The following is a 144,179-nucleotide window of genomic DNA, read 5'->3' on the forward strand; positions in this document are numbered from 1 at the left end:
GCAAGTGGATATTTGGACCACTTTGTGGCCTTCCTTCGAAACGGGTATATCTTCACATCAAACCTAGACAGAAGCATTCTCAGAATGTTTCCTGTGATGACTGCATTCAACTCACAGAGGTGAACAATCCTGCTCATGGAGCAGTTTTGAAACTCTCTTTCTTTGGATTCTGCAAGTGGATATGTGGACCTCTGTGAAGATTTCGTTGGAAACGGGTTCATCTTCACAGAAAAACTAAACAGAAGCATTCTCAGAAACTGCTTTGTGATGTTTGTGTTCCACTTCAAGAATTGAACTTTCCTCTTGACAGAGCAGCTCTGAAACCCTCTTTTTCTAGAATCTGCAAGTGGACATTTGGAGGGCTTTGAGGCCTGTGGTGGAAAAGGAAAATCTTCACATAAAAACTAGATGGAAGCATTCTCAGAAACTACTTTGTGATGATTGCATTCGACTCACAGAGTTGAACATTCATATAGATAGAGCAGGATGTAAACAATCTTTTTGTAGAATCTGCGATTGGAGATTTCGACTTCTTTGAGGCCTACTGTAGTAAAGGAAATAACTTCATCTAAAAACCAAACGGAAGCATTCACAGACAATTCTTAGTGATCATTGCATTGAACTAACAGAGCTGAACATTCCTTTAGATGGCGCAGTTTCCAAACACACTTTCTGTAGAATCTGCAAGTGGATATTTGGACCTCTCTGAGGATTTCGTTGGAAACGGGATAAACTTCCCAGAACTACACGGAAGCATTCTGAGAAACTTCTTTGTGATGTTTGCATTCAACTCACAGAGTTGAACCTTGCTTTCATAGTTCAGCTTTCAAACACTCTTTTTGTAGAATCTGCAAGTGGATATTTGGACCACTTTGTGGCCTTCCTTCGAAACGGGTATATCTTCACATCAAACCTTGACAGAAGCATTCTCAGAATGTTTCCTGTGATGACTGCATTCAACTCACAGAGGTGAACAATCCTGCTGATGGAGCAGTTTTGAAACTCTCTTTCTTTGGATTCTGCAAGTGGATATGTGGACCTCTGTGAAGATTTCGTTGGAAACGGGTTCATCTTCACAGAAAAACTAAACAGGAGCATTCTCAGAAACTGCTTTGTGATGTTTGTGTTCCACTTCAGGAATTGAACTTTCCTCTTGACAGAGCAGCTCTGAAACCCTCTTATTCTAGAATCTGCAAGTGGACATTTGGAGGGCTTTGAGGCCTGTGGTGGAAAAGGAAAATCTTCACATAAAAAACTAGATGGAAGCATTCTCAGAAACTACTTTGTGATGATTGCATTCGACTCACAGAGTTGAACATTCCTATAGATAGAGCAGGTTGTAAACAATCTTTTTGTAGAATCTGCGATTGGAGATTTGGACTGCTTTGAGGCCTACTGTAGTAAAGGAAATAACTTCATCTAAAAACCAAACGGAAGCATTCACAGACAATTCTTAGTGATCATTGCATTGAACTAACAGAGCTGAACATTCCTTTAGATGGAGCAGTTTCCAAACCCACTTTCTGTAGAATCTGCCAGTGGATATTTGGACTTCTCTGAGGATTTCGTTGGAAACGGGATAAACTTCCCAGAACTACACGGAAGCATTCTGAGAAACTTCTTTGTGATGTTTGCATTCAACTCACAGAGTTGAACCTTGCTTTCATAGTTCAGCTTTCAAACACTCTTTTTGTAGAATCTGCAAGTGGATATTTGGACCACTTTGTGGCCTTCCTTCGAAACGGGTATATCTTCACATCAAACCTAGACAGAAGCATTCTCAGAATGTTTCCTGTGATGACTGCATTCAACTCACAGAGGTGAACAATCCTGTTGATGGAGCACTTTTGAAACTCTCTTTCTTTGGATTCTGCAAGTTGATATGTGGACCTCTGTGAAGATTTCGTTGGAAACGGGTTCATCTTCACAGAAAAACTAAACAGAAGCATTCTCAGAAACTGCTTTGTTATGTTTGTGTTCCACTTCAGGAATTGAACTTTCCTCTTGACAGAGCAGCTCTGAAATCCTCTTATTCTAGAATCTGCAAGTGGACATTTGGAGGGCTTTGAGGCCTGTGGTGGAAAAGGAAAATCTTCACATAAAAACTAGATGGAAGCATTCTCAGAAACTACTTTGTGATGATTGCATTCGACTCACAGAGTTGAACATTCCTATAGATAGAGCAGGTTGTAAACAATCTTTTTGTAGAATCTGCGATTGGAGATTTGGACTGCTTTGAGGCCTACTGTAGTAAAGGAAATAACTTCATCTAAAAACCAAACGGAAGCATTCACAGACAATTCTTAGTGATCATTACATTGAACTAACAGAGCTGAACATTCGTTTAGATGGCGCAGTTTCCAAACACACTTTCTGTAGAATCTGCAAGTGGATATTTGGACCTCTCTGAGGATTTCGTTGGAAACGGGATAAACTTCCCAGAACTACACGGAAGCATTCTGAGAAACTTCTTTGTGATGTTTGCATTCAACTCACAGAGTTGAACCTTGCTTTCATAGTTCAGCTTTCAAACACTCTTTTTGTAGAATCTGCAAGTGGATATTTGGACCACTTTGTGGCCTTCCTTCGAAACGGGTATATCTTCACATCAAACCTAGACAGAAGCATTCTCAGAATGTTTCCTGTGATGACTGCATTCAACTCACAGAGGTGAACAATCCTGCTGATGGAGCAGTTTTGAAACTCTGTTTCTTTGGATTCTGCAAGTGGATATGTGGACCTCTGTGAAGATTTCGTTGGAAACGGGTTCATCTTCACAGAAAAACTAAACAGGAGCATTCTCAGAAACTGCTTTGTGATGTTTGTGTTCCACTTCAGGAATTGAACTTTCCTCTTGACAGAGCAGCTCTGAAACCCTCTTATTCTAGAATCTGCAAGTGGACATTTGGAGGGCTTTGAGGCCTGTGGTGGAAAAGGAAAATCTTCACATAAAAACTAGATGGAAGCATTCTCAGAAACTACTTTGTGATGATTGCAACGACTCACAGAGTTGAACATTCCTATAGATAGAGCAGGTTGTAAACAATCTTTTTGTAGAATCTGCGATTGGAGATTTGGACTGCTTTGAGGCCTACTGTAGTAAAGGAAATAACTTCATCTAAAAACCAAACGGAAGCATTCACAGACAATTCTTAGTCATCATTGCATTGAACTAACAGAGCTGAACATTCCTTTAGATGGAGCAGTTTCCAAACCCACTTTCTGTAGAATCTGCAAGTGGATATTTGGACTTCTCTGAGGATTTCGTTGGAAAAGGGATATGCTTCCCAGAACTACAGGGAAGCATTCTGAGAAACTTCTTTGTGATGTTTGCATTCAACTCACAGAGTTGAACCTTGCTTTCATAGTTCAGCTTTCAAACACTCTTTTTGTAGAATCTGCAAGTGGATATTTGGACCACTTTGTGGCCTTCCTTCGAAACGGGTATATCTTCACATCAAACCTAGACAGAAGCATTCTCAGAATGTTTCCTGTGATGACTGCATTCAACTCACAGAGGTGAACAATCCTGCTGATGGAGCAGTTTTGAAACTCTCTTTCTTTGGATTCTGCAAGTGGATATGTGGACCTCTGTGAAGATTTCGTTGGAAACGGGTTCATCTTCACAGAAAAACTAAACAGAAGCATTCTCAGAAACTGCTTTGTGATGTTTGTGTTCCACTTCAAGAATTGAACTTTCCTCTTGACAGAGCAGCAATGAAACCCTCTTTTTCTAGAATCTGCAAGTGGACATTTGGAGGTCTTTGAGGCCTGTGGTGGAAAAGGAAAATCTTCACATAAAAACTAGATGGAAGCATTCTCAGAAACTACTTTCTGATGATTGCATTCGACTCACAGAGTTGAACATTCCTATAGGTAGAGCAGGTTGTAAACAATCTTTTTGTAGAATCTGCGATTGGAGATTTGGACTGCTTTGAGGCCTACTGTAGTAAAGGAAATTACTTCATCTAAAAACCAAACGGAAGTATTCACAGACAATTCTTAGTGATCATTGGATTGAACTAACAGAGCTGAACATTCCTTTAGATGGAGCAGTTTCCAAACACACTTTCTGTAGAATCTGCAAGTGGATATTTGGACTTCTCTGAGGATTTCGTTGGAAACGGGATAAACTTCCCAGAACTACACGGAAGCATTCTGAGAAACTTCTTTGTGATGTTTGCATTCAACTCACAGAGTTGAACCTTGCTTTCATAGTTCAGCTTTCAAACCCTCTTTTTGTAGAATCTGCAAGTGGATATTTGGACCACTTTGTGGCCTTCCTTCGAAACGGGTATATCTTCACATCAAACCTAGACAGAAGCATTCTCAGAATGTTTCCTGTGATGACTGCATTCAACTCACAGAGGTGAACAATCCTGCTGATGGAGCAGTTTTGAAACTCTCTTTCTTTGGATTCTGCAAGTGGATATGTGGACCTCTGTGAAGATTTCGTTGGAAACGGGTTCATCTTCACAGAAAAACTAAACAGAAGCATTCTCAGAAACTGCTTTGTGATGTTTGTGTTCCACTTCAAGAATTGAACTTTCCTCTTGACAGAGCAGCTCTGAAACCCTCTTTTTCTAGAATCTGCAAGTGGACAGTTGGAGGGCTTTGAGGCCTGTGGTGGAAAAGGAAAATCTTCACATAAAAACTAGATGGAAGCATTCTCAGAAACTACTTTGTGATGATTGCATTCGACTCACAGAGTTGAACACTCCTATAGATAGAGCAGGTTGTAAACAATCTTTTTGTAGAATCTGCGATTGGAGATTTGGACTGCTTTGAGGCCTACTGTAGTAAAGGAAATAACTTCATCTAAAAACCAAACGGAAGCATTCACAGAAAATTCTTAGTGATCATTGGATTGAACTAACAGAGCTGAACATTCCTTTAGATGGAGCAGTTTCCAAACCCACTTTCTGTAGAATCTGCAAGTGGATATTTGGACTTCTCTGAGGATTTCGTTGGAAACGGGATATGCTTCCCAGAACTACACGGAAGCATGCTGAGAAACTTCTTTGTGATGTTTGCATTCCACTCACAGAGTTGAACCTTGCTTTCATAGTTCAGCTTTCAAACACTCTTTTTGTAGAATCTGCAAGTGGATATTTGGACCACTTTGTGGCCTTCCTTCGAAACGGGTATATCTTCACATCAAACCTAGACAGAAGCATTCTCAGAATGTTTCCTGTGATGACTGCATTCAACTCACAGAGGTGAACAATCCTGTTGATGAAGCACTTTTGAAACTCTCTTTCTTTGGATTCTGCAAGTTGATATGTGGACCTCTGTGAAGATTTCGTTGGAAACGGGTTCATCTTCACAGAAAAACTAAACAGAAGCATTCTCGGAAACTGCTTTGTGATGTTTGTGTTCCACTTCAGGAATTGAACTTTCCTCTTGACAGAGCAGCTCTGAAACCCTCTTATTCTAGAATCTGCAAGTGGACATTTGGAGGGCTTTGAGGCCTGTGGTGGAAAAGGAAAATCTTCACATAAAAACTAGATGGAAGCATTCTCAGAAACTACTTTGTGATGATTGCATTCGACTCACAGAGTTGAACATTCCTATAGATAGAGCAGGTTGTAAACAATCTTTTTGTAGAATCTGCGATTGGAGATTTGGACTGCTTTGAGGCCTACTGTAGTAAAGGAAATAACTTCATCTAAAAACCAAACGGAAGCATTCACAGACAATTCTTAGTGATCATTGGATTGAACTAACAGAGCTGAACATTCCTTTAGATGGCGTAGTTTCCAAACACACTTTCTGTAGAATCTGCAAGTGGATATTTGGACCTCTCTGAGGATTTCGTTGGAAACGGGATAAACTTCCCAGAACTACACGGAAGCATTCTGAGAAACTTCTTTGTGATGTTTGCATTCAACTCACAGAGTTGAACCTTGCTTTCATAGTTCAGCTTTCAAACACTCTTTTTGTAGAATCTGCAAGTGGATATTTGGACAACTTTGTGGCCTTCCTTCGAAACGGGTATATCTTCACATCAAACCTAGACAGAATCATTCTCGGAATGTTTCCTGTGATGACTGCATTCAACTCACAGAGGTGAACAATCCTGCTGATGGAGCAGTTTTGAAACTCTCTTTCTTTGGATTCTGCAAGTGGATATGTGGACCTCTGTGAAGATTTCGTTGGAAACGGGTTCATCTTCACAGAAAAACTAAACAGGAGCATTCTCAGAAACTGCTTTGTGATGTTTGTGTTCCACTTCAGGAATTGAACTTTCCTCTTGACAGAACAGCTCTGGAACCCTCTTATTCTAGAATCTGCAAGTGGACATTTGGAGGGCTTTGAGGCCTGTGGTGGAAAAGGAAAATCTTCACATAAAAACTAGATGGAAGCATTCTCAGAAACTACTTTGTGATGATTGCATTCGACTCACAGAGTTGAACATTCCTATAGATAGAGCAGGTTGTAAACAGTCTTTTTGTAGAATCTGCGATTGGTGATTTGGACTGCTTTGAGGCCTACTGTAGTAAAGGAAATAACTTCATCTAAAAACCAAACGGAAGCATTCACAGACAATTCTTAGTGATCATTGCATTGAACTAACAGAGCTGAACATTCCTTTAGATGGAGCAGTTTCCAAACACACTTTCTGTAGAATCTGCAAGTGGATATTTGGACTTCTCTGAGGATTTCGTTGGAAACGGGATAAACTTCCCAGAACTACACGGAAGCATTCTGAGAAACTTCTTTGTGATGTTTGCATTCAACTCACAGAGTTGAACCTTGCTTTCATAGTTCAGCTTTCAAACACTCTTTTTGTAGAATCTGCAAGTGGATATTTGGACCACTTTCTGGCCTTCCTTCGAAACGGGTATATCTTCACATCAAACCTAGACAGAAGCATTCTCAGAATGTTTCCTGTGATGACTGCATTCAACTCACAGAGCTGAACAATCCTGTTGATGGAGCACTTTTGAAACTCTCTTTCTTTGGATTCTGCAAGTTGATATGTGGACCTCGGTGAAGATTTCGTTGGAAACGGGTTCATCTTCACAGAAAAACTAAACAGGAGCATTCTCAGAAACTGCTTTGTGATGTTTGTGTTCCACTTCAAGAATTGAACTTTCCTCTTGACAGAGCAGCTCTGAAACCCTCTTTTTCTAGAATCTGCAAGTGGAAATTTGGAGGGCTTTGAGGCCTGTGGTGGAAAAGGAAAATCTTCACATAAAAACTAGATGGAAGCATTCTCAGAAACTACTTTGTGTTGATTGCATTCGACTCACAGAGTTGAACATTCCTATAGATAGAGCAGGTTGTAAACAATCTTTTTGTAGAATCTGCGATTGGAGATTTGGACTGCTTTGAGGCCTACTGTAGTAAAGGATATAACTTCATCTAAAAACCAAACGGAAGCATTCACACAAAATTCTTAGTGATCATTGGATTGAACTAACAGAGCTGAAAATTCCTTTAGATGGAGCAGTTTCCAAACCCACTTTCTGTAGAATCTGCAAGTGGATATTTGGACTTCTCTGAGGATTTCGTTGTAAAAGGGATATGCCTCCCAGAAATACAGGGAAGCATTGTGAGAAACTTCTTTGTGATGTTTGCATTCAACTCACAGAGTTGAACCTTGCTTTCATAGTTCAGCTTTCAAACACTCTTTTTGTAGAATCTGCAAGTGGATATTTGGACCACTTTGTGGCCTTCCTTTGAAAAGGGTATATCTTCACATCAAACCTAGACAGAAGCATTCTCAGAATGTTTCCTGTGATGACTGCATTCAACTCACAAAGGTGAACAATCCTGCTGATGGAGCAGTTTTGTAACTCTCTTTCTTTGGATTCTGCAAGTGGATATGTGGACCTCTGTGAAGATTTCGTTGGAAACGGGTTCATCTTCACAGAAAAACTAAACAGAAGCATTCTCAGAAACTGCTTTGTTATGTTTGTGTTCCACTTCAAGAATTGAACTTTCCTCTTGACAGAGCAGCTCTGAAACCCTCTTTTTCTAGAATCTGCAAGTGGACATATGGAGGGTTTGAGGCCTGTGGTGGAAAAGGAAAATCTTCACATAAAAACTAGATGGAAGCATTCTCAGAAACTACTTTGTGATGATTGCATTCGACTCACAGAGTTGAACATTCCTATAGATAGATCAGGTTGTAAACAATCTTTTTGTAGAATCTGCGATTGGAGATTTGGACTGCTTTGAGGCCTACTGTAGTAAAGGAAATAACTTCATCTAAAAACCAAACGGAAGCATTCACAGACAATTCTTAGTGATCATTGGATTGAACTAACAGAGCTGAACATTCCTTTAGATGGAGCAGTTTCCAAACACACTTTCTGTAGAATCTGAAAGTGGATATTTGGACTTCTCTGAGGATTTCGTTCGAAACGGGATAAACTTCCCAGAACTACACGGAAGCATTGTGAGAAACTTCTTTGTGATGTTTGCATTCAACTCACAGAGTTGAACCTTGCTTTCATAGTTCAGCTTTCAAACACTCTTTTTGTAGAATCTGCAAGTGGATATTTGGACCACTTTGTGGCCTTCCTTCGAAACGGGTATATCTTCACATCAAACCTAGACAGAAGCATTCTCAGAATGTTTCGTGTGATGACTGCATTCAACTCACAGAGGTGAACAATCCTGCTGATGGAGCAGTTTTGAAACTCTCTTTCTTTGGATTCTGCATGTGGATATGTGGACCTCTGTGAAGATTTCGTTGGAAACGGGTTCATCTTCACAGAAAAACTAAACAGAAGCATTCACAGAAACTGCTTTGTGATGTTTGTGTTCCACTTCAAGAATTGAACTTTCCTCTTGACAGAGCAGCTCTGAAACCCTCTTTTTCTAGAATCTGCAAGTGGACATTTGGAGGGCTTTGAGGCCTGTGGTGGAAAAGGAAAATCTTCACATAAAAACTAGATGGAAGCATTCTCAGAAACTACTTTGTGATGATATCATTCGACTCACAGAGTTGAACATTCCTATAGATAGAGCAGGTTGTAAACAATCTTTTTGTAGAATCTGCGATTGGAGATTTGGACTGCTTTGAGGCCTACTGTAGTAAAGGAAATAACTTCATCTAAAAACCAAACGGAAGCATTCACAGACAATTCTTAGTGATCATTGCATTGAGCTAACAGAGCTGAACATTCCTTTAGATGGCGCAGTTTCCAAACACACTTTCTGTAGAATCTGCAAGTGGATATTTGGACCTCTCTGAGGATATCGTTGGAAACGGGATAAACTTCCCAGAACTACACGGAAGCATTGTGAGAAACTTCTTTGTGATGTTTGCATTCAACTCACAGAGTTGAACCTTGCTTTCATAGTTCAGCTTTCAAACACTCTTTTTGTAGAATCTGCAAGTGGATATTTGTACCACTTTGTGGCCTTCCTTCGAAACGGGTATATCTTCACATCAAACCTAGACAGAAGCATTCTCAGAATGTTTCCTGTGATGACTGCATTCAACTCACAGAGGTGAACAATCCTGCTGATGGAGCAGTTTTGAAACTCTCTTTCTTTGGATTCTGCAAGTGGATATGTGGACCTCTGTGAAGATTTCGTTGGAAACGGGTTCATCTTCACAGAAAAACTAAACAGGAGCATTCTCAGAAACTGCATTATCATGTTTGTGTTCCACTTCAAGAGTTGAACATTCCTCTTGACAGAGCAGCTCTGAAACCCTCTTTTTCTAGAATCTGCAAGTGGACATTTGGAGGGCTTTGAGGCCTGTGGTGGAAAAGGAAAATCTTCACATAAAAACTAAATGGAAGCATTCTCAGAAACTACTTTGTGATGATTGCATTCGACTCACAGAGTTGAACATTCCTATAGATAGAGCAGGTTGTAAACAATCTTTTTGTAGAATCTGCGATTGGAGATTTGGACTGCTTTGAGGCCTACTGTAGTAAAGGAAATAACTTCATCTAAAAACCAAACGGAAGCATTCACAGACAATCCTTAGTGATCATTGCATTGAACTAACAGAGCTGAACATTCCTTTAGATGGCGCAGTTTCCAAACACACTTTCTGTAGAATCTGCAAGTGGATATTTGGACCTCTCTGAGGATTTCGTTGGAAACGGGATAAACTTCCCAGAACTACACGGAAGCATTCTGAGAAACTTCTTTGTGATGTTTGCATTCAACTCACAGAGTTGAACCTTGCTTTCATAGTTCAGCTTTCAAACCCTCTTTTTGTAGAATCTGCAAGTGGATATTTGGACCACTTTGTGGCCTTCCTCCGAAACGGGTATATCTTCACATCAAACCTAGACAGAAGCATTCTCAGAATGTTTCCTGTGATGACTGCATTCAACTCACAGAGGTGAACAATCCTGCTGATGGAGCAGTTTTGAAACTCTCTTTCTTTGGATTCTGCAAGTGGATATGTGGACCTCTGTGAAGATTTCGTTGGAAACGGGTTCATCTTCACAGAAAAACTAAACAGAAGCATTCTCAGAAACTGCTTTGTGATGTTTGTGTTCCACTTCAGGAATTGAACTTTCCTCTTGAAAGAGCAGCTCTGAAACCCTCTTTTTCTAGAATCTGCAAGTGGACATTTGGAGGGCTTTGAGGCCTGTGGTGGAAAAGGAAAATCTTCACATAAAAACTAGATGGAAGCATTCTCAGAAACTACTTTGTGATGATTGCATTCGACTCACAGAGTTGAACATTCCTATAGATAGAGCAGGTTGTAAACAATCTTTTTGTAGAATCTGCGATTGGAGATTTGGACTGCTTTGAGGCCTACTGTAGTAAAGGAAATAACTTCATCTAAAAACCAAACGGAAGCATTCACAGACAATTCTTAGTGATCATTGGATTGAACTAACAGAGCTGAACATTCCTTTAGATGGAGCAGTTTCCAAACACACTTTCTGTAGATTCTGCAAGTGGATATTTGGACCTCTCTGAGGATTTCGTTGGAAAAGGGATAAACTTCCCAGAACTACACGGAAGCATTCTGAGAAACTTCTTTGTGATGTTTGCATTCAACTCACAGAGTTGAACCTTGCTTTCATAGTTCAGCTTTCAAAAACTCTTTTTGTAGAATCTGCAAGTGGATATTTGGACCACTTTGTGGCCTTCCTTCGAAACGGGTATATCTTCACATCAAACCTAGACAGAAGCATTCTCAGAATGTTTCCTGTGATGAGTGCATTCAACTCACAGAGGTGAACAATCCTGTTGATGGAGCAGTTTTGAAACTCTCCTTCTTTGGATTCTGCAAGTCGATATGTGGACCTCTGTGAAGATTTCGTTGGAAACGGGTTCATCTTCACAGAAAAACTAAACAGAAGCATTCTCAGAAACTGCTTTGTGATGTTTGTGTTCCACTTCAAGAATTGAACATTCCTCTTGACAGAGCAGCTCTGAAACCCTCTTTTTCTAGAATCTGCAAGTGGACATTTGGAGGGCTTTGAGGCCTGTGGTGGAAAAGGAAAATGTTCACATAAAAACTAGATGGAAGCATTCTCAGAAACTACTTTGTGATGATTGCATTTGACTCACAGAGTTGAACATTCCTATAGATAGAGCAGGTTGTAAACAATCTTTTTGTAGAATCTGCGATTGGAGATTTGGACTGCTTTGAGGCCTACTGTAGTAAAGGAAATAACTTCATCTAAAAACCAAACGGAAGCATTCACAGACAATTCTTAGTGATCATTGGATTGAACTAACAGAGCTGAACATTCCTTTAGATGGAGCAGTTGCCAAACCCACTTTCTGTAGAATCTGCAAGTGGATATTTGGACTTCTCTGAGGATTTCGTTGGAAACGGGATAAACTTCCCAGAACTACACGGAAGCATTGTGAGAAACTTCTTTGTGATATTTGCATTCAACTCACAGAGTTGAACCTTGCTTTCATAGTTCAGCTTTCAAACACTCTTTTTGTAGAATCTGCAAGTGGATATTTGGACCACTTTGTGGCCTTCCTTCGAAACGGGTATATCTTCACATCAAACCTAGACAGAAGCATTCTCAGAATGTTTCCTGTGATGACTGCATTCAACTCACAGAGGTGAACAATCCTGCTGATGGAGCAGTTTTGAAACTCTCTTTCTTTGGATTCTGCAAGTGGATATGTGGACCTCTGTGAAGATTTCGTTGGAAACGGGTTCATCTTCACAGAAAAACTAAACAGAAGCATTCTCAGAAACTGCTTTGTGATGTTTGTGTTCCACTTCAAGAATTGAACTTTCCTCTTGACAGAGCAGCTCTGAAACCCTCTTTTTCTAGAATCTGCAAGTGGACATTTGGAGGGCTTTGAGGCCTGTGGTGGAAAAGGAATATCTTCACATAAAAACTAGATGGAGAGCATTCTCAGAACTACTTTGTGATGATTGCATTCGACTCACAGAGTTGAACATTCCTATAGATAGAGCAGGTTGTAAACAATCTTTTTGTAGAATCTGCGATTGGAGATTTGGACTGCTTTGAGGCCTACTGTAGTAAAGGAAATAACTTCATCTAAAAACCAAACGGAGCATTCACAGACAATGCTTAGCGATCATTGGATTGAACTAACAGAGCTGAACATTCCTTTAGATGGAGCAGTTTCCAAACACACTTTCTGTAGAATCTGCAAGTGGATATTTGGACTTCTCTGAGGATTTCGTTGGAAACGGGATATACTTCCCAGAACTACACGGAAGTATTCTGAGAAACTTCTTTGTCATGTTTGCATTCAACTCACAGAGTTGAACCTTGCTTTCATAGTTCAGCTTTCAAACACTCTTTTTGTAGAATCTGCAAGTGGATATTTGGACCACTTTGGGGCCTTCCTTCGAAACGGGTATATCTTCACATCAAACCTTGACAGAAGCATTCTCAGAATGTTTCCTGTGATGACTGCATTCAACTCACAGAGGTGAACAATCCTGCTGATGGAGCAGTTTTGAAACTCTCTTTCTTTGGATTCTGCAAGTGGATATGTGGACCTCTGTGAAGATTTCGTTGGAAACGGGTTCATCTTCACAGAAAAACTAAACAGAAGCATTCTCAGAAACTACTTTGTGATGTTTGTGTTCCACTTCAAGAATTGAACTTTCCTCTTGACAGAGCAGCTCTGAAACCCTCTTTTTCTAGAATCTGCAAGTGGACATTTGGAGGGCTTTGAGGCCTGTGGTGGAAAAGGAAAATCTTCACATAAAAACTAGATGGAAGCATTCTCAGAAACTACTTTGTGATGATTGTATTCGACTCACAGAGTTGAACATTCCTATAGATAGAGCAGGTTGTAAACAATCTTTTTGTAGAATCTGCGATTGGAGATTTGGACTGCTTTGAGGTCTACTGTAGTAAAGGAAATAACTTCATCTAAAAACCAAACGGAAGCATTCACAGACAATTCTTAGTGATCATTGCATTGATCTAACAGAGCTGAACATTCCTTTAGATGGCGTAGTTTCCAAACACACTTTCTGTAGAATCTGCAAGTGGATATTTGGACCTCTCTGAGGATTTCGTTGGAAACGGGATAAACTTCCCAGAACTACACGGAAGCATTCTGAGAAACTTCTTTGTGATGTTTGCATTCAACACACCGAGTTGAACCTTGCTTTCATAGTTCAGCTTTCAAACACTCTTTTTGTAGAATCTGCAAGTGGATATTTGGACCACTTTGTGGCCTTCCTTCGAAACGGGTATATCTTCACATCAAACCTAGAGAGAAGCATTCTCAGAATGTTTCCTGTGATGACTGCATTCAACTCACAGAGGTGAACAGTCCTGCTGATGGAGCAGTTTTGAAGCTCTCTTTCTTTGGATTCTGCAAGTGGATATGTGGACCTCTGTGAAGATTTCGTTGGAAACGGGTTCATCTTCACAGAAAAACTAAACAGGAGCATTCTCAGAAACTGCTTTGTGATGTTTGTGTTCCACTTAAAGAATTGAACTTTCCTCTTGACAGAGCAGCTCTGAAACCCTCTTTTTCTAGAATCTGCAAGTGGACATTTGGAGGGCTTTGAGGCCTGTGGTGGAAAAGGAAAATCTTCACATAAAAACTTTATGGAAGCATTCTCAGAAACTACTTTGTGATGATTGCATTCGACTCACAGAGTTGAACATTCCTATAGATAGAGCAGGTTGTAAACAATCTTTTTGTAGAATCTGCGATTGGAGATTTGGACTGCTTTGAGGCCTACTGTAGTAAAGGAAATAACTTCATCTGAAAACCAAACGGAAGCATTCACAGACAATTCTTAGTGATCATTGCATTGAACTAACAGAGCTGAACATTCCTTTAGATGGCGCAGTTTCCAAACACACTTTCTGTAGAATCTGCAAGTGGATATTTGGACCTCTCTGAGGATTTCGTTGGAAACGGGATAAACTTCCCAGAACTACACGGAAGTATTCTGAGAAACTTCTTTGTGATGTTTGCATTCAACTCACAGAGTTGAACCTTGCTTTCATAGTTCAGCTTTCAAACACTCTTTTTGTAGAATCAATCTGCAAGTGGATATTTGGACCACTTTGTGGCCTTCCTTCGAAACGGGTATATCTTCACATCAAACATAGACAGAAGCATTCTCAGAATGTTTCCTGTGATGACTGCATTCAACTCACAGAGGTGAACAATCCTGCTGATGGAGCAGTTTTGAAACTCTCTTTCTTTGGATTCTGCAAGTGGATATGTGGACCTCTGTGAAGATTTCGTTGGAAACGGGTTCATCTTCACAGAAAAACTAAACAGGAGCATTCTCAGAAACTGCTTTGTGATGTTTGTGTTCCACTTCAGGAATTGAACTTTCCTCTTGACAGAGCAGCTCTGAAACCCTCTTTTTCTAGAATCTGCAAGTGGACATTTGGAAGGCTTTGAGGCCTGTGGTGGAAAAGGAAAATCTTCACATAAAAACTAGATGGAAGCATTCTCAGAAACTACTTTGTGATGATTGCATTCGACTCACAGAGTTGAACATTCCTATAGATAGAGCAGGTTGTAAACAATGTTTTTGTAGAATCTGCGATTGGAGATTTGGACTGCTTTGAGGCCTACTGTAGTAAAGGAAATAACTTCATCTAAAAACCAAACGGAAGCATTCACAGACAATTCTTACTGATCATTGGATTGAATTAACAGAGCTGAACATTCCTTTAGATGGAGCAGTTTCCAAACCCACTTTCTGTAGAATCTGCAAGTGGATATTTGGACTTATCTGAGGATTTCGTTGGAAACGGGATAAACTTCCCAGAACTACACGGAAGCATTTTGAGAAACTTCTTTGTGATGTTTGCATTCAACTCACAGAGTTGAACCTTGCTTTCATAGTTCAGCTTTCAAACACTCTTTTTGTGGAATCTGCAAGTGGATATTTGGACCACTTTGTGGCCTTCCTTCGAAACGGGTATATCTTCACATCAAACCTAGACAGAAGCATTCCCAGAATGTTTCCTGTGATGACTGCATTCAACTCACAGAGGCGAACAATCCTGTTGATGGAGCAGTTTTGAAACTCTCTTTCTTTGGATTCTGCAAGTGGATATGTGGACCTCTGTGAAGATTTCGTTGGAAACGGGTTCATCTTCACAGAAAAACTATACAGGAGCATTCTCCGAAACTGCTTTGTGATGTTTGTGTTCCACTTCAAGAATTGAACTTTCCTCTTGACCGAGCAGCTCTGAAACCCTCTTATTCTAGAATCTGCAAGTGGACATTTGGAGGGCTTTGAGGCCTGTGGTGGAAAAGGAAAATCTTCACATAAAAACTAGATGGAAGCATTCTCAGAAACTACTTTGTGATGATTGCATTCGACTCACAGAGTTGAACATTCCTATAGATAGAGCAGGTTGTAAACAATCTTTTTGTAGAATCTGCGATTGGAGATTTGGACTGCTTTGAGGCCTACTGTAGTAAAGGAAATAACTTCATCTAAAAACCAAACGGAAGCATTCACAGACAATTCTTAGTGATCATTGGATTGAACTAACAGAGCTGAACATTCCTTTAGATGGAGCAGTTTCCAAACCCACTTTCTGTAGAATCTGCAAGTGGATATTTGGACTTCTCTGAGGATTTCGTTGGAAACGGGATAAACTTCCCAGAACTACACGGAAGCATTCTGAGAAACTTCTTTGTGATGTTTGCATTCAACTCACAGAGTTGAACCTTGCTTTCATAGTTCAGCTTTCAAACACTCTTTTTGTAGAATCTGCAAGTGGATATTTGGACCACTTTGTGGCCTTCCTTCGAAACGGGTATATCTTCACATCAAACCTAGACAGAAGCATTCTCAGAATGTTTCCTGTGATGACTGCATTCAACTCACAGAGGTGAACAATCCTGCTGATGGAGCAGTTTTGAAACTCTCTTTCTTTGGATTCTGCAAGTGGATATGTGAACCTCTTTGAAGATTTCGTTGGAAACGGGTTCATCTTCACAGAAAAACTAAACAGGAGCATTCTCAGAAACTGCTTTGTGATGTTTGTGTTCCACTTCAAGAATTGATCTTTCCTCTTGACAGAGCAGCTCTGAAACCCTCTTTTTCTAGAATCTGCAAGTGGACATTTGGAGGGCTTTGAGGCCTGTGGTGGAAAAGGAAAATCTTCACATAAAAACTAGATGGAAGCATTCTCAGAAACTACTTTGTGATGATTGCATTCGACTCACAGAGTTGAACATTCCTATACATAGAGCAGGTTGTAAACAATCTTTTTGTAGAATCTGCGATTGGAGATTTGGACTGCTTTGAGGCCTACTGTAGTAAAGGAAATAACTTCATCTAAAAACCAAACGGAAGCATTCACAGACAATTCTTAGTGATTATTGGATTGAACTAACAGAGCTGAACATTCCTTTAGATGGAGCAGTTTCCAAACCCACTTTCTGTAGAATCTGCAAGGGGATATTTGGACTTCTCTGAGGATTTCGTTGGAAACGGGATAAACTTCCCAGAACTACACGGAAGCATTGTGAGAAACTTCTTTGTGATGTTTGCATTCAACTCACAGAGTTGAACCTTGCTTTCATAGTTCAGCTTTCAAACACTCTTTTTGTAGAATCTGCAAGTGGATATTTGGACCACTTTGTGGCCTTCCTTTGAAACGGGTATATCTTCACATCAAACCTAGACAGAAGCATTCTCAGAATGTTTCCTGTGATGACTGCATTCAACTCACAGAGGTGAACAATCCTGCTGATGGAGCAGTTTTGAAACTCTCTTTCTTTGGATTCTGCAAGTGGATATGTGGACCTCTGTGAAGATTTCGTTGGAAACGGGTTCATCTTCACAGAAAAACTAAACAGGAGCATTATCAGAAACTGCTTTGTGATGTTTGTGTTCCACTTCAGGAATTGTACTTTCCTCTTGACAGAGCAGCTCTGAAACCCTCTTATTCTAGAATCTGCAAGTGGACATTTGGAGGGCTTTGAGGCCTGTGGTGGAAAAGGAAAATCTTCACATAAACACTAGATGGAAGCATTCTCAGAAACTACTTTGTGATGATTGCATTCGACTCACAGAGTTGAACATTCCTATAGATAGAGCAGGTTGTAAACAATGTTTTTGTAGAATCTGCGATTGGAGATTTGGACTGCTTTGAGGCCTACTGTAGTAAAGGAAATAACTTCATCTAAAAACCAAACGGAAGCATTCACAGATAATTCTTAGTGATATTGGATTGAACTAACAGAGCTGAACATTCCTTTAGATGGAGCAGTTTCCAAACACACTTTCTGTAGAATCTGCAAGTGGATATTTGGACTTCTCTGAGGATTTCGTTGGAAACGGGATAAACTTATCAGAACTACACGGAAGCATTCTGAGAAACTTCTTTGTGATGTTTGCATTCAACTCACAGAGTTGAACCTTGCTTTCATAGTTCAGCTTTCAAACACTCTTTTTGTAGAATCTGCAAGTGGATATTTGGACCACTTTGTGGCCTTCCTTCGAAACGGGTATATCTTCACCTCAAACCTAGACAGAAGCATTCTCAGAATGTTTCCTGTGATGACTGCATTCAACTCACAGAGGTGAACAATCCTGCTGATGGAGCAGTTTTGAAACTCTCTTTCTTTGGATTCTGCAAGTGGATAGGTGGACCTCTGTGAAGATTTCGTTGGAAACGGGTTCATCTTCACAGAAAAACTAAACAGAAGCATTCTCAGAAACTGCTTTGTGATGTTTGTGTTCCACTTCAGGAATTGAACTTTCCTCTTGACAGAGCAGCTCTGAAATCCTCTTATTCTAGAATCTGCAAGTGGACATTTGGAGGGCTTTGAGGCCTGTGGTGGAAAAGGAAAATCTTCACATAAAAACTAGATGGAAGCATTCTCAGAAACTACTTTGTGATGATTGCATTCGACTCACAGAGTTGAACATTCCTATACATAGAGCAGGTTGTAAACAATCTTTTTGTAGAATCTGCGATTGGAGATTTGGACTGCTTTGAGGCCTACTGTAGTAAAGGAAATAACTTCATCTAAAAACCAAACGGAAGCATTCACAGACAATTCTTAGTGATCATTGGATTGAACTAACAGAGCTGAACATTCCTTTAGATGGAGCAGTTTCCAAACACACTTTCTGTAGAATCTGCAAGTGGATATTTGGACTTCTCTGAGGATTTCGTTGGAAACGGGATAAACTTCCCAGAACTACACGGAAGCATTCTGAGAAACTTCTTTGTGATGTTTGCATTCAACTCACAGAGTTGAACCTTGCTTTCATAGTTCAGCTTTCAAACACTCTTTTTGTAGAATCTGCAAGTGGATATTTGGACCACTTTCTGGCCTTCCTTCGAAACGGGTATATCTTCACATCAAACCTAGACAGAAGCATTCTCAGAATGTTTCCTGTGATGACTGCATTCAACTCACAGAGGTGAACAATCCTGCTGATGGAGCAGTTTTGAAACTCTCTTTCTTTGGATTCTGCAAGTGGATATGTGGACCTCTGTGAAGATTTCGTTGGAAACGGGTTCATCTTCACAGAAAAACTAAACAGGAGCATTCTCAGAAACTGCTTTGTGATGTTTGTGTTCCACTTCAAGAATTGAACTTTCCTCTTGATAGAGCAGCTCTGAAACCCTCTTTTTCTAGAATATGCAAGTGGACATTTGGAGGGCTTTGAGGCCTGTGGTTGAAAAGGAAAATCTTCACATAAAAACTACATGGAAGCATTCTCAGAAACTACTTTGTGATGATTGCATTCGACTCACAGAGTTGAACATTCCTATAGATAGAGCAGGTTGTAAACAATGTTTTTGTACAATCTGCGATTGGAGATTTGGACTGCTTTGAGGCCTACTGTAGTAAAGGAAATAACTTCATCTAAATACCAAACGGAAGCATTCACAGACAATTCTTAGTGATCATTGGATTGAACTAACAGAGCTGAACATTCCTTTAGATGGAGCAGTTTCCAAACCCACTTTCTGTAGAATCTGCAAGTGGATATTTGGACCTCTCTGAGGATTTCGTTGGAAACGGGATAAACTTCCCAGAACTACAGGGAAGTATTCTGAGAAACTTCTTTGTGATGTTTGCATTCAACTCACAGAGTTGAACTTTGCTTTCATAGTTCAGCTTTCAAACACTCTTTTTGTAGAATCTGCAAGTGGATATTTGGACCACTTTGTGGCCTTCCTTCGAAACGGGTATATCTTCACATCAAACCTTGACAGAAGCATTCTCAGAATGTTTCCTGTGATGACTGCATTCAACTCACAGAGGTGAACAATCCTGTTGATGGAGCAGTTTTGAAACTCTCTTTCTTTGGATTCTGCAAGTGGATATGTGGACCTCTGTGAAGATTTCGTTGGAAACGGTTTCATCTTCACAGAAAAACTAAACAGAAGCATTCTCAGAAACTCCTTTGTCATGTTTGTGTTCCACTTCAGGAATTGAACTTTCCTCTTGACAGAGCAGCTCTGAAACCCTCTTATTCTAGAATCTGCAAGTTGACATTTGGAGGGCTTTGAGGCCTGTGGTGGAAAAGGAAAATCTTCACATAAAAACTAGATGGAAGCATTCTCAGAAACTACTTTGTGATGATTGCATTCGACTCACAGAGTTGAACATTCCTATACATAGAGCAGGTTGTAAACAATCTTTTTGTAGAATCTGCGATTGGAGATTTGGACTGCTTTGAGGCCTACTGTAGTAAAGGAAATAACTTCATCTAAAAACCAAACGGAAGCATTCACAGACAATTCTTAGTGATCATTGGATTGAACTAACAGAGCTGAACATTCCTTTAGATGGAGCAGTTTCCAAACACACTTTCTGTAGAATCTGCAAGTGGATATTTGGACTTCTCTGAGGATTTCGTTGGAAACGGGATAAACTTCCCAGAACTACACGGAAGCATTCTGAGAAACTTCTTTGTGATGTTTGCATTCAACTCACAGAGTTGAACCTTGCTTTCATAGTTCAGCTTTCAAACACTCTTTTTGTAGAATCTGCAAGTGGATATTTTGACCACTTTGTGGCCTTCCTTCGAAACGGGTATATCTTCACATCAAACCTAGACAGAAGCATTCTCAGAATGTTTCCTGTGATGACTGCATTCAACTCACAGAGGTGAACAATCCTGCTGATGGAGCAGTTTTGAAACTCTCTTTCTTTGGATTCTGCAGGTGGATATGTGGACCTCTGTGAAGATTTCGTTGGAAACGGGTTCATCTTCACAGAAAAACTAAACAGGAGCATTCTCAGAAACTGCTTTGTGATGTTTGTGTTCCACTTCAAGAATTGAACTTTCCACTTGACAGAGCAGCTCTGAAACCCTCTTTTTCTAGAATCTGCAAGTGGACATTTGGAGGGCTTTGAGGCCTGTGGTGGAAAAGGAAAATCTTCACATAAAAACTAGATGGAAGCATTCTCAGAAACTACTTTGTGATGATTGCATTCGACTCACAGTAGTTGAACATTCCTATAGATACAGCAGGTTGTAAACAATCTTTTTGTAGAATCTGCGATTGGAGATTTGGACTGCTTTGAGGCCTACTGTAGTAAAGTAAATAACTTCATCTAAAAACCAAACGGAAGCATTCACAGACAATTCTTAGTGATTATTGGATTGAACTAACAGAGCTGAACATTCCTTTAGATGGAGCAGTTTCCAAACCCACTTTCTGTAGAATCTGCAAGTGGATATTTGGACTTCTTTGAGGATTTCGTTGGAAACGGGATAAACTTCCCAGAACTACACGGAAGCATTCTGAGAAACTTCTTTGTGATGTTTGCATTCAACTCACAGAGTTGAACCTTGCTTTCATAGTTCAGCTTTCAAATACTCTTTTTGTAGAATCTGCAAGTGGATATTTGGACCACTTTGTGGCCTTCTTTCGAAACGGGTATATCTTCACATCAAACCTAGACAGAAGCATTCTCAGAATGTTTCATGTGATGACTGCATTCAACTCACAGAGGTGAACAATCCTGTTGATGGAGCAGTTTTGAATCTCTCTTTCTTTGGATTCTGCAAGTGGATATGTGGACCTCTGTGAAGATTTCGTTGGAAACGGGTTCATTTTCACAGAAAAACTAAACAGAAGCATTCTCAGAAACTACTTTGTGATGTTTGTGTTCCACTTCAAGAATTGAACTTTCCTCTTGACAGAGCAGCTCTGAAACCCTCTTTTTCTAGAATCTGCAAGTGGACATTTGGAGGGCTTTGAGGCCTGTGGTGGAAAAGGAAAATCTTCACATAAAAACTAGATGGAAGCATTCTCAGAAACTACTTTGTGATGATTGCATTCGACTCACAGAGTTGAACATTCCTATACATAGAGCAGGTTGTAAACAATCTTTTTGTAGAATCTGCGATTGGAGATTTGGACTGCTTTGAGGCCTACTGTAGTAAAGGAAATAACTTCATCTAAAAACCAAACGGAAGCATTCACAGACAATTCTTAGTGATCATTGGATTGAACTAACAGAGCTGAACACTCCTTTAGATGGCGCTGTTTCCAAACACACTTTCTGTAGAATCTGCAAGTGGATATTTGGACTTCTCTGAGGATTTCGTTGGAAACGGGATAAACTTCCCAGAACTACACGGAAGCATTCTGAGAAACTTCTTTGTGATGTTTGCATTCAACTCACAGAGTTGAACCTTGCTTTCATAGTTCAGCTTTCAAACACTCTTTTTGTAGAATCTGCAAGTGGATATTTGGACCACTTTGTGGCCTTCCTTCGAAACGGGTATATCTTCACATCAAACCTAGACAGAAGCATTCTCAGAATGTTTCCTGTGATGACTGCATTCAACTCACAGAGGTGAACAATCCTGTTGATGGAGCAGTTTTGAAACTCTCTTTCTTTGGATTCTGCAAGTGGATATGTGGACCTCTGTGAAGATTTCGTTGGAAACGGGTTCATCTTCACAGAAAAACTAAACAGGAGCATTCTCAGAAACTACTTTGTGATGTTTGTGTTCCACTTCAAGAATTGAACTTTCCTCTTGACAGAGCAGCTCTGAAACCCTCTTTTTCTAGAATCTGCAAGTGGACATTTGGAGGGCTTTGAGGCCTGTGGTGGAAAAGGAAAATCTTCACATAAAAACCAGATGGAAGCATTCTCAGAAACTACTTTGTGATGATTGCATTCGACTCACAGAGTTGAATATTCCTATAGATAGAGCAGGTTGTAAACAATCTTTTTGTAGAATGTGCGATTGGAGATTTGGACTGCTTTGAGGCCTACTGTAGTAAAGGAAATAACTTCATCTAAAAACCAAACGGAAGCATTCACAGACAATTCTTAGTGATCATTGCATTGAACTAACAGAGCTGAACATTCCTTTAGATGGAGCAGTTTCCAAACCCACTTTCTGTAGAATCTGCAAGTGGATATTTGGACTTCTCTGAGGATTTCGTTGGAAACGGGATAAACTTCCCAGAACTACAGGGAAGCATTCTGAGAAACTTCTTTGTGATGTTTGCATTCAACTCACAGAGTTGAACCTTGCTTTCATACTTCAGCTTTCAAACACTCTTTTTGTAAAATCTGCAAGTGGATATTTGGACCACTTTGTGGCCTTCCTTCGAAACGGGTATATCTTCACATCAAACCTAGACAGAAGCATTCTCAGAATGTTTCCTGTGATGACTGCATTCAACTCACAGAGGTGAACAATTCTGCTGATGGAGCAGTTTTGAAACTCTCTTTCTTTGGATTCTGCAAGTAGATATGTGGACCTCTGTGAAGATTTCGTTGGAAACGGGTTCATCTTCACAGAAAAACTAAAAAGAAGCATTCTCAGAAACTGCTTTGTGATGTTTGTGTTCCACTTCAGGAATTGAACTTTCCTCTTGACAGAGCAGCTCTGAAACCCTCTTATTCTAGAATCTGCAAGTGGACATTTGGAGGGCTTTGAGGACTGTGGTGGAAAAGGAAAATCTTCACATAAAAACTAGATGGAAGCATTCTCAGAAACTTCTTTGTGATGATTGCATTCGACTCACAGAGTTCAACATTCCTATAGATAGAGCAGGTTGTAAACAATCTTTTTGTAGAATCTACGATTGGAGATTTGGACTGCTTTGAGGCCTACTGTAGTAAAGGAAATAACTTCATCTAAAAACCAAACGGAAGCATTCACAGACAATTCTTAGTGATCATTGGATTGAACTAACAGAGCTGAACATTCCTTTAGATGGAGCAGTTTCCAAACCCACTTTCTGTAGAATCTGCAAGTGGATATTTGGACTTCTCGGAGGATTTCGTTGGAAACGGGATATACTTCCCAGAACTACACGGAAGCATTGTGAGAAACTTCTTTGTGATGTTTGCATTCAACTCACAGAGTTGAACCTTGCTTTCATAGTTCAGCTTTCAAACACTCTTTTTGTAGAATCTGCAAGTGGATATTTGGACCACTTTGTGGCTTTCCTTTGAAACGGGTATATCTTCACATCAAACCTAGACAGAAGCATTCTCAGAATGTTTCCTGTGATGACTGCATTCAACTCACAGAGGTGAACAATCCTGCTGATGGAGCAGTTTTGAAACTCTCTTTCTTTGGATTCTGCAAGTTGATATGTGGACCTCTGTGAAGATTTCGTTGGAAACGGGTTCATCTTCACAGAAAAACTAAACAGAAGCATTCTCAGAAACTGCTTTGTGATGTTTGTGTTCCACTTCAGGAATTGAACTTTCCTCTTGACAGAGCAGCTCTAAAACCCTCTTATTCTAGAATCTGCAAGTGGACATTTGGAGGGCTTTGAGGCCTGTGGTGGAAAAGGAAAATCTTCACATAAAAACTAGATGGAAGCATTCTCAGAAACTACTTTGTGATGATTGCATTCGACTCACAGAGTTGAACATTCCTATAGATAGAGCAGGTTGTAAACAATCTTTTTGTAGAATCTGCGATTGGAGATTTGGACTGCTTTGAGGCCTACTGTAGTAAAGGAAATAACTTCATCTAAAAACCAAACGGAAGCATTCACAGACAATTCTTAGTGATCATTGCATTGAACTAACAGAGCTGAACATTCCTTTAGATGGAGCAGTTTCCAAACACACTTTCTGTAGAATCTGCAAGTGGATATTTGGAATTCTCTGAGGATTTCGTTGGAAACGGGATAAACTTCTCAGAACTACACGGAAGCATTCTGAGAAACTTCTTTGTGATGTTTGCATTCAACTCACAGAGTTGAACCTTGCTTTCATAGTTCAGCTTTCAAACACTCTTTTTGTAGAATCTGCAAGTGGATATTTGGACCACTTTGTGGCCTTCCTTCGAAACGGGTATATCTTCACATCAAACCTAGACAGAAGAATTCTCAGAATGTTTCCTGTGATGACTGCATTCAACTCACAGAGGTGAACAATCCTGTTGATGGAGCAGTTTTGAAACTCTCTTTCTTTGGATTCTGCAACTGGATATGTGGACCTCTGTGAAGATTTGGTTGGAAACGGGTTCATCTTCCCAGAAAAACTAAAAAGAAGCATTCTCAGAAACTGCTTTGTGATGTTTGTGTTCCACTTCAAGAATTGAACTTTCCTCTTGACAGAGCAGCTCTGAAACCCTCTTTTTCTAGAATCTGCAAGTGGACATTTGGAGGGCTTTGAGGCCTGTGGTGGAAAAGGAAAATCTTCACATAAAAACTAGATGGAAGCATTCTCAGAAACTACTTTGTGTTGATTGCATTCGACTCACAGAGTTGAACATTCCTATAGATAGAGCAGGTTGTAAACAATCTTTTTGTAGAATCTGCGATTGGAGATTTGGACTGCTTTGAGGCCTACTGTAGTAAAGGAAATAACTTCATCTAAAAACCAAACGGAAGCATTCACAGACAATTCTTAGTGATCATTGCATTGAACTAACAGAGCTGAACATTCCTTTAGATGGAGCATTTTCCAAACACACTTTCTGTAGAATCTGCAAGTGGATATTTGGACTTCTCTGAGGATTTCGTTGGAAACGGGATAAAATTCCCAGAACTACACGGAAGCATTGTGAGAAACTTCTTTGTGATGTTTGCATTCAACTCACAGAGTTGAACCTTGCTTTCATAGTTCAGCTTTCAAACACTCTTTTTGTAGAATCTGCAAGTGGATATTTGGACCACTTTGTGGCCTTCCTTCGAAACGGGTTATATCTTCACATCAAACCTAGACAGAAGCATTCTCAGAATGTTTCCTGTGATGACTGCATTCAACTCACAGAGGTGAACAATCCTGCTGATGGAGCAGTTTTGAAACTCTCTTTCTTTGGATTCTGCAAGTGGATATGTGGACCTCTGTGAAGATTTCGTTGGAAACGGGTTCATCTTCACAGAAAAACTAAACAGAAGCATTCTCAGAAACTGCTTTGTGATGTTTGTGTTCCACTTCAAGAATTGAACTTTCCTCTTGACAGAGCACCTCTGAAACCCTCTTTTTCTAGAATCTGCAAGTGGACATTAAGAGGGCTTTGAGGCCTGTGGTGGAAAAGGAAAATCTTCACATAAAAACTAGATGGAAGGATTCTCAGAAACTACTCTGTGATGATTGCATTCGACTCCCAGAGTTGAACATTCGTATAGATAGAGCAGGTTGTAAACAATCTTTTTGTAGAATCTGCGATTGGAGATTTGGACTGCTTTGAGGCCTACTGTAGTAAAGGAAATAACTTCATCTAAAAACCAAACGGAAGCATTCACAGACAATTCTTAGTGATCATTGGATTGTACTAACACAGCTGAACATTCCTTTAGATGGAGCAGTTTCCAAACACACTTTCTGTAGAATCTGCAAGTGGATATTTGGACCTCTCTGAGGATTTCGTTGGAAACGGGCTAAACTTCCCAGAACTACACGGAAGCATTCTGAGAAACTTCTTTGTGATGTTTGCATTCAACTCACAGAGTTGAACCTTGCTTTCATAGTTCAGCTTTCAAACACTCTTTTTGTAGAATCTGCAAGTGGATATTTGGACCACTTTGTGGCCTTCCTTCGAAACGGGTATATCTTCACATCAAACCTAGACAGAAGCATTCTCAGAATGTTTCCTGTGATGACTGCATTCAACTCACAGAGGTGAACAATCCTGTTGATGGAGCAGTTTTGAAACTCTCTTTCTTTGGATTCTGCAAGTGGATATGTGGACCTCTGTGAAGATTTCGTTGGAAACGGGTTCATCTTCACAGAAAAACTAAACAGAAGCATTCCCAGAAACTGCTTTGTGATGTTTCTGTTCCACTTCAAGAATTGAACTTTCCTCTTGACAGAGCAGCTCTGAAACCCTCTTTTTCTAGAATCTGCAAGTGGACATTTGGAGGGCTTTGAGGCCTGTGGTGGAAAAGGAAAATCTTCACATAAAAACTAGATGGAAGCATTCTCAGAAACTACTTTGTGATGACTGCATTCGACTCACAGAGTTGAACATTCCTATAGATAGAGCAGGTTGTAAACAATCTTTTTGTAGAATCTGCGATTGGAGATTTGGACTGCTTTGAGGCCTACTGTAGTAAAGGAAATAACTTCATCTAAAAACCAAACGGAGGTATTCAAAGACAATTCTTCGTGATCATTGGATTGAACTAACAGAGCTGAACATTAGTTTAGATGGCGCAGTTTCCAAACACAATTTCTGTAGAATCTGCAAGTGGATATTTGGACTTCTCTGAGGATTTCGTTGGAAACGGGATAAACTTCCCAGAACTACACGGAAGCATTGTGAGAAACTTCTTTGTGATGTTTGCATTCAACTCACAGAGTTGAACCTTGCTTTCATAGTTCAGCTTTCAAACACTCTTTTTGTAGAATCTGCAAGTGGATATTTGGACCACTTTGTGGCCTTCTTCGAAACGGGTATATCTTCACATCAAACCTAGACAGAAGCATTCTCAGAATGTTTCCTGTGATGACTGCATTCAACTCACAAAGGTGAACAATCCTGCTGATGGAGCAGTTTTGAAACTCTCTTTCTTTGGATTCTGCAAGTGGATATGTGGACCTCTGTGAAGATTTCGTTGGAAACGGGTTCATCTTCACAGAAAAACTAAACAGAAGCATTCTCAGAAACTGCTTTGTGATGTTTGTGTTCCACTTCAGGAATTGAACTTTCCTCTTGACAGAGCAGCTCTAAAACCCTCTTATTCTAGAATCTGCAAGTGGACATTTGGAGGGCTTTGAGGCCTGTGGTGGAAAAGGAAAATCTTCACATAAAAACTAGATGGAAGCATTCTCAGAAACTACTTTGTGATGATTGCATTCGACTCACAGAGTTGAACATTCCTATAGATAGAGCAGGTTGTAAACAATCTTTTGTAGAATCTGCGATTGGAGATTTGGACTGCTTTGAGGCCTACTGTAGTAAAGGAAATAACTTCATCTAAAAACCAAACGGAAGCATTCACAGACAATTCTTAGTGATCATTGCATTGAACTAACAGAGCTGAACATTCCTTTAGATGGCGCAGTTTCCAAACACACTTTCCGTAGAATCTGCAAGTGGATATTTGGACCTCTCTGAGGATTTCGATGGAAACGGGATAAACTTCCCAGAACTACACGGAAGCATTGTGAGAAACTTCTTTGTGATGTTTGCATTCAACTCACAGAGTTGAACCTTGCTTTCATAGTTCAGCTTTCAAACACTCTTTTTGTAGAATCTGCAAGTGGATATTTGGACCACTTTGTGGCCTTCCTTTGAAAAGGGTATATCTTCACATCAAACCTAGACAGAAGCATTCTCAGAATGTTTCCTGTGATGACTGCATTCAACTCACAGAGGTGAACAATCCTGTTGATGGAGCACTTTTGAAACTCTCTTTCTTTGGATTCTGCAACTTGATATGTGGACCTCTGTGAAGATTTCGTTGGAAACGGGTTCATCTTCACAGAAAAACTAAACAGAAGCATTCTCAGAAACTGCTTTGTGATGTTTGTGTTCCACTTCAAGAATTGAACTTTCCTCTTGACAGAGCAGCTCTGAAACCCTCTTTTTCTAGAATCTGCAAGTGGACATTTGGAGGGCTTTGAGGCCTGTGGTGGAAAAGGAAAATCTTCCCATAAAAACTAGATGGAAGCATTCTCAGAAACTACTTTGTGATGATTGCATTCGACTCACAGAGTTGAACATTCCTATAGATAGAGCAGGTTGTAAAAAATCTTTTTGTAGAAACTGCGATTGGAGATTTGGACTGCTTTGAGGCCTACTGTAGTAAAGGAAATAACTTCATCTAAAAACCAAACGGAAGCATTCACAGACAATTCTTAGTGATCATTGGATTGAACTAACAGAGCTGAACATTCCTTTAGATGGAGCAGTTTCCAAACACACTTTATGTAGAATCTGCAAGTGGATATTTGGACTTCTCTGAGGATTTCGCTGGAAACGGGATAAACATCCCAGAACTACACGGCAGAATTCTGGGAAACTTCTTTGTGATGTTTGCATTCAACTCACAGAGTTGAACCTTGCTTTCATAGTTCAGCTTTCAAACACTCTTTTTGTAGAATCTGCAAGTGGATATTTGGACCACTTTGTGGCCTTCCTTCGAAACGGGTATATCTTCACATCAAACCTAGACAGAAGCATTCTCAGAATGTTTCCTGTGATGACTGCATTCAACTCACAGAGGTGAACAATCCTGTTGATGGAGCAGTTTTGAAACTCTCTTTCTTTGGATTCTGCAAGTGGATATGTGGACCTCTGTGAAGATTTCGTTGGAAACGGTTTCATCTTCACAGAAAAACTAAACAGGAGCATTCTCAGAAACTGCTTTGTGATGTTTGTGTTCCACTTAAAGAATTGAACTTTCCTCTTGACAGAGCAGCTCTGAAACCCTCTTTTTCTAGAATCTGCAAGTGGACATTTGGAGGGCTTTGAGGCCTGTGGTGGAAAAGGAAAATCTTCACATAAAAACTTTATGGAAGCATTCTCAGAAACTACTTTGTGATGATTGCATTCGACTCACAGAGTTGAACATTCCTATAGATAGAGCAGGTTGTAAACAATCTTTTTGTAGAATCCGCGATTGGAGATTTGGACAGCTTTGAGGCCTACTGCAGTAAAGGAAATAACTTCTTCTAAAAACCAAACGGAAGCATTCACAGACAATTCTTAGTGATCATTGGATGGAACTAACAGAGCTGAACATTCCTTTAGATGGAGCAGTTTCCAAACACACTTTCTGTAGAATCTGCAAGTGGATATTTGGACCTCTCTGAGGATTTCGTTGGAAACGGGATAAACTTCCCAGAACTACACGGAAGCATTCTGAGAAACTTCTTTGTGATGTTTGCATTCAACTCACAGAGTTGAACCTTGCTTTGATAGTTCAGCTTTCAAACACTCTTTTTGTAGAATCTGCAAGTGGATATTTGGACCACTTTGTGGCCTTCCTTCGAAACGGGTATATCTTCACATCAAACCTAGACAGAAGCATTCTCAGAATGTTTCCTGTGATGACTGCATTCAACTCACAGATGTGAACAATCCTGTTGATGGAGCAGTTTTGAAACTCTCTTTCTTTGGATTCTGCAAGTGGATATGTGGACCTCTGTGAAGATTTCGTTGGAAACGGGTTCATCTTCACAGAAAAACTAAACAGGAGCATTCTCAGAAACTGCTTTGTGATGTTTGTGTTCCACTTCAAGAATTGAACTTTCCTCTTGACAGAGCAGCTCTGAAACCCTCTTTTTCTAGAAACTGCAAGTGGACATTTGGAGGGCTTAGAGGCCTGTGGTGGAAAAGGAAAATCTTCACATAAAAACTAGATGGAAGCATTCTCAGAAACTACTTTGTGATGATTGCATTCGACTCACAGAGTTGAACATTCCTATAGATAGAGCAGGTTGTAAACAATCTTTTTGTAGAATCTGCGATTGGAGATTTGGACTGCTTTGAGGCCTACTGTAGTAAAGGAAATAACTTCATCTAAAAACCAAACGGAAGCATTCACAGACAATTCTTAGTGATCATTGCATTGAACTAACAGAGCTGAACATTCCTTTAGATGGCGCAGTTTCCAAACACACTTTCTGTAGAATCTGCAAGTGGATATTTGGACCTCTCTGAGGATTTCGTTGGAAACGGGATAAACTTCCCAGAACTACACGGAAGCATTGTGAGAAACTTCTTTGTGATGTTTGCATTCAACTCACAGAGTTGAAACTTGCTTTCATTGTTCAGCTTTCAAACACTCTTTTTGAAGAATCTGCAAGTGGATATTTGGACCACTTTGTGGCCTTCTTTCGAAACGGGTATATCTTCACATCAAACCTAGACAGAAGCATTCTCAGAATGTTTCCTGTGATGACTGCATTCAACTCACAGAGGTGAACAATCCTGTTGATGGAGCAGTTTTGAAACTCTCTTTCTTTGGATTCTGCAAGTGGATATGTGGACCTCTGTGAAGATTTGGTTGGAAACGGGTTCATCTTCACAGAAAAACTAAACAGAAGTATTCTCAGAAACTGCTTTGTGATGTTTGTGTTCCACTTCAAGAATTGAACTTTCCTCTTGACAGAGCAGCTCTGAAACCCTCTTTTTCTAGAGTCTGCAAGTGGACATTTGGAGGGCTTTGAGGCCTGTGGTGGAAAAGGAAAATCTTCACATACAAACTAGATGGAAGCATTCTCAGAAACTACTTTGTGATGATTGCATTCGACTCACAGAGTTGAACATTCCTATACATAGAGCAGGTTGTAAACAATCTTTTTGTAGAATCTGCGATTGGAGATTTGGACTGCTTTGAGGCCTACTGTAGTAAAGGAAATAACTTCATCTAAAAACCAAACGGAAGCATTCACAGACAATTCTTAGTGATCATTGGATTGAACTAACAGAGCTGAACACTCCTTTAGATGGAGCAGTTACCAAACACACTTTCTGTAGAATCTGCAAGTGGATATTTGGACTTCTCTGAGGATTTCGTTGGAAACGGGATAAACTTCCCAGAACTACACGGAAGCATTCTGAGAAACTTCTTTGTGATGTTTGCATTCAACTCACAGAGTTGAACCTTGCTTTCATAGTTCAGCTTTCAAACACTCTTTTTGTAGAATCTGCAAGTGGATATTTGGACCACTTTCTGGCCTTCCTTCGAAACGGGTATATCTTCACATCAAACCTAGACAGAAGCATTCTCAGAATGTTTCCTGTGATGACTGCATTCAACTCACAGAGGTGAACAATCCTGTTGATGGAGCACTTTTGAAACTCTCTTTCTTTGGATTCTGCAAGTTGATATGTGGACCTCTGTGAAGATTTCGTTGGAAACGGGTTCATCTTCACAGAAAAACTAAACAGAAGCATTCTCAGAAACTGCTTTGTGATGTTTGTGTTCCACTTCAGGAATTGAACTTTCCTCTTGACAGAGCAGCTCTGAAACCCTCTTATTCTATAATCTGCATGTGGACATTTGGAGGGCTTTGAGGCCTGTGGTGGAAAAGGAAAATCTTCACATAAAAACTAGATGGAAGCATTCTCAGAAACTACTTTGTGATGATTGCATTCGACTCACAGAGTTGAACATTCCTATACATAGAGCAGGTTGTAAACAATCTTTTTGTAGAATCTGCGATTGGAGATTTGGACTGCTTTGAGGCCTACTGTAGTAAAGGAAATAACTTCATCTAAAAACCAAACGGAAGCATTCACAGACAATTCTTAGTGATCATTGGATTGAACTAACAGAGCTGAACATTCCTTTAGATGGAGCAGTTTCCAAACCCACTTTCTGTAGAATCTGCAAGTGGATATTGGGACCTCTCTGAGGATTTCGTTGGAAACGGGCTAAATTTCCCAGAACTACACGGAAAGCATTCTGAGAAACTTCTTTGTGATGTTTGCATTCAACTCACAGAGTTGAACCTTGCTTTCATAGTTCAGCTTTCAAACACTCTTTTTGTAGAATCTGCAAGTGGATATTTGGACCACTTTGTGGCCTTCCTTCGAAACGGGTATATCTTCACATCAAACCTAGACAGAGCATTCTCAGAATGTTTCCTGTGATGACTGCATTCAACTCACAGAGGTGAACAATCCTGTTGATGGAGCACTTTTGAAACTCTCTTTCTTTGGATTCTGCAAGTTGATAAGTGGACCTCTGTGAAGATTTCGTTGGAAACGGGTTCATCTTCACAGAAAAACTAAACAGAAGCATTCTCAGAAACTGCTTTGTGATGTTTGTGTTCCACTTCAAGAATTGAACTTTCCTCTTGACAGAGCAGCTCTGAAACCCTCTTTTTCTAGAATCTGCAAGTGGACATTTGGAGGGCTTTGAGGCCTGTGGTGGAAAAGGAAAATCTTCACATAAAAACTAGATGGAAGCATTCTCAGAAACTCCTTTGTGATGATTGCATTCGACTCACAGAGTTGAACATTCCTATAGATAGAGCAGGTTGTAAACAATCTTTTTGTAGAATCTGCGATTGGAGATTTGGACTTCTTTGAGGCCTACTGTAGTAAAGGAAATAACTTCATCTAAAAACCAAACGGAAGCATTCACAGATAATTCTTAGTGATATTGGATTGAACTAACAGAGCTGAACATTCCTTTAGATGGAGCAGTTTCCAAACACACTTTCTGTAGAATCTGCAAGTGGATATTTGGACTTCTCTGAGGATTTCGTTGGAAACGGGATAAACTTATCAGAACTACACGGAAGCATTCTTAGAAACTTCTTTGTGATGTTTGCATTCAACTCACAGAGTTGAACCTTGCTTTCATAGTTCAGCTTTCAAACACTCTTTTTGTAGAATCTGCAAGTGGATATTTGGACCACTTTGTGGCCTTCCTTAGAAACGGGTATATCTTCACATCAAACCTAGACAGAAGCATTTTCAGAATGTTTCCTGTGATGACTGCATTCAACTCACAGAGGTGAACAATCCTGCTGATGGAGCAGTTTTGAAACTCTCTTTCTTTGGATTCTGCAAGTGGATATGTGGACCTCTGTGAAGATTTCGTTGGAAACGGTTTCATCTTCACAGAAAAACTAAACAGAAGCATTCTCAGAAACTGCTTTGTGATGTTTGTGTTCCACTTCAAGAATTGAACTTTCCTCTTGACAGAGCAGCTCTGAAACCCTCTTTTTCTAGAATCTGCAAGTGGACATTTGGAGGGCTTTGAGGCCTGTGGTGGAAAAGGAAAATCTTCCCATAAAAACTAGATGGAAGCATTCTCAGAAACTACTTTGTGATGATTGCATTCGACTCACAGAGTTGAACATTCCTATAGATAGAGCAGGTTGTAAACAATCTTTTTGTAGAATCTGCGATTGGAGATTTGGACTGCTTTGAGGCCTACTGTAGTAAAGGAAATAACTTCATCTAAAAACCAAACGGAAGCATTCACAGACAATTCTTAGTGATCATTGCATTGAACTAACAGAGCTGAACATTCCTTTAGATGGAGCAGTTTCCAAACACACTTTCTGTAGAATCTGCAAGTGGATATTTGGACTTCTCTGAGGATTTCGTTGGAAACGGGATAAACTTCCCAGAACTACACGGAAGCATTCTGAGAAACTTCTTTGTGATGTTTGCATTCAACTCACAGAGTTGAACCTTGCTTTCATAGTTCAGCTTTCAAACACTCTTTTTGTAGAATCTGCAAGTGGATATTTGGACCATTTGTGGTCTTCCTTCGAAACGGGTATATCTTCACATCAAACCTAGACAGAAGCATTCTCAGAATGTTTCCTGTGATGACTGCATTCAACTCACAGAGGTGAACAATCCTGCTGATGGAGCAGTTTTGAAACTCTCTTTCTTTGGATTCTGCAAGTGGATATGTGGACCTCTGTGAAGATTTCGTTGGAAACGGGTTCATCTTCACAGAAAAACTAAACAGAAGCATTCTCAGAAACTGCTTTGTGATGTTTGTGTTCCACTTCAGGAATCGAACTTTCGTCTTGACAGAGCAGCTCTGAAACCCTCTTTTTCTAGAATCTGCAAGTGGACATTTGGAGGGCTTTGAGGCCTGTGGTGGAAAAGGAAAATCTTCACATAAAAACTAGATGGAAGCATTCTCAGAAACTACTTTGTGATGATTGCATTCGACTGACAGAGTTGAACATTCCTATAGAGAGAGCAGGTTGTAAACAATCTTTTTGTAGAATCTGCGATTAGAGATTTGGACTGCTTTGAGGCCTACTGTAGTAAAGGAAATAACTTCATCTAAAAACCAAACGGAAGCATTCACAGACAATTCTTAGTGATCATTGGATTGAACTAACAGAGCTGAACATTCCTTTAGATGGCGCAGTTTCCAGACACACTTTCTGTAGAATCTGCAACTGGATATTTGGACCTCTCTGAGGATATCGTTTGAAACAGGATAAAATTCCCAGAACTACACGGAAGCATTCTGAGAAACTTCTTTGTGATGTTTGCATTCAACTCACAGAGTTGAACCTTGCTTTCATAGTTCAGCTTTCAAACACTCTTTTTGTAGAATCTGCAAGTGGATATTTGGACCACTTTGTGGCCTTCCTTCGAAACGGGTATATGTTCACATCAAACCTAGACAGAAGCATTCTCAGAATGTTTCCTGTGATGACTGCATTCAACTCACAGAGGTGAACAATCCTGCTGATGGAGCAGTTTTGAAACTCTCTTTCTTTGGATTCTGCAAGTGGATATGTGGACCTCTGTGAAGATTTCGTTGGAAACGGGTTCATCTTCACAGAAAAACTAAACAGAAGCATTCCCAGAAACTGCTTTGTGATGTTTCTGTTCCACTTCAAGAATTGAACTTTCCTCTTGACAGAGCAGCTCTGAAACCCTCTTTTTCTAGAATCTGCAAGTGGACATTTGGAGGGCTTTGAGGCCTGTGGTGGAAAAGGAAAATCTTCACATAAAAACTAGATGGAAGCATTCTCAGAAACTACTTTGTGATGATTGCATTCGACTCACAGAGTTGAACATTCCTATAGAGAGAGCAGGTTGTAAACAATCTTTTTATAGATTCTGCGATTGGAGATTTGGACTGCTTTGAGGCCTACTGTAGTAAAGGAAATTACTTCATCTAAAAACCAAACGGAAGCATTCACAGACAATTCTTAGTGATCATTGCATTGAACTAACAGAGCTGAACATTCCTTTAGATGGAGCAGTTTCCAAACACACTTTCTGTAGAATCTGCAAGTGGATATTTGGACTTCTCTGAGGATTTCGTTGTAAAGGGGATAAATTTCCCAGAACTACACGGAAGCATTGTGAGAAACTTCTTTGTGATGTTTGCATTCAACTCACAGAGTTGAACCTTGCTTTCATAGTTCAGCTTTCAAACACTCTTTTTGTAGAATCTGCAAGTGGATATTTGGACCACTTTGTGGCCTTCCTTCGAAACGGGTATATCTTCACATCAAACCTAGACAGAAGCATTCTCAGAATGTTTCCTGTGATGACTGCATTCAACTCACAGAGGTGAACAATCCTGCTGTTGGAGCAGTTTTGAAACTCACTTTCTTTGGATTCTGCAAGTGGATATGTGGACCTCTGTGAAGATTTCATTGGAAACGGGTTCATCTTCACAGAAAAACTAAACAGGAGCATTCTCAGAAACTGCTTTGTGATGTTTGTGTTCCACATCAAGAATTGAACTTTCCTCTTGACAGAGCAGCTCTGAAACCCTCTTTTTCTAGAATCTGCAAGTGGACATTTGGAGGGCTTTGAGGCCTGTGGTGCAAAAGGAAAATCTTCACATAAAAACTAGATGGAAGCATTCTCAGAAACTACTTTGTGATGATTGCATTCGACTCACAGAGTTGAACATTACTATAGATAGAGCAGGTTGTAAACAATGTTTTTGTAGAATCTGCGATTGGAGATTTGGACTGCTTTGAGGTCTACTGTAGTAAAGGAAATAACTTCATCTAAAAACCAAACGGAAGCATTCACAGACAATACTTAGTGATCATTGGATTGAACTAACAGAGCTGAACATTCCTTTAGATGGAGCAGTTTTCAAACACACTTTCTGTAGAATCTGCAACTGGATATTTGGACTTCTCTGAGGATTTCGTTAGAAACGGGATAAACTTCCCAGAACTACACGGAAGCATTCTGAGAAACTTCTTTGTGATGGTTGCATTCAACTCACAGGGTTGAACCTTGCTTTCATAGTTCAGCTTTCAAACACTCTTTTTGTAGAATCTGCAAGTGGATATTTGGACCACTTTGTGGCCTTCCTTCGAAACGGGTATATCTTCACATCAAACCTAGACAGAAGCATTCTCAGAATGTTTCCTGTGATGACTGCATTCAACTCACAGAGGTGAACAATCCTGCTGATGGAGCAGTTTTGAAACTCTCTTTCTTTGGATTCTGCAAGTGGATATGTGGACCTCTGTGAAGATTTCGTTGGAAACGGGTTCATCTTCACAGAAAAACTAAACAGAGAGCATTCTCAGAAACTGCTTTGTGATGTTTGTGATCCACTTCAGGAATTGAACTTTCCTCTTGACAGAGCAGCTCTGAAACCCTCTTTTTCCAGAATCTGCAAGTGGACATTTGGAGGGCTTTGAGGCCTGTGGTGGAAAAGGAAAATCTTCACATAAAAACTAGATGGAGCATTCTCAGAAACTACTTTGTGATGATTGCATTCGACTCACAGAGTTGAACATTCCTATAGATAGAGCAGGTTGAAAACAATCTTTTTGTAGAATCTGCGATTGGAGATTTGGACTGCTTTGAGGCCTACTGTAGTAAAGGAAATAACTTAATCTAAAAACCAAACGGAAGCATTCACAGACAATTCTTAGTGATCATTGGATTGAACTAACAGAGCTGAACATTCCTTTAGATGGCGCAGTTTCCAAACACACTTTCTGTAGAATCTGCCACTGGATATTTGGACCTCTCTGAGGATTTCGTTGGAAACGGGATAAACTTCCCAGAACTACACGGAAGCATTCTGAGAAACTTCTTTGTGATGGTTGCATTCAACTCACAGAGTTGAACCTTGCTTTCATAGTTCAGCTTTCAAACACTCTTTTTGTAGAATCTGCAAGTGGATATTTGGACCACTTTGTGGCCTTCCTTCGAAACGGGTATATCTTCACATCAAACCTAGACAGAAGCATTCTCAGAATGTTTCCTGTGATGACTGCATTCAACTCACAGAGGTGAACAATCCTGCTGATGGAGCAGTGTTGAAACTCTCTTTCTTTGGATTCTCCAAGTGGATATTTGGACCTCTGTGAAGATTTCGTTGGAAACGGGTTCATCTTCACAGAAAAACTAAACAGGAGCATTCTCAGAAACTGCTTTGTGATGTTTGTGTTCCACTTCAAGAATTGAACTTTCCTCTTTACAGAGCAGCTCTGAAACCCTCTTTTTCTAGAATCTGCAAGTGGACATTTGGAGGGCTTTGAGGCCTGTGGTGGAAAAGGAAAATCTTCACATAAAAACTAGATGGAAGCATTCTCAGAAACTACTTTGTGATGATTGCATTCGACTCAAAGAGTTGAACATTCCTATAGATAGAGCAGGTTGTAAACAATCTTTTTGTAGAATCTGCGATTGGAGATTTGGACTGCTTCGAGGCCTACTGTAGTAAAGGAAATAACTTCATCTAAAAACCAAACGGAAGCATTCACAGACAATTCTTAGTGATCTATTGGATTGAACTAACAGAGCTGAACATTCCTTTAGATGGCGCAGTTTCCAAACCCACTTTCTGTAGAATCTGCAAGTGGATATTTGGACTTCTCTGAGGATTTCGTTGGAAACGGGATAAACTTCCTAGAACTACACGGAAGCATTCTGAGAAACTTCTTTGTAATGTTTGCATTCAACTCACAGAGTTGAACCTTGCTTTCATAGTTCAGCTTTCAAACACTCTTTTTGTAGAATCTGCAAGTGGATATTTGGACCACTTTGTGGCCTTCCTTCGAAACGGGTATATCTTCACATCAAACCTAGACAGAAGCATTCTCAGAATGTTTCCTGTGATGACTGCATTCAACTCACAGAGGTGAACAATCCTGTTGATGGAGCAGTTTTGAAACTCTCTTTCTTTGGATTCTGCAAGTGGATATGTGGACCTCTGTGAAGATTTCGTTGGAAACGGGTTCATCTTCACAGAAAAACTAAACAGAAACATTCTCAGAAACTGCTTTGTGATGTTTGTGTTCCACTTCAAGAATTGAACTTTCCTCTTGACAGAGCAGCTCTGAAACCCTCTTTTTCTAGAATCTGCAAGTGGACATTTGGAGGGCTTTGAGGCCTGTGGTGGAAAAGGAAAATCTTCACATAAAAACTAGATGGAAGCATTCTCAGAAACTACTTTGTGATGATTGCATTCGACTCACAGAGTTGAACATTCCTATAGATAGAGCAGGTTGTAAACAATCTTTTTGTAGAATCTGCGATTGGAGAATTGGACTGCTTTGAGGCCTACTGTAGTAAAGGAAATAACTTCATCTAAAAACCAAACGGAAGCATTCACAGACAATTCTTAGTGATCATTGGATTGAACTAACAGAGCTGAACATTCCTTTAGATGGAGCAGTTTCCAAACACACTTTCTGTAGAATCTGCAAGTGGATATTTGGACCTCTCTGAGGATTTCGTTGGAAACGTGCTAAACTTCCCAGAACTACACGGAAGCATTCTGAGAAACTTCTTTGTGATGTTTGCATTCAACTCACCGAGTTGAACCTTGCTTTCCTAGTTCAGCTTTCAAACACTCTTTTTGTAGAATCTGCAAGTGGATATTTCGACCACTTTGTGGCCTTCCTTCGAAACGGGTATATCTTCACATCAAACCTAGACAGAAGCATTCTCAGAATGTTTCCTGTGATGACTGCATTCAACTCACAGAGGTGAACAATCCTGCTGATGGAACAGTTTTGAAACTCTCTTTCTTTGGATTCTGCAAGTGGATATGTGGACCTCTGTGAAGATTTCGTTGGAAACGGGTTCATCTTCACAGAAAAATTAAACAGAAGCATTCTCAGAAACTGCTTTGTGATGTCTGTGTTCCACTTCAAGTAATTGAACTTTCCTCTTGACAGAGCAGCTCTGAAACCCTCTTTTTCTAGAGTCTGCAAGTGGACATTTTGAGGGCTTTGAGGCCTGTGGTGGAAAAGGAAAATCTTCACATAAAAACTAGATGGAAGCATTCTCAGAAACTACTTTGTGATGATTGCATTCGACTCACAGAGTTGAACATTCCTATAGATAGAGCAGGTTGTAAACAATCTTTTTGTAGAATCTGCGATTGGAGATTTGGACTGCTTTGAGGCCTACTGTAGTAAAGGAAATAACTTCATCTAAAAACCAAACGGAAACATTCACAGACAATTCTTAGTGATCATTGCATTGAACTAACAGAGCTGAACATTCCTTTAGATGGCGCAGTTTCCAAACACACTTTCTGTAGAATCTGCAAGTGGATATTTGGACCTCTCTGAGGATTTCGTTGGAAACGGGATAAACTTCCCAGAACTACACGGAACCATGCTGAGAAACTTCTTTGTGATGTTTGCATTCAACTCACAGAGTTGAACCTTGCTTTCATAGTTCAGCTTTCAAACACTCTTTTTGTAGAATCTGCAAGTGGATATTTGGACCACTTTGTGGCCTTCCTTCGAAACGGGTATATCTTCACTTCAAACCTAGACAGAAGCATTCTCAGAATGTTTCCTGTGATGACTGCATTCAACTCACAGAGGTGAACAATCCTGTTGGTGGAGCAGTTTTGAAACTCTCTTTCTTTGGATTCTGCAAGTGGATATGTGGACCTCTGTGAAGATTTCGTTGGAAACGGGTTCATCTTCACAGAAAAACTAAACAGGAGCATTCTCAGAAACTGCTTTGTGATGTTTGTGTTCCACTTCAGGAATTGAACTTTCCTCTTGATAGAGCAGCTCTGAAACCCTCTTTTTCTAGAATCTGCAAGTGGACATTTGGAGGGTTTTGGGTCCTGTGGTGGAAAAGGAAATCTTCACATAAAAACTAGATGGAAGCATTCTCAGAAACTACTTTGCGATGATTGCATTCGACTCACTGAGTTGAACATTCCTATAGATAGAGCAGGTTGTAAACAATCTTTTTGTAGAATCTGCGATTGGAGATTTGGACTGCTTTGAGGCCTACTGTAGTAAAGGAAATAACTTCATCTAAAAACCAAACGGAAGCATTCACAGACAATTCTTAGTGATCATTGCATTGAACTAACAGAGCTGAACATTCCTTTAGATGGCGCAGTTTCCAAACACACTTTCTGTAGAATCTGCAAGTGGATACTTGGACCTCTCTGAGGATTTCGTTGGAAACGGGATAAACTTCCCAGAACTACACGGAAGTATTCTGAGAAACTTCTTTGTGATGTTTGCATTCAACTCACAGAGTTGAACCTTGCTTTCATAGTTCAGCTTTCAAACACTCTTTTTGTAGAATCTGCAAGTGGATATTTGGACCACTTTGTGGCCTTCCTTCGAAACGGGTATATCTTCACATCAAACCTAGACAGAAGCATTCTCAGAATGTTTCCTGTGATGACTGCATTCAACTCACAGAGGTGAACAATCCTGCTGATGGAGCAGTTTTGAAACTCTCTTTCTTTAGATTCTGCAAGTGGATATGATGGACCTCTGTGAAGATTTCGTTGGAAACGGGTTCATCTTCACAGAAAAACTAAACAGGAGCATTCTCAGAAACTGCTTTGTGATGTTTGTGTTCCACTTCAAGAATTGAACTTTCCTCTTGACAGAGCAGCTCTGAAACCCTCTTTTTCTAGAATCTGCAAGTGGACATTTGGAGGGCTTTGAGGCCTGTGGTGGAAAAGGAAAATCTTCACATAAAAACTAGATGGAAGCATTCTCAGAAACTACTTTGTTATGATTGCACTCGACTCACAGAGTTGAATATTCCTATAGATAGAGCAGGTTGTAAACAATCTTTTTGTAGAATCTGCGATTGGAGATTTGGACTGCTTTGAGGCCTACTGTAGTAAAGGAAATAACTTCATCTAAAAACTAAACGGAAGCATTCTCAGACAATTCTTAGTGATCATTGGATTGAACTAACAGAGCTGAACATTCCTTTAGATGGCGCAGTTTCCAAACACACTTTCTGTAGAATCTGCAAGTGGATATTTGGACCTCTCTGAGGATTTCGTTGGAAAAGGGATAAACTTCCCAGAACTACACGGAAAAGCATTCTGAGAAACTTCTTTGTGATGTTTGCATTCAACTCACAGAGTTGAACCTTGCTTTCATAGTTCAGCTTTCAAACACTCTTTTTGTAGAATCTGCAAGTGGATATTTGGACCACTTTCTGGCCTTCCTTCGAAACGGGTATATCTTCACATCAAACCTAGACAGAAGCATTCTCAGAATGTTTCCTGTGATGACTGCATTCAACTCACAGAGGTGAACAATCCTGCTGATGGAGCAGTTTTGAAATTCTCTTTCTTTGGATTCTGCAAGTGGATATGTGGACCTCTGTGAAGATTTCGTTGGAAACGGGTTCATCTTCACAGAAAAACTAAACAGAAGCATTCTCAGAAACTACTTTGTGATGTTTGTGTTCCACTTCAAGAATTGAACTTTCCTCTTGACAGAGCAGCTCTGAAACCCTCTTTTTCTAGAATCTGCAAGTGGACATTTGGAGGGCTTTGAGGCCTGTGGTGGAAAAGGAAAATCTTCACATAAAAACTAGATGGAAGCATTCTCAGAAACTACTTTGTGATGATTGCATTCGACTCACAGAGTTGAACATTCCTATACATAGAGCAGGTTGTAAACAATCTTTTTGTAGAATCTGCGATTGGAGATTTGGACTGCTTTGAGGCCTACTGTAGTAAAGGAAATAACTTCATCTAAAAACCAAACGGAAGCATTCACAGACAATTCTTAGTGATCATTGCATTGAACTAACAGAGCTGAACATTCCTTTAGATGGAGCAGTTTCCAAACCCACTTTCTGTAGAATCTGCAAGTGGATATTTGGACTTCTCTGAGGATTTCGTTGGAAACGGGATATACTTCCCAGAACTACACGGAAGCATTGTGAGAAACTTCTTTGTGATGTTTGCATTCAACTCACAGAGTTGAACCTTGCTTTCATAGTTCAGCTTTCAAACACTCTTTTTGTGGAATCTGCAAGTGGATATTTGGACCACTTTGTGGCCTTCCTTCGAAACGGGTATATACTTCACATCAAACCTAGACAGAAGCATTCTCAGAATGTTTCCTGTGATGACTGCATTCAACTCACAGAGGTGAACAATCCTGCTGATGGAGCAGTTTTGAAACTCTCTTTCTTTGGATTCTGCAAGTGGATATGTGGACCTCTGTGAAGATTTCGTTGGAAACGGGTTCATCTTCACAGAAAAACTAAACAGAAGCATTCTCAGAAACTGCTTTGTGATGTTTGTGTTCCACTTCAGGAATTGAACTTTCCTCTTGAAAGAGCAGCTCTGAAACCCTCTTTTTCTAGAATCTGCAAGTGGACATTTGGAGGGCTTTGAGGCCTGTGGTGGAAAAGGAAAATCTTCACATAAAAACTAGATGGAAGCATTCTCAGAAACTACTTTGTGATGATTGCATTCGACTCACAGAGTTGAACATTCCTATAGATAGAGCAGGTTGTAAACAATCTTTTTGTAGAATCTGCGATTGGAGATTTGGACTGCTTTGAGGCCTACTGTAGTAAAGGAAATAACTTCATCTAAAAACCAAACGGAAGCATTCACAGACAATTCTTAGTGATCAATGCATTGAACTAACAGAGCTGAACATTCCTTTACATGGAGCAGTTTCCAAACACACTTTCTGTAGAATCTGCAAGTGGATATTTGGACTTCTCTGAGGATTTCGTTGGAAACGGGATAAACTTCCCAGAACTACACGGAAGCATTGTGAGAAACTTCTTTGTGATGTTTGCATTCAACTCACAGAGTTGAACCTTGCTTTCATAGTTCAGCTTTCAAACACTCTTTTCGTAGAATCTGCAAGTGGATATTTGGACCACTTTGTGGCCTTCCTTCGAAACGGGTATATCTTCACATCAAACCTAGACCGAAGCATTCTCAGAATGTTTCCTGTGATGACTGCATTCAACTCACAGAGGTGAACAATCCTGCTGATGGAGCAGTTTTGAAACTCTCTTTCTTTGGATTCTGCAAGTGGATATGTGGACCTCTGTGAAGATTTCGTTGGAAACGGGTTCATCTTCACAGAAAAACTAAACAGAAGCATTCTCAGAAACTGCTTTGTGATGTTTGTGTTCCACTTCAAGAATTGAACTTTTCTCTTGACAGAGCAGCTCTGAAACCCTCTTTTTCTAGAATCTGCAAGTGGACATTTGGAGGGCTTTGAGGCCTGTGGTGGAAAAGGAAAATCTTCACATAAAAACTACATGGAAGCATTCTCAGAAACTACTTTGTGATGATTGCATTCGACTCACAGAGTTGAACATTCCTATAGATAGAGCAGGTTGTAAACAATCTTTTTGTAGAATCTGCGATTGGAGATTTGGACTGCTTTGAGGCCTACTGTAGTAAAGGAAATAACTTCATCTAAAAACCAAACGGAAGCATTCACAGACAATTCTTAGTGATCATTGGATTGAACTAACAGAGCTGAACATTCCTTTAGATGGCGCAGTTTCCAAACACACTTTCTGTAGAATCTGCCACTGGATATTTGGACCTCTCTGAGGATTTCGTTGGAAATGGGATAAACTTCCCACAACTACACGGAAGCATTCTGAGAAACTTCTTTGTGATGTTTGCATTCAACTCACAGAGTTGAACCTTGCTTTCATAGTTCAGCTTTCAAACACTCTTTTTGTAGAATCTGCAAGTGGATATTTGGACCACTTTGTGGCCTTCCTTCGAAACGGGTATATCTTCACATCAAACCTAGACAGAAGCATTCTCAGAATGTTTCCTGTGATGACTGCATTCAACTCACAGAGGTGAAAAATCCTGCTGATGGAGCAGTTTTGAAACTCTCTTTCTTTGGATTCTGCAAGTGGATATGTGGACCTCTGTGAAGATTTCGTTGGAAACGGGTTCATCTTCACAGAAAAAATAAACAGGAGCATTCTCAGAAACTGCTTTGTGATGTTTGTTTTCCACTTCAAGAATTGAACTTTCCTCTTGACAGAGCAGCTCTGAAACCCTCTTTTTCTAGAATCTGCAAGTGGACATTTGGAGGGCTTTGAGGCCTGTGGTGGAAAAGGAAAATCTTCACATAAAAACTAGATGGAAGCATTCTCAGAAACTACTTTGTGATGATTGCATTCGACTCACAGAGTTGAACATTCCTATAGATAGAGCAGGTTGTAAACAATGTTTTTGTAGAATCTGCGATTGGAGATTTGGACTGCTTTGAGGCCTACTGTAGTAAAGGAAATAACTTCATCTAAAAACCAAACGGAAGCATTCACAGACAATTCTTAGTGATCATTGCATTGAACTAACAGAGCTGAACATTCCTTTAGATGGCGCAGTTTCCAAACACACTTTCTGTAGAATCTGCAAGTGGATATTTGGACCTCTCTGAGGATTTCTTTGGAAACGGGATAAACTTCCCAGAACTACACGGAAGCATTCTGAGAAACTTCTTTGTGATGTTTGCATTCAACTCACAGAGTTGAAACTTGCTTTCATAGTTCAGCTTTCAAACACTCTTTTTGTAGAATCTGCAAGTGGATATTTGGACCACTTTGTGGCCTTCCTTCGAAACGGGTATATCTTCACATCAAACCTAGACAGAAGCATTCTCAGAATGTTTCCTGTGATGACTGCATTCAACTCACAGAGGTGAACAATCCTGCTGATGGAGCAGTTTTGAAACTCTCTTTCTTTGGATTCTGCAAGTGGATATGTGGACCTCTGTGAAGATTTCGTTGGAAACGGGTTCATCTTCACAGAAAAACTAAACAGAAGCATTCTCAGAAACTGCTTTGTGATGTTTGTGTTCCACTTAAAGAATTGAACTTTCCTCTTGACAGAGCAGCTCTGAAACCCTCTTTTTCTAGAATCTGCAAGTGGACATTTGGAGGGCTTTGAGGCCTGTGGTGGAAAAGGAAAATCTTCACATAAAAACTTTATGGAAGCATTCTCAGAAACTACTTTGTGATGATTGCATTCGACTCACAGAGTTGAACATTCCTATAGATAGAGCAGGTTGTAAACAATCTTTTTGTAGAATCTGCGATTGGAGATTTGGACTGCTTTGAGGCCTACTGTAGTAAAGGAAATAACATCATCTAAAAACCAAACGGAAGCATTCACAGACAATTCTTAGTGATCATTGCATTGAACTAACAGAGTTGAACATTCCTTTAGGTGGCGCAGTTTCCAAACACACTTTCTGTTGAATCTGCAAGTGGATATTTGGACCTCTCTGAGGATTTCGTTGGAAACGGGATAAACTTCCCAGAACTACACGGAAGCATTCTGAGAAACTTCTTTGTGATGTTTGCATTCAACTCACAGAGTTGAACCTTGCTTTCATAGTTCAGCTTTCAAACCCTCTTTTTGTAGAATCTGCAAGTGGATATTTGGACCACTTTGTGGCCTTCCTTCGAAACGGGTATATGTTCACGTCAAACCTAGACAGAAGCATTCTCAGAATGTTTCCTGTGATGACTGCATTCAACTCACAGAGATGAACAATCCTGTTGATGGAGCAGTTTTGAAACTCTCTTTCTTTGCATTCTGCAAGTGGATATGTGAACCTCTGTGAAGATTTCGTTGGAAACGGGTTCATCTTCACAGAAAAATTAAACAGAAGCATTCTCAGAAACTGCTTTGTGATGTTTGTGTTCCACTTCAGGAATTGAACTTTCCTCTTGACAGAGCAGCTCTGAAACCCTCTTATTCTAGAATCTGCAAGTTGACATTTGGAGGGCTTTGAGGCCTGTGGTGGAAAAGGAAAATCTTCACATAAAAACTAGATGGAAGCATTCTCAGAAACTACTTTGTGATGATTGCATTCGACTCACAGAGTTGAACATTCCTACAGATAGAGCAGGTTGTAAACAATCTTTTTGTAGAATCTGCGATTGGAGATTTGGACTGCTTTGAGGCCTACTGTAGTAAAGGAAATAACTTCATCTAAAAACCAAACGGAAGCATTCACAGACAATTCTTAGTGATCATTGCATTGATCTAACAGAGCTGAACATTCCTTTAGATGGCGTAGTTTCCAAACACACTTTCTGTAGAATCTGCAAGTGGATATTTGGACCTCTCTGAGGATTTCGTTGGAAAAGGGATAAACTTCCCAGAACTACACGGAAGCATTCTGAGAAACTTCTTTGTGATGTTTGCATTCAACTCACAGAGTTGAACCTTGCTTTCATAGTTCAGCTTTCAAACACTCTTTTTGTAGAATCTGCAAGTGGATATTTGGACCACTTTGTGGCCTTCCTTCGAAACGGGTATATCTTCACATCAAACCTAGACAGAAGCATTCTCAGCATGTTTCCTGTGATGACTGCATTCAACTCACAGAGGTGAACAATCCTGTTGATGGAGCAGTTTTGAAACTCTCTTTCTTTGGATTCTGCAAGTGGATATGTGGACCTCTGTGAAGATTTCGTTGGAAACGGGTTCATCTTCACAGAAAAACTAAACAGAAGCATTCTCAGAAACTGCTTTGTGATGTTTGTGTTCCACTTCAGGAATTGAACTTTCCTCTTGACTGAGCAGCTCTGAAACCCTCTTTTTCTAGAATCTGCAAGTGGACATTTGGAGGGCTTTGAGGCCTGTGGTGGAAAAGGAAAATCTTCACATAAAAACTAGATGGAAGCATTCTCAGAAACTACTTTGTGATGTTTGCATTCGACTCACAGAGTTGAACATTCCTATAGATAGAGCAGGTTGAAAACAATCTTTTTGTAGAATCTGCGATTGGAGATTTGGACTGCTTTGAGGCCTACTGTAGTAAAGGAAATAACTTCATCTAAAAACCAAACGGAAGCATTCACAGACAATTCTTAGTGATCATTGGATTGAACTAACAGAGCTGAACATTCCTTTAGATGGAGCAGTTTCCAAACACACTTTCTGTAGAATCTGCAAGTGGATATTTGGACCTCTCTGAGGATTTCGTTGGAAACGGGATAAACTTCCCAGAACTACACGGAAGCATGCTGAGAAACTTCTTTGTGATGTTTGCATTCAACTCACAGAGTTGAACCTTGCTTTCATAGTTCAGCTTTCAAACACTCATTTGTAGAATCTGCAAGTGGATATTTGGACCACTTTGTGGCCTTCCTTCGAAACGGGTATATCTTCACATCAAACCTAGACAGAAGCATTCTCAGAATGTTTCCTGTGATGACTGCATTCAACTCACAGAGGTGAACAATCCTGCTGATGGAGCAGTTTTGAAACTCTCTTTCTTTGGATTCTGCAAGTGGATATGTGGACCTATGTGAAGATTTCGTTGGAAACGGGTTCATCTTCACAGAAAAACTAAACAGGAGCATTCTCAGAAACTGCTTTGTGATGTTTGTGTTCCACTTCAAGAATTGAACTTTCCTCTTGACAGAGCAGCTCTGAAACCCTCTTTTTCTAGAATCTGCAAGTGGACATTTGGAGGGCTTTGAGGTCTGTGTTGGAAAAGGAAAATCTTCACATAAAAACTAGATGGAAGCATTCTCAGAAACTACTTTGTGATGATGGCTTTCGACTCACAGAGTTGAACATTCCTATAGATAGAGCAGGTTGTAAACAATCTTTTTGTAGAATCTGCGATTGGAGATTTGGACTGCTTTGAGGCCTACTGTAGTAAAGGAAATAACTTCATCTAAAAACCAAACGGAAGCATTCACAGACAATTCTTAGTGATCATTGCATTGAACTAACAGAGCTGAACATTCCTTTAGATGGCGCAGTTTCCAAACACACTTTCTGTAGAATCTGCAAGTGGATATTTAGACCTCTCTGAGGATTTCGTTGGAAACGGGATAAACTTCCCAGAACTACACGGAAGCATTGTGAGAAAATTCTTTGTGAAGTTTGCATTCAACTCACAGAGTTGAACCTTGGTTTCATAGTTCAGCTTTCAAACACTCTTTTTGTAGAATCTGCAAGTGGATATTTGGACCACTTTGTGGCCTTCCTTCGAAACGGGTATATCTTCACATCAAACCTAGACAGAAGCATTCTCAGAATGTTTCCTGTGATGACTGCATTCAACTCACAGAGGTGAACAATCCTGCTGATGGAGCAGTTTTGAAACTCTCTTTCTTTGGATTCTGCAAGTGGATATGTGGACCTCTGTGAAGATTTCGTTGGAAACGGGTTCATCTTCACAGAAAAACTAAACAGGAGCATTCTCAGAAACTGCTTTGTGATGTTTGTGTTCCACTTCAGGAATTGAACTTTCCTCTTGACAGAGCAGCTCTAAAACCCTCTTATTCTAGAATCTGCAAGTGGACATTTGGAGGGCTTTGAGGCCTGTGGTGGAAAAGGAAAATCTTCACATAAAAACTAGATGGAAGCATTCTCAGAAACTACTTTGTGATGATTGCATTCGACTCACAGAGTTGAACATTCCTATAGATAGAGCAGGTTGTAAACAATCTTTTTGTAGAATCTGCGATTGGAGATTTGGACTGCTTTGAGGCATACTGTAGTAAAGGAAATAACTTCATCTAAAAACCAAACGGAAGCATTCACAGACAATTCTTAGTGATCATTGCATTGAACTAACAGAGCTGAACATTCCTTTAGATGGCGCAGTTTCCAAACACACTTTCTGTAGAATCTGCAAGTGGATATTTGGACCTCTCTGAGGATTTCGTTGGAAACGGGATAAACTTCCCAGAACTACACGGAAAGCATTGTGAGAAACTTCTTTGTGATGTTTGCATTCAACTCACAGAGTTGAACCTTGCTTTCATAGTTCAGCTTTCAAACACTCTTTTTGTGGAATCTGCAAGTGGATATTTGGACCACTTTGTGGCCTTCCTTCGAAACGGGTATATCTTCACATCAAACCTAGACAGAAGCATTCTCAGAATGTTTCCTGTGATGACTGCATTCAACTCACAGAGGTGAACAATCCTGCTGATGGAGCAGTTTTGAAACTCTCTTTCTTTGGATTCTGCAAGTGGATATGTGGACCTCTGTGAAGATTTCGTTGGAAACGGGTTCATCTTCACAGAAAAACTAAACAGAAGCATTCTCAGAAACTGCTTTGTGATGTTTGTGTTCCACTTCAGGAATTGAACTTTCCTCTTGACAGAGCAGCTCTGAAACCCTCTTTTTCTAGAATCTGCAAGTGGACATTTGGAGGGCTTTGAGGCCTGTGGTGGAAAAGGAAAATCTTCACATAAAAACTAGATGGAAGCATTCTCAGAAACTACTTTGTGATGACTGCATTCGACTCACAGAGTTGAACATTCCTATATATAGAGCAGGTTGTAAACAATCTTTTTGTAGAGTCTGCGATTGGAGATTTGGACTGCTTTGAGGCCTACTGTAGTAAAGGAAATAACTTCATCTAAAAACCAAACGGAAGCATTCACAGACAATTCTTAGTGATCATTGCATTGAACTAACAGAGCTGAACATTCCTTTAGATGGCGCAGTTTCCAAACACACTTTCTGTAGAATCTGCAAGTGGATATTTGGACTTCTCTGAGGATTTCGTTGGAAACGGGATAAACTTCCCAGAACTACACGGAAGCATTCTGAGAAACTTCTTTGTGATGTTTGCATTCAACTCACAGAGTTGAACCTTGCTTTCATAGTTCAGCTTTCAAACACTCTTTTTGTAGAATCTGCAAGTGGATATTTGGACCACTTTGTGGCCTTCCTTCGAAACGGGTATATCTTCACATCAAACCTAGACAGAAGCATTCTCAGAATGTTTCCTGTGATGACTGCATTCAACTCACAGAGGTGAACAATCCTGCTGATGGAGCAGTTTTGAAACTCTCTTTCTTTGGATTCTGCAAGTGGATATGTGGACCTCTGTGAAGATTTCGTTGGAAACGGGTTCATCTTCCCAGAAAAACTAAAAAGAAGCATTCTCAGAAACTACTTTGTGATGTTTGTGTTCCACTTCAAGAATTGAACTTTCCTCTTGACAGAGCAGCTCTGAAACCCTCTTTTTCTAGAATCTGCAAGTGGACATTTGGAGGGCTTTGAGGCCTGTGGTGGAAAAGGAAAATCTTCACATAAAAACTAGATGGAAGCATTCTCAGAAACTACTGTATGATGATTGCATTCGACTCACAGAGTTGAACATTCCCATAGATAGAGCAGGTTGTAAACAATCTTTTTGTAGAATCTGCGATTGGAGATTTGGACTGCTTTGAGGCATACTGTAGTAAAGGAAATAACTTCATCTAAAAACCAAACGGAAGCATTCACAGTACAATTCTTAGTGATCATTGGATTGAACTAACAGAGCTGAACATTCCTTTAGATGGAGCAGTTTCCAAACACACTTTCTGTAGAATCTGCAAGTGGATATTTGGACTTCTCTGAGGATTTCGTTGGAAAAGGGATAAACTTCCCAGAACTACACGGAAGCATTGTGAGAAACTTCTTTGTGATGTTTGCATTCAACTCACAGAGTTGAACCTTGCTTTCATAGTTCAGCTTTCAAACACTCTTTTTGTAGAATCTGCAAGTGGATATTTGGACCACTTTGTGGCCTTCCTTCGAAACGGCTATATCTTCACATCAAACCTAGACAGAAGCATTCTCAGAATGTTTCCTGTGATGACTGCATTCAACTCACAGAGGTGAACAATCCTGCTGATGGAGCAGTTTTGAAACTCTCTTCCTTTGGATTCTGCAAGTGGATATGTGGACCTCTGTGAAGATTTCATTGGAAACGGGTTCATCTTCACAGAAAAACTAAACAGGAGCATTCTCAGAAACTGCTTTGTGATGTTTGTGTTCCACTTCAAGAATTGAACTTTCCTCTTGACAGAGCAGCTCTGAAACCCTCTTTTTCTAGAATCTGCAAGTGGACATTTGGAGGGCTTTGAGGCCTGTGGTGGAAAAGGAAAATCGTCACATAAAAACTAGATGGAAGCATTCTCAGAAACTACTTTGTGATGATTGCATTCGACTCACAGAGTTGAACATTCCTATAGATAGAGCAGGTTGTAAACAATCTTTTTGTAGAATCTGCGATTGGAGATTTGGACTGCTTTGAGGCCTACTGTAGTAAAGGAAATAACTTCATCTAAAAACCAAACGGAAGCATTCACAGACAATTCTTAGTGATCATTGGATTGAACTAACAGAGCTGAACATTCCTTTAGATGGAGCAGTTTCCAAACCCACTTTCTGTAGAATCTGCAAGTGGATATTTGGACTTCTCTGAGGATTTCGTTGGAAACGGGATAAACTTCCCAGAACTACACGGAAGCATTGTGAGAAACTTCTTTGTGATGTTTGCATTCAACTCACAGAGTTGAACCTTGCTTTCATAGTTCAGCTTTCAAACACTCTTTTTGTAGAATCTGCAAGTGGATATTTGGACCACTTTGTGGCCTTCCTTCGAAACGGGTATATCTTCACATCAAACCTAGACAGAAGCATTCTCAGAATGTTTCCTGTGATGACTGCATTCAACTCACAGAGGTGAACAATCCTGTTGATGGAGCAGTTTTGAAACTCTCTTTCTTTGGATTCTGCAAGTTGATATGTGGACCTCTGTGAAGATTTCGTTGGAAACGGGTTCATCTTCACAGAAAAACTAAACAGAAGCATTCTCAGAAACTGCTTTGTGATGTTTGTGTTCCACTTCAGGAATTGAACTTTCCTCTTGACAGAGCAGCTCTGAAACCCTCTTATTCTATAATCTGCATGTGGACATTTGGAGGGCTTTGAGGCCTGTGGTGGAAAAGGAAAATCTTCACGTAAAAACTAGATGGAAGCATTCTCAGAAACTGCTTTGTGATGATTGCATTCGACTCATAGAGTTGAACATTCCTATAGATAGAGCAGGTTGTAAACAATCTTTTTGTAGAATCTGCGATTGGAGATTTGGACTGCTTTGAGGCCTACTGTAGTAAAGGAAATAACTTCATCTAAAAACCAAACGGAAGCATTCACAGAACAATTCTTAGTGATCATTGCATTGAACTAACAGAGCTGAACATTGCTTTAGATGGCGCAGTTTCCAAACCCACTTTCTGTAGAATCTGCAAGTGGATATTTGGACCTCTCTGAGGATTTCGTTGGAAACGGGATAAACTTCCCAGAACTACACGGAAGTATTCTGAGAAACTTCTTTGTGATGTTTGCATTCAACTCACAGAGTTGAACCTTGCTTTCATAGTTCAGCTTTCAAACACTCTTTTTGTAGAATCTGCAAGTGGATATTTGGATCACTTTGTGGCCTTCCTTCGAAACGGGTATATCTTCACATCAAACCTAGACAGAAGAATTCGCAGAATGTTTCCTGTGATGACTGCATTCAACTCACAGAGGTGAACATTCCTGCTGATAGGAGCAGTTTTGAAACTCTCTTTCTTTGGATTCTGCAAGTGGATATGTGGACCTCTGTGAAGATTTCGTTGGAAACGGGTTCATCTTCACAGAAAAACTAAACAGGAGCATTCTCAGAAACTGCTTTGTGATGTTTGTGTTCCACTTCAGGAATTGAACTTTCCTCTTGACAGAGCAGCTCTGAAACCCTCTTATTCTAGAATCTGCAAGTGGACATTTGGAGGGATTTGAGGCCTGTGGTGGAAAGGGAAAATCTTCACATAAGAACTAGATGGAAGCATTCCTCAGAAACTACTTTGTGATGATTGCATTCGACTCACAGAGTTGAACATTCCTATAGATAGAGCAGGTTGTAAACAATCTTTTTGTAGAATCTGCGATTGGAGATTTGGACTGCTTTGAGGCCTACTGTAGTAAAGGAAATAACATCATCTAAAAACCAAACGGAAGCATTCACAGACAATTCTTAGTGATCATTGGATTGAACTAACAGAGCTGAACATTCCTTTAGATGGAGCAGTTTCCAAACACACTTTCTGCAGAATCTGCAAGTGGATATTTGGACCTCTCTGAGGATTTCGTTGGAAACGGGATAAACTTCCCAGAACTACACGGAAGCATTCTGAGAAACTTCTTTGTGATGTTTGCATTCAACTCACAGCAATTGAACCTTGCTTTCATAGTTCAGCTTTCAAACACTCTTTTTGTAGAATCTGCAAGTGGATATTTGGACCACTTTGTGGCCTTCCTTCGAAACGGGTATATCTTCACATCAAACCTAGACAGAAGCATTCTCAGAATGTTTCCTGTGATGACTGCATTCAACTCACAGAGGTGAACAATCCTGCTGATGGAGCAGTTTTGAAACTCTCTTTCTTTGGATTCTGCAAGTGGATATGTGGACCTCTGTGAAGATTTCGTTGGAAACGGGTTCATCTTCACAGAAAAACTAAACAGGAGCATTCTCAGAAACTACTTTGTGATGTTTGTGTTCCACTTCAAGAATTGAACTTTCCTCTTGACAGAGCACCTCTGAAACCCTCTTTTTCTAGAATCTGCAAGTGGACATTTGGAGGGCTTTGAGGCCTGTGGTGGAAAAGGAAAATCTTCACATAAAAACTAGATGGAAGCATTCCCAGAAACTACTTTGTGATGATTGCATTCGACTCACAGAGTTGAACATTCCCATAGATAGAGCAGGTTGTAAACAATCTTTTTGTAGAATCTGCGATTGGAGATTTGGACTGCTTTGAGGCCTACTGTAGTAAAGGAAATAACTTCATCTAAAAACCAAACGGAAGCATTCACAGATAATTCTTAGTGATCATTGCATTGAACTAACAGAGCTGAACATTCCTTTACATGGAGCAGTTTCCAAACACACTTTCTGTAGAATCTGAAAGTGGATATTTGGACCTCTATGAGGATATCGTTGGAAACGGGATAAACTTCCCAGAACTACACGGAAGCATTCTGAGAAACTTCTTTGTGATGTTTGCATTCAACTCACAGAGTTGAACCTTGCTTTCATAGTTCAGCTTTCAAACACTCTTTTTGTAGAATCTGCAAGTGGATATTTGAACCACTTTGTGGCCTTCCTTCGAAACGGGTATATCTTCACATCAAACCTAGACAGAAGCATTCTCAGAATGTTTCCTGTGATGACTGCATTCAACTCACAGAGGTGAACAATCCTGCTGATGGAGCAGTTTTGAAACTCTCTTTCTTTGGATTCTGCAAGTGGATATGTGGACCTCTGTGAAGATTTCGTTGGAAACGGGTTCATCTTCACAGAAAAACTAAACAGGAGCATTCTCAGAAACTACTTTGTGATGTTTGTGTTCCACTTCAAGAATTGAACTTTCCTCTTGACAGAGCAGCTCTGAAACCCTCTTTTTCTAGAATCTGCAAGTGGACATTTGGAGGGATTTGAGGCCTGTGGTGGAAAAGGAAAATCTTCACATAAAAACTAGATGGAAGCATTCTCAGAAACTACTTTGTGATGATTGCATTCGACTCACAGAGTTGAACATTCCTATAGATAGAGCAGGTTGTAAACAATCTTTTTGTAGAATCTGCGATTGGAGATTTGGACTGCTTTGAGGCCTACTGTAGTAAAGGAAATAACTTCATCTGAAAACCAAACGGAAGCATTCACAGACAATTCTCAGTGATCATTGGATTGTACTAACAGAGCTGAACATTCCTTTAGATGGCGCAGTTTCCAAACACACTTTCTGTAGAATCTGCAAGTGGATATTTGGACCTCTCTGAGGATTTCGTTGGAAACGGGCTAAACTTCCCAGAACTACACGGAAGCATTGTGAGAAACTTCTTTGTGATGTTTGCATTCAACTCACAGAGTTGAACCTTGCTTTCATAGTTCAGCTTTCAAACACTCTTTTTGTAGAATCTGCAAGTGGATATTTGGACCACTTTGTGGCCTTCCTTCGAAACGGGTATATCTTCACATCAAACCTAGACAGAAGCATTCTCAGAATGTTTCCTGTGATGACTGCATTCAACTCACAGAGGTGAACAATCCTGCTGATGGAGCAGTTTTGAAACTCTCTTTCTTTGGATTCTGCAAGTGGATATGTGGACCTCTGTGAAGATTTCGTTGGAAACGGGTTCATCTTCACAGAAAAACTAAACAGAAGCATTCTCAGAAACTACTTTGTGATGTTTGTGTTCCACTTCAAGAATTGAACTTTCCTCTTGACAGAGCAGCTCTGAAACCCTCTTTTTCTAGAATCTGCAAGTGGACATTTGGAGGGCTTTGAGGCCTGTGGTGGAAAAGGAAAATCTTCACATAAAAACTAGATGGAAGCATTCTCAGAAACTACTTTGTGATGATTGCATTCGACTCACAGAGTTGAACATTCCTATAGATAGAGCAGGTTGTAAACAATCTTTTTGTAGAATCTGCGATTGGAGATTTGGACTGCTTTGAGGCCTACTGTAGTAAAGGAAATAACTTCATCTAAAAACGAAACGGAAGCATTCACAGACAATTCTTAGTGATCATTGGATTGAACTAACAGAGCTGAACATTCCTTTAGATGGCGCAGTTTCCAAACACACTTTCTGTAGAATCTGCAAGTGGATATTTGGACCTCTCTGAGGATTTCGTTGGAAACGAGATAAACTTCCCAGAACTACACGGAAGCATTCTGAGAAACTTCTTTGTGATGTTTGCATTCAACTCACAGAGTTGAACCTTGCTTTCATAGTTCAGCTTTCAAACACTCTTTTTGTAGAATCTGCAAGTGGATATTTGGACCACTTTCTGGCCTTCCTTCGAAACGGGTATATCTTCACATCAAACCTAGACAGAAGCATTCTCAGAATGTTTCCTGTGATGACTGCATTCAACTCACAGAGGTGAACAATCCTGTTGATGGGGCACTTTTGAAACTCTCTTTCTTTGGATTCTGCAAGTTGATATGTGGACCTCTGTGAAGATTTCGTTGGAAACGTGTTCATCTTCACAGAAAAACTAAACAGAAGCATTCTCAGAAACTACTTTGTGATGTTTGTGTTCCACTTCAAGAATTGAACTTTCCTCTTGACAGAGCAGCTCTGAAATCCTCTTATTCTAGAATCTGCAAGTGGACATTTGGAGGGCTTTGAGGCCTGTGGTGGAAAAGGAAAATCTTCACATAAAAACTAGATGGAAGCATTCTCAGAAACTACTTTGTGATGATTGCATTCGACTCACAGAGTTGAACATTCCTATAGATAGAGCAGGTTGTAAACAATCTTTTTGTAGAATCTGCGATTGGAGATTTGGACTGCTTTGAGGCCTACTGTAGTAAAGGAAATAACTTCATCTAAAAACCAAACGGAAGCATTCACAGACAATTCTTAGTGATCATTCCATTGAACTAACAGAGCTGAACATTCGTTTAGATGGCGCAGTTTCCAAACAGACTTTCTGTAGAATCTGCAGGTGGATATTTGGACCTCTCTGAGGATTTCGTTGGAAACGGGATAAACTTCCCAGAACTACACGGAAGCATTGTGAGAAACTTCTTTGTGATGTTTGCATTCAACTCACAGAGTTGAACCTTGCTTTCATAGTTCAGCTTTCAAACACTCCTTTTGTAGAATCTGCAAGTGGATATTTGGACCACTTTGTGGCCTTCCTTGGAAACGGGTATATCTTCACATCAAACCTAGACAGAAGCATTCTCAGAATGTTTCCTGTGATGACTGCATTCAACTCACAGAGGTGAACAATCCTGCTGATGGAGCAGTTTTGAAACTCTCTTTCTTTGGATTCTGCAAGTGGATATGTGGACCCCTGTGAAGATTTCGTTGGAAACGGGTTCATCTTCACAGAAAAACTAAACAGGAGCATTCTCAGAAACTGCTTTGTGATGTTTGTGTTCCACTTCAGGAATTGAACTTTCCTCTTGACAGAGCAGCTCTGAAACCCTCTTATTCTAGAATCTGCAAGTGGACATTTGGAGGGCTTTGAGGCCTGTGGTGGAAAAGGAAAATCTTCACATAAAAACTACATGGAAGCATTCTCAGAAACTACTTTGTGATGATTGCATTCGACTCACAGAGTTGAACATTCCTATAGATAGAGCAGGTTGTAAACAATCTTTTTGTAGAATCTGCGATTGGAGATTTGGACTGCTTTGAGGCCTACTGTAGTAAAGGAAATAACTTCATCTAAAAACCAAACGGAAGCATTCACAGACAATTCTTAGTGATCATTGCATTGAACTAACAGAGCTGAACATTCCTTTAGATGGCGCAGTTTCCAAACACACTTTCTGTAGAATCTGCAAGTGGATATTTGGACTTCTCTGAGGATTTCGTTGGAAACGGGATAAACTTCCCAGAACTACACGGAAGCATTGTGAGAAACTTCTTTGTGATGTTTGCATTCAACTCACAGAGTTGAACCTTGCTTTCATAGTTCAGCTTTCAAACACTCTTTTTGTAGAATCTGCAAGTGGATATTTGGACCACTTTGTGGCCTTCCTTCGAAACGGGTATATCTTCACATCAAACCTAGACAGAAGCATTCTCAGAATGTTTCCTGTGATGACTGCATTCAACTCACAGAGGTGAACAATCCTGCTGATGGAGCAGTTTTGAAACTCTCTTTCTTTGGATTCTGCAAGTGGATATGTGGACCTCTGTGAAGATTTCGTTGGAAACGGGTTCATCTTCACAGAAAAACTAAACAGAAGCATTCTCAGAAACTGCTTTGTGAAGTTTGTGTTCCACTTCAGGAATTGAACTTTCCTCTCGACAGAGCAGCTCTGAAACCCTCTTTTTCTAGAATCTGCAAGTGGACATTTGGAGGGCTTTGAGGCCTGTGGTGGAAAAGGAAAATCTTCACATAAAAACTAGATGGAAGCATTCTCAGAAACTACTTTGTGATGATTGCATTCGACTCACAGAGTTGAACATTCCTATAGATAGAGCAGGTTGTAAACAATCTTTTTGTAGAATCTGCGATTGGAGATTTGGACTGCTTTGAGGCCTACTGTAGTAAAGGAAATAACTTCATCTAAAAACCAAACGGAAGCATTCACAGACAATTCTTAGTGATCATTGGATTGAACTAACAGCGCTGAACATTACTTTAGATGGCGCAGTTTCCAAACCCACTTTCTGTAGAATCTGCAAGTGGATATTTGGACTTCTCTGAGGATTTCGTTGGAAACGGGATAAACTTCCCAGAACTACAGGGAAGCATTCTGAGAAACTTCTTTGTGATGTTTGCATTCAACTCACAGAGTTGAACCTTGCTTTCATAGTTCAGCTTTCAAACACTCTTTTTGTAGAAACTGCAAGTGGATATTTGGACCACTTTGTGGCCTTCCTTCGAAACGGGTATATCTTCACATCAAACCTAGACAGAAGCATTCTCAGAATGTTTCCTGTGATGACTGCATTCAACTCACAGAGGTGAACAATCCTGCTGATGGAGCAGTTTTGAAACTCTCTTTCTTTGGATTCTGCAAGTGGATATGTGGACCTCTGTGAAGATTTCGTTGGAAACGGGTTCATCTTCACAGAAAAACTAAACAGAAGCATTCTCAGAAACTGCTTTGTGATGTTTGTGTTCCACTTCAGGAATTGAACTTTCCTCTTGACAGAGCAGCTCTGAAACCCTCTTTTTCTAGAATCTGCAAGTGGACATTTGGAGGGCTTTGAGGCCTGTGGTGGAAAAGGAAAATCTTCACATAAAAACTAGATGGAAGCATTCTCAGAAACTACTTTGTGATGATTGCATTCGACTCACAGAGTTGAACATTCCTATAGATAGAGCAGGTTGTAAACAATCTTTTTGTACAGTCTGCGATTGGAGATTTGGACTGCTGTGAGGCCTACTGTAGTAAAGGAAATAACTTCATCTAAAAACCAAACGGAAGCATTCACAGACAATTCTTAGTGATCATTGGATTGAACTAACAGAGCTGAACATTCCTTTAGATGGAGCAGTTGCCAAACCCACTTTCTGTAGAATCTGCAAGTGGATATTTGGACTTCTCTGAGGATTTCGTTGGAAACGGGATAAACTTCCCAGAACTACACGGAAGCATTCTGAGAAACTTCTTTGTGATGTTTGCATTCAACTCACAGAGTTGAACCTTGCTTTCATAGTTCAGCTTTCAAACACTCTTTTTGTAGAATCTGCAAGTGGATATTTGGACCACTTTGTGGCCTTCCTTCGAAACGGGTATATCTTCACATCAAACCTAGACAGAAGCATTCTCAGAATGTTTCCTGTGATGACTGCATTCAACTCACAGAGGTGAACAATCCTGTTGATGGAGCACTTTTGAAACTCTCTTTCTTTGGATTCTGCAAGTTGATATGTGGACCTCTGAGAACATTTCGTTGGAAACGGGTTCATCTTCACAGAAAAACTAAACAGAAGCATTCTCAGAAACTGCTTTGTGATGTTTGTGTTCCACTTCAAGAATTGAACTTTCCTCTTGACAGAGCAGCTCTGAAACCCTCTTTTTCTAGAATCTGCAAGTGGACATTTGGAGGGCTTTGAGGCCTGTGGTGGAAAAGGAAAATCTTCCCATAAAAACTAGATGGAAGCATTCTCAGAAACTACTTTGTGATGATTGCATTCGACTCACAGAGTTGAACATTCCTATACATAGAGCAGGTTGTAAACAATCTTTTTGTAGAATCTGCGATTGGAGATTTGGACTGCTTTGAGGCCTACTGTAGTAAAGGAAATAACTTCATCTAAAAACCAAACGGAAGCATTCACAGACAATTCTTAGTGATCATTGGATTGAACTAACAGAGCTGAACATTCCTTTAGATGGAGCAGTTTCCAAACACACTTTCTGTAGAATCTGCAAGTGGATATTTGGACCTCTCTGAGGATTTCGTTGGAAACGGGATAAACTTCCCAGAACTACACGGAAGCATTGTGAGAAACTTCTTTGTGATGTTTGCATTCAACTCACAGAGTTGAACCTTGCTTTCATAGTTCAGCTTTCAAACACTCTTTTTGTAGAATCTGCAAGTGGACATTTGGACCACTTTGTGGCCTTCCTTCGAAACGGGTATATCTTCACATCAAACCTAGACAGAAGCATTCTCAGAATGTTTCCTGTGATGACTGCATTCAACTCACAGAGGTGAACAATCCTGCTGATGGAGCAGTTTTGAAACTCTCTTTCTTTGGATTCTGCAAGTGGATATCTGGACCTCTGTGAAGATTTCGTTGGAAACGGGTTCATCTTCACAGAAAAACTAAACAGAAGCATTCTCAGAAACTGCTTTGTGATGTTTGTGATCCACTTCAAGAATTGAACTTTCCTCTTGACAGAGCAGCTCTGAAACCCTCTTTTTCTAGAATGTGCAAGTGGACATTTGGAGGGCTTTGAGGCCTGTGGTGGAAAAGGAAAATCTTCACATAAAAACTAGATGGAAGCATTCTCAGAAACTACTTTGTGATGATTGCATTCGACTCACAGAGTTGAACATTCCTATAGATAGAGCAGGTTGTAAACAATCTTTTTGTAGAATCTGCGATTGGAGATTTGGACTGCTTTGAGGCCTACTGTAGTAAAGGAAATAACTTCATCTAAAAACCAAACGGAAGCATTCACAGACAATTCTTAGTGATCATTGGATTGAACTAACAGAGCTGAACATTCCTTTAGATGGCGCAGTTTCCAAACACACTTTCTGTAGAATCTGCAAGTGGATATTTGGACCTCTCTGAGGATTTCGTTGGAAACGGGATAAACTTCCCAGAACTACAGGGAAAGCATTCTGAGAAACTTCTTTGTGATGTTTGCATTCAACTCACAGGATTTGCACCTTGCTTTCATAGTTCAGCTTTCAAACACTCTTTTTGTAGAATCTGCAAGTGGATATTTGGACCACTTTGTGGCCTTCCTTCGAAAAGGGTATATCTTCACATCAAACCTAGACAGAAGCATTCTCAGAATGTTTCCTGTGATGACTGCATTCAACTCACAGAGGTGAACAATCCTGTTGATGGAACAGTTTTGTAACTCTCTTTCTTTGGATTCTGCAAGTTGATATGTGGACCTCTGTGAAGATTTCGTTGGAAACTGGTTCATCTTCACAGAAAAACTAAACAGAAGCATTCTCAGAAACTGCTTTGTGATGTTTGTGTTCCACTTCAAGAATTGAACTTTCCTCTTGACAGAGCAGCTCTGAAACCCTCTTTTTCTAGAATCTGCAAGTGGACATTTGGAGGGCTTTGAGGCCTGTGGTGGAAAAGTAAAATCTTCACATAAAAACTAGATGGAAGCATTCTCAGAAACTACTTTGTGATGATTGCATTCGACTCACAGAGTTGAACATTCCTATACATAGAGCAGGTTGTAAACAATCTTTTTGTAGAATCTGCGATTGGAGATTTGGACTGCTTTGAGGCCTACTGTAGTAAAGGAAATAACTTCATCTAAAAACCAAACGGAAGCATTCACAGACAATTCTTTGTGATGGTTGGTTTGAACTCAGAGAGCTGAACATTCCTTTAGATGGCGCAGTTTCCAAACACACTTTCTGTAGAATCTGCAAGTGGATATTTGGACCTCTCTGAAGATTTCGTTGGAAACGGGATAAACTTCCCAGAACTACACGGAATGCATTCTCAAAAACTTCGTTGTGATGTTTGCATTCAACTCACAGAGTTGAACCTTGCTTTCATAGTTCAGCTTTCAAACACTCTTTTTGTAGAATCTGCTGAGTGGATATTTGGACCACTTTGAGGCCTTCCTTCGAAACGGGTATATCTTCACATCAAACCTAGACAGAAGCATTCTCAGAATGTTTCCTGTGATGACTGCATTCAACTCACAGAGGTGAACAATCCTGTTGATGGAGCACTTTTCAAACTCTCTTTCTTTGGATTCCGCAAGTTGATATGTGGACCTCTGTGAAGATTTCATTGGAAACGGGTTCATCTTCACAGAAAAACTAAACAGAAGCATTCTCAGAAACTACTTTGTGATGTTTGTGTTCCACTTCAAGAATTGAACTTTCCTGTTGACAGAGCAGCTCTGAAACCCTCTTTTTCTAGAATCTGCAAGTGGACATTTGGAGGGCTTTGAGGCCTGTGGTGGAAAAGGAAAATCTTCACATAAAAACTAGATGGAAGCATTCTCAGAAACTACTTTGTGATGATTGCATTCGACTCACAGAGTTGAACATTCCTATAGATAGAGCAGGTTGTAAACAATCTTTTTGTAGAATCTGCGATTGGAGATTTGGACTGCTTTGAGGCCTACTGTAGTAAAGGAAATAACTTCATCTAAAAACCAAACGGAAGCATTCACAGACAATTCTTAGTGATCATTGGATTGAACTAACAGAGCTGAACATTCCTTTAGATGGAGCAGTTGCCAAACCCACTTTCTGTAGAATCTGCAAGTGGATATTTGGACTTCTACTGAGGATTTCGTTGGAAACGGGATAAACTTCCCAGAACTACACGGAAGCATTCTGAGAAACTTCTTTGTGATGTTTGCATTCAACTCACAGAGTTGAACCTTGCTTTCATAGTTCAGCTTTCAAACACTCTTTTTGTAGAATCTGCAAGTGGATATTTGGACCACTTTCTGGCCTTCCTTCGAAACGGGTATATCTTCACATCAAACCTAGACAGAAGCATTCTGAGAATGTTTCCTGTGATGACTGCATTCAACTCACAGAGGTGAACAATCCTGCTGATGGAGCAGTTTTGAAACTCTCTTTCTTTGGATTCTGCAAGTGGATATGTGGACCTCTGTGAAGATTTCGTTGGAAACGGGTTCATCTTCACAGAAAAACTAAACAGAAGCATTCTCAGAAACTGCTTTGTGATGTTTGTGTTCCACTTCAAGAATTGAACTTTCCTCTTGACAGAGCAGCTCTGAAACCCTCTTTTTCTAGAATCTGCAAGTGGACATTTGGAGGGCTTTGAGGCCTGTGGTGGAAAAGGAAAATCTTCACATAAAAACTAGATGGAAGCATTCTCAGAAACTACTTTCTGATGATTGCATTCGACTCACAGAGTTGAACATTCCTATAGATAGAGCAGGTTGTAAACAATCTTTTTGTAGAATCTGCGATTGGAGATTTGGACTGCTTTGAGGCCTACTGTAGTAAAGGAAATTACTTCATCTAAAAACCAAACGGAAGCATTCACAGACAATTCTTAGTGATCATTGGATTGAACTAACAGAGCTGAACATTCCTTTAGATGGAGCAGTTTCCAAACACACTTTCTGTAGAATCTGCAAGTGGATATTTGGACTTCTCTGAGGATTTCGTTGGAAACGGGATAAACTTCCCAGAACTACAGGGAAGCATTGTGAGAAACTTCTTTGTGATGTTTGCATTCAACTCACAGAGTTGAACCTTGCTTTCATAGTTCAGCTTTCAAACACTCTTTTTGTAGAATCTGCAAGTGGATATTTGGACCACTTTGTGGCCTTCCTTCGAAACGGGTATATCTTCACATCAAACCTAGACAGAAGCATTCTCAGAATGTTTCCTGTGATGACTGCATTCAACTCACAGAGGTGAACAATCCTGCTGATGGAGCTGTTTTGAAACTCTCTTTCTTTGGATTCTGCAAGTGGATATGTGGACCTCTGTGAAGATTTCGTTGGAAACGGGTTCATCTTCACAGAAAAAGTAAACAGGAGCTTTCTCAGAAACTGCTTTGTGATGTTTGTGTTCCACTTCAAGAATTGAACTTTCCTCTTGACAGAGCAGCTCTGAAACCCTCTTTTTCTAGAATCTGCAAGTGGACATTTGGAGGGCTTTGAGGACTGTGGTGGAAAAGGAAAATCTTCACATAAAAACTAGATGGAAGCATTCTCAGAAACTACTTTGTGATGATTGCATTCGACTCACAGAGTTGAACATTCCTATAGATAGAGCAGGTTGTAAACAGTCTTCTTGTAGAATCTGCGATTGGAGATTTGGACTGCTTTGAGGCCTACTGTAGTAAAGGAAATAACTTCATCTAAAAACCAAACGGAAGCATTCACAGACAATTCTTAGTGATCATTGCATTGAACTAACAGACCTGAACATTCCTGTAGATGGCGCAGTTTCCAAACACACTTTCTGTAGAATCTGCAAGTGGATATTTGGACCTCTCTGAGGATTTCGTTGGAAACGGGATAAACTTCCCAGTACTACACGGAAGCATTGTGAGAAACTTCTTTGGATGTTTGCATTCAACTCACAGAGTTGAACCTTGCTTTCATAGTTCAGCTTTCAAACACTCTTTTTGTAGAATCTGCAAGTGGATATTGGGACCACTTTGTGGCCTTCCTTCGAAACGGGTATATCTTCACATCAAACCTAGACAGAAGCATTCTCAGAATGTTTCCTGTGATGACTGCATTCAACTCACAGTAGGTGAACAATCCTGCTGATGGAGCAGTTTTGAAACTCTCTTTCTTTGGATTCTGCAAGTGGATATGTGGACCTCTGTGAAGATTTCGTTGGAAACGGTTTCATCTTCACAGAAAAACTAAACAGGGGAAGCATTCTCGGAAACTGCTTTGTGATGTTTGTGTTCCACTTCAGGAATTGAACTTTCCTCTTGACAGAGCAGCTCTGAAACCCTCTTATTCTAGAATCTGCAAGTGGACATTTGGAGGGCTTTGAGGCCTGTGGTGGAAAAGGAAAATCTTCACATAAAAACTAGATGGAAGCATTCTCAGAAACTACTTTGTGATGATTGCATTCGACTCACAGAGTTGAACATTCCTATAGATAGAGCAGGTTGTAAACAATCTTTTTGTACAATCTGCGATTGGAGATTTGGAATGCTTTGAGGCCTACTGTAGTAAAGGAAATAACTTCATCTAAAAACCAAACGGAAGCATTCACAGACAATTCTTAGTGATCATTGGATTGAACTAACAGAGCTGAACATTCCTTTAGATGGAGCAGTTTCCAAACACACTTTCTGTAGAATCTGCAAGTGGATATTTGGACCTCTCTGAGGATTTCGTTGGAAAAGGGATAAACTTCCCAGAACTACACGGAAGCATTGTGAGAAACTTCTTTGTGATGTTTGCATTCAACTCACAGAGTTGAACCTTGCTTTCATAGTTCAGCTTTCAAACACTCTTTTTGTAGAATCTGCAAGTGGATATTTGGACCATTTTGTGGCCTTCCTTCGAAACGGGTATATCTTCACATCAAACCTAGACAGAAGCATTCTCAGAATGTTTCCTGTGATGACTGCATTCAACTCACAGAGGTGAACAATCCTGCTGATGGAGCAGTTTTGAAACTCTCTTTCTTTGGATTCTGCAAGTGGATATGTGGACCTCTGTGAAGATTTCGTTGGAAACGGGTTCATCTTCACAGAAAAACTAAACAGAAGCATTCTCAGAAACTGCTTTGTGATGTTTGTGTTCCACTTCAAGAATTGAACTTTCCTCTTGACAGAGCAGCTCTGAAACCCTCTTTTTCTAGAATCTGCAAGTGGACATTTGGAGGGCTTTGAGGCCTGTGGTGGAAAAGGAAAATCTTCACATAAAAACTAGATGGAAGCATTCTCAGAAACTACTTTGTGATGATGGCTTTCGACTCACAGAGTTGAACATTCCTATAGATAGAGCAGGTTGTAAACAATCTTTTTGTAGAATCTGCGATTGGAGATTTGGACTGCTTTGAGGCCTACTGTAGTAAAGGAAATAACTTCATCTAAAAACCAAACGGAAGCATTCACAGACAATTCTTAGTGATCATTGGATTGAACTAACAGAGCTGAACATTCCTTTAGATGGAGCAGTTTCCAAACCCACTTTCTGTAGAATCTGCAAGTGGATATTTGGACTTCTCTGAGGATTTCGTTGGAAACGGGATAAACTTCCCAGAACTACACGGAAGCATTGTGAGAAACTTCTTTGTGATGTTTGCATTCAACTCACAGAGTTGAACCTTGCTTTCATAGTTCAGCTTTCAAACACTCCTTTTGTAGAATCTGCAAGTGGATATTTGGACCACTTTGTGGCCTTCCTTCGAAACGGGTATATCTTCACATCAAACCTAGACAGAAGCATTCTCAGAATGTTTCCTGTGATGACTGCATTCAACTCACAGAGGTGAACAATCCTGCTGATGGAGCAGTTTTGAAACTCTCTTTCTTTGGATTCTGCAAGTGGATATGTGGACCTCTGTGAAGATTTCGTTGGAAACGGGTTCATCTTCACAGAAAAACTAAACGGGAGCATTCTCAGAAACTGCTTTGTGATGTTTGTGTTCCACTTCAAGAATTGAACTTTCCTCTTGACAGAGCAGCTCTGAAACCCTCTTTTTCTAGAATCTGCAAGTGGACATTTGGAGGGCTTTGAGGCCTGTGGTGGAAAAGGAAAATCTTCCCATAAAAACTAGATGGAAGCATTCTCAGAAACTACTTTGTGATGATTGCATTCGACTCACAGAGTTGAACATTCCTATAGATAGAGCAGGTTGTAAACAATCTTTTTGTAGAATCTGCGATTGGAGATTTGGACTGCTTTGAGGCCTACTGTAGTAAAGGAAATAACTTCATCTAAAAACCAAACGGAAGCATTCACAGACAATTCTTAGTGATCATTGCATTGAACTAACAGAGCTGAACATTCCTTTAGATGGAGCATTTTCCAAACACACTTTCTGTAGAATCTGCAAGTGGATATTTGGACATCTCTGAGGATTTCGTTGGAAACGGGATAAACTTCCCAGAACTACACGGAAGCATTCTCAGAAATATCTTTCTCACTTTTGCATTCAACTCACAGAGTTGAACCTTCCTTTCATAGTTCAGCTTTCAAACACTCTATTTGTAGAATCTGCAAGTGGATATTTGGACCACTTTGTGGCCTTCCTTCGAAACGGGTATATCTTCACATCAAACCTAGACAGAAGCATTCTCAGAATGTTTCCTGTGATAACTGCATTCAACTCACAGAGGTGAACAATCCTGTTGATGGAGCAGTTTTGAAACTCCCTTTCTTTGGATTCTGCAAGTGGATATGTGGAACTCTGTGAAGATTTCGTTGGAAACGGGTTCATCTTCACAGAAAAAATAACAGGAGCATTCTCAGAAACTGCTTTCTGATGTTTGTGTTCCACTTCAAGAATTGAACTTTCCTCTTGACCGAGCAGCTCTCAAACCCTCTTTTTCTAGAATCTGCAAGTGGACATTTGGAGGGCTTTGAGGCCTGTGGTGGAAAAGGAAAATCTTCACATAAAAACTAGATGGAAGCATTCTCAGAAACTACTTTGTGATGATTGCATTCGACTCACAGAGTTGAACATTCCTATAGATAGAGCAGGTTGTAAACAATCTTTTGTAGAATCTGCGATTGGAGATTTGGACTGCTTTGAGGCCTACTGTAGTAAAGGAAATAACTTCATCTAAAAACCAAACGGAGGTATTCAAAGACAATTCTTAGTGATCATTGGATTGAACTAACAGAGCTGAACATTAGTTTAGATGGCGCAGTTTCCAAACACAATTTCTGTAGAATCTGCAAGTGGATATTTGGACTTCTCTGAGGATTTCGTTGGAAACGGGATAAACTTCCCAGAACTACACGGAAGCATTCTGAGAAACTTCTTTGTGATGTTTGCATTCAACTCACAGAGTTGAACCTCGCTTTCATAGTTCAGCTTTCAAACACTCTTTTTGTAGAATCTGCAAGTGGATATTTGGACCACTTTGTGGCCTTCCTTCGAAACGGGTATATCTTCACATCAAACCTAGACAGAAGCATTCTCAGAATGTTTCCTGTGATGACTGCATTCAACTCACAGAGGTGAACAATCCTGCTGATGGAGCAGTTTTGAAACTCTCTTTCTTTGGATTCTGCAAGTGGATATGTGGACCTCTGTGAAGATTTCGTTGGAAACGGGTTCATCTTCACAGAAAAACTAAACAGAAGCATTCTCAGAAACTGCTTTGTGATGTTTGTGTTCCACTTCAGGAATTGAACTTTCCTCTTGATAGAGCAGCTCTGAAACCCTCTTTTTCTAGAATCTGCAAGTGGACATTTGGAGGGTTTTGGGTCCTGTGGTGGAAAAGGAAATCTTCACATAAAAACTAGATGGAAGCATTCTCAGAAACTACTTTGTGATGATTGCATTCGACTCACAGAGTTGAACATTCCTATAGATAGAGCAGGTTGTAAACAATCTTTTTGTAGAATCTGCGATTGGAGATTTGGACTGCTTTGAGGCCTACTGTAGTAAAGGAAATAACTTCATCTAAAAACCAAACGGAAGCATTCACAGACAATTCTTAGTGATCACTGGATTGAACTAACAGAGCTGAACATTCCTTCAGATGGAGCAGTTTCCAAACACACTTTCTGTAGAATCTGCAAGTGGATATTTGGACCTCTCTGAGGATTTCGTTGGAAACGGGATAAACTTCCCAGAACTACACGGAAGCATTCTGAGAAACTTCTTTGTGATGTTTGCATTCAACTCACAGAGTTGAACCTTGCTTTCATAGTTCAGCTTTCAAACACTCTTTTTGTAGAATCTGCAAGTGGATATTTGGACCACTTTGTGGCCTTCCTTCGAAACGGGTATATCTTCACATCAAACCTAGACAGAAGAATTCTCAGAATGTTTCCTGTGATGACTGCATTCAACTCACAGAGGTGAAAAATCCTGTTGATGGAGCAGTTTTGAAACTCTCTTTCTTTGGATTCTGCAAGTGGATATGTGCACCTCTGTGAAGATTTCGTTGGAAACTGGTTCATCTTCACAGAAAAACTAAACAGCAGCATTCTCAGAAACTGCTTTGTGATGTTTGTGTTCCACTTCAAGAATTGAACTTTCCTCTTGACAGAGCAGCTCTGAAACCCTCTTTTTCTAGAATCTGCAAGTGGACATTTGGAGGGCTTTGAGGCCTGTGGTGGAAAAGGAAAATCTTCACATAAAAACTAGATGGAAGCATTCTCAGAAACTACTTTGTGATGATTGCATTCGACTCACAGAGTTGAACATTCCTATAGATAGAGCAGGTTGAAAACAATCTTTTTGTAGAATCTGCGATTGGAGATTTGGACTGCTTTGAGGCCTACTGTAGTAAGGGAAATAACTTCATCTAAAAACCAAACGGAAGCATTCACAGAAAATTCTTAGTGATCATTGGATTGAACTAACAGAGCTGAACATTTGTTTAGATGGAGCAGATTCCAAACACACTTTCTGTAGAATCTGCAACTGGATATTTGGATCTCTCTGAGGATTTCGTTGGAAACGGGATAAACTTCCCAGAACTACACAGAAGCATTGTGAGAAACTTCTTTGTGATGTTTGCATTCAACTCACAGAGTTGAACCTTGCTTTCATAGTTCAGCTTTCAAACACTCTTTTTGTAGAATCTGCAAGTGGATATTTGGACCACTTTGTGGCCTTCCTTCGAAACGGGTATATCTTCACATCAAACCTAGACAGAAGCATTCTCAGAATGTTTCCTGTGATGACTGCATTCAACTCACAGAGGTGAACAATCCTGTTGATGGAGCAGTTTTGAAACTCTCTTTCTTTGGATTCTGCAAGTGGATATGTGGACCTCTGTGAAGACTTCGCTGGAAACGGGTTCATCTTCACAGAAAAACTAAACAGAAGCATTCTCAGAAACTGCTTTGTGATGTTTGTGTTCCACTTCAAGAATTGAACTTTCCTCTTGACAGAGCAGCTCTGAAACCCTCTTTTTCTAGAATCTGCAAGTGGACATTTGGAGGGCTTTGAGGCCTGTGGTGGAAAAGGAAAATCTTCACATAAAAACTAGATGGAAAGCATTCTCAGGAAACTACTTTGTGATGATTGCATTCGACTCACAGAGTTGAACATTCCTATAGATAGAGCAGGTTGTAAACAATCTTTTTGTAGAATCTGCGATTGGAGATTTGGACTGCTTTGAGGCCTACTGTAGTAAAGGAAATAACTTCATCTAAAAACCAAACGGAAGCATTCACAGACAATTCTTAGTGATCATTGCATTGAACTAACAGAGCTGAACATTCCTTTAGATGGAGCAGTTTCCAAACACACTTTCTGTAGAATCCGCAAGTGGATATTTGGACCTCTCTGAGGATTTCGTTGGAAACGGGATAAACTTCCCAGAACTACACGGAAGCATTCTGAGAAACTTCTTTGTGATGTTTGCATTCAACTCACAGAGTTGAACCTTGCTTTCATAGTTCAGCTTTCAAACACTCTTTTTGTAGAATCTGCAAGTGGATATTTGGACCACTTTGTGGCCTTCCTTCAAAACGGGTATATCTTCACATCAAACCTAGACAGAAGCATTCTCAGAATGTTTCCTGTGATGACTGCATTCAACTCACAGGGGTGAACAATCCTGCTGATGGAGCAGTTTTGAAACTCTCTTTCTTTGGATTCTGCAAGTGGATATGTGGACCTCTGTGAAGATTTCGTTGGAAACGGGTTCATCTTCACAGAAAAACTAAACAGGAGCATTCTCAGAAACTGCTTTGTGATGTTTCTGTTCCACTTCAAGAATTGAACTTTCCTCTTGACAGAGCAGCTCTGAAACCCTCTTTTTCTAGAATCTGCAAGTGGACATTTGGAGGGCTTTGAGGCCTGTGGTGGAAAAGGAAAATCTTCCCATAAAAACTAGATGGAAGCATTCTCAGAAACTACTTTGTGATGATTGCATTCGACTCACAGAGTTGAACATTCCTATAGATAGAGCAGGTTGTAAACAATCTTTTTGTAGAATCTGCGATTGGAGATTTGGACTGCTTTGAGGCCTACTGTAGTAAAGGAAATAACTTCATCTAAAAACCAAACGGAAGCATTCACAGACAATTCTTAGTGATCATTGGATTGAAGTAACAGAGCTGAACATTCCTTTAGATGGAGCAGCTTCCAAACACACTTTCTGTAGAATCTGCAAGTGGATATTTGGACTTCTCTGAGGATTTCGTTGGAAACGGGATAAACTTCCCAGAACTACAGGGAAGCATTGTGAGAAACTTCTTTGTGATGTTTGCATTCAACTCACAGAGTTGAACGTTGCTTTCATAGTTCAGCTTTCAAACACTCTTTTTGTAGAATCTGCAAGTGGATATTTGGACCACTTTGTGGCCTTCCTTCGAAACGGGTATATCTTCACATCAAACCTAGACAGAAGCATTCTCAGAATGTTTCCTGTGATGACTGCATTCAACTCACAGAGGTGAACAATCCTGCTGATGGAGCAGTTTTGAAACTCTCTATCTTTGGATTCTGCAAGTGGATATGTGGACCTCTGTGAAGATTTCGTTGGAAACGGGTTCATCTTCACAGAAAAACTAAACAGGAGCATTCTCAGAAACTGCTTTGTGATGTTTGTGTTCCACTTCAGGAATTGTACTTTCCTCTTGACAGAGCAGCTCTGAAACCCTCTTATTCTAGAATCTGCAAGTGGACATTTGGAGGGCTTTGAGGCCTGTGGTGGAAAAGGAAAATCTTCACATAAAAACTAGATGGAAGCATTCTCAGAAACTTCTTTGTGATGATTGCATTCGACTCACAAGAGTTGAACATTCCTATAGATAGAGCAGGTTGTAAACAATCTTTTTGTAGAATCTGCGATTGGAGATTTGGACTGCTTTGAGGCCTACTGTAGTAAAGGAAATTACTTCATCTAAAAACCAAACGGAAGCATTCACAGACAATTCTTAGTGATCATTGGATTGAACTAACAGAGCTGAACATTCCTTTAGATGGAGCAGTTTCCAAACACACTTTCTGTAGAATCTGCAAGTGGATATTTGGACTTCTCTGAGGATTTCGTTGGAAACGGGATAAACTTCCCAGAACTACACGGAAGCATTCTGAGAAACTTCTTTGTGATGTTTGCATTCAACTCACAGAGTTGAACCTTGCTTTCATAGTTCAGCTTTCAAACACTCTTTTTGTAGAATCTGCAAGTGGATATTTGGACCACTTTGTGGCCTTCCTTCGAAACGGGTATATCTTCACATCAAACCTAGACAGAAGCATTCTCAGAATGTTTCCTGTGATGACTGCATTCAACTCACAGAAGGTGAACAATCCTGCTGATGGAGCAGTTTTGAAACTCTCTTTCTTTGGATTTTGCAAGTGGATATGTGGACCTCTGTGAAGATTTCGTTGGAAACGGGTTCATCTTCACAGAAAAACTAAACAGAAGCATTCTCAGAAACTGCTTTGTGATGTTTGTGTTCCACTTCAGGAATTGAACTTTCCTCTTGACAGAGCATCTCTGAAACCCTCTTTTTCTAGAATCTGCAAGTGGACATTTGGAGGGCTTTGAGGCCTGTGGTGGAAAAGGAAAATCTTCACATAAAAACTAGATGGAAGCATTCTCAGAAACTACTTTGTGATGACTGCATTCGACTCACAGAGTTGAACATTCCTATAGATAGAGCAGGTTGTAAACAATCTTTTTGTAGAATCTGCGATTGGAGATTTGGACTGCTTTGAGGCCTACTGTAGTAAAGGAAATAACTTCATCTAAAAACCAAACGGAAGCATTCACAGACAATTCTTAGTGATCATTGGATTGAACTAACAGAGCTGAACATTCCTTTAGATGGAGCAGTTTCCAAACACACTTTCTGTAGATTCTGCAAGTGGATATTTGGACCTCTCTGAGGATTTCGTTGGAAAAGGGATAAACTTCCCAGAACTACACGGAAGCATTCTGAGAAACTTCTTTGTGATGTTTGCATTAAACTCACAGAGTTGAACCTTGCTTTCATAGTTCAGCTTTCAAACACTCTTTTTGTAGAATCTGCAAGTGGATATTTGGACCACTTTGTGGCCTTCCTTCGAAACAGGTATATCTTCACATCAAACGTAGACAGAAGCATTCTCAGAATGTTTCCTGTGATGACTGCATTCAACTCACTGAGGTGAACAATCCTGCTGATGGAGCAGTTTTGAAACTCTCTTTCTTTGGATTCTGCAAGTGGATATGTGGACCTCTGTGAAGATTTCGTTGGAAACGGGTTCATCTTCACAGAAAAAGTAAACAGAAGCATTCTCAGAAACTGCTTTGTGATGTTTGTGTTCCACTTCAGGAATTGAACTTTCCTCTTGATAGAGCAGCTCTGAAACCCTCTTTTTCTAGAATCTGCAAGTGGACATTTGGAGGGCTTTGAGGCCTGTGGTGGAAAAGGAAAATCTTCACATCAAAACTAGATGGAAGCATTCTCAGAAACTACTTTGTGATGATTGCATTCGACTCACAGAGTTGAACATTCCTATAGATAGCGCAGGTTGTAAACAATCTTTTTGTAGAATCTGCGATTGGAGATTTGGACTGCTTTGAGGCCTACTGTAGTAAAGGAAATAACTTCATCTAAAAACCAAACGGAGGTATTCAAAGACAATTCTTAGTGATCATTGGATTGAACTAACAGAGCTGAACATTAGTTTAGATGGCGCAGTTTCCAAACACAATTTCTGTAGAATCTGCAAGTGGATATTTGGACTTCTCTGAGGATTTCGTTGGAAACGGGATAAACTTCCCAGAACTACACGGAAGCATTCTGAGAAACTTCTTTGTGATGTTTGCATTCAACTCACAGAGTTGAACCTTGCTTTCATAGTTCAGCTTTCAAACACTCTTTTTGTAGAATCTGCAAGTGGATATTTGGACCACTTTGTGGCCTTCCTTCGAAACGGGTATATCTTCACATCAAACCTAGACAGAAGCATTCTCAGAATGTTTCCTGTGATGACTGCATTCAACTCACAGAGGTGAACAATCCTGTTGATGGAGCAGTTTTGAAACTCTCTTTCTTTGGATTCTGCAAGTTGATATGTGGACCTCTGTGAAGATTTCGTTGGAAACGGGTTCATCTTCACAGAAAAACTAAACAGAAGCATTCTCAGAAACTGCTTTGTGATGTTTGTGTTCCTCTTCAAGAATTGAACTTTCCTCTTGACAGAGCAGCTCTGAAACCCTCTTTTTCTAGAATCTGCAAGTGGACATTTGGAGGGCTTTGAGGCCTGTGGTGGAAAAGGAAAATCTTCACATAAAAACTAGATGGAAGCATTCTCAGAAACTACTTTGTGATGATTGCATTCGACTCACAGAGTTGAACATTCCTATAGATAGAGCAGGTTGTAAACAATCTTTTTGTAGAATCTGCGATTGGAGATTTGGACTGCTTTGAGGCCTACTGTAGTAAAGGAAATAACTTCATCTAAAAACCAAACGGAAGCATTCACAGTAAAATTCTTTGTGATGATTGGATTGAACTAAGAGAGCTGAACATTCCTTTAGATGGCGCAGTTTCCAAACAGACTTTATGAAGAATCTGCAAGTGGATATTTGGACCTCTCTGAGGATTTCGTTGGAAATGTGATAAACTTCCCAGAACTACACGGAAGCATTCTGAGAAACTTCTTTGTGATGTTTGCATTCAACTCACAGAGTTGAACCTTGCTTTCATAGTTCAGCTTTCAAACACTCTTTTTGTAGAATCTGCAAGTGGATATTTGGACCACTTTGTGGCCTTCCTTCGAAACGGGTATATCTTCACATCAAACCTAGACAGAAGCATTTTCAGAATGTTTCCTGTGATGACTGCATTCAACTCACAGAGGTGAACAATCCTGCTGATGAAGCAGTTTTGAAACTCTCTTTCTTTGGATTCTGCAAGTGGATATGTGGACCTCTGTGAAGATTTCGTTGGAAACGGGTTCATCTTCACAGAAAAACTAAACAGGAGCATTCTCAGAAACTGCTTTGTGATGTTTGTGTTCCACTTCAGGAATTGAACTTTCCTCTTGACAGAGCAGCTCTGAAACCCTCTTTTTCTAGAATCTGCAAGTGGACATTTGGAGGGCTTTGAGGCATGTGGTGGAAAAGGAAAATCTTCACATAAAAACTAGTATGGAAGCATTCTCAGAAACTCCTTTGTGATGATTGCATTCGACTCACAGAGTTGAACATTCCTATAGATAGAGCAGGTTGTAAACAATCTTTTTGTAGAATCTGCGATTGGAGATTTGGACTGCTTTGAGGCCTACAGTAGTAAAGGAAATAACTTCATCTAAAAACCAAACGGAAGCATTCACAGACAATTCTTAGTGATCATTGGATTGAACCAACAGAGCTGAACATTCCTTTAGATGGCGCAGTTTCCAAACACACTTTCTGTAGAATCTGCAACTGGATATTTGGACCTCTCTGAGGATTTCGTTGGAAACAGGATAAACTTCCCAGAACTACACGGAAGCATTGTGAGAAACTTCTTTGTGATGTTTGCATTCAACTCACAGAGTTGAACCTTGCTTTCATAGTTCAGCTTTCAAACACTCTTTTTGTAGAATCTGCAAGTGGATATTTGGACCACTTTGTGGCCTTCCTTCGAAACGGGTATATCTTCACATCAAACCTAGACAGAAGCATTCTCAGAATGTTTCCTGTGATGACTGCATTCAACTCACAGAGGTGAACAATCCTGTTGATGGAGCACTTTTGAAACTCTCTTTCTTTGGATTCTGCAAGTTGATATGTGGACCTCTGTGAAGATTTCGTTGGAAACGGGTTCATCTTCACAGAAAAACTAAACAGAAGCATTCTCAGAAACTGCTTTGTGATGTTTGCGTTCCACTTCAGGAATTGAACTTTCCTCTTGACAGAGCAGCTCTGAAACCCTCTTTTTCTAGAATCTGCAAGTGGACATTTGGAGGGCTTTGAGGCCTGTGGTGGAAAAGGAAAATCTTCACATAAAAACTAGATGGAAGCATTCTCAGAAACTACTTTGTGATGATTGCATTCGACTCACAGAGTTGAACATTCCTATAGATAGAGCAGGTTGTAAACAATCTTTTTGTAGAATCTGCGATTGGAGATTTGGACTGCTTTGAGGCCTACTGTAGTAAAGGAAATAACTTCATCTAAAAACCAAACGGAAGCATTCACAGACAATTCTTAGTGATCATTGGATTGAACTAACAGAGCTGAACATTCCTTTAGATGGAGCAGTTTCCAAACACACTTTCTGTAGAATCTGCAAGTGGATATTTGGACTTCTCTGAGGATTTCGTTGGAAACGGGATAAACTTCCCAGAACTACACGGAAGCATGCTGAGAAACTTATTTGTGATGTTTGCATTCAACTCACAGAGTTGAACCTTGCTTTCATAGTTCAGCTTTCAAACACTCTTTTTGTAGAATCTGCAAGTGGATATTTGGACCACTTTGTGGCCTTCCTTCGAAACGGGTATATCTTCACATCAAACCTAGACAGAAGCATTCTCAGAATGTTTCCTGTGATGACTGCATTCAACTCACAGAGGTGAACAATCCTTCTGATGGAGCAGTTTTGAAACTCTCTTTCTTTGGATTCTGCAAGTGGATATGTGGACCTCTGTGAAGATTTCGTTGGAAAAGGGTTCATCTTCACAGAAAAACTAAACAGGAGCATTCCCAGAAACTGCTTTGTGATGTTTGTGTTCCACTTCAAGAATTGAACTTTCCTCTTGACAGAGCAGCTCTGAAACCCTCTTTTTCTAGAATCTGCAAGTGGACATTTGGAGGGCTTTGAGGCCTGTGGTGGAAAAGGAAAATCTTCACATAAAAACTAGATGGAAGCATTCTCAGAAACTACTTTGTGATGATTGCATTCGACTCACAGAGTTGAACATTCCTATACATAGAGCAGGTTGTAAACAATCTTTTTGTAGAATCTGCGATTGGAGATTTGGACTGCTTTGAGGCCTACTGTAGTAAAGGAAATAACTTCATCTAAAAACCAAACGGAAGCATTCACAGACAATTCTTAGTGATCATTGGATTGAACTAACAGAGCTGAACATTCCTTTAGATGGAGCAGTTTCCAAACCCACTTTCTGTAGAATCTGCAAGTGGATATTTGGACTTCTCTGAGGATTTCGTTGGAAACGGGATAAACTTCCCAGAACTACACGGAAGCATTCTGAGAAACTTCTTTGTGATGTTTGCATTCAACTCACAGAGTTGAACCTTGCTTTCATAGTTCAGCTTTCAAACACTCTTTTTGTAGAATCTGCAAGTGGATATTTGGACCACTTTCTGGCCTTCCTTCGAAACGGGTATATCTTCACATCAAACCTAGACAGAAGCATTCTCAGAATGTTTCCTGTGATGACTGCATTCAACTCACAGAGGTGAACAATCCTGCTGATGGAGCAGTCTTGAAACTCTCTTTCTTTGGATTCTGCAAGTGGATATGTGGACCTCTGTGAAGATTTCGTTGGAAACGGGTTCATCTTCACAGAAAAACTAAACAGGAGCATTCTCAGAAACTGCTTTGTGATGTTTTTGTTCCACTTCAGGAATTGAACTTTCCTCTTGACAGAGCAGCTCTGAAACCCTCTTATTCTAGAATCTGCAAGTGGACATTTGGAGGGCTTTGAGGCCTGTGGTGGAAAAGGAAAATCTTCACATAAAAACTAGATGGAAGCATTCTCAGAAACTACTTTGTGATGATTGCATTCGACTCACAGAGTTGAACATTCCTATAGATAGAGCAGGTTGTAAACAATCTTTTCGTAGAATCTGCGATTGGAGATTTGGACTGCTTTGAGGCCTACTGTAGTAAAGGAAATAACTTCATCTAAAAACCAAACGGAAGCATTCACAGACAATTCTTAGTGATCATTGGATTGAACTAACAGAGCTGAACATTCCTTTAGATGGAGCAGTTTCCAAACACACTTTCTGTAGAATCTGCAAGTGGATATTTGGACCTCTCTGAGGATTTCGTTGGAAACGGGATAAACTTCCCAGAACTACACGGAAGCATTCTGAGAAACTTCTTTGTGATGTTTGCATTCAACTCACAGAGTTGAACCTTGCTTTCATAGTTCAGCTTTCAAACACTCTTTTTGTAGAATCTGCAAGTGGATATTTGGACCACTTTGTGGCCTTCCTTCGAAACGGGTATATCTTCACATCAAACCTAGACAGAAGCATTCTCAGAATGTTTCCTGTGATGACTGCATTCAACTCACAGAGGTGAACAATCCTGCTGATGGAGCAGTTTTGAAACTCTCTTTCTTTGGATTCTGCAAGTGGATATGTGGACATCTGTGAAGATTTCGTTGGAAACGGGTTCATCTTCACAGAAAAACTAAACAGGAGCATTCTCAGAAACTGCTTTGTGATGTTTGTGTTCCACTTCAAGAATTGAACTTTCCTCTTGACAGAGCAGCTCTGATACCCTCTTTTTCTAGAATCTGCAAGTGGACATTTGGAGGGCTTTGAGGCCTGTGGTGGAAAAGGAAAATCTTCACATAAAAACTAGATGGAAGCATTCTCAGAAACTACTTTGTGATGATTGCATTCGACTCACAGAGTTGAACATTCCTATACATAGAGCAGGTTGTAAACAATCTTTTTGTAGAATCTGCGATTGGAGATTTGGACTGCTTTGAGGCCTACTGTAGTAAAGGAAATAACTTCATCTAAAAACCAAACGGAAGCATTCCCAGACAATTCTTAGTGATCATTGGATTGAACTAACAGAGCTGAATATTCCTTTAGATGGCGCAGTTTCCAAACACACTTTCTGTAGAATCTGCAAGTGGATATTTGTACCTCTCTGAGGATTTCGTTGGAAGCGGGATAAACTTCCCAGAACTACACGGAAGCATTGTGAGAAACTTCTTTGTGATGTTTGCATTCAACTCACAGAGTTGAACCTTGCTTTCATAGTTCAGCTTTCAAACACTCTTTTTGTAGAATCTGCAAGTGGATATTTGGACCACTTTGTGGCCTTCCTTCGAAACGGGTATATCTTCACATCAAACCTAGACAGAAGCATTCTCAGAATGTTTCCTGTGATGACTGCATTCAACTCACAGAGGTGAACAATCCTGCTGATGGAGCAGTTTTGAAACTCTCTTTCTTTGGATTCTGCAAGTGGATATGTGGACCTCTGTGAAGATTTCGTTGGAAACGGGTTCATCTTCACAGAAAAACTAAACAGAAGCATTCTCAGAAACTGCTTTGTGATGTTTGTGTTCCACTTCAAGAATTGAACTTTCCTCTTGACAGAGCAGCTCTGAAACCCTCTTTTTCTAGAATCTGCAAGTGGACATTTGGAGGGCTTTGAGGCCTGTGGTGCAAAAGGAAAATCTTCACATAAAAACTAGATGGAAGCATTCTCAGAAACTACTTTGTGATGATTGCATTCGACTCACAGAGTTGAACATTCCTATAGATAGAGCAGGTTGTAAACAATCTTTTTGTAGAATATGCGATTGGAGATTTGGACTGCTTTGAGGCATACTGTAGTAAAGGAAATAACTTCATCTAAAAACCAAACGGAAGCATTCACAGACAATTCTTAGTGATCATTGGATTGAACTAACAGAGCTGAACATTCCTTTAGATGGAGCAGTTTCCAAACACACTTTCTGTAGAATCTGCAAGTGGATATTTGGACTTCTCTGAGGATTTCGTTGGAAACGGGATAAACTTCCCAGAACTACACGGAAGCATTGTGAGAAACTTCTTTGTGATGTTTGCATTCAACTCACAGAGTTGAACCTTGCTTTCATAGTTCAGCTTTCAAACACTCTTTTTGTAGAATCTGCAAGTGGATATTTGGACCACTTTGTGGCCTTCCTTCGAAACGGGTATATCTTCACATCAAACCTAGACAGAAGCATTCTCAGAATGTTTCCTGTGATGACTGCATTCAACTCACAGAGGTGAACAATCCTGCTGATGGAGCAGTTTTGAAACTCTCTTTCTTTGGATTCTGCAAGTGGATATGTGGACCTCTGTGAAGATTTCGTTGGAAACGGGTTCATCTTCACAGAAAAACTAAACAGAAGCATTCTCAGAAACTGCTTTGTGATGTTTGTGTTCCACTTCAGGAATTGAACTTTCCTCTTGACAGAGCAGCTCTAAAACCCTCTTATTCTAGAATCTGCAAGTGGACATTTGGAGGGCTTTGAGGCCTGTGGTGGAAAAGGAAAATCTTCACATAAAAACTAGATGGAAGAATTCTCAGAAACTACTTTGTGATGATTGCATTCGACTCAAAGAGTTGAACATTCCTATAGATAGAGCAGGTTGTAAACAATCTTTTTGTAGAATCTGCAATAGGAGATTTGGACTGCTTTGAGGCCTACCGTAGTAAAGGAAATAACTTCATCTAAAAACCAAACGGAAGCATTCACAGACAATTCTTAGTGATCATTGGATTGAACTAACAGAGCTGAACATTCCTTTAGATGGAGCAGTTTCCAAACAAACTTTCTGTAGAATCTGCAAGTGGATATTTGGACTTCTCTGAGGATTTCGTTGGAAACGGGATAAACTTCCCAGAACTACACGGAAGCATTGTGAGAAACTTCTTTGTGATGTTTGCATTCAACTCACAGAGTTGAACCTTGCTTTCATAGTTCAGCTTTCAAACACTCTTTTTGTAGAATCTGCAAGTGGATATTTGGACCACTTTGTGGCCTTCCTTCGAAACGGGTATATCTTCACATCAAACCTAGACAGAAGCATTCTCAGAATGTTTCCTGTGATGACTGCATTCAACTCACAGAGGTGAACAATCCTGCTGATGGAGCAGTTTTGAAACTCTCTTTCTTTGGATTCTGCAAGTGGATATGTGGACCTCTGTGAAGATTTCGTTGGAAACGGGTTCATCTTCACAGAAAAACTAAACAGAAGCATTCTCAGAAACTGCTTTGTGATGTTTGTGTTCCACTTCAAGAATTGAACTTTCCTCTTGACAGAGCAGCTCTGAAACCCTGTTTTTCTAGAATCTGCAAGTGGACATTTGGAGGGCTTTGAGGCCTGTGGTGGAAAAGGAAAATCTTCACATAAAAACTAGATGGAAAGCATTCTCAGTAAACTACTTTGTGATGATTGCATTCGACTCACAGAGTTGAACATTCCTATAGATAGAGCAGGTTGTAAACAATCTTTTTGTAGAATCTGCGATTGGAGATTTGGACTGCTTTGAGGCCTACTGTAGTAAAGGAAATAACTTCATCTGAAAACCAAACGGAAGCATTCACAGACAATTCTTAGTGATCATTGGATTGAACTAACAGAGCTGAACATTCCTTTAGATGGAGCAGTTTCCAAACACACTTTCTGTAGAATCTGCAAGTGGATATTTGGACTTCTCTGAGGATTTCGTTGGAAACGGGATAAACTTCCCAGAACTACACGGAAGCATTCTGAGAAACTTCTTTGTGATGTTTGCATTCAACTCACAGAGTTGAACCTTGCTTTCATAGTTCAGCTTTCAAACACTCTTTTTGTAGAATCTGCAAGTGGATATTTGGACCACTTTGTGGCCTTCCTTCGAAACGGGTATATCTTCACATCAAACCTAGACAGAAGCATTCTCAGAATGTTTCCTGTGATGACTGCATTCAACTCACAGAGGTGAACAATCCTGCTGATGGAGCAGTTTTGAAAATCTCCTTCTTTGGATTCTGCAAGTGGATATGTGGACCTCTGTGAATATTTCGTTGGAAACGGGTTCATCTTCACAGAAAAACTAAACAGAAGCATTCTCAGAAACTGCTTTGTGATGTTTGTGTTCCACTTCAGGAATTGAACTTTCCTCTTGACAGAGCAGCTCTGAAACCCTCTTATTCTAGAATCTGCAAGTGGACATTTGGAGGGCTTTGAGGCCTGTGGTGGAAAAGGAAAATCTTCACATAAAAACTAGATGGAAGCATTCTCAGAAACTACTTTGTGATGATTGCATTCGACTCACAGAGTTGAACATTCCTATACATAGAGCAGGTTGTAAACAATCTTTTTGTAGAATCTGCGATTGGAGATTTGGACTGCTTTGAGGCCTACTGTAGTAAAGGAAATAACTTCATCTAAAAACCAAACGGAAGCATTCACAGACAATTCTTAGTGATCATTGGATTGAACTAACAGAGCTGAACATTCCTTTAGATGGAGCAGTTTCCAAACCCACTTTCTGTAGAATCTGCACGTGGATATTTGGACCTCTCTGAGGATTTCTTTGGAAACGGGATAAACTTCCCAGGACTACACGGAAGCATTCTGAGAAACTTCTTTGTGATGTTTGCATTCAACTCACAGAGTTGAACCTTGCTTTCATAGTTCAGCTTTCAAACACTCTTTTTGTAGAATCTGCAAGTGAATATTTGGACCACTTTGTGGCCTTCCTTCGAAACGGGTATATCTTCACATCAAACCTAGACAGAAGCATTCTCAGAATGTTTCCTGTGATGACTGCATTCAACTCACAGAGGTGAACAATCCTGTTGATGGAGCAGTTTTGAAACTCTCTTTCTTTGGATTCTGCAAGTGGATATGTGGACCTCTGTGAAGATTTCGTTGGAAACGGGTTCATCTTCACAGAAAAACCAAACAGGAACATTCTCAGAAACTGCTTTGTGATGTTTGTGTTCCACTTCAGGAATTGAACTTTCCTCTTGACAGAGCAGCTCTGAAACCCTCTTATTCTAGAATCTGCAAGTGGACATTTGGAGGGCTTTGAGGCCTGTGGTGGAAAAGGAAAATCTTCACATAAAAACTAGATGGAAGCATTCTCAGAAACTCCTTTGTGATGATTGCATTCGACTCACAGAGTTGAACATTCCTATAGATAGAGCAGGTTGTAAACAATCTTTTTGTAGAATCTGCGATTGGAGATTTCGACTGCTTTGAGGCCTACTGTAGTAAAGGAAATAACTTCATCTAAAAACCAAACGGAAGCATTCACAGACAATTCTTAGTGATCATTGGATTGAACTACCAGAGCTGAACATTCCTTTAGATGGCGCAGTTTCCAAACACACTTTCTGTAGAATCTGAAAGTGGATATTTGAACCTCTCTGAGGATTTCGTTGGAAACGGGATAAACTTCCCAGAACTACACGGAAGCATTGGGAGAAACTTCTTTGTGATGTTTGCATTCAACTCACAGAGTTGAACCTTGCTTTCATAGTTCAGCTTTCAAACACTCTTTTTGTAGAATCTGCAAGTGGATATTTGGACCACTTTGTGGCCTTCCTTCGAAACGGGTATATCTTCACATCAAACCTAGACAGAAGCATTCTCAGAATGTTTCCTGTGATGACTGCATTCAACTCACAGAGGTGAACAATCCGGTTGATGGAGCAGTTTTGAAACTCTCTTTCTTTGGATTCTGCAAGTTGATATGTGGACCTCTGTGAAGATTTCGTTGGAAACGGGTTCATCTTCACAGAAAAACTAAACAGGAGCATTCTCAGAAACTGCTTTGTGATGTTTGTGTTCCACTTCAGGAATTGAACTTTCCTCTTGACAGAGCAGCTCTGAAACCCTCTTTTTCTAGAATCTGCAAGTGGACATTTGGAGGGCTTTGAGGCCTGTGGTGGAAAAGGAAAATCTTCACATAAAAACTAGATGGAAGCATTCTCAGAAACTACTTTGTGATGATTGCATTCGACTCACAGAGTTGAACATTCCTATACATAGAGCAGGTTGTAAACAATCTTTTTGTAGAATCTGCGATTGGAGATTTGGACTGCTTTGAGGCCTACTGTAGTAAAGGAAATAACTTCATCTAAAAACCAAACGGAAGCATTCACAGACAATTCTTAGTGATCATTGGATTGAACTAACAGAGCTGAACATTCGTTTAGATGGCGCAGTTTCCAAACACACTTTCTGTAGAATCTGCAAGTGGATATTTGGACCTCTCTGAGGATTTCGTTGGAAACGGGATAAACTTCCCAGAACTACACGGAAGCATTCTGAGAAACTTCTTTGTGATGTTTGCATTCAACTCACAGAGTTGAACCTTGGTTTTATAGTTCAGCTTTCAAACACTCTTTTTGTAGAATCTGCAAGTGGATATTTGGACCACTTTGTGGCCTTCCTTCGAAACGGGTATATCTTCACATCAAACCTAGACAGAAGCATTCTCAGAATGTTTCCTGTGATGACTGCATTCAACTCACAGAGGTGAACAATCCTGCTGATGGAGCAGTTTTGAAACTCTCTTTCTTTGGATTCTGCAAGTGGATATGTGGACCTCTGTGAAGATTTCGTTGGAAACGGGTTCATCTTCACAGAAAAACTAAACAGAAGCATTCTCAGAAACTGCTCTGTGATGTTTGTGTTCCACTTCAGGAATTGAACTTTCCTCTTGACAGAGCAGCTCTGAAACCCTCTTTTTCTAGAATCTGCAAGTGGTCATTTGGAGGGCTTTGAGGCCTGTGGTGGAAAAGGAAAATCTTCACATAAAAATTAGATGGAAGCATTCTCAGAAACTACTTTGTGATGATTGCATTCGACTCACAGAGTTGAACATTCCTATAGATAGAGCAGGTTGTAAACAATCTTTTTGTAGAATCTGCGATTGGAGATTTGGACTGCTTTGAGGCCTACTGTAGTAAAGGAAATAACTTCATCTAAAAACCAAACGGAAGCATTCACAGACAATTCTTAGTGATCATTGCATTGAACTAACAGAGCTGAACATTCCTTCAGATGGCGCAGTTTCCAAACACACTTTCTGTAGAATCAGCAAGTGGATATTTGGACTTCTCTGAGGATTTCGTTGGAAACGGGGTATGCTTCCCAGAACTACAGGGAAGCATTGTGAGAAACTTCTTTGTGATGTTTGCATTCAACTCACAGAGTTGAACCTTGCTTTCATAGTTCAGCTTTCAAACACTCTTTTTGTAGAATCTGCAAGTGGATATTTGGACCACTTTGTGGCCTTCCTTCGAAACGGGTATATCTTCACATCAAACCTAGACAGAAGCATTCTCAGAATGTTTCCTGTGATGACTGCATTCAACTCACAGAGGTGAACAATCCTTCTGATGGAGCAGTTTTGAAACTCTCTTTCTTTGGATTCTGCAAGTGGATATGTGGACCTCTGTGAAGATTTCGTTGGAAACGGGTTCATCTTCACAGAAAAACTAAACAGGAGCATTCTCAGAAACTGCTTTGTGATGTTTGTGTTCCACTTCAAGAATTGAACTTTCCTCTTGACAGAGCAGCTCTGAAACCCTCTTTTTCTAGAATCTGCAAGTGGACATTAGGAGGGCTTTGAGGCCTGTGGTGGAAAAGGAAAATCTTCCCATAAAAACTAGATGGAAGCATTCTCAGAAACTCCTTTGTGATGATTGCATTCGACTCACAGAGTTGAACATTCCTATAGATAGAGCAGGTTGTAAACAATCTTTTTGTAGAATCTGCGATTGGAGATTTGGACTGCTTTGAGGCCTACAGTAGTAAAGGAAATAACTTCATCTAAAAACGAAACGGAAGCATTCACAGACAATTCTTAGTGATCATTGCATTGAACTAACAGAGCTGAACATTCCTTTAGATGGCGCAGTTTCCAAACACACTTTCTGTAGAATCTGAAAGTGGATATTTGGACCTCTCTGAGGATTTCGTTGGAAACTGGAGAAACTTCTCAGAACTACACGGAAGCATTCTGAGAAACTTCTTTGTGATGTTTTCATTCAACTCACAGAGTTGAACCTTGCTTTCATAGTTCAGCTTTCAAACACTCTTTCTGTAGAATCTGCAAGTGGATATTTGGACCACTTTGTGGCCTTCCTTCGAAACGGGTTTATGTTCCCATCAAAGCTAGACAGAAGCATTCTCAGAATGTTTCCTGTGATGACTGCATTCAACTCACAGAGGTGAACAATCCTGTTGATGGAGCAGTTTTGAAACTCTCTTTCTTTGGATTCTGCAAGTGGATATGTGGACCTCTGTGAAGATTTCGTTGGAAACGGGTTCATCTTCACAGAAAAACTAAACAGAAACATTCTCAGAAACTGCTTTGTGATGTTTGTGTTCCACTTCAGGAATTGAACTTTCCTCTTGACAGAGCAGCTCTGAAACCCTCTTATTCTAGAATCTGCAAGTGGACATTTGGAGGGCTTTGAGGCCTGTGGTGGAAAAGGAAAATCTTCACATAAAAACTAGATGGAAGCATTCTCAGAAACTACTTTGTGATGATTGCATTCGACTCACAGAGTTGAACATTCCTATAGATAGAGCAGGTTGAAAACAATCTTTTTGTAGAATCTGCGATTGGAGATTTGGACTGCTTTGAGGCCTACTGTAGTAAAGGAAATAACTTCATCTAAAAACCAAACGGAAGCATTCACAGACAATTCTTAGTGATCATTGGATTGAACTAACAGAGCTGAACATTCCTTTAGATGGAGCAGTTTCCAAACACACTTTCTGTAGAATCTGCAAGTGGATATTTGGACCTCTCTGAGGATTTCGTTGGAAACGGGATAAACTTCCCAGAACTATACGGAAGCATGCTGAGAAACTTCTTTGTGATGTTTGCATTCAACTCACAGAGTTGAACCTTGCTTTCATAGTTCAGCTTTCAAACACTCTTTTTGTAGAATCTGCAAGTGGATATTTGGACCACTTTGTGGCCTTCCTTCGAAACGGGTATATCTTCACATCAAACCTAGACAGAAGCATTCTCAGAATGTTTCCTGTGATGACTGCATTCAACTCACAAGAGGTGAACAATCCTGCTGATGGAGCACTTTTGAAACTCTCTTTCTTTGGATTCTGCAAGTGGATATGTGGACCTCTGTGAAGATTTCGTTGGAAACGGGTTCATCTTCACAGAAAAACGAAACAGGAGCATTCTCAGAAACTGCTTTGTGATGTTTGTGTTCCACTTCAGGAATTGAACTTTCCTCTTGACAGAGCAGCTCTGAAACCCTCTTATTCTAGAATCTGCAAGTGGACATTTGGAGGGCTTTGAGGCCTGTGGTGGAAAAGGAAAATCTTCACATAAAAACTAGATGGAAGCATTCTCAGAAACTACTTTGTGATGATTGCATTCGACTCACAGAGTTGAACATTCCTATAGATAGAGCAGGTTGTAAACAATCTATTTGTAGAATCTGCGATTGGAGATTTGGACTGCTTTGAGGCCTACTGTAGTAAAGGAAATAACTTCATCTAAAAACCAAACGGAAGCATTCACAGACAATTCTTAGTGATCATTGCATTGAACTAACAGAGCTGAACATTCCTTTAGATGGCGCAGTTTCCAAACACACTTTCTGTAGAATCTGCAAGTGGATATTTGGACTTCTCTGAGGATTTCGTTGGAAACGGGATAAACTTCCCAGAACTACACGGAAGCATTCTGAGAAACTTCTTTGTGATGTTTGCATTCAACTCACAGAGTTGAACCTTGCTTTCATAGTTCAGCTTTCAAATACTCTTTTTGTAGAATCTGCAAGTGGATATTTGGACCACTTTGTGGCCTTCCTTCGAAACGGGTATATCTTCACATCAAACATAGACAGAAGCATTCTCAGAATGTTTCCTGTGATGACTGCATTCAACTCACAGAGGTGAACAATCCTGCTGCTGGAGCAGTTTTGAAACTCTCTTTCTTTGGATTCTGCAAGTGGATATGTGGACCTCTGTGAAGATTTCGTTGGAAACGGGTTCATCGTCACAGAAAAACTAAACAGAAGCATTCTCAGAAACTGCTTTGTGATGTTTGTGTTCCATTTCAGGAATTGAACTTTCCTCTTGACAGAATTCTAGAATCTACAAGTGGACATTTGGAGGGCTTTGAGGCCTGTGGTGGAAAAGGAAAATCTTCACATAAAAACTAGATGGAAGCATTCTCAGAAACTACTTTGTGATGATTGCATTCGACTCACAGAGTTGAACATTCCTATAGATAGAGCAGGTTGTAAACAATCTTTTTGTAGAATCTGCGATTGGAGATTTGGACTGCTTTGAGGCATACTGTAGTAAAGGAAATAACTTCATCTAAAAACCAAACGGAGGTATTCAAAGACAATTCTTAGTGATCATTGGATTGAACTAACAGAGCTGAACATTAGTTTAGATGGCGCAGTTTCCAAACCCACTTTCTGTAGAATCTGCAAGTGGATATTTGGACTTCTCTGAGGATTTCGTTGGAAACGGGATAAACTTCCCAGAACTACACGGAAGCATTCTGAGAAACTTCTTTGTGATGTTTGCATTCAACTCACAGAGTTGAACCTTGCTTTCATAGTTCAGCTTTCAAACACTCTTTTTGTAGAATCTGCAAGTGGATATTTGGACCACTTTGTGGCCTTCCTTCGAAACGGGTATATCTTCACATCAAACCTAGACAGAAGCATTCTCAGAATGTTTCCTGTGATGACTGCGTTCAACTCACAGAGGTGAACAATCCTGTTGATGGAGCAGTTTTGAAACTCTCTTTCTTTGGATTCTGCAAGTGGATATGTGGACCTCTGTGAAGATTTCGTTGGAAACGGGTTCATCTTCACAGAAAAACTAAACAGGAGCATTCTCAGAAACTGCATTGTCATGTTTGTGTTCCACTTCAAGAATTGAACTTTCCTCTTGACAGAGCAGCTCTGAAACCCTCTTTTTCTAGAATGTGCAAGTGGACATTTGGAGGGCTTTGAGGCCTGTGGTGGAAAAGGAAAATCTTCACATAAAAACTTTATAGAAGCATTCTCAGAAACTACTTTGTGATGATTGCATTCGACTCACAGAGTTGAACATTCCTATAGATAGAGCAGGTTGTAAACAATCTTTTTGTAGAATCTGCGATTGGAGATTTGGACTGCTTTGAGGCCTACTGTAGTAAAGGAAATAACTTCATCTAAAAACCAAACGGAAGCATTCACAGACAATTCTTAGTGATCATTGCATTGAACTAACAGAGCTGAACATTCCTGTAGATGGCGCAGTTTCCAAACACACTTTCTGTAGAATCTGCAAGTGGATATTTGGACCTCTCTGAGGATTTCGTTGGAAACGGGATAAACTTCCCAGAACTACACGGAAGCATTCTCAGAAACTTCTTTGTGATGTTGCATTCAACTCACAGACTTGAACCTTGCTTTCATAGTTCAGCTTCCAAACACTCTTTTTGTAGAATCTGCAAGTGGATATTTGGACCACTTTGTGGCCTTCCTTCGAAACGGGAATATCTTCACATCAAACCTAGACAGAAGCATTCTCAGAATGTTTCCTGTGATGACTGCATTCAACTCACAGAGGTGAACAATCCTGCTGATGGAGCAGTTTTGAAACTCTCCTTCTTTGGATTCTGCAAGTGGATATGTGGACCTCTGTGAAGATTTCGTTGGAAACGGGTTCATCTTCACAGAAAAACTAAACAGAAGCATACTCAGGAAACTGCTTTGTGATGTTTGTGTTCCACTTCAGGAATTGAACTTTCCTCTTGACAGAGCAGCTCTGAAACCCTCTTATTCTAGAATCTGCAAGTGGACATTTGGAGGGCTTTGAGGCCTGTGGTGGAAAAGGAAAATCTTCACATAAAAACTAGATGGAAGCATTCTCAGAAACTACTTTGTGATGATTGCATTCGACTCACAGAGTTGAACATTCCTATAGGTAGAGCAGGTTGTAAACAATCTTTTTGTAGAATCTGCGATTGGAGATTTGGACTGCTTTGAGGCCTACTGTAGTAAAGGAAATAACTTCATCTAAAAACCAAACGGAAGCATTCACAGACAATTCTTAGTGATCATTGCATTGAACTAACAGAGCTGAACATTCCTTTAGATGGCGCAGTTTCCAAACACACTTTCTGTAGAATCTGCAAGTGGATATTTGGACTTCTCTGAGGATTTCGTTGGAAACGGGATAAACTTCCCAGAACTACACGGAAGCATTCTGAGAAACTTCTTTGTGATGTTTGCATTCAACCCACAGAGTTGAACCTTGCTTTCATAGTTCAGCTTTCAAACACTCTTTTTGTAGAATCTGCAAGTGGATATTTGGACCACTTTGTGGCCTTCCTTCGAAACGGGTATATCTTCACATCAAACCTAGAGAGAAGCATTCTCAGAATGTTTCCTGTGATGACTGCATTCAACTCACAGAGGTGAACAATCCTGTTGATGGAGCACTTTTGAAACTCTCTTTCTTTGGATTCTGCAAGTTGATATGTGGACCTCTGTGAAGATTTCGTTGGAAACGGGTTCATCTTCACAGAAAAACTAAACAGAAGCATTCTCAGAAACTGCTTTGTGATGTTTGTGTTCCACTTCAAGAATTGAACTTTCCTCTTGACAGAGCAGCTCTGAAACCCTCTTTTTCTAGAATCTGCAAGTGGACATTTGGAGGGCTTTGAGGCCTGTGGTGGAAAAGGAAAATCTTCACATAAAAACTAGATGGAAGCATTCTCAGAAACTACTTTGTAATGATTGCATACGACTCACAGAGTTGAACATTCCTATAGATAGAGCAGGTTGTAAACAATCTTTTTGTAGAATCTGCGATTGGAGATTTGGACTGCTTTGAGGCCTACTGTAGTAAAGGAAATAACTTCATCTAAAAACCAAACGGAAGCAATCACAGACAATTCTTAGTGATCATTGGATTGAACTAACAGAACTGAACATTCCTTTAGATGGAGCAGTTTCCAAACCCACTTTCTGTAGAATCTGCAAGTGGATATTTGGACTTCTCTGAGGATTTCGTTGGAAACGGGATAAACTTCCCAGAACTACACGGAAGTATTCTGAGAAACTTCTTTGTGATGTTTGCATTCAACTCACAGAGTTGAAACTTGATTTCATAGTTCAGCTTTCAAACACTCTTTTTGTAGAATCTGCAAGTGGATATTTGGACCACTTTGTGGCCTTCCTTCGAAACGGGTATATCTTCACATCAAACCTAGACAGAAGCATTCTCAGAATGTTTCCTGTGATGACTGCATTCAACTCACAGTGGTGAACAATCCTGCTGATGGAGCAGTTTTGAAACTCTCTTTCTTTGGATTCTGCAAGTGGATATGTGAACCTCTGTGAAGATTTCGTTGGAAACGGGTTCATCTTCACAGAAAAACTAAACAGGGGCATTCTCAGAAACTGCTTTGTGATGTTTGTGTTCCACTTCAAGAATTGAGCTTTCCTCTTGACAGAGCAGCTCTGAAACCCTCTTTTTCTAGAATCTGCAAGTGGACATTTGGGGGGCTTTGAGGCCTGTGGTGGAAAAGGAAAATCTTCACATAAAAACTAGATGGAAGCATTCTCAGAAACTACTTTGTGATGATTGCATTCGACTCACAGAGTTGAACATTCCTATAGATAGAGCAGGTTGTAAACAATCTTTTTGTAGAATCTGCGATTGGAGATTTGGACTGCTTTGAGGCCTACTGTAGTAAAGGAAATAACTTCATCTAAAAACCAAACGGAAGCATTCACAGACAATTCTTAGTGTTCATTGCATTGAACTAACAGAGCTGAACATTGCTTTAGATGGCGCAGTTTCCAAACACACTTTCTGTAGAATCTGCAAGTGGATATTTGGACCTCTCCTGAGGATTTCGTTGGAAACGGGATAAACTTCCCAGAACTACACGGAAGCATTCTGAGAAACATCTTTATGATGTTTGCATTCAACTCACAGAGTTGAACCTTGCTTTCATAGTTCAGCTTTCAAACACTCTTTTCGTAGAATCTGCAAGTGGATATTTGGACCACTTTGTGGCCTTCCTTCGAAACGGGTATATCTTCACATCAAACCTAGACAGAAGCATTCTCAGAATGTTTCCTGTGATGACTGCATTCAACTCACAGAGGTGAACAATCCTGCTGATGGAGCAGTTTTGAAACTCTCTTTCTTTGGATTCTGCAAGTGGATATGTGGACCTCTGTGAAGATTTCGTTGGAAACGGGTTCATCTTCACAGAAAAACTAAACAGAAGCATTCTCAGAAACTGCTTTGTGATGTTTGTGTTCCACTTCAGGAATTGAACTTTCCTCTTGACAGAGCAGCTCTGAAATCCTCTTATTCTAGAATCTGCAAGTGGACATTTGGAGGGCTTTGAGGCCTGTGGTGGAAAAGGAAAATCTTCACATAAAAACTAGATGGAAGCATTCTCAGAAACTACTTTGTGATAATTGCATTCGACTCACAGAGTTGAACATTCCCATAGATAGAGCAGGTTGTAAACAATCTTTTTGTAGAATCTGCGATTGGAGATTTGGACTGCTTTGAGGCCTACTGTAGTAAAGGAAATAACTTCATCTAAAAACCAAACGGAAGCATTCACAGACAATTCTTAGTGATCATTGCATTGAACTAACAGAGCTGAACATTCCTTTAGATGGCGCAGTTTCCAAACACACTTTCTGTAGAATCTGCAAGTGGATATTTGGACTTCTCTGAGGATTTCGTTGGAAACGGGATAAACTTCCCAGAACTACACGGAAGTATTCTGAGAAACTTCTTTGTGATGTTTCCATTCAACTCACAGTGTTGAACCTTGCTTTCATAGTTCAGCTTTCAAACACTCTTTTTGTAGAATCTGCAAGTGGATATTTAGACCACTTTGTGGCCTTCCTTCGAAACGGGTATATCTTCACATCAAACCTAGACAGAAGCATTCTCAGAATGTTTCCTGTGATGACTGCATTCAACTCACAGAGGTGAACAATCCTGCTGATGGAGCAGTTTTGAAACTCTCTTTCTTTGGATTCTGCAGGTGGATATGTGGACCTCTGTGAAGATTTCGTTGGAAACGGGTTCATCTTCACAGAAAAACTAAACAGGAGCATTCTCAGAAACTGCTTTGTGATGTTTGTGTTCCACTTCAAGAATTGAACTTTCCTCTTGACAGAGCAGCTCTGAAACCCTCTTTTTCCTGAATCTGCAAGTGGACATTTGGAGGGCTTTGAGGCCTGTGGTGGAAAAGGAAAATCTTCACATAAAAACTAGATGGAAGCATTCTCAGAAACTACTTTGTGATGATTGCATTCGACTCAAAGAGTTGAACATTCCTATAGATAGAGCAGGTTGTAAACAATCTTTTTGTAGAATCTGCGATTGGAGATTTGGACTGCTTTGAGGCCTACTGTAGTAAAGGAAATAACTTCATCAAAAAACCAAACGGAAGCATTCACAGAAAATTCTTAGTGATCATTGGATTGAACTAACAGAGCTGCACATTCCTTTAGATGGAGCAGTTTCCAAACACACTTTCTGTAGAATCTGCAAGTGGATATTTGGACCTCTCTGAGGATTTCGTTGGAAAAGGGATAAACTTCCCAGAACTACACGGAAGCATTCTGAGAAACTTCTTTGTGATGTTTACATTCAACTCACAGAGTTGAACCTTGCTTTCATAGTTCAGCTTTCAAACACTCTTTTTGTAGAATCTGCAAGTGGATATTAGGACCACTTTGTGGCCTTCCTTCGAAACGGGTATATCTTCACATCAAACCTAGACAGAAGCATTCTCAGAATGTTTCCTGTGATGACTGCATTCAACTCACAGAGGTGAACAATCCTGTTGATGGAGCACTTTTGAAACTCTCTTTCTTTGGATTCTGCAAGTTGATATGTGGACCTCTGTGAAGATTTCGTTGGAAACGGGTTCATCTTCACAGAAAAACTAAACAGAAGCATTCTCAGAAACTGCTTTGTGATGTTTGTGTTCCACTTCAAGAATTGAACTTTCCTCTTGACAGAGCAGCTCTGAAACCCTCTTTTTCTAGAATCTGCAAGTGGACATTTGGAGGGCTTTGAGGCCTGTGGTGGAAAAGGAAAATCTTCACATAAAAACTAGATGGAAGCATTCTCAGAACCTACTTTGTGATGATTGCATTCGACTCACAGAGTTGAACATTCCCATAGATAGAGCAGGTTGTAAACAATCTTTTTGTAGAATCTGCGATTGGAGATTTGGACTGCTTTGAGGCCTACTGTAGTAAAGGAAATAACTTCATCTAAAAACAAAACGGAAGCATTCACAGACAATTCTTAGTGATCATTGGATTGAACTAACAGAGCTGAACATTCCTTTAGATGGAGCAGTTTCCAAACACACTTTCTGTAGAATCTGCAAGTGGATATTTGGACCTCTCTGAGGATTTCGTTGGAAACGGGATAAACTTCCCAGAACTACACGGAAGCATTCTGAGAAACTTCTTTGTGATGTTTGCATTCAACTCACAGGGTTGAACCTTGCTTTCATAGTTCAGCTTTCAAACACTCTTTTTGTAGAATCTGCAAGTGGATATTTGGACCACCTTGTGGCCTTCGTTCGATACGGGTATGTCTTCACATCAAACCTAGACAGAAGCATTCTCAGAATGTTTCCTGTGATGACTCCATTCAACGCACAGAGGTGAACAATCCTGTTGATGGAGCAGTTTTGAAACTCTCTTTCTTTGGAATCTGCAAGTGGATATGTGGACCTCTTTGAAGATTTCCTTGGAAACGGGTTCATCTTCACATAAAAACTAAACAGAAGCATTCTCAGAAACTGCTTTGTGATGTTTGTGTTCCACTTCAAGAATTGAACTTTCCTCTTGACAGAGCAGCTCTGAAACCCTCTTTTTCTAGAATCTGCAAGTGGACATTTGGAGGGCTTTGAGGCCTGTGGTGGAAAAGGAAATATCTTCACATAAAACCTAGATAGAAGCATTCTCAGAAACTACTTTGTGATGATTGCATTCGACTCACAGAGTTGAACATTCCTATAGATAGAGCAGGTTGTAAACAATCTTTTTGTAGAATCTGCGATTGGAGATTTGGACTGCTTTGAGGCCTACTGTAGTAAAGGAAATAACTTCATCTAAAAACCAAACGGAAGCATTCACAGACAATTCTTAGTGATCATTGGATTGAACTAACAGAGCTGAACATTCCTTTAGATGGCGCAGCTTCCAAACACACTTTCTGTAGAATCTGCAAGTGGATATTTGGACCTCTCTGAGGATTTCGTTGGAAACGGGATAAACTTCCCAGAACTACACGGAAGCATTCTGAGAAACTTCTTTGTGATGTTTGCATTCAACTCACAGACTTGAACCTTGCTTTCATAGTTCAGCTTTCAAACACTCTTTTTGTAGAATCTGCAAGTGGATATTTGGACCACTTTGTGGCCTTCCTTCGAAAGGGGTATATCTTCACATCAAACCTAGACAGAAGCATTCTCAGAATGTTTTCCTGTGATGACTGCATTCAACGCACAGAGGTGAACAATCCTGTTGATGGAGCAGTTTTGAATCTCTCTTTCTCTGGAATGTGCAAGTGGATATGTGGACCTCTTTGAAGATTTCGTTGGAAAAGGGTTCATCTTCAAAGAAAAACTAAACAGAAGCATTCTCAGAAACTACTTTGTGATGTTTGTGTTCCACTTCAAGAATTGAACTTTCATCTTGACAGAGCAGCTCTGAAACCCTCTTTTTCTAGAATCTGCAAGTGGACATTTGGAGGGCTTTGAGGCCTGTGGTGGAAAAGGAATATCTTCACATAAAAACTAGATGGAAGCATTCTCAGAAACTACTTTGCGATGATTGCATTCGACTCACAGAGTTGAACATTCCTATAGATAGAGCAGGTTGTAAACAATCTTTTTGTAGAATCTGCGATTGGAGACTTGGACTGCTTTGAGGCCTACTGTAGTAAAGGAAATAACTTCATCTAAAAACCAAACGGAAGCATTCACAGACAATTCTTAGTGATCATTGGATTGAACTAACAGAGCTGAACATTCCTTTAGATGGAGCAGTTTCCAAACACACTTTCTGTAGAATCTGCAGGTGGATATTTGGACCTCTCTGAGGATTTTGTTGGAAACGGGATAAACTTCCCAGAACTACACGGAAGCATTGTGAGAAACTTCTTTGTGATGTTTGCATTCAACTCACAGAGTTGAACCTTGCTTTCATAGTTCAGCTTTCAAACACTCTTTTTGTAGAATCTGCAAGTGGATATTTGGACCACTTTGTGGCCTTCCTTCGAAACGGGTATATCTTCACATCAAACCTAGACAGAAGCATTCTCAGAATGTTTCCTGTGATGACTGCATTCAACTCACAGAGGTGAACAATCCTGTTGATGGAGCACTTTTGAAACTCTCTTTCTTTGGATTCTGCAAGTTGATATGTGGACCTCTGTGAAGATTTCGTTGGAAACGGGTTCATCTTCACAGAAAAACTAAACAGAAGCATTCTCAGAAACTGCTTTGTGATGTTTGTGTTCCACTTCAGGAATTGAACTTTCCTCTTGACAGAGCAGCTCTGAAACCCTCTTTTTCTAGAATCTGCAAGTGGACATTTGGAGGGCTTTGAGGCCTGTGGTGGAGAAAGAAAATCTTCACATAAAAACTAGATGGAAGCATTCTCAGCAAACTACTTTGTGATGATTGCATTCGACTCACAGCAGTTGAACATTCCTATAGATAGAGCAGGTTGTAAACAATGTTTTTGTAGAATCTGCGATTGGAGATTTGGATTGCTTTGAGGCCTACTGTAGTAAAGGAAATAACTTCATCTAAAAACCAAACGGAAGCATTCACAGACAATTCTTAGTGATCATTGCATTGAACTAACAGAGCTGAACATTCCTTTAGATGGCGCAGTTTCCAAACACACTTTCTGTAGAATCTGCAAGTGGATATTTGGACCTCTCTGAGGATTTCGTTGGAAACGGGATAAACTTCCCAGAACTACACGGAAGCATTCTGAGAAACTTCTTTGTGATGTTTGCATTCAACTCACCGAGTTGAACCTTGCTTTCCTAGTTCAGCTTTCAAACACTCTTTTTGTAGAATCTGCAAGTGGATATTTGGACCACTTTGTGGCCTTCCTTCGAAACGGGTATATCTTCACATCAAACCTAGACAGAAGCATTCTCAGAATGTTTCCTGTGATGACTGCATTCAACTCACAGAGGTGAACAATCCTGCTGATGGAGCAGTTTTGAAACTCTCTTTCTTTGGATTCTGCAAGTGGATATGTGGACCTCTGTGAAGATTTCGTTGGAAACGGGTTCATCTTCACAGAAAAACTAAACAGAAGCATTCTCAGAAACTGCTTTGTGATGTTTGTGTTCCACTTCAAGAATTGAACTTTCCTCTTGACAGAGCAGCTCTGAAACCCTCTTTTTCTAGAATCTGCAAGTGGACATTTGGAGGGCTTTGAGGCCTGTGGTGGAAAAGGAAAATCTTCACATAAATACTAGATGGAAGCATTCTCAGAAACTACTTTGTGATGATTGCATTCGACTCACAGAGTTGAACATTCCTATAGATAGAGCAGGTTGTAAACAATCTTTTTGTAGAATCTGCGATTGGAGATTTGGACTGCTTTGAGGCCTACTGTAGTAAAGGAAATAACTTCATCTAAAAACCAAACGGAAGCATTCACAGACAATTCTTAGTGATCATTGCATTGAACTAACAGAGCTGAACATTCCTTTAGATGGAGCAGTTTCCAAACCCACTTTCTGTAGATTCTGCAAGTGGATATTTGGACTTCTGTGAGGATTTCGTTGGAAACGGGATAAACTTCCCAGAACTACACGGAAGCATTCTGAGAAACTTCTTTGTGATGTTTGCATTCAACTCACAGAGTTGAAACTTGCTTTCATAGTTCAGCTTTCAAACACTCTTTTTGTAGAATCTGCAACTGGATATTTGGACCACTTTGTGGCCTTCCTTCGAAACGGTTATATCTTCACATCAAACCTAGACAGAAGCATTCTCAGAATGTTTCCTGTGATGACTGCATTCAACTCACAGAGGTGAACAATCCTGCTGATGGAGCAGTTTTGAAACTCTCTTTCTTTGGATTCTGCAAGTGGATATGTGGACCTCTGTGAAGATTTCGTTGGAAACGGGTTCATCTTCACAGAAAAATTAACAGGAGCATTCTCAGAAACTGCTTTGTGATGTTTGTGTTCCACTTCAGGAATTGAACTTTCCTCTTGACAGAGCAGCTCTAAAACCCTCTTATTCTAGAATCTGCAAGTGGACATTTGGAGGGCTTTGAGGCCTGTGGTGGAAAAGGAAAATCTTCACATAAAAACTAGATGGAAGCATTCTCAGAAACTACTTTGTGATGATTGCATTCGACTCACAGAGTTGAACATTCCTATAGATAGAGCAGGTTGTAAACAATCTTTTTGTAGAATCTGCGATTGGAGATTTGGACTGCTTTGAGGCCTACTGTAGTAAAGGAAATAACTTCATCTAAAAACCAAACGGAAGCATTCACAGACAATTCTTAGTGATCATTGCATTGAACTAACAGAGCTGAACATTCCTTTAGATGGCGCAGTTTCCAAACACACTTTCTGTAGAATCTGCAAGTGGATATTTGGACTTCTCTGAGGATTTCGTTGGAAACGGGATAAACTTCCCAGAACTACACGGAAGCATTCTGAAAAACTTCTTTGTGATGTTTGCATTCAACTCACAGAGTTGAACCTTGCTTTCATAGTTCAGCTTTCAAACACTCTTTTTGTAGAATCTGCAAGTGGATATTTGGACCACTTTGTGGCCTTCCTTCGAAACGGGTATATCTTCACATCAAACCTAGACAGAAGCATTCTCAGAATGTTTCCTGTGATGACTGCATTCAACTCACAGAGGTGAACAATCCTGCTGATGGAGCAGTTTTGAAACTCTCTTTCTTTGGATTCTGCAAGTGGATATGTGGACCTCTGTGAAGATTTCGTTGGAAACGTGTTCATTTTCACAGAAAAACTAAACAGGAGCATTCTCAGAAACTGCTTTGTGATGTTTGTGTTCCACTTCAGGAATTGAACTTTCCTCTTGACAGAGCAGCTCTGAAACCCTCTTATTCTAGAATCTGCAAGTGGACATTTGGAGGGCTTTGAGGCCTGTGGTGGAAAAGGAAAATCTTCACATAAAAACTAGATGGAAGCATTCTCAGAAACTACTTTGTGATGATTGCATTCAACTCACAGAGTTGAACATTCCTATAGATAGAGCAGGTTGTAAACAATCTTTTTGTAGAATCTGCGATTGGAGATTTGGACTGCTTTGAGGCCTACTGTACTAAAGGAAATAACTTCATCTAAAAACCAAACGGAAGCATTCACAGACAATTCTTAGTGATCATTGGATTGAACTAACAGAGCTGAACATTCCTTTAGATGGAGCAGTTTCCAAACCCACTTTCTGTAGAATCTGCAAGTGGATATTTGGACTTCTCTGAGGATTTCGTTGGAAACGGGATAAACTTCCCAGAACTACACGGAACCATTCTGAGAAACTTCTTTGTGATGTTTGCATTCAACTCACAGAGTTGAACCTTGCTTTCATAGTTCAGCTTTCAAACACTCTTTTTGTAAAATCTGCAAGTGGATATTTTGACCAATTTGTGGCCTTCCTTCGAAACGGGTATATCTTCACATCAAACCTAGACAGAAGCATTCTCAGAATGTTTCCTGTGATGACTGCATTCAACTCACAGAGGTGAACAATCCTGCTGATGGAGCAGTTTTGAAACTCTCTTTCTTTGGATTCTGCAGGTGGATATGTGGACCTTTGTGAAGATTTCGTTGGAAATGGGTTCATCTTCACAGAAAAACTAAACAGGAGCATTCCCAGAAACTGCTTTGTGATGTTTGTGTTCCACTTCAGGAATTGAACTTTCCTCTTGACAGAGCAGCTCTGAAACCCTCTTTTTCTAGAATCTGCAAGTGGACATTTGGAGGGCTTTTAGGCCTGTGGTGGAAAAGGAAAATCTTCACATAAAAACTAGATGGAAGCATTCTCAGAAACTACTTTGTGATGATTGCATTCGACTCACAGAGTTGTACATTCCTATAGATAGAGCAGGTTGAAAACAATCTTTTTGTAGAATCTGCGATTGGAGATTTGGACTGCTTTGTGGCCTACTGTAGTAAAGGAAATAACTTCATCTAAAAACCAAACGGAAGCATTCACAGACAATTCTTAGTGATCATTGGATTGAACTAACAGAGCTGAACACTCCTTTAGATGGAGCAGTTTCCAAACACACTTTCTGTAGAATCTGCAAGTGGATATTTGGACTTGTCTGAGGATTTCGTTGGAAACGGGATAAACTTCCCAGAACTACACGGAAGCATTCTCAGAAACTTCTTTGTGATGTTTGCATTCAACTCACAGAGTTGAACCTTGCTTTCATAGTTCAGCTTTCAAACACTCTTTTTGCAGAATCTGCAAGTGGATATTTGGACCACTTTTTGGCCTTCCTTCGAAACGGGTATATCTTCACATCAAACCTAGACAGAAGCATTCTCAGAATGTTTCCTGTGATGACTGCATTCAACGCACAGAGGTGAACAATCCTGCTGATGGAGCAGTTTTGAAACTCTCTTTCTTTGGAATCTGCAAGTGGATATGTGGACCTCTTTGAAGATTTCGTTGGAAACGGGTTCATCTTCACATAAAAACTAAACAGAAGCATTCTCAGAAACTGCTTTGTGATGTTTGTGTTCCACTTCAGGAATTGAACTTTCCTCTTGACAGAGCAGCTCTGAAACCCTCTTATTCTAGAATCTGCAAGTGGACATTTGGAGGGCTTTGAGGCCTGTGGTGGAAAAGGAAAATCTTCACATAAAAACTACATGGAAGCATTCTCAGAAACTACTTTGTGATGATTGCATTCGACTCACAGAGTTGAACATTCCTATAGATAGAGCAGGTTGTAAACAATCTTTTTGTAGAATCTGCGATTGGAGATTTGGACTGCTTTGAGGCCTACTGTAGTAAAGGAAATAACTTCATCTAAAAACCAAACGGAAGCATTCACAGACAATTCTTAGTGATCATTGCATTGAACTAACAGAGCTGAACATTCCTTTAGATGGAGCAGTTTCCAAACACACTTTCTGTAGAATCTGCAAGTGGATATTTGGACTTCTCTGAGGATTTCGTTGGAAACGGGATAAACTTCCCAGAACTACACGGAAGCATTCTGAGAAACTTCTTTGTGATGTTTGCATTCAACTCACAGAGTTGAACCTTGCTTTCATAGTTCAGCTTTCAAACACTCTTTTTGTAGAATCTGCAAGTGGATATTTGGACCATTTTGAGGCCTTCCTTCGAAACGGGTATATCTTCACATCAAACCTAGACAGAAGCATTCTCAGAATGTTTCCTGTGATGACTGCATTCAACTCACAGAGGTGAACAATCCTGCTGATGGAGCAGTTTTGAAACTCTCTTTCTTTGGATTCTGCAGGTGGATATGTGGACCTCTGTGAAGATTTCGTTGGAAACGGGTTCATCTTCACAGAAAAACTAAACAGGAGCATTCTCAGAAACTGCTTTGTGATGTTTGTGTTCCACTTCAAGAATTGAACTTTCCTCTTGACAGAGCAGCTCTGAAACCCTCTTTTTCTAGAATCTGCAAGTGGACATTTGGAGGGCTTTGAGGCCTGTGGTGGAAAAGGAAAATCTTCACATAAAAACTAGATGGAAGCATTCTCAGAAACTACTTTGTGATGATTGCATTCGACTCACAGAGTTGAACATTCCTATAGATAGAGCAGGTTGTAAACAGTCTTTTTGTAGAATCTGTGATTGGAGATTTGGACTGCTTTGAGGCCTACTGTAGTAAAGGAAATAACTTCATCTAAAAACCAAACGGAAGCATTCACAGACAATTCTTAGTGATCATTGGATTGAACTAACAGAGCTGAACACTCCTTTAGATGGCGCTGTTTCCAAACACACTTTCTGTAGAATCTGCAAGTGGATATTTGGACTTCTCTGAGGATTTCGTTGGAAACGGGATAAACTTCCCAGAACTACACGGAAGCATTCTGAGAAACTTCTTTGTGATGTTTGCTTTCAACTCAGAGAGTTGAACCTTGCTTTCATAGTTCAGCTTTCAAACCCTCTTTTTGTAGAATCTGCAAGTGGATATTTGGACCACTTTGTGGCCTTCCTTCGAAACGGGTATATCTTCACATCAAATCTAGACAGAAGCATTCTCAGAATGTTTCCTGTGATGACTGCATTCAACTCACAGAGGTGAACAATCCTGCTGATGGAGCAGTTTTGAAACTCTCTTTCTTTGGATTCTGCAGGTGGATATGTGGACCTCTGTGAAGATTTCGTTGGAAACGGGTTCATCTTCACAGAAAAAATTACAGGAGCATTCTCAGAAACTGCTTTGTGATGTTTGTGTTCCACTTCAGGAAATGAACTTTCCTCTTGACAGAGCAGCTCTGAAACCCTCTTTTTCTAGAATCTGCAAGTGGACATTTGGAGGGCTTTGAGGCCTGTGGTGGAAAAGGAAAATCTTCACATAAAACTAGATGGAAGCATTCTCAGAAACTGCTTTGTGATGATTGCATTCGACTCACAGAGTTGAACATTCCTATAGATTGAGCAGGTTGAAAACAATCTTTTTGTAGAATCTGCGATTGGAGATTTGGACTGCTTTGAGGCCTACTGTAGTAAAGGAAATAACTTCATCTAAAAACCAAACGGAAGCATTCACAGACAATACTTAGTGATCATTGGATTGAACAAACAGAGCTGAACATTCCTTTAGATAGAGCAGTTTACAAACACACTTTCTGTAGAATCTGCAAGTGGATATTTGGACTTCTGTGAGGATTTCGTTGGAAACGGGATAAACTTCCCAGAACTACACGGAAGCATTCTGAGAAACTTCTTTGTGATGTTTGCATTCAACTCACAGAGTTGAACCTTGCTTTCATAGTTCAGTTTTCATACACTCTTTTTGTAGAATCTGCAAGTGGATATTTGGACCACTTTGTGGCCTTCCTTCGAAACGGGTATATCTTCACATCAAACCTAGACAGAAGCATTCTCAGAATGTTTCCTGTGATGACTGCATTCAACTCACAGAGGTGAACAATCCTGCTGATGGAGCAGTTTTGAAACTCTCTTTCTTTGGATTCTGCAAGTGGATATGTGGACCTCTGTGAAGATTTCGTTGGAAACGGGTTCATCTTCACAGAAAAACTAAACAGAAGCATTCTCAGAAACTGCTTTGTGATGTTTGTGTTCCACTTCAGGAATTGAACTTTCCTCTTGATAGAGCAGCTCTGAAACCCTCTTTTTCTAGGATCTGCAAGTGGACATTTGGAGGGCTTTGAGGCCTGTGGTGGGAAAGGAAAATCTTCACATAAAAACTAGATGGAAGCATTCTCAGAAACTACTTTGTGATGATTGCATTCGACTCACAGAGTTGAACATTCCTATAGATAGAGCAGGTTGTAAACAATCTTTTTGTAGAATCTGCGATTGGAGATTTGGACTGCTTTGAGGCCTACTGTAGTAAAGGAAATAACTTCATCTAAAAACCAAACGGAAGCATTCACAGACAATTCTTAGTGATCATTGGATTGAACTAACAGAGCTGAACATTCCTTTAGATGGAGCAGTTTCCAAACACACTTTCTGTAGAATCTGCAAGTGGATATTTGGACCTCTCTGAGGATTTCGTTGGAAACGGGATAAACTTCCCAGAACTACACGGAAGCATTCTGAGAAACTTCTTTGTGATGTTTGCATTCAACTCACAGAGTTGAACCTTGCTTTCATAGTTCAGCTTTCAAACACTCTTTTTGTAGAATCTGCAAGTGGATATTTGGACCACTTTGTGGCCTTCCTTCGAAACGGGTATATCTTCACATCAAACCTAGACAGAAGCATTCTCAGAATGTTTCCTGTGATGACTGCATTCAACTCACAGAGGTGAACAATCCTGTTGATGGAGCACTTTTGAAACTCTCTTTCTTTGGATTCCGCAAGTTGATATGTGGACCTCTGTGAAGATTTCGTTGGAAACGGGTTCATCTTCACAGAAAAACTAAACCGAAGCATTCTCAGTAAACTGCTTTGTGATGTTTGTGTTCCACTTCAAGAATTGAACTTTCCTCTCGACAGAGCAGCTCTGAAACCCTCTTTTTCTAGAATCTGCAAGTGGACATTTGGAGGGCTTTGAGGCCTGTGGTGGAAAAGGAAAATCTTCACATAAAAACTAGATGGAAGCATTCTCAGAAACTACTTTGTGATGATTGCATTCGACTCACAGAGTTCAACATTCCTATAGGGAGAGCAGGTTGTAAACAATCTTTTTGTAGAATCTGCGATTGGAGATTTGGACTGCTTTGAGGCCTACTGTTGTAAAGGAAATAACTTCATCGAAAAACCAAACGGAAGCATTCACAGACAATTCTTAGTGATCATTGGATTGAAGTAACAGAGCTGAACACTCCTTTAGATGGAGCAGTTTCCAAACACACTTTCTGTAGAATCTGCAAGTGGATATTTGGACTTCTCTGAGGATTTCGTTGGAAACGGGATAAACTTCCCAGAACTACACGGAAGCATGCTGAGAAACTTCTTTGTGATGTTTGCATTCAACTCACAGAGTTGAACCTTGCTTTCATAGTTCAGCTTTCAAACACTCTTTTTGTAGAATCTGCAAGTGGATATTTGGACCACTTTGTGGCCTTCCTTCGAAACGGGTATATCTTCACATCAAACCTAGACAGAAGCATTCTCAGAATGTTTCCTGTGATGACTGCATTCAACTCACAGAGGTGAACAATCCTGTTGATGGAGCACTTTTGAAACTCTCTTTCTTTGGATTCTGCAAGTTGATATGTGGACCTCTGAGAACATTTCGTTGGAAACGGGTTCATCTTCACAGAAAAACTAAACAGAAGCATTCTCAGAAACTGCTTTGTGATATTTGTGTTCCACTTCAAGAATTGAACTTTCCTCTTGACAGAGCAGCTCTGAAACCCTCTTATTCTAGAATCTGCAAGTGGACATTTGGAGGGCTTTGAGGCCTGTGGTGGAAAAGGAAAATCTTCACATAAAAACTAGATGGAAGCATTCTCAGAAACTACTTTGTGATGATTGCATTCGACTCACAGAGTTGAACATTCCTATAGATAGTGCAGGTTGTAAACAATCTTTTTGTAGAATCTGCGATTGGAGATTTGGACTGCTTTGAGGCCTACTGTAGTAAAGGAAAGAACTTCATCTAAAAACCAAACGGAAGCATTCACAGACAATTCTTAGTGATCATTGCATTGAACTAACAGAGCTGAACATTCCTTTAGATGGCGCAGTTTCCAAACACACTTTCTGTAGAATCTGCAAGTGGATATTTGGACCTCTCTGAGGATTTCGTTGGAAACGGGATAAACTTCCCAGAACTACACGGAAGCATTCTGAGAAACTTCTTTGTGATGTTTGCATTCAACTCACAGAGTTGAACCTTGCTTTCATAGTTCTGCTTTCAAACACTCTTTTTGTAGAATCTGCAAGTGGATATTTGGACCACTTTGTGGCCTTCCTTCGAAACGGGTATATCTTCACATCAAACCTAGACAGAAGCATTCTCAGAATGTTTCCTGTGATGACTGCATTCAACTCACAGAGGTGAACAATCCTGCTGATGGAGCAGTTTTGAAACTCTCTTTCTTTGGATTCTGCAAGTGGATATGTGGACCTCTGTGAAGATTTCGTTGGAAACGGGTTCATCTTCACAGAAAAACTAAACAGAAGCATTCTCAGAAACTGCTTTGTGATGTTTGTGTTCCACTTCAAGAATTGAACTTTCCTCTTGACAGAGCAGCTCTGAAACCCTCTTTTTCTAGAATCTGCAAGTGGACATTTGGAGGGCTTTGAGGCCTGTGGTGCAAAAGGAAAATCTTCACATAAAAACTAGATGGAAGCATTCTCAGAAACTACTTTGTGATGATTGCATTCGACTCACAGAGTTGAACATTCCTATAGATAGAGCAGGTTGTAAACAATCTTTTTGTAGAATCTGCGATTGGAGATTTGGACTGCTTTGAGGCCTACTGTAGTAAAGGAAATAACTTCATCTAAAAACCAAACGGAAGCATTCACAGACAATTCTTAGTGATCATTGGATTGAACTAACAGAGCTGAACATTCCTTTAGATGGAGCAGTTTCCAAACCCACTTTATGTAGAATCTGCAAGTGGATATTTGGACTTCTCTGAGGATTTCGTTGGAAACGGGATATGCTTCCCAGAACTACAGGGAAGCATGCTGAGAAACTTCTTTGTGATGTTTGCATTCAACTCACAGAGTTGAACCTTGCTTTCATAGTTCAGCTTTCAGACACTCTTTTTGTGGAATCTGCAAGTGGATATTTGGACCACTTTGTGGCCTTCCTTCGAAACGGGTATATCTTCACATCAAACCTAGACAGAAGCATTCTCAGAATGCTTCCTGTGATGACTGCATTCAACTCACAGAGGTGAACAATCCTGCTGATGGAGCAGTTTTGAAACTCTCTTTCTTTGGATTCTGCAAGTGGATATGTGGACCTCTGTGAAGATTTCGTTGGAAACGGGTTCATCTTCACAGAAAAACTAAAAGGAGCATTCTCAGAAACTGCTTTGTGATGTTTGTGTTCCACTTCAAGAATTGAACTTTCCTCTTGACAGCAGCTCTGAAACCCTCTTTTTCTAGAATCTGCAAGTGGACATTTGGAGGGCTTTGAGGCCTGTGGTGCAAAAGGAAAATCTTCACATAAAAACTAGATGGAAGCATTCTCAGAAACTACTTTGTGATGATTGCATTCGACTCACAGAGTTGAACATTCCTATAGATAGAGCAGGTTGTAAACAATCTTTTTGTAGAATCTGCGATTGGAGATTTGGACTGCATTGAGGCCTACTGTAGTAAAGGAAATAACTCATCTAAAAACCAAACGGAAGCATTCACAGACAATACTTAGTGATCATTGCATTGAACTAACAGAGCTGAACATTCCTGTAGATGGCGCAGTTTCCAAACACACTTTCTGTAGAATCTGCAAGTGGATATTTGGACGTCTCTGAGGATTTCGTTGGAAACGGGATAAACTTCCCAGAACTACACGGAAAGCATTCTGAGAAACTTCTTTGTGATGTTTGCATTCAACTCACAGGATTTGCACCTTGCTTTCATAGTTCAGCTTTCAAACACTCTTTTTGTAGAATCTGCAAGTGGATATTTGGACCACTTTGTGGCCTTCCTTCGAAAAGGGTATATCTTCACATCAAACCTAGACAGAAGCATTCTCAGAATGTTTCCTGTGATGACTGCATTCAACTCACAGAGGTGAACAATCCTGCTGATGGAGCAGTTTTGAAACTCTCTTTCTTTGGATTCTGCAAGTGGATATGTGGACCTCTGTGAAGATTTCGTTGGAAACGGGTTCATCTTCACAGAAAAAGTAAACAGGAGCATTCTCAGAAACTGCTTTGTGATGTTTGTGTTCCACTTCAGGAATTGAACTTTCCTCTTGACAGAGCAGCTCTGAAACCCTCTTTTTCTAGAATCTGCAAGTGGACATTTGGAGGGCTTTGAGGCCTGTGGTGGAAAAGGAAAATCTTCACATAAAAACTAGATGGAAGCATTCTCAGAAACTACTTTGTGATGATTGCATTCGACTCACAGAGTTGAACATTCCTATAGATAGAGCAGGTTGTAAACAATGTTTTTGTAGAATCTGCGATTGGAGATTTGGACTGCTTTGAGGCCTACTGTAGTAAAGGAAATAACTTCATCTAAAAACCAAACGGAAGCATTCACAGACAATTCTTAGTGATCATTGCATTGAACTAACAGAGCTGAACATTCCTTTAGATGGCGCAGTTTCCAAACACACTTTCTGTAGAATCTGCAAGTGGATATTTGGACCTCTCTGAGGATTTCGTTGGAAACGGGATAAAATTCCCAGAACTACACGGAAGCATTGTGAGAAACTTCTTTGTGATGTTTGCATTCAACTCACAGAGTTGAACCTTGCTTTCATAGTTCAGCTTTCAAACACTCTTTTTGTAGAATCTGCAAGTGGATATTTGGACCACTTTGTGGCCTTCCTTCGAAACGGGTATATCTTCACATCAAACCTAGACAGAAGCATTCTCAGAATGTTTCCTGTGATGACTGCATTCAACTCACAGAGGTGAACAATCCTGTTGATGGAGCAGTTTTGAATCTCTCTTTCTTTGGATTCTGCAAGTGGATATGTGGACCTCTGTGAAGATTTCGTTGGAAACGGGTTCATTTTCACAGAAAAACTAAACAGAAGCATTCTCAGAAACTGCTTTGTGATGTTTGTGTTCCACTTCAGGAATTGAACTTTCCTCTTGACAGAGCAGCTCTGCAACCCTCTTATTCTAGAATCTGCAAGTGGACATTTGGAGGTCTTTGAGGCCTGTGGTGGAAAAGGAAAATCTTCACATAAAAACTAGATGGAAGCATTCTCAGAAACTACTCTGTGATGATTGCATTCGACTCACAGAGTTGAACACTCCTATAGATAGAGCAGGTTGTAAACAATCTTTTTGTAGAATCTGCGATTGGAGATTTGGACTGCTTTGAGGCCTACTGTAGTAAAGGAAATAACTTCATCTAAAAACCAAACGGAAGCATTCACAGACAATTCTTAGTGATCATTGGATTGAACTAACAGAGCTGAACATTCCTTTAGATGGAGCAGTTTCCAAACACACTTTCTGTAGAATCTGCAAGTGGATATTTGGACTTCTCTGAGGATTTCGTTGGAAACGGGATAAAATTCCCAGAACTACACGGAAGCATTGTGAGAAACTTCTCTGTGATGTTTGCATTCAACTCACAGAGTTGAACCTTGCTTTCATAGTTCAGCTTTCAAACACTCTTTTTGTGGAATCTGCAAGTGGATATTTGGACCACTTTGTGGCCTTCCTTCGAAACGGGTATATCTTCACATCAAACCTAGACAGAAGCATTCTCAGAATGTTTCCTGTGATGACTGCATTCAACTCACAGAGGTGAACAATCCTGTTCATGGAGCACTTTTGAAACTCTCTTTCTTTGGATTCTGCAAGTTGATATGTGGACCTCTGTGAAGATTTCGTTGGAAACGGGTTCATCTTCACAGAAAAACTAAACAGAAGCATTCTCAGAAACTGCTTTGTGATGTTTGTGTTCCACTTCAAGAATTGAACTTTCCTTTTGACAGAGCAGCTCTGAAACCCTCTTTTTCTAGAATCTGCAAGTGGAGATTTGGAGGGCTTTGAGGCCTGTGGTGGAAAAGGAAAATCTTCACATAAAAACTAGATGGAAGCATTCTCAGAAACTACTTTGTGATGATTGCATTCGACTCACAGAGTTGAACATTCCTATAGATAGAGCAGGTTGTAAACAATCTTTTTGTAGAATCTGCGACTGGAGATTTGGACTGCTTTGAGGCCTACTGTAGTAAAGGAAATAACTTCATCTAAAAACCAAACGGAAGCATTCACAGACAATTCTTAGTGATCATTGGATTGAACTAACAGAGCTGAACATTCCTTTAGGTGGAGCAGTTTCCAAACACACTTTCTGTAGAATCTGCAAGTGGATATTTGGACTTCTCTGAGGATTTCGTTGGAAAAGGATAAACTTCCCAGAACTACACGGAAGCATTCTGAGAAACTTCCTTGTCATGTTTGCATTCAACTCACAGAGTTGAACCTTGCTTTCATAGTTCAGCTTTCAAACACTCTTTTTGTAGAATCTGCAAGTGGATATTTGGACCACTTTGTGGCCTTCCTTCGAAACGGGTATATCTTCACATCAAACCTAGACAGAAGCATTCTCAGAATGTTTCCTGTGATGACTGCATTCAACTCACAGAGGTGAACAATCCTGCTGATGGAGCAGTTTTGAAACTCTCTTTCTTTGGATTCTGCAAGTGGATATGTGGACCTCTGTGAAGATTTCGTTGGAAACGGGTTCATCTTCACAGAAAAACTAAACAGAAGCATTCTCAGAAACTGCTTTGTGATGTTTGTGTTCCACTTCAAGAATTGAAATTTCCTCTTGACAGAGCAGCTCTGAAACCCTCTTTTTCTAGAATCTGCAAGTGGACATTTGGAGGGCTTTGAGGCCTGTGGTGGAAAAGGAAAATCTTCACATAAAAACTGGATGGAAGCATTCTCAGAAACTACTTTGTGATGATTGCATTCGACTCACAGAGTTGAACATTCCTATAGATAGAGCAGGTTGTAAACAATCTTTTTGTAGAATCTGCGATTGGAGATTTGGACTGCTTTGAGGCCTACTGTAGTAAAGGAAATAACTTCATCTAAAAACCAAACGGAAGCATTCACAGACAATTCTTAGTGATCATTGCATTGAACTAACAGAGCTGAACATTCCTTTAGATGGCGCAGTTTCCAAACACACTTTCTGTAGAATCTGCAAGTGGATATTTGGACCTCTCTGAGGATTTCGTTGGAAACGGGATAAACTTCCCAGAACTACACGGAAGCATTCTGAGAAACTTCTTTGTGATGTTTGCATTCAACTCACAGAGTTGAACCTTGCTTTCATAGTTCAGCTTTCAAACACTCTTTTTGTAGAATCTGCAAGTGGATATTTGGACCACTTTGTGGCCTTCCTTCGAAACGGGTATATCTTCACATCAAACCTAGACAGAAGCATTCTCAGAATGTTTCCTGTGATGACTGCATTCAACTCACAGAGGTGAACAATCCTGCTGATGGAGCAGTTTTGAAACTCTCTTTCTTTGGATTCTGCAAGTGGATATGTGGACCTCTGTGAAGATTTCGTTGGAAACGGGTTCATCTTCACAGAAAAACTAAACAGAAGCATTCTCAGAAACTGCTTTGTGATGTTTGTGTTCCACTTCAAGAATTGAACTTTCCTCTTGACAGAGCAGCTCTGAAACCCTCTTTTTCTAGAATCTGCAAGTGGACATTTGGAGGGCTTTGAGGCCTGTGGTGGAAAAGGAAAATCTTCACATAAAAACTTTATGGGAAGCATTCTCAGAAACTACTTTGTGATGATTGCATTCGACTCACAGAGTTGAACATTCCTATAGATAGAGCGGGTTGTAAACAATCTTTTAGTAGAATCTGCGATTGGAGATTTGGACTGCTTTGAGGCCTACTGTAGTAAAGGAAATAACTTCATCTAAAAACCAAACGGAAGCATTCACAGACAATTCTTAGTGATCATTGGATTGAACTAACAGAGCTGAACATTCCTTTAGATGGAGCAGTTTCCAAACCCACTTTCTGTAGAATCTGCAAGTGGATATTTGGACTTCTCTGAGGATTTCGTTGGAAACGGGATAAACTTCCCAGAACTACAGGGAAGCATTCTGAGAAACTTCTTTGTGATGTTTGCATTCAACTCACAGAGTTGAACCTTGCTTTCATAGGTCAGCTTTCAAACACTCTTTTTGTAAAATCTGCAAGAGGATATTTGGACCAGTTTGTGGCCTTCCTTCGAAACGGGTATATCTTCATATCAAACCTAGACAGAAGCATTCTCAGAATGTTTCCTGTGATGACTGCATTCAACTCACAGAGGTGAACAATCCTGCTGATGGAGCAGTTTTGAAACTCTCTTTCTTTGGATTCTGCAAGTGGATATGTGGACCTCTGTGAAGATTTCGTTGGAAACGGGTTCATCTTCACAGAAAAACTAAACAGGAGCATTCTCAGAAACTGCTTTGTGATGTTTGTGTTCCACTTCAAGAATTGAACTTTCCTCTTGACAGAGCAGCTCTGAAACCCTCTTTTTCTAGAATCTGCAAGTGGACATTTGGAGGGCTTTGAGGCCTGTGGTGGAAAAGGAAAATCTTCACATAAAAACTAGATGGAAGCATTCTCAGAAACTACTTTGTGATGATTGCATTCGACTCACAGAGTTGAACATTCCTATAGATAGAGCAGGTTGTAAACAATCTTTTTGTAGAATCTGCGATTGGACATTTGGACTGCTTTGAGGCCTACTGTAGTAAAGGAAATAACTTCATCTAAAAACCAAACGGAAGCATTCACAGACAATTCTTAGTGATCATTGGATTGAACTAACAGAGCTGAACATTCCTTTAGATGGAGCAGTTTCCAAACCCACTTTCTGTAGAATCTGCAAGTGGATATTTGGACTTCTCTGAGGATTTCGTTGGAAACGGGATAAACTTCCCAGAACTACACGGAAGCATTGTGAGAAACTTCTTTGTGATGTTTGCATTCAACTCACAGAGTTGAACCTTGCTTTCATAGTTCAGCTTTCAAACACTCTTTTTGTAAAATCTGCAAGTGGATATTTGGACCACTTTGTGGCCTTCCTTCGAAACGGGTATATCTTCACATCAAACCTAGACTGAAGCATTCTCAGAATGTTTCCTGTGATGACTGCATTCAACTCACAGAGGTGAACAATCCTGCTGATGGAGCAGTTTTGAAACTCTCTTTCTTTGGATTCTGCAAGTGGATATGTGGACCTCTGTGAAGATTTCGTTGGAAACGGGTTCATCTTCACAGAAAAACTAAACAGAAGCATTCTCAGAAACTGCTTTGTGATATTTGTGTTCCACTTCAAGAATTGAACTTTCCTCTTGACAGAGCAGCTCTGAAACCCTCTTATTCTAGAATCTGCAAGTGGACATTTGGAGGGATTTGAGGCCTGTGGTGGAAAAGGAAAATCTTCACATAAAAACTAGATGGAAGCATTCTCAGAAACTACTTTGTGATGATTGCATTCGACTCACAGAGTTGAACATTCCTATAGATAGATCAGGTTGTAAACAATCTTTTTGTAGAATCTGCGATTGGAGATTTGGACTGCTTTGAGGCCTACTGTAGTAAAGGAAATAACTTCATCTAAAAACCAAACGGAAGCATTCACAGACAATTCTTAGTGATCATTGGATTGAACTAACAGAGCTGAACATTCCTTTAGATGGAGCAGTTTCCAAACACACTTTCTGTAGAATCTGCAAGTGGATATTTGGACTTCTCTGAGGATTTCGTTGGAAACGGGATAAACTTCCCAGAACTACACGGAAGCATTGTGAGAAACTTCTTTGTGATGTTTGCATTCAACTCACAGAGTTGAACCTTGCTTTCATAGTTCAGCTTTCAAACACTCTTTTTGTAGAATCTGCAAGTGGATATTTGGACCACTTTGTGGCCTTCCTTCGAAACGGGTATATCTTCACATCAAACCTAGACAGAAGCATTCTCAGAATGTTTCCTGTGATGACTGCATTCAACTCACAGAGGTGAACAATCCTATTGATGGAGCAGTTTTGAAACTCTCTTTCTTTGGATTCTGCAAGTGGATATGTGGACCTACTGTGAAGATTTCGTTGGAAACGGGTTCAACTGCACAGAAAAACTAAACAGGAAGCATTCTCAGAAACTGCTTTGTGATGTTTGTGTTCCACTTCAAGAATTGCACTTTCCTCTTGACAGAGCAGCTCTGAAACCCTCTTTTTCCAGAATCTGCAAGTGGACATTTGGAGGGCTTTGAGGCCTGTGGTGGAAAAGGAAAATCTTCACATAAGAACTAGATGGAATCATTCTCAGAAACTACTTTGTGATGATTGCATTCGACTCAAAGAGTTGAACATTCCTATAGATAGAGCAGGTTGTAAACCATCTTTTTGTAGAATATGCGATTGGAGATTTGGACTGCTTTGAGGCCTACTGTAGTAAAGGAAATAACTTCATCTAAAAACCAAACGGAAGCATTCACAGACAATTCTTAGTGATCATTGGATTGAACTAACAGAGCTGAACATTCCTTTAGATGGAGGAGTTTCCAAACACACTTTCTGTAGAATCTGCAAGTGGATATTTGGACCTCTCTGAGGATTTCGTTGGAAACGGGATAAAGTTCCCAGAACTACACGGAAGCATTCTGAGAAACTTCTTTGTGATGTTTGCATTCAACTCACAGAGTTGAACCTTGCTTTCATAGTTCAGCTTTCAAACACTCTTTTTGTAGAATCTGCAAGTGGATATTTGGACCACTTTGTGGCCTTCCTTCGAAACGGGTATATCTTCACATCAAACCTAGACAGAAGCATTCTCAGAATGTTTCCTGTGATGACTGCATTCAACTCACAGAGGTGAACAATCCTGTTGATGGAGCACTTTTGAAACTCTCTTTCTTTGGATTCTGCAAGTGGATATGTGGATCTCTGTGAAGATTTCGTTGGAAACGGGTCCATCTTCACAGAAAAACTAAACAGGAGCATTCTCAGAAACTGCTTTGTGATGTTTGTGTTCCTCTTCAAGAATTGAACTTTCCTCTTGACAGAGCAGCTCTGAAACCCTCTTTTTCTAGAATCTGCAAGTGGACATTTGGAGGGCTTTGAGGCCTGTGGTGGAAAAGGAAAATCTTCACATAAAAACTAGATGGAAGCATTCTCAGAAACTACTTTGTGATGATTGCATTCGACTCACAGAGTTGAACATTCCTATAGATAGAGCAGGTTGTAAACAATCTTTTTGTAGAATCTGCGATTGGAGATTTGGACTGCTTTGAGGCCTACTGTAGTAAAGGAAATAACTTCATCTAAAAACCAAACGGAAGCATTCACAGACAATTCTTAGTGATCATTGGATTGAACTAACAGAGCTGAACATTCCTTTAGATGGAGCAGTTTCCAAACACACTTTCTGTAGAATCTGCAACTGGATATTTGGACTTCTCTGAGGATTTCGTTGGAAACGGGATAAACTTCCCAGAACTACACGGAAGCATTCTGAGAAACTTCTTTGTGATGTTTGCATTCAACTCACAGAGTTGAACCTTGCTTTGATAGTTCAGCTTTCAAACACTCTTTTTGTAGAATCTGCAAGTGGATATGTGGACCACTTTGTGGCCTTCCTTCGAAACGGGTATATCTTCACATCAAACCTAGACAGAAGCATTCTCAGAATGTTTCCTGTGATGACTGCATTCAACTCACAGAGGTGAACAATCCTGCTGATGGAGCAGTTTTGAAACTCTCTTTCTTTGGATTCTGCAAGTGGATATGTGGACCTCTGTGAAGATTTCGTTGGAAACGGGTTCATCTTCACAGAAAAACTAAACAGGAGCATTCTCAGAAACTGCTTTGTGATGTTTGTGTTCCACTTCAGGAATTGAACTTTCCTCTTGACAGAGCAGCTCTGAAATCCTCTTATTCTAGAATCTGCAACTGGACATTTGGAGGGCTTTGAGGCCTGTGGTGGAAAAGGAAAATCTTCACATAAAAACTAGATGGAAGCATTCTCAGAAACTACTTTGTGATGATTGCATTCGACTCACAGAGTTGAACATTCCTATAGATAGAGCAGGTTGTAAACAATCTTTTTGTAGAATCTGCGATTGGAGATTTGGACTGCTTTGAGGCCTACTGTAGTAAAGGAAATAACTTCATCTAAAAACCAAACGGAAGCATTCACAGACAATTCTTAGTGATCATTGGATTGAACTAACAGAGCTGAACATTCCTTTAGATGGCGCAGTTTCCAAACACACTTTCTGTAGCATCTGCAAGTGGATATTTGGACCTCTCTGAGGATTTCGTTGGAAACGGGATAAGCTTCCCAGAACTACACGGAAGCATTCTGAGAAACTTCTTTGTGATGTTTGCATTCAACTCACAGAGTTGAACCTTGCTTTCATAGTTCAGCTTTCAAACACTCTTTTTGTAGAATCTGCAAGTGGATATTTGGACCACTTTGTGGCCTTCCTTCGAAACGGGTATATCTTCACATCAAACCTAGACAGAAGCATTCTCAGAATGTTTCCTGTGATGACTGCATTCAACTCACAGAGGTGAACAATCCTGCTGATGGAGCAGTTTTGAAACTCTCTTTCTTTGGATTCTGCAAGTGGATATGTGGACCTCTGTGAAGATTTCGTTGGAAACGGGTTCATCTTCACAGAAAAACTAAACAGGAGCATTCTCAGAAACTGCTTTGTGATGTTTGTGTTCCACTTCAGGAATTGAACTTTCCTGTTGACAGAGCAGCTCTGAAACCCTCTTTTTCTAGAATCTGCAAGTGGACATTTGGAGGGCTTTGAGGCCTGTGGTGGAAAAGGAAAATCTTCACATAAAAACTAGATGGAAGCATTCTCAGAAACTACTTTGTGATGATTGCATTCGACTCACAGAGTTGAACATTCCTATAGATAGAGCAGGTTGTAAACAATCTTTTTGTAGAATCTGCGATTGGAGATTTGGACTGCTTTGAGGCCTACTGTAGTAAAGGAAATAACTTCATCTAAAAACCAAACGGAAGCATTCACAGACAATTCTTAGTGATCATTACATTGAACTAACAGAGCTGAACATTCCTTTAGATGGAGCAGTTTCCAAACACACTTTCTGTAGAATCTGCAAGTGGATATTTGGACCTCTCTGAGGATTTCGTTGGAAACGGGATAAACTTCCCAGAACTACACGGAAGCATTCTGAGAAACTTCTTTGTGATGTTTGCATTCAACTCACAGAGTTGAACCTTGCTTTCATCGTTCAGCTTTCAAACACTGTTTTTGTAGAATCTGCAAGTGGATATTTGGACCACTTTGTGGCCTTCCTTCGAAAGGGGTATATCTTCACATCAAACCTAGACAGAAGCATTCTCAGAATGTTTCCTGTGATGACTGCATTCAACTCACAGAGGTGAACAATCCTGCTGATGGAGCAGTTTTGAAACTCTCTTTCTTTGGATTCTGCAAGTGGATATGTGGACCTCTGTGAAGATTTCGTTGGAAACGGGTTCATCTTCACAGAAAAACTAAACAGGAGCATTCTCAGAAACTGCTTTGTGATGTTTGTGTTCCACTTCAGGAATTGAACTTTCCTCTTGACAGAGCAGCTCTGAAACCCTCTTTTTCTAGAATCTGCAAGTGGACATTTGGAGGGCTTTGAGGCCTGTGGTGGAAAAGGAAAATCTTCACATAAAAACTAGATGGAAGCATTCTCAGAAACTACTTTGTGATGATTGCATTCGACTCACAGAGTTGAACATTCCTATAGATAGAGCAGGTTGTAAACAATCTTTTTGTAGAATCTGCGATTGGAGATTTGGACTGCTTTGAGGCCTACTGTAGTAAAGGAAATAACTTCATCTAAAAACCAAACGGAAGCATTCACAGACAATTCTTAATGATCATTGCATTGAACTAACAGAGCTGAACATTCCTTTAGATGGCGCAGTTTCCAAACACACTTCCTGTAGAATCTGCAAGTGGATATTTGGACCTCTCTGAGGATTTCGTTGGAAACGGGATAAAATTCCCAGAACTACACGGAAGCATTGTGAGAAACTTCTTTGTGATGTTTGCATTCAACTCACAGAGTTGAACCTTGCTTTCATAGTTCAGCTTTCAAACACTCTTTTTGTAGAATCTGCAAGTGGATATTTGAACCACTTTGTGGCCTTCCTTCGAAACGGGTATATCTTCACATCAAACCTAGACAGAAGCATTCTCAGAATGTTTCCTGTGATGACTGCATTCAACTCACAGAGGTGAACAATCCTGCTGATGGAGCAGTTTTGAAACTCTCCTTCTTTGGATTCTGCAAGTGGATATGTGGACCTCTGTGAAGATTTTCGTTGGAAACGGGTTCATCTTCACAGAAAAACTAAACAGAAGCATTCTCAGAAACTACGTTGTGATGTTTGTGTTCAACTTGCAGAGTTGAAATTTCCTCTTGACAGAGCAGCTATGAAACATTGCTTTTCTTGAATCTGCAAGTGGACATTTGAAGGGCTTTGAGGCCTGTGGCGGAAACGTAAATATCTGCATATAAAAACTAGATAGAAAGCATTCTGAGAAACTTCTTTGTGATGTTTGCATTCAACTCACAGGATTTGCACCTTGCTTTCATAGTTCAGCTTTCAAACACTCTTTTTGTAGAATCTGCAAGTGGATATTTGGACCACTTTGTGGCCTTCCTTCGAAAAGGGTATATCTTCACATCAAACCTAGACAGAAGCATTCTCAGAATGTTTCCTGTGATGACTGCATTCAACTCACAGAGGTGAACAATCCTGCTGATGGAGCAGTTTTGAAACTCTCTTTCTTTGGATTCTGCAAGTGGATATGTGGACCTCTGTGAAGATTTCGTTGGAAACGGGTTCATCTTCACAGAAAAACTAAACAGAAACATTCTCAGAAACTGCTTTGTGATGTTTGTGTTCCACTTCAAGAATTGAACTTTCCTCTTGACAGAGCAGCTCTGAAACCCTCTTTTTCTAGAATCTGCAAGTGGACATTTGGAGGGCTTTGAGGCCTGTGGTGGAAAAGGAAAATCTTCACATAAAAACTAGATGGAAGCATTCTCAGAAACTACTTTGTGATGATTGCATTCGACTCACAGAGTTGAACATTCCTATAGATAGAGCAGGTTGTAAACAATGTTTTTGTAGAATCTGCGATTGGAGATTTGGATTGCTTTGAGGCCTACTGTAGTAAAGGAAATAACTTCATCTAAAAACCAAACGGAAGCATTCACAGACAATTCTTAGTGATCATTGGATTGAACTAACAGAGCTGAACATTCCTTTAGATGGAGCAGTTTCCAAACCCACTTTCTGTAGAATCTGCAAGTGGATATTTGGACTTCTCTGAGGATTTCGTTGGAAACGGGATAAACTTCCCAGAACTACACGGAAGCATTCTGAGAAACTTCTTTGTGATGTTTGCATTCAACTCACAGAGTTGAACCTTGCTTTCATAGTTCAGCTTTCAAACACTCTTTTTGTAGAATCTGCAAGTGGATATTTGGACCACTTTGTGGCCTTCCTTCGAAACGGGTATATCTTCACATCAAACCTAGACAGAAGCATTCTCAGAATGTTTCCTGTGATGACTGCATTCAACTCACAGAGGTGAACAATCCTGCTGATGGAGCAGTTTTGAAACTCTCTTTCTTTGGATTCTGCAAGTGGATATGTGGACCTCTGTGAGGATTTCGTTGGAAACGGGTTCATCCTCACAGAAAAACTAAACAGGAGCATTCTCAGAAACTGCTTTGTGATGTTTGTGTTCCACTTCAGGAATTGAACTTTCCTCTTGACAGAGCAGCTCTGAAACCCTCGTTTTCTAGAATCTGCAAGTGGACATTTGGAGGGCTTTGAGGCCTGTGGTGGAAAAGGAAAATCTTCACATAAAAACTAGATGGAAGCATTCTAAGAAACTACTTTGTGATGATTGCATTCGACTCACAGAGTTGAACATTCCTATAGATAGAGCAGGTTGTAAACAATCTTTTTGTAGAATCTGCGATTGGAGATTTGGACTGCTTTGAGGCCTACTGTAGTAAAGGAAATAACTTCATCTGAAAACCAAACGGAAGCATTCACAGACAATTCTTAGTGATCATTGCATTGAACTAACAGAGCTGAACATTGCTTTAGACGGCGCAGTTTCCAAACACACTTTCTGTAGAATCTGCAAGTGGATATTTGGACTTCTCCTGAGGATTTCGTTGGAAACGGGATAAACTTACCAGAACTACACGGAAGCATGCTGAGAAACTTCTTTGTGATGTTTGCATTCAACTCACAGAGTTGAACCTTGCTTTCATAGTTCAGCTTTCAAACACTCTTTTTGTAGAATCTGCAAGTGGATGTTTGGACCACTTTGTGGCCTTCCTTCGAAACGGGTATATGCTTCACATCAAACCTAGACAGAAGCATTCTCAGAATGTTTCCTGTGATGACTGCATTCAACTCACAGAGGTGAACAATCCTGCTGATGGAGCAGTTTTGAAACTCTCTTTCTTTGGATTCTGCAAGTGGATATGTGGACCTCTGTGAAGATTTCGTTGGAAACGGGTTCATCTTCACAGAAAAACTAAACAGGAGCATTCTCAGAAACTGCTTTGTGATGTTTGTGTTCCACTTCAAGAATTGAACTTTCCTCTTGACAGAGCAGCTCTGAAACCCTCTTTTTCTAGAGTATGCAAGTGGACATTTGGAGGGCTTTGAGGCCTGTGGTGGAAAAGGAAAATCTTCACATAAAAACTAGATGGAAGCATTCTCAGAAACTACTTTGTGATGATTGCATTCGACTCACAGAGTTGAACATTCCTATAGATAGAGCAGGTTGTAAACAATCTTTTTGTAGAATCTGCGATTGGAGATTTGGACTGCTTTGAGGCCTACTGTAGTAAAGGAAATAACTTCATCTAAAAACCAAACGGAAGCATTCACAGACAATTCTTAGTGATCATTGGATTGAACTAACAGAGCTGAACATTCCTTTAGATGGAGCAGTTTCCAAACCCACTTTCTGTAGAATCTGCAAGTGGATATTTGGACTTCTCCGAGGATTTCGTTGGAAACGGGATAAACTTCCCAGAACTACAGGGAAGCATTGTGAGAAACTTCTTTGTGATGTTTGCATTCAACTCACAGAGTTGAACCTTGCTTTCATAGTTCAGCTTTCAAACACTCTTTTTGTAGAATCTGCAAGTGGATATTTGGACCACTTTGTGGCCTTCCTTCGAAACGGGTATATCTTCACATCAAACCTAGACAGAAGCATTCTCAGAATGTTTCCTGTGATGACTGCATTCAACTCACAGAGGTGAACAATCCTGTTGATGTAGCACTTTTGAAACTCTCTTTCTTTGGATTCTGCAAGTTGATATGGGGACCTCTGTGAAGATTTCGTTGGAAACGGGTTCATCTTCACAGAAAAACTAAACAGAAGCATTCTCAGAAACTACTTTGTGATGTTTGTGTTCCACTTCAAGAATTGAACTTTCCTCTTGACAGAGCAGCTCTGAAACCCTCTTTTTCTAGAATCTGCAAGTGGACATTTGGAGGGCTTTGAGGCCTGTGGTGGAAAAGGAAAATCTTCACATAAAAACTAGATGGAAGCATTCTCAGTAAACTACTTTGTGATGATTGCATTCGACTCACAGAGTTGAACATTCCTATAGATAGAGCAGGTTGAAAACAATCTTTTTGTAGAATCTGCGATTGGAGATTTGGACTGCTTTGAGGCCTACTGTAGTAAAGGAAATAACTTCATCTAAAAACCAAACGGAAGCATTCACAGACAATTCTTAGTGATCATTGCATTGAGATAACAGAGCTGAACATTCCTTTAGATGGAGCAGTTTCCAAACACACTTTCTGTAGAATCTGCAAGTGGATATTTGGACTTCTCTGAGGATTTCGTTGGAAACGGGATAAACTTCCCAGAACTACACGGAAGCATTCTGAGAAACTTCTTTGTGATGTTTGCATTCAACTCACAGAGTTGAACCTTGCTTTCATAGTTCAGCTTTCAAACACTCTTTTTGAGGAATCTGCAAGTGGATATTTGGACCACTTTGTGGCCTTCCTTCGAAACGAGTATATCTTCACATCAAACCTAGACAGAAGTATTCTCAGAATGTTTCCTGTGATGACTGCATTCAACTCACAGAGGTGAACAATCCTGCTGATGGAGCAGTTTTGAAACTCTCTTTCTTTGGATTCTGCAAGTGGATATGTGGACCTCTGTGAAGATTTCGTTGGAAACGGGTTCATCTTCACAGAAAAACTAAACAGAAACATTCTCAGAAACTGCTTTGTGATGTTTGTGTTCCACTTCAAGAATTGAACTTTCCTCTTGACAGAGCAGCTCTGAAACCCTCTTTTTCTAGAATCTGCAAGTGGACATTTGGAGGGCTTTGAGGCCTGTGGTGGAAAAGGAAAATCTTCACATAAAAACTAGATGGAAGCATTCTCAGAAACTACTTTGTGATGATTGCATTCGACTCACAGAGTTGAACATTCCTATAGATAGAGCAGGTTGTAAACAATCTTTTTGTAGAATCTGCGATTGGAGATTTGGACTGCTTTGAGGCCTACTGTAGTAAAGGAAATAACTTCATCTAAAAACCAAACGGAAGCATTCACAGACAATTCTTAGTGATCATTGGATTGAACTAACAGAGCTGAACATTCCTTTAGATGGAGCAGTTTCCAAACACACTTTCTGTAGAATCTGCAAGTGGATATTTGGACGTCTCTGAGGATTTTGTTGGAAACGGGATAAACTTCCCAGAACTACACGGAAGCATTCTGAGAAACTTCTTTGTGATGTTTGCATTCAACTCACAGAGTTGAACCTTGCTTTCATAGTTCAGCTTTCAAACACTCTTTTTGTAGAATCTGCAAGTAGATATTTGGACCACTTTGTGGCCTTCCTTCGAAAGGGGTATATCTTCACATCAAACCTAGACAGAAGCATTCTCAGAATGTTTCCTGTGATGACTGCATTCAACTCACAGAGGTGAACAATCCTGCTGATGGAGCAGTTTTGAAACTCTCTTTCTTTGGATTCTGCAAGTGGATATGTGGACCTCTGTGAAGATTTGGTTGGAAACGGGTTCATCTTCACAGAAAAACTAAACAGGAGCATTCTCAGAAACTGCTTTGTGATGTTTGTGTTCCACTTCAGGAATTGAACTTTCCTCTTGACAGAGCAGCTCTGAAACCCTCTTTTTCTAGAATCTGCAAGTGGACATTTGGAGGGCTTTGAGGCCTGTGGTGGAAAAGGAAAATCTTCACATAAAAACTAGATGGAAGCATTCTCAGAAAGTACTTTGTGATGATTGCATTCGACTCACAGAGTTGAACATTCCTATAGATAGAGCAGGTTGTAAACAATCTTTTTGTAGAATCTGCGATTGGAGATTTGGACTGCTTTGAGGCCTACTGTAGTAAAGGAAATAACTTCATCTAAAAACCAAACGGAAGCATTCACAGACAATTCTTAGTGATCTATTGGATTGAACTAACAGAGCTGAACATTCCTTTAGATGGCGCAGTTTCCAAACCCACTTTCTGTAGAATCTGCAAGTGGATATTTGGATTTCTCTGAGGATTTCTTTGGAAACGAGATAAACTTCCCAGAACTACACGGAAGCATTGTGAGAAACTTCTTTGTGATGTTTGCATTCAACTCACAGAGTTGAACCTTGCTTTCATAGTTCAGCTTTCAAACACTCTTTTTGTAGAATCTGCAAGTGGATATTTGGACCACTTTGTGGCCTTCCTTCGAAACGGGTATATCTTCACATCAAACCTAGACAGAAGCATTCTCAGAATGTTTCCTGTGATGACTGCATTCAACTCACAGAGGTGAACAATCCTGCTGATGGAGCAGTTTTGAAACTCTCTTTCTTTGGATTCTGCAAGTGGATATGTGGACCTCTGTGAAGATTTCGTTGGAAACGGGTTCATCTTCACAGAAAAACTAAACAGGAGCATTCTCAGAAACTGCTTTGTGATGTTTGTGTTCCACTTCAGGAATTGAACTTTCCTCTTGACAGAGCAGCTCTGAAACTCTCTTTTTCTAGAATCTGCAAGTGGACATTTGGAGGGCTTTGAGGCCTGTGGTGGAAAAGGAAACTCTTCACATAAAAACTAGATGGAAGCATTCTCAGAAACTACTTTGTGATGATTGCATTCGACTCACAGAGTTGAACATTCCTATAGATAGAGCAGGTTGAAAACAATCTTTTTGTAGAATCTGCGATTGGAGATTTGGACTGCTTTGAGGCCTACTGTAGTAAAGGAAATAACTTCATCTAAAAACCAAACGGAAGCATTCACAGACAATTCTTAGTGATCATTGGATTGAACTAACAGAGCTGAACATTCCTTTAGATGGAGCAGTTTCCAAACACACTTTCTGTAGAATCTGCAAGTGGATATTTGGACTTCTCTGAGGATTTCGTTGGAATCGGGATAAACTTCCCAGAACTACACGGAAGCATTGTGAGAAACTTCTTTATGATGTTTGCATTCAACTCACAGAGTTGAACCTTGCTTTCATAGTTCAGCTTTCAAACACTCTTTTTGTAGAATCTGCAAGTGGATATTTGGACCACTTTGTGGCCTTCCTTCGAAACGGGTATATCTTCACATCAAACCTAGACAGAAGCATTCTCAGAATGTTTCCTGTGATGACTGCATTCAACTCACAGAGGTGAACAATCCTGCTGATGGAGCAGTTTTGAAACTCTCTTTCTTTGGATTCTGCAAGTGGATATGTGGACCTACTGTGAAGATTTCGTTGGAAACGGGTTCATCTTCACAGAAAAACTAAACAGGAGCATTCTCAGAAACTGCTTTGTGATGTTTGTGTTCCACTTCAAGAATTGAACTTTCCTCTTGACAGAGCAGCTCTGAAACCCTCTTTTTCTAGAATCTGCAAGTGGACATTTGGAGGGCTTTGAGGCCTGTGGTGGAAAAGGAAATCTTCACATAAAAACTAGATGGAAGCATTCTCAGAAACTCCTTTGTGATGATTGCATTCGACTCACAGAGTTGAACATTCCTATAGATAGAGCAGGTTGTAAACAATCTTTTTGTAGAATCTGCGATTGGAGATTTGGACTGCTTTGAGGCCTACTGTAGTAAAGGAAATAACTTCATCTAAAAACCAAACGGAAGCATTCACAGACAATTCTTAGTGATCATTGGATTGAACTAACAGAGCTGAACATTCCTTTAGATGGAGCAGTTTCCAAACACACTTTCTGTAGAATCTGCAAGTGGATATTTGGACCTCTCTGAGGATTTCGTTGGAAACGGGTTATACTTCCCAGAACTACACGGAAGCATTCTGAGAAACTTCTTTGTGATGTTTGCATTCAACTCACAGAGTTGAACCTTGCTTTCATAGTTCAGCTTTCAAACCCTCTTTTTGTAGAATCTGCAAGTGGATATTTGGACCACTTTGTGGCCTTCCTTCGAAACGGGTATATCTTCACATCAAATCTAGACAGAAGCATTCTCAGAATGTTTCCTGTGATGACTGCATTCAACTCACAGAGGTGAACAATCCTGCTGATGGAGCAGTTTTGAAACTCTCTTTCTTTGGATTCTGCAAGTGGATATGTGGACCTCTGTGAAGATTTCGTTGGAAACGGGTTCATCTTCACAGAAAAACTAAACAGGAGCATTCTCAGAACCTGCTTTGTGATGTTTGTGTTCCACTTCAAGAATTGAACTTTCCTCTTGACAGAGCAGCTCTGAAACCCTCTTTTTCTAGAATCTGCAAGTGGACATTTGGAGGGCTTTGAGGCCTGTGGTGGAAAAGGAAAATCTTCACATAAAAACTAGATGGAAGCATTCTCAGAAACTACTTTGTGATGATTGCATTCGACTCACAGAGTTGAACATTCCTATAGATAGAGCAGGTTGAAAACAATCTTTTTGTAGAATCTGCGATTGGAGATTTGGACTGCTTTGAGGCCTACTGTAGTAAAGGAAATAACTTCATCTAAAAACCAAACAGAAGCATTCACAGACAATACTTAGTGATCATTGGATTGAACTAACAGAGCTGTACATTCCTTTAGATGGAGCAGTTTCCAAACCCACTTTCTGTAGAATCTGCAAGTGGATATTTGGACCTCTCTGAGGATTTTGTTGGAAACGGGCTAAACTTCCCAGAACTACACGGAAGCATTGTGAGAAACTTCTTTGTGATGTTTGCATTCAACTCACAGAGTTGAACCTTGCTTTCATAGTTCAGCTTTCAAACACTCTTTTTGTAGAATCTGCAAGTGGATATTTGGACCACTTTGTGGCCTTCCTTCGAAACGGGTATATCTTCACATCAAACCTAGACAGAAGCATTCTCAGAATGTTTCCTGTGATGACTGCATTCAACTCACAGAGGTGAACAATCCTGCTGATGGAGCAGTTTTGAAACTCTCTTTCTTTGGATTCTGCAAGTGGATATGTGGACCTCTGTGAAGATTTCGTTGGAAACGGGTTCATCTTCACAGAAAAACTAAACAGGAGCATTCTCAGAAACTGCTTTGTGATGTTTGTGTTCCACTTCAGGAATTGAACTTTCCTCTTGACAGAGCAGCTCTAAAACCCTCTTATTCTAGAATCTGCAAGTGGACATTTGGAGGGCTTTGAGGCCTGTGGTGGAAAAGGAAAATCTTCACATAAAAACTAGATGGAAGCATTCTCAGAAACTACTTTGTGATGATTGCATTCGACTCACAGAGTTGAACATTCCTATAGATAGAGCAGGTTGTAAACAATCTTTTTGTAGAATCTGCGATTGGAGATTTGGACTGCTTTGAGGCCTACTGTAGTAAAGGAAATAACTTCATCTAAAAACCAAACGGAAGCATTCACAGACAATTCTTAGTGATCATTGGATTGAACTAACAGAGCTGAACATTCCTTTAGATGGAGCAGTTTCCAAACCCACTTTCTGTAGAATCTGCAAGTGGATATTTGGACTTCTCTGAGGATTTCGTTGGAAACGGGATAAACTTCCCAGAACTACACGGAAGCATTGTGAGAATCATCTTTCTGATGTTTGCATTCAACTCACAGAGTTGAACCTTGCTTTCATAGTTCAGCTTTCAAACACTCTTTTTGTAGAATCTGCAAGTGGATATTTGGACCACTTTGTGGCCTTCCTTTGAAACGGGTACATCTTCACATCAAACCTAGACAGAAGCATTCTCAGAATGTTTCCTGTGATGACTGCATTCAACTCACAGAGGTGAACAATCCTGTTGATGGAGCAGTTTTGAAACTCTCTTTCTTTGGATTCTGCAAGTTGATATGTGGACCTCTGTGAAGATTTCGTTGGAAACGGGTTCATCTTCACAGAAAAACTAAACAGAAGCATTCCCAGAAACTGCTTTGTGATGTTTCTGTTCCACTTCAAGAATTGAACTTTCCTCTTGACAGAGCAGCTCTGAAACCCTCTTTTTCTAGAATCTGCAAGTGGACATTTGGAGGGCTTTGAGGCCTGTGGTGGAAAAGGAAAATCTTCACATAAAAACTAGATGGAAGCATTCTCAGAAACTACTTTGTGATGATTGCATTCGACTCACAGAGTTGAACATTCCTATAGATAGAGCAGGTTGTAAACAATCTTTTTGTAGAATCTGCGATTGGAGATTTGGACTGCTTTGAGGCCTACTGTAGTAAAGGAAATAACTTCATCTAAAAATCAAACGGAAGCATTCACAGACAATTCTTAGTGATCATTGCATTGATCTAACAGAGCTGAACATTCCTTTAGATGGCGTAGTTTCCAAACACACTTTCTGTAGAATCTGCAAGTGGATATTTGGACCTCTCTGAGGATTTCGTTGGAAACGGGATAAACTTCCCAGAACTACACGGAAGCATTCTGAGAAACTTCTTTGTGATGTTTGCATTCAACTCACAGAGTTGAACCTTGCTTTCATAGTTCAGCTTTCAAACACTCTTTTTGTAGAATCTGCAAGTGGATATTTGGACCACTTTGTGGCCTTCCTTCGAAACGGGTATATCTTCACATCAAACCTAGACAGAAGCATTCTCAGAAAGTTTCCTGTGATGACTGCATTCAACTCACAGAGGTGAACAATCCTTCTGATGGAGCAGTTTTGAAACTCTCTTTCTTTGGATTCTGCAAGTGGATATGTGGACCTCTGTGAAGATTTCGTTGGAAACGGGTTCATCTTCACAGAAAAACTAAACAGGAGCATTCTCAGAAACTGCTTTGTGATGTTTGTGTTCCACTTCAAGAATTGAACTTTCCTCTTGACAGAGCAGCTCTGAAACCCTCTTTTTCCAGAATCTGCAAGTGGACATTTGGAGGGCTTTGAGGCCTGTGGTGGAAAAGGAAAATCTTCACATAAGAACTAGATGGAAGCATTCTCAGAAACTACTTTGTGATGATTGCATTCGACTCACAGAGTTCAACATTCCTATAGATAGAGCAGGTTGTAAACAATCTTTTTGTAGAATCTGCGATTGGAGATTTAGACTGCTTTGAGGCCTACTGTAGTAAATTAAATAACTTCATCTAAAAACCAAACGGAAGCATTCACAGACAATTCTTAGTGATCATTGCATTGAACTAACAGAGCTGAACATTCCTTTAGATGGCGCAGTTTCCAAACACACTTTCTGTAGAATCTGCAAGTGGATATTTGGACCTCTCTGAGGATTTCGTTGGAAACGGGATAAACTTCCCAGAACCACACGGAAGTATTCTGAGAAACATCTTTGTGATGGTTGCATTCAACTCACAGAGTTGAACCTTGCTTTCATAGTTCAGCTTTCAAACACTCTTTTTGTAGAATCTGCAAGTGGATATTTGGACCACTTTGTGGCCTTCCTTCGAAACGGGTATATCTTCACATCAAACCTAGACAGAAGCATTCTCAGAATGTTTCCTGTGATGACTGCATTCAACTCACAGAGGTGAACAATCCTGCTGATGGAGCAGTTTTGAAACTCTCTTTCTTTGGATTCTGCAAGTGGATATGTGGACCTCTGTGAAGATTTCGTTGGAAACGGGTTCATCTTCACAGAAAAACTAAACAGAAGCATTCTCAGAAACTGCTTTGTGATGTTTGTGTTCCACTTCAGGAATTGAACTTTCCTCTTGATAGAGCAGCTCTGAAACCCTCTTTTTCTAGAATCTGCAAGTGGACATTTGGAGGGCTTTGAGGCCTGTGGTGGAAAAGGAAAATCTTCACATAAAAACTAGATGGAAGCATTCTCAGAAACTACTTTGTGATGATTGCATTCGACTCACAGAGTTGAACATTCCTATAGATAGAGCAGGTTGTAAACAATGTTTTTGTAGAATCTGCGATTGGAGATTTGGACTGCTTTGAGGCCTACTGTAGTAAAGGAAATAACTTCATCTAAAAACCAAACGGAAGCATTCACAGACAATTCTTAGTGATCATTGGATTGAACTAACAGAGCTGAACATTCCTTTAGATGGAGCAGTTTCCAAACCCACTTTCTGTAGAATCTGCAAGTGGATATTTGGACCTCTCTGAGGATTTCGCTGGAAACGGGATATACTTCCCAGAACTACACGGAAGTATTCTGAGAAACTTCTTCGTGATGGTTGCATTCAACTCACAGAGTTGAACCTTGCTTTCATAGTTCAGCTTTCAAACACTCTTTTTGTAGAATCTGCAAGTGCATATTTGGACCACTTTGTGGCCTTCCTTCGAAACGGGTATATCTTCACATCAAACCTTGACAGAAGCATTCTCAGAATGTTTCCTGTGATGACTGCATTCAACTCACAGAGGTGAACAATCCTGCTGATGGAGCAGTTTTGAAACTCTCTTTCTTTGGATTCTGCAGGTGGATATGTGGACCTCTGTGAAGATTTCATTGGAAACGGGTTCATCTTCACAGAAAAACTAAACAGGAGCATTCTCAGAAACTGCTTTGTGATGTTTGTGTTCCACTTCAGGAATTGAACTTTCCTCTTGACAGAGCAGCTCTGAAACCCTCTTTTTCTAGAATCTGCAAGTGGACATTTGGAGGGATTTGAGGCCTGTGGTGGAAAAGGAAAATCTTCACATAAAAACTAGATGGAAGCATTCTCAGAAACTACTTTGTGATGATTGCATTCGACTCACAGAGTTAAACATTCCTATAGATAGAGCAGGTTGTAAACAATCTTTTTGTAGAATCTGCGATTGGAGATTTGGACTGCTTTGAGGCCTACTGTAGTAAAGGAAATAACTTCATCTAAAAACGAAACGGAAGCATTCACAGACAATTCTTAGTGATCATTGCATTGAACTAACAGAGCTGAACATTCCTTTAGATGGCGCAGTTTCCAAACACACTTTCTGTATAATCTGCAAGTGGATATTTGGACCTCTCTGAGGATTTCGTTGGAAACGGGATAAACTTCCCAGAACTACACGGAAGCATGCTGAGAAACTTCTTTGTGATGTTTGCATTCAACTCACAGAGTTGAACCTTGCTTTCATAGTTCAGCTTTCAAACACTCTTTTTGTAGAATCTGCAAGTGGATATTTGGACCACTTTGTGGCCTTCCTTCGAAACGGGTATATCTTCACATCAAACCTAGACAGAAGCATTCTCAGAATGTTTCCTGTGATGACTGCATTCAACTCACAGAGGTGAACAATCCTGCTGATGGAGCAGTTTTGAAACTCTCTTTCTTTGGATTCTGCAAGTGGATATGTGGACCTCTGTGAAGATTTCGTTGGAAACGGGTTCATCTTCACAGAAAAACTAAACAGAAGCATTCTCAGAAACTGCTTTGTGATGTTTGTGTTCCACTTCAAGAATTGAACTTTCCTCTTGACAGAGCAGCTCTGAAACCCTCTTTTTCTAGAATCTGCAAGCGGACATTTGGAGGGCTTTGAGGCCTGTGGTGGAAAAGGAAAATCTTCACATGAAAACTAGATGGAAGCATTCTCAGAAACTACTTTGTGATGATTGCATTCGACTCACAGAGTAGAACATTCCTATAGATAGAGCAGGTTGTAAACAATCTTTTTGTAGAATCTGCGATTGGAGATTTGGACTGCTTTGAGGCCTACTGTAGTAACGGAAATAACTTCATCTAAAAACCAAACGGCAGCATTCACAGACAATTCTTAGTGATCATTGGATTGAACTAACAGAGCTGAACATTCCTGTAGATGGAACAGTTTCCAAACACACTTTCTGTAGAATCTGCAAGTGGATATTTGGACTTCTCTGAGGATTTCGTTGGAAACGGGATAAACTTCCCAGAACTACACGGAAGCATGCTGAGAAACTTCTTTGTGATGTTTGCATTCAACTCACAGAGTTGAACCTTGCTTTCATAGTTCAGCTTTCAAACACTCTTTGTGTAGAATCTGCAAGTGGATATTTGGACCACTTTGTGGCCTTCCTTCGAAACGGGTATATCTTCACATCAAACCTAGACAGAAGCATTCTCAGAATGTTTCCTGTGATGACTGCATTCAACTCACAGAGGTGAACAATCCTGCTGATGGAGCAGTTTTGAAACTCTCTTTCTTTGGATTCTGCAAGTGGATATGTGGACGTCTGTGAAGATTTCGTTGGAAACGGGTTCATCTTCACAGAAAAACTAAACAGGAGCATTCTCAGAAACTGCTTTGTGATGTTTGTGTTCCACTTCAAGAATTGAACTTTCCTCTTGACAGAGCAGCTCTGAAACCCTCTTTTTCTAGAATCTGCAAGTGGACATTTGGAGGGCTTTGAGGCCTGTGGTGGAAAAGGAAAATCTTCACATAAAAACTAGATGGAAGCATTCTCAGAAACTACTTTGTGATGATGGCTTTCGACTCACAGAGTTGAACATTCCTATAGATAGAGCAGGTTGTAAACAATCTTTTTGTAGAATCTGCGATTGGAGATTTGGACTGCTTTGAGGCCTACTGTAGTAAAGGAAATAACTTCATCTAAAAACCAAACGGAAGCATTCACAGACAATTCTTAGTGATCATTGCATTGAACTAACAGAGCTGAACATTCCTTTAGATGGCGCAGTTTCCAAACACACTTTCTGTAGAATCTGCAAGTGGATATTTGGACCTCTCTGAGGATTTCGTTGGAAACGGGATAAAATTCCCAGAACTACACGGGAAGCATTCTGAGAAACTTCTTTGTGATGTTTGCATTCAACTCACAGAGTTGAACCTTGCTTTCATAGTTCAGCTTTCAAACACTCTTTTTGTAGAATCTGCAAGTGGATATTTGGACCACTTTGTGGCCTTCCTTCGAAACGGGTATATCTTCACATCAAACCTAGACAGAAGCATTCTCAGAATGTTTCCTGTGATGACTGCATTCAACTCACAGAGGTGAACAATCCTGCTGATGGAGCAGTTTTGAAACTCTCTTTCTTTGGATTCTGCAAGTGGATATGTGGACCTCTGTGAAGATTTCGTTGGAAACGGGTTCATCTTCACAGAAAAACTAAACAGAAACATTCTCAGAAACTGCTTTGGGATGTTTGTGTTCCACTTCAGGAATTGAACTTTCCTCCTGACAGAGCAGCTCTGAAACCCTCTTTTTCTAGAATCTGCAAGTGGACATTTGGAGGGCTTTTAGGCCTGTGGTGGAAAAGGAAAATCTTCACATAAAAACTAGATGGAAGCATTCTCAGAAACTACTTTGTGATGATTGCATTCGACTCACAGAGTTGAACATTCCTATAGATAGAGCAGGTTGTAAACAATGTTTTTGTAGAATCTGCGATTGGAGATTTGGATTGCTTTGAGGCCTACTGTAGTAAAGGAAATAACTTCATCTAAAAACCAAACGGAAGCATTCACAGACAATTCTTAGTGATCATTGGATTGAACTAACAGAGCTGATCATTCCTTTAGATGGCGCAGTTTCCAAACACACTTTCTGTAGAATCTGCCACTGGATATTTGGACCTCTCTGAGGATTTCGTTGGAAACGGGCTAAACTTCCCAGAACTACACGGAAGCATTCTGAGAAACTTCTTTGTGATGTTTGCATTCAACTCACAGAGTTGAACCTTGCTTTCCTAGTTCAGCTTTCAAACACTCTTTTTGTAGAATCTGCAAGTGGATATTTGGACCACTTTGTGGCCTTCCTTCGAAACGGGTATATCTTCACATCAAACCTAGACAGAAGCATTCTCAGAATGTTTCCTGTGATGACTGCATTCAACTCACAGAGGTGAACAATCCGGCTAATGGAGCAGTTTTGAAACTCTCTTTCTTTGGATTCTGCAAGTGGATATGTGGACCTCTGTGAAGATTTCGTTGGAAACGGGTTCATCTTCACAGAAAAACTAAACAGAAGCATTCTCAGAAACTGCTTTGTGATGTTTGTGTTCCACTTCAAGAATTGAACTTTCCTCTCGACAGAGCAGCTCTGAAACCCTCTTTTTCTAGAATCTGCAAGTGGACATTTGGAGGGCTTTGAGGCCTGTGGTGGAAAAGGAAAATCTTCACATAAAAACTAGATGGAAGCATTCTCAGAAACTACTTTGTGATGATTGCATTCGACTCACAGAGTTGAACATTCCTATAGATGGAGCAGGTTGTAAACAATCTTTTTCTAGAATCTGCGATTGGAGATTTGGACTGCTTTGAGGCCTACTGTAGTAAAGGAAATAACTTCATCTAAAAACCAAACGGAAGCATTCACAGACAATTCTTAGTGATCATTGCATTGAACTAACAGAGCTGAACATTCCTTTAGATGGCGAAGTTTCCAAACACACTTTCTGTAGAATCTGCAAGTGGATATTTGGACCTCTCTGAGGATTTCGTTGGAAACGGGATAAACTTCCCAGAACTACACGGAAGCATTCTGAGAAACTTCTTTGTGATGTTTGCATTCAACTCACAGAGTTGAAACTTGCTTTCATAGTTCAGCTTTCAAACACTCTTTTTGTAGAATCTGCAAGTGGATATTTGGACCACTTTGTGGCTTTCCTTCGAAACGGGTATATCTTCACATCAAACCTAGACAGAAGCATTCTCAGAATGTATCCTGTGATTACTGCATTCAACTCACAGAGGTGAACAATCCTGCTGATGGAGCAGTTTTGAAACTCTCTTCCTTTGGATTCTGCAAGTGGATATGTGGACCTCTGTGAAGATTTCGTTGGAAACGGGTTCATCTTCACAGAAACACTAAACAGAAGCATTCTCAGAAACTGCTTTGTGATGTTAGTGTTCCACTTCAAGAATTGAACTTTCCTCTTGACAGAGCAGCTCTGAAACCCTCTTTTTCTAGAATCTGCAAGTGGACATTTGGAGGGCTTTGAGGCCTGTGGTGGAAAAGGAAAATCTTCACATAAAAACTAGATGGAAGCATTCTCAGAAACTACTTTGTGATGATTGCATTCGACTCACAGAGTTGAACATTCCTATAGATAGAGCAGGTTGTAAACAATCTTTTTGTAGAATCTGCGATTGGAGATTTGGACTGCTTTGAGGCCTACTGTAGTAAAGGAAATAACTTCATCTAAAAACCAAACGGAAGCATTCACAGACAATTCTTAGTGATCATTGGATTGAACTAACAGAGCTGAACATTCCTTTAGATGGAGCAGTTTCCAAACACACTTTCTGTAGAATGTGCAAGTGGATATTTGGACTTCTCTGAGGATTTCGTTGGAAACGGGATAAACTTCCCAGAACTACACGGAAGCATTGTGAGAAACTTCTTTGTGATGTTTGCATTCAACTCACAGAGTTGAACCTTGCTTTCATAGTTCAGCTTTCAAACACTCTTTTTGTAGAATCTGCAAGTGGATATTTGGACCACTTTGTGGCCTTCCTTCGAAACGGGTATATCTTCACATCAAACCTAGACAGAAGCATTCTCAGAATGTTTCCTGTGATGACTGCATTCAACTCACAGCAGGTGAACAATCCTGCTGATGGAGCAGTTTTGAAACTCTCTTTCTTTGGATTCTGCAAGTGGATATGTGGACCTCTGTGAAGATTTCGTTGGAAACGGGTTCATCTTCACAGAAAAACTAAACAGGAGCATTCTCAGAAACTGCTTTGTGATGTTTGTGTTCCACTTCAAGAATTGAACTTTCCTCTTGACAGAGCAGCTCTGAAACCCTCTTTTTCTAGAATCTGCAAGTGGACATTTGGAGCTCTTTGAGGCCTGTGGTGGAAAAGGAAAATCTTCACATAAAAACTAGATGGAAGCATTCTCAGAAACTCCTTTCTGATGATTGCATTCGACTCACAGAGTTGAACATTCCTATAGATAGAGCAGGTTGTAAACAATCTTTTTGTAGAATCTGCGATTGGAGATTTGGACTGCTTTGAGGCCTACTGCATTAAAGCAAATAACTTCATCTAAAAACCAAACGGAAGCATTCACAGACAATTCTTAGTGATCATTGGATTGAACTAACAGAGCTGAACATTCCTTTAGATGGAGCAGTTTCCAAACACACTTTCTGTAGAATCTGCAAGTGGATATTTGGACCTCTCTGAGGATTTCGTTGGAAACGGGATAAACTTCCCAGAACTACACGGAAGCATTGTGAGAAACTTCTTTTTGATGTTTGCATTCAACTCACAGAGTTGAACCTTGCTTTCATAGTTCAGCTTTCAAACACTCTTTTTGTAGAATCTGCAAGTGGATATTTGGACCACTTTGTGGCCTTCCTTCGAAACGGGTATATCTTCACATCAAACCTAGACAGAAGCATTCTCAGAATGTTTCCTGTGATGACTGCATTCAACTCACAGAGGTGAACAATCCTGCTGATGGAGCAGTTTTGAAACTCTCTTTCTTTGGATTCTGCAAGTGGATATGTGGACCTCTGTGAAGATTTCGTTGGAAACGGGTTCATCTTCACAGAAAAACTAAACAGAAGCATTCTCAGAAACTGCTTTGTGATGTTTGTGTTCTACTTCAGGAATTGAACTTTCCTCTTGACAGAGCAGCTCTGAAACCCTCTTTTTCTAGAATCTGCAAGTGGACATTTGGAGGGCTTTGAGGCCTGTGGTGGAAAAGGAAAATCTTCACATAAAAACTAGATGGAAAGCATTCTCAGAAACTACTTTGTGATGATTGCATTCGACCCACAGAGTTGAACATTCCTATAGATAGAGCAGGTTGTAAACAATCTTTTTGTAGAATCTGCGATTGGAGATTTGGACTGCTTTGAGGCCTACTGTAGTAAAGGAAATAACTTCATCTAAAAACCAAACGGAGCATTCACAGACAATTCTTAGTGATCATTGGATTGAACTAACAGAGCTGAACATTCCTTTAGATGGAGCAGTTTCCAAACACACTTTCTGTAGAATCTGCAAGTGGATATTTGGACCTCTCTGAGGATTTCGTTGGAAACGGGATAAACTTCCCAGAACTACACGGAAGCATTGTGAGAAACTTCTTTGTGATGTTTGCATTCAACTCACAGAGTTGAACCTTGCTTTCATAGTTCAGCTTTCAAACACTCTTTTTGTAGAATCTGCAAGTGGATATTTGGACCACTTTGTGGCCTTCCTTCGAAACGGGTATATCTTCACATCAAACCTAGACAGAAGCATTCTCAGAATGTTTCCTGTGATGACTGCATTCAACTCACAGAGGTGAACAATCCTGCTGATGGAGCAGTTTTGAAACTCTCTTTCTTTGGATTCTGCAAGTGGATATGTGGACCTCTGTGAAGATTTCGTTGGAAACGGGTTCATCTTCACAGAAAAACTAAACAGAAGCATTCTCAGAAACTGCTTTGTGATGTTTGTGTTCCACTTCAAGAATTGAACTTTCCTCTTGACAGAGCAGCTCTGAAACCCTCTTATTCTAGAATCTGCAAGTGGACATTTGGAGGGCTTTGAGGCCTGTGGTGGGAAAGGAAAATCTTCACATAAAAACTTTATGGAAGCATTCTCAGAAACTTCTTTGTGATGATTGCATTCGACTCACAGAGTTGAACATTCCTATAGATAGAGCAGGTTGTAAACAATCTTTTTGTAGAATCTGCGATTGGAGATTTGGACTGCTTTGAGGCCTACTGTAGTAAAGGAAATTACTTCATCTAAAAACCAAACGGAAGCATTCACAGACAATTCTTAGTGATCATTGGATTGAACTAACAGAGCTGAACATTCCTTTAGATGGAGCAGTTTCCAAACCAACTTTCTGTAGAATCTGCAAGTGGATATTTGGACTTCTCTGAGGATTTCGTTGGAAACGGGATAAACTTCCCAGAACTACACGGAAGCATTGTGAGAAACTTCTTTGTGATGTTTGCATTCAACTCACAGAGTTGAACCTTGCTTTCATAGTTCAGCTTTCAAACACTCTTTTTGTAGAATCTGCAAGTGGATATTTGGACCACTTTGTGGCCTTCCTTCGAAACGGGTATATCTTCACATCAAACCTAGACAGAAGCATTCTCAGAATGTTTCCTGTGATGACTGCATTCAACTCACAGAGGTGAACAATCCTGCTGATGGAGCAGTTTTGAAACTCTCTTTCTTTGGATTCTGCAAGTGGATATGTGGACCTCTGTGAAGATTTCGTTGGAAACGGGTTCATCTTCACAGAAAAACTAAACAGAAGCATTCTCAGAAACTGCTTTGTGATGTTTGTGTTCCACTTCAGGAATTGAACTTTCCTCTTGACAGAGCAGCTCTGAAACCCTCTTATTCTAGAATCTGCAAGTGGACATTTGGAGGGCTTTGAGGCCTGTGGTGGAATAGGAAAATCTTCACATAAAAACTAGATGGAAGCATTCTCAGAAACTACTTTGTGATGATTGCATTCGACTCACAGAGTTGAACATTCCTATAGATAGAGCAGGTTGTAAACAATCTTTTTGTAGAATCTGCGATTGGAGATTTGGACTGCTTTGAGGCCTACTGTAGTAAAGGAAATAACTTCATCTAAAAACCAAACGGAAGCATTCACAGACAATTCTTAGTGATCATTGCATTGAACTAACAGAGCTGAACATTCCTTTACATGGAGCAGTTTCCAAACCCACTTTCTGTAGAATCTGCAAGTGGATATTTGGACTTCTCTGAGGATTTCGTTGGAAACGGGATAAACTTCTCAGAACTACACGGAAGCATTCTGAGAAACTTCTTTGTGATGTTTGCATTCAACTCACAGAGTTGAATCTTGCTTTCATAGTTCAGCTTTCAAACACTCTTTTTGTAGAATCTGCAAGTGAATATTTGGACCACTTTTTGGCCTTCCTTCGAAACGGGTATATCTTCGCATCAAACCTAGACAGAAGCATTCTCAGAATGTTTCCTGTGATGACTGCATTCAACTCACAGAGGTGAACAATCCTGCTGATGGAGCAGTTTTGAAACTCTCTTTCTTTGGATTCTGCAAGTGGATATGTGGACCTCTGTGAAGATTTCGTTGGAAACGGGTTCATCTTCACAGAAAAACTAAACAGGAACATTCTCAGAAACTGCTTTGTGATGTTTGTGTTCCACTTCAAGAATTGAACTTTCCTCTTGACAGAGCAGCTCTGAAACCCTCTTTTTCTAGAATCTGCAAGTGGACATTTGGAGGGCTTTGAGGCCTGTGGTGGAAAAGGAAAATCTTCACATAAAAACTAGATGGAAGCATTCTCAGAAACTACTTTGTGATGACTGCATTCGACTCACAGAGTTGAACATTCCTATAGATAGAGCAGGTTGTAAACAATCTTTTTGTAGAATCTGTGATTGGAGATTTGGACTGCTTTGAGGCCTACTGTAGTAAAGGAAATAACTTCATCTAAAAACCAAACGGAAGCATTCACAGACAATTCTTAGTGATCATTGGATTGAAATAACAGAGCTGAACATTCCTTTAGATGGAGCAGTTTCCAAACACACTTTCTGTAGAATCTCCAAGTGGATATTTGGACATCTCTGAGGATTTCGTTGGAAACGGGCTAAACTTCCCAGAACTACACGGAAGCATTCTGAGAAACTTCTTTGTGATGTTTGCATTCAACTCACAGAGTTGAACCTTGCTTTCATAGTTCAGCTTTCAAACACTCTTTTTGTAGAATCTGCAAGTGGATATTTGGACCACTTTGTGGCCTTCCTTCGAAACGGGTATATCTTCACATCAAACCTAGACAGAAGCATTCTCAGAATGTTTCCTGTGATGACTGCATTCAACTCACTGATGTGAACAATCCTGTTGATGGAGCAGTTTTGAAACTCTCTTTCTTTGGATTCTGCAAGTGGATATGTGGACCTCTGTGAAGATTTTGTTGGAAACGGGTTCATCTTCACAGAAAAACTAAACAGGAGCATTCTCAGAAACTGCTTTGTGATGTTTGTGTTCCACTTCAAGTATTGAACTTTCCTCTTGACAGAGCAGCTCTGAAACCCTCTTTTTCTAGAATCTGCGAGTGGACATTTGGAGGGCTTTGAGGCCTGTGGTGGAAAAGGAAAATCTTCACATAAAAACTAGATGGAAGCATTCTCAGGAAACTACTTTGTGATGATTGCATTCGACTCACAGAGTTGAACATTCCTATAGATAGAGCAGGTTGTAAACAATCTTTTTGTAGAATCTGCGATTGGAGATTTGGACTGCTTTGAGGCCTACTGTAGTAAAGGAAATAACTTCATCTAAAAACCAAACGGAAGCATTCACAGACAATTCTTAGTGATCATTGCATTGAACTAACAGAGCTGAACATTCCTTTAGATGGCGCAGTTTCCAAACACACTTTCTGTAGAATCTGCAAGTGGATATTTGGACTTCTCTGAGGATTTCGTTGGAAACGGGATAAACTTCCCAGAACTACACGGAAGCATTGTGAGAAACTTCTTTGTGATGTTTGCATTCAACTCACAGAGTTGAACCTTGCTTTCATAGTTCAGCTTTCAAACACTCTTTTTGTAGAATCTGCAAGTGGATATTTGGACCACTTTGTGGCCTTCCTTCGAAACGGGTATATCTTCACATCAAACCTAGACAGAAGCATTCTCAGAATGTTTCCTGTGATGACTGCATTCAACTCACAGAGGTGAACAATCCTGCTGATGGAGCAGTTTTGAAACTCTCTTTCTTTGGATTTTGCAAGTGGATATGTGGACCTCTGTGAAGATTTCGTTGGAAACGGGTTCATCTTCACAGAAAAACTAAACAGGAGCATTCCCAGAAACTGCTTTGTGATGTTTCTGTTCCACTTCAAGAATTGAACTTTCCTCTTGACAGAGCAGCTCTGAAACCCTCTTTTTCTAGAATCTGCAAGTGGACATTTGGAGGGCTTTGAGGCCTGTGGTGGAAAAGGAAAATCTTCACATAAAAACTAGATGGAAGCATTCTCAGAAACTACTTTGTGATGATTGCATTCGACTCACAGAGTTGAACATCCCTATAGATAGAGCAGGTTGTAAACAATCTTTTTGTAGAATCTGCGATTGGAGATTTTGACTGCTTTGAGGCCTACTGTAGTAAAGGAAATAACTTCATCTAAAAACCAAACGGAAGCATTCACAGACAATTCTTAGTGATCATTGCATTGAACTAACAGAGCTGAACATTCCTTTAGATGGAGCATTTTCCAAACACACTTTCTGTAGAATCTGCAAGTGGATATTTGGACTTCTCTGAGGATTTCGTTGGAAACGGGATATACTTCCCAGAACTACACGGAAGCATTGTGAGAAACTTCTTTGTGATGTTTGCATTCAACTCACAGAGTTGAACCTTGCTTTCATAGTTCAGCTTTCAAACACTCTTTTTGTAGAATCTGCAAGTGGATATTTGGACCACTTTGTGGCCTTCCTTTGAAAAGGGTATATCTTCACATCAAACCTAGACAGAAGCATTCTCAGAATGTTTCCTGTGATGACTGCATTCAACTCACAGAGGTGAACAATCCTGCTGATGGAGCAGTTTTGAAACTCTCTTTCTTTGGATTCTGCAAGTGGATATGTGGACCTCTGTGAAGATTTCGTTGGAAACGGGTTCATCTTCACAGAAAAACTAAACAGGAGCATTCTCAGAAACTGCTTTGTGATGTTTGTGTTCCACTTCAGGAATTGAACTTTCCTCTTGACAGAGCAGCTCTGAAACCCTCTTATTCTAGAATCTGCAAGTGGACATTTGGAGGGCTTTGAGGCCTGTGGTGGAAAAGGAAAATCTTCACATAAAAACTAGATGGAAACATTCTCAGAAACTCCTTTGTGATGATTGCATTCGACTCACAGAGTTGAACATTCCTATAGATAGAGCAGGTTGTAAACAATCTTTTTGTAGAATCTGCGATTGGAGATTTGGACTGCTTTGAGGCCTACTGTAGTAAAGGAAATAACTTCATCTAAAAACCAAACGGAAGCATTCACAGACAATTCTTAGTGATCATTGGATTGAACTAACAGAGCTGAACATTCCTTTAGATGGCGCAGTTTCCAAACACACTTTCTGTAGAATCTGCAAGTGGATATTTGGACCTCTCTGAGGATTTCTTTGGAAACGGGATAAACTTCCCAGAACTACACGGAAGCATGCTGAGAAACTTCTTTGTGATGTTTGCATTCAACTCACAGAGTTGAACCTTGCTTTCATAGTTCAGCTTTCAAACACTCTTTTTGTAGAATCTGCAAGTGGATATTTGGACCACTTTGTGGCCTTCCTTCGAAACGGGTATATCTTCACATCAAACCTAGACAGAAGCATTCTCAGAATGTTTCCTGTGATGACTGCATTCAACTCACAGAGGTGAACAATCCTGTTGATGGAGCACTTTTGAAACTCTCTTTCTTTGGATTCTGCAAGTTGATATGTGGACCTCTGTGAAGATTTCGTTGGAAACGGGTTCATCTTCACAGAAAAACTAAACAGAAGCATTCTCAGAAACTGCTTTGTGATGTTTGTGTTCCACTTCAAGAATTGAACTTTCCTCTTGACCGAGCAGCTCTGAAACCCTCTTATTCTAGAATCTGCAAGTGGACATTTGGAGGGCTTTGAGGCCTGTGGTGGAAAAGGAAAATCTTCACATAAAAACTAGATGGATAAGCATTGTCAGTAAACTACTTTGTGATGATTGCATTCGACTCACAGAGTTGAACATTCCTATAGATAGAGCAGGTTGTAAACAATCTTTTTGTAGAATCTGCGATTGGAGATTTGGAATGCTTTGAGGCCTACTGTAGTAAAGGAAATAACTTCATCTAAAAACCAAACGGAAGCATTCACAGACAATTCTTAGTGATCATTGCATTGAACTAACAGAACTGAACATTCCTTTAGATGGCGCAGTTTCCAAACACACTTTCTGTAGAATCTGCAAGTGGATATTTGGACTTCTCTGAGGATTTCGTTGGAAGCGGGATAAACTTCCCAGAACTACACGGAAGCATTCTGAGAAACTTCTTTGTGATGTTTGCATTCAACTCACAGAGTTGAACCTTGCTTTCATAGTTCAGCTTTCAAACACTCTTTTTGTAGAATCTGCAAGTGGATATTTGGACCACTTTGTGGCCTTCCTTCGAAACGGGTATATCTTCACATCAAACCTAGACAGAAGCATTCTCAGAATGTTTCCTGTGATGACTGCATTCAACTCACAGAGGTGAACAATCCTGCTGATGGAGCAGTTTTGAAACTCTCTTTCTTTGGATTCTGCAAGTGGATATGTGGACCTCTGTGAAGATTTCGTTGGAAACGGGTTCATCTTCACAGAAAAACTAAACAGGAGCATTCTCAGAAACTGCTTTGTGATGTTTGTGTTTCACTTCAAGAATTGAACTTTCCTCTTGACAGAGCAGCTCTGAAACCCTCTTTTTCTAGAATCTGCAAGTGGACATGTGGAGGGCTTTGAGGCCTGTGGTGGAAAAGGAAAATCTTCACATAAAAACTAGATGGAAGCATTCTCAGAAACTACTCTGTGATGATTGCATTCGACTCACAGAGTTGAACATTCCTATAGATAGAGCAGGTTGTAAACAATCTTTTTGTAGAATCTGCGATTGGAGATTTGGACTGCTTTGAGGCCTACTGTAGTAAAGGAAATAACTTCATCGAAAAACCAAACGGAAGCATTCACAGACAATTCTTAGTGATCATTGCATTGAACTAACAGAGCTGAACATTCCTTTAGATGGAGCAGTTTCCAAACACACTTTCTGTAGAATCTGCAAGTGGATATTTGGACTTATCTGAGGATTTCGTTGGAAAAGGGATAAACTTCCCAGAACTACACGGAAGCATTGTGAGAAACTTCTTTGTGATGTTTGCATTCAACTCACAGAGTTGAACCTTGCTTTCATAGTTCAGCTTTCAAACACTCTTTTTGTAGAATCTGCAAGTGGATATTTGGACCACTTTGTGGCCTTCCTTCGAAACGGGTATATCTTCACATCAAACCTAGACAGAAGCATTCTCAGAATGTTTCCTGTGATGACTGCATTCAACTCACAGAGGTGAACAATCCTGTTGATGGAGCAGTTTTGAAAATCTCTTTCTTTGGATTCTGCAAGTGGATATGTGGACCTCTGTGAAGATTTCGTTGGAAACGGGTTCATCTTCACAGAAAAACTAAGCAGAAGCATTCCCAGAAACTGCTTTGTGATGTTTCTGTTCCACTTCAAGAATTGAACTTTCCTCTTGACAGAGCAGCTCTGAAACCCTCTTTTTCTAGAATCTGCAAGTGGACATTTGGAGGGCTTTGAGGCCTGTGGTGGAAAAGGAAAATCTTCACATAAAAACTAGATGGAAGCATTCTCAGAAACTACTTTGTGATGATTGCATTCGACTCACAGAGTTGAACATTCCTATACATAGAGCAGGTTGTAAACAATCTTTTTGTAGAATCTGCGATTGGAGATTTGGACTGCTTTGAGGCCTACTGTAGTAAAGGAAATAACTTCATCTAAAAACCAAACGGAAGCATTCACAGACAATTCTTAGTGATCATTGGATTGAACTAACAGAGCTGAACATTCCTTTAGATGGAGCAGTTTCCAAACACACTTTCTGTAGAATCTGCAAGTGGATATTTGGACTTCTCTGAGGATTTCGTTGAAAACGGGATAAACTTCCCAGAACTACACGGAAGCATTCTGAGAAACTTCTTTGTGATGTTTGCATTCAACTCACAGAGTTGAACCTTGCTTTCATAGTTCAGCTTTCAAACACTCTTTTTGTAGAATCTGCAAGTGGATATTTGGACCACTTTGTGGCCTTCCTTCGAAACGGGTATATCTTCACATCAAACCTAGACAGAAGCATTCTCAGAATGTTTCCTGTGATGACTGCATTCAACTCACAGAGGTGAACAATCCTGCTGATGGAGCAGTTTTGAAACTCTCTTTCTTTGGATTCTGCAAGTGGATATGTGGACCTCTGTGAAGATTTCGTTGGAAACGGGTTCATCTTCACAGAAAAACTAAACAGAAGCATTCTCAGAAACTGTTTTGTGATGTTTGTGTTCCACTTCAAGAATTGGACTTTCCTCTTGACAGAGCAGCTCTGAAACCCTCTTTTTCTAGAATCTGCAAGTGGACATTTGGAGGGCTTTGAGGCCTGTGGTGGAAAAGGAAAATCTTCACATAAAAACTAGATGGAAGCATTCTCAGAAATTACTTTGTGATGATTGCATTCGACTCACAGAGTTGAACATTCCTATAGATAGAGCAGGTTGTAAACAATCTTTTTGTAGAATCTGCGATTGGAGATTTGGACTGCTTTGAGGCCTACTGTAGTAAAGGAAATAACTTCATCTAAAAACCAAACGGAAGCATTCACAGACAATTCTTAGTGATCATTGGATTGAACTAACAGAGCTGAACATTCCTTTAGATGGAGCAGTTTCCAAACACACTTTCTGTAGAATCTGCAACTGGATATTTGGACTTCTCTGAGGATTTCGTTGGAAACGGGATAAACTTCCCAGAACTACACGGAAGCATTCTGAGAAACTTCTTCGTGATGTTTGCATTCAACTCACAGAGTTGAACCTTGGTTTCATAGTTCAGCTTTCAAACCCTCTTTTTGTAGAA

The 144,179-nt window shown here is 40.1% G+C and overlaps 1 annotated feature.

Moving 5' to 3' along the window:
- Window positions 1-144,179: part of a centromere (Linear centromere model derived predominantly from reads generated in PMID: 17803354. This region does not represent an actual centromere sequence, as long-range ordering of repeats and unmapped WGS contigs is not provided by the model. For details of model production, see http://arxiv.org/abs/1307.0035.) that runs on past both edges of the window.

The sequence above is a fragment of the Homo sapiens genome, chromosome 11, assembly GCF_000001405.40.
Source record: "Homo sapiens chromosome 11, GRCh38.p14 Primary Assembly".
In the NCBI taxonomy this organism is placed as follows: Eukaryota; Metazoa; Chordata; class Mammalia; order Primates; family Hominidae; genus Homo; species Homo sapiens.